Source organism: Thermobia domestica, chromosome 18 (assembly GCF_964235325.1).
Source record: "Thermobia domestica chromosome 18, izTheDome1.hap1.1, whole genome shotgun sequence".
Taxonomy (NCBI): Eukaryota; Metazoa; Arthropoda; class Insecta; order Zygentoma; family Lepismatidae; genus Thermobia; species Thermobia domestica.
This window is the reverse complement of record NC_137471.1, coordinates 142,494,373-142,628,895: the sequence shown is the minus strand read 5'-3', so window position 1 is coordinate 142,628,895 and position 134,523 is coordinate 142,494,373. Positions and strand designations below refer to the sequence as shown.

Sequence of the window (134,523 nt, the reverse complement as noted above, 5' to 3'; positions counted from 1 at the left end):
GAAATTTAAATATAGATTTACAAGATGCTCGAGGTTTACTTCCGGTCATAAACCTTAAAGCTCTCTTTTGTAAAACGAATATTGAATTTAGCAGTGCAGTAGATCCCCAGAATATAATACCATATTTCACTTTAGAATGAAAAAGTCCAAAATAAGTTCTGAGCAGGACATGTTGACTGACACTATTTTGTAAAAGCTTTAACAGGTTTGAGCCAATTTACTAGATAATTTTTGAATGAGAATTTTCCAGTGTAATGTATCTGACACCCAAAAACCAAGAAATTTGATATCCGAGACGTAATTCAATGTTTTGCAGCTAATTGTTACACAAGGGCGTTCTCTTATCTCGTTTTTACTACGTGAAAGCACATGCACGAAGACTTTGTTGTATTTAGTATTTATTTCTATCCATCCAGTCACTGACGGCAAACATAGTGGAGTCTACTGCATTACATAACTCAACGTATGTTTCTCCGGTTACTATTATATTTGTATCCTCAGCATACAGAACAATTTTAGCAGAGTCTAAATATTGTGGCAAGTCATTTATATATATTAAAAGTAGAATAGGGCCTAAAGTGGAACCTTGAGGAACTCCAAATTTTAACTCTTTGGTATTTAGCATTCGCTTACTCCCTGTGCATCTCGAGTTTGACAGTTAATTTCAACAGTTTGCCTTCTGTTGGATATATACGATTTAAACCACTCATAAGCGTATTCAAAACTTTGAAAAGAAATGATTTCTTAACGCAAATTTGTGAAATAAATGTAATGAGAATCCAGTCAATTGGGACTAACTGAGTTATTCTTGGTTTAGTCTTGTTGAAATAAGAAAGAAACAAAAATTTTATACGTCATAAAATCTTCTATTATTTTCACTAAGCAAATGTCGAGAGTAACGCTTAAAACTGCGCGGATCATCGCTGCGGAGCCGACAATTTTTGGCGAGATGTCGCTAGTTTCCCATCGGTCGTCTACTGACGCATACGACATGGGGGTTACAAGAACGCATTCCTGAGAATAAATTTTTTATTTGCATCAGCAGCGAACAGTTTTCAATTTCAGAAATTAACTCCTCTCTATAAGATATTGTTGCAGATACACTTAAATTATTATATATTCTCAGTCATACCTGCCAAATGCCGGGTTGATACTTCTGAAATAGGCCCTTGCATTAGTGATGGGTAAATTCCCGGGAAGATATTTTTTGGGAATATTCCCTGGGAATATTCCCGGGAAGATTCCCAAAATGGGAATTTATCCGGGAATTTATGTTCAATCAGAAAGAAAATTGCATTCTATTACTATATTATGATTTCAAAGTGGAATTAATTTTTATATCACAGCATATTATTACTGTTGTCCACAGAGGATTCTTTAAAATGTATATTCTGAACGGTACTATGTTACTTTATTAACACTTTATTATATTTAGAGAGTACGCATAAATGTAAATTTATTTACAATATGTTCTATCAATTAAATATGTGCGAAAAAATTATATAGTAACAGTTTAAATTTATATGTAAGTGGATTTGCTGAACTTGACTCTATTACTGATATTATAAACACATTAAATTTATAAATGTTATAAACCAATTAGATTGGATAAATGCTAGAAGATACATGTCTCACCATTTTATCAACATTTCCGCATACATATTTATGTTCACAAAATTTGCAAGATACTTACTTATCTTTATATTTTAGCACGTAACATTGCCATACACGACCTTTCATTCTACCTGTTTCTTGAAATCCCATGTGTTAATTCACATGTAAAAGAAGTCCAAGTACCTCTTCAGAAATTCGAGTCAGAGAGAGGAGACAGACCGACGTCTATTCTAAGGGTGGTTCAGGGTTTATTAATAGTACTTCACCTCATTTCTACATAATTCTAAATTACTTTACAAAAGGGTTCCTTTTCATCATTTGTAAATTAGTACTTTGCTAATTTTGGCTGTTCTTTAGCATTGGGGGCCAGCTTTTGCACCTACTTTTTTGCGATATTCTATTCCGATGCGTTTTTTTTCTTTTATGGTTTCATACGTTAAATTACGTTACCAACATTAAATTCAGACAGCGATGCGGAACGAGCGTTAGCGAATGAAGACGGGTAAGAGCCCCGCATGGCACGTTGTTTTCTATCTTCGTTGCCAACAATTGACTTTCTTTTCTCAAATAAATCACTTCCACTTACCTTTCCGTTTTGTATAAATCCCTTACTGCCTTAAAAAAAAAGTTGATACTTTCTTGACTACTTGAACATCACTATCAACTCATTTCTTCCGTAAATCATCCTACTTTTTGCTAGTTTTGCTCTCCAATACCAATCAATTACCCTACTTTTTAGTGCAAACGGAAATGGAACTTAAAAAATCAAATTATTAGTTATATAAAGTACTGTCAAATAATTTTAAATTTTTTAACCTCCAAATTCTTTAAAACCTAGAAGTAAATCATAATATATTAAAATAAAGTAATTAGTCATATGTTTCTTATAATTTGGAGGATAAAGGAAAGAAATGAAAATAAATTCCTTCCCGGGAATTTATAGGCCAGTGAAAAAACCCGGGAATATTCCCATTTTTAAATTCCTTCCCACCGGGAATATTCCCACTGCCCATCACTACCTGGCATACTACTTTTCCACATGCTTTCCTGGACCCTATTTTGCCCGATGATTTATGAGAGGATTCTTATTATTATTATATTGTCAGTTTCATTTTCGATCTTCCACAAGTATTTGATCTCTATATCAGGATTACAATTTTGTTTCTTTCGTCTCTTAGATTCTTAAGTTACCAGCCGCTGCTTAACCCTTTGGGGATCCATGGTACAATTTGTACCATACGGGGTATTTCATGGTACATTGCGTTATAACTCTCCTATTTGAGCTTTTTCGTCCGGTTTTTTTTTTTTTTTTTGTTTTTCAAGTCCAGAGGCATTGCAGAAGACATTACGGAATGGTTTCACACCTTCCTGTGTCGAGACATAGGAGGTGATGACGTCATAAGTCTAAAATTTATATTTTCGTGTAATACTTCTTTGGGGGGTTTATGTAATGTATTTTTGGCGGGCTTATTTTTGCACGTAGAAGATTGAAATTTTGCACAAACATGCAGTCCACCGAGTAGTATTTACCAGATTTTTTCAGATTTCTGCGTTCAAAAGGGGGGGGGGATCCAGAGGGTCAAAAAGTTGAAAAAAGGGATATTTTTACCCCAAAAAATCCCGTTTTTCCTCAGTTTCCCGCCTTAGATACATGATGGAGACACGTGAGTCATACCGCCTGAAAGGCAGTTCTATTCTGAAGAGAATGATGTGCGACACATGGCCCTAGGGAAGTGTCAGTGAATTTTTATCAAAATATACTTCTGTATAGGGGAATTTTGGACATTTTCGGTACTATTTTTGTGCTGGCTTATTTTTGCACCTAGAAGATTGAAATTGTGCACAAACATTCAGTCCACCGAGTAGTATTTACCAGATTTTTTTTCAGATTTCTGCGTTAAAACAGGGGGGAACAGAGGGGATAAACGTTGAAAAAGGGAATTTTTAACCAAAAATCCCTTTCACGGGATTTTCCCGCCTTAGATACATAATGGGGACAGATGAATGGAACCGCCTCAAAGGCAGTTCTATTCTGAAGAGAATGATGTGAGACACATGGCCCTAGGGTAATTAGGGAAGCGTCAGGGAATTTTTATCAAAATATACTTCTGTATAGGGGAATTTTGGACATTTTCGGTTCTATTTTTGTGCTGGCTTATTTTTGCACCTAGAAGATTGAAATTGTGCACAAACATTCAGTCCACCGAGTAGTATTTACCAGATTTTTTCCAGATTTCTGCGTTAAAACAGTGGGGTACAGAAAGGATAAACGTTGAAAAAGGGAATTTTTTTTTACAAAAATTCCCTTTTACGGGATTTTCCCGCCTTAGATACATAATGGGAACAGATGAATGGAACCGCCTCAAAGGCAGTTCTATTCTGAAGAGAATGATGGGCGAAACATTACGCTAGGGTAATAAGGATGTCTCAGGGAATGTTTAAAAATTTCCCTCTGTATACGGGAATATGGGACATTGTCGGTATATTTTTTTTGGCGGGCCTACTTTTGTACCTGGAAAATTGGAATTGTGCATAAACATTCAGCCCACCGAGTAGTATTTACCAGATTTTTTCAGATCTCTGCGTTAAAACAGGGAGGTCCAGGGGGGGCTAAAAGTTGAAAAAAGGGTATTTAGACCCAAAAAATCCCGTTTTTCCTCAGGTTCCCGCCTTAGATACATGATGGAGACACGTGAGTCATACCGCCTGAAAGGCAGTTCTATTCTGAAGAGAATGATGGGCGAAACTTGACCCTAGGGTATTTAGGGATGTCTCAGGAAATTTTTTACCTGAGATCATGGTGTTTTACGGTAATTTGGGGCATGGTGGGAATTCCTGATAAAATTTCTCTTGCCCTTGGTATTCAAGATAGAAACTTGAAATATGGCGCACACATTCAGTATACCAAGTACTATTTATCAGATTTTTTTTAGATGGCACGTTCACACAGGGCCGCTCCAGGGGGGCCCAAAGTGCGAGAAAAAATTTCCCTCCGAAATTTTCCTTTGACATCATTTTTCCCGCTCCTGGTAAATGGTATGAGCATGCAAGTGATATCGTTTGAAAGCCAGCTCCATTCTGAAGAGAATGAGGTATGAACCATGATCCTAGGATAAATAGTGACGATGCAGTAGCTGCTTGACTGAAATTCTAAAAAATAGCCCAAAAAGCCGGGATCCGGAGAGGGTTAATTGATCTTCAAGTTGAAGCTAGAGCAACAAATGTTACCAATATTCTCGTCACTGCAAATAACAAAATCAGTGCACCTGTGGCAAGCCAAAGTGCGCACGTCAGTGAAGAAACTAGTGTTCACAAGAGAAGTGCACTTCCCAATGCAAACTCTACGTTATGACCAACACCTTTCATCGAGGATCAAAGAAGATACAGTATGTGATCGAAAAAGGACTAGACTCTTCAGAACTAAGATGCACATTTCAGACTGTCATATAATTCTTGTAGGAAAGAACAAGGCCTCTTTCCAGAATTGTACTCTAAAATATTGGCCAATGGTGAAAAAGTGTCCCTTTATTCACCATCGAAAATAACAATTTGTTGTGGGGCTTCTGTGTGTTTAGTGACAAGAAGAAAACTAGGTCAATTACATCTGGATATTCAGACTGACGACATGAATCTACAAATTCTTTACATTTTGCAGCTTTAACAACACTAGTATGCGGTGATATAAATTTATTCCACACTTGTTGAAACATATCCTCGTTTACACTGGCTGGTGGTAATTAGTGCGCTCTATGTGGACGAGAATTATATGCCTGAACCAACTTGAGCAACTTGTTTATGTAACGGTACGTCTTCTTCGAAGTAAAATATTTCCACATTCGCTGCTTAAAAGAGCGATTAAAGCGTTCCACTATACTTGCGTTAATATCGTTTTCTGTTGTGAGAAACTGATTATTTTGCTTTTTCAAATACACCTGGAATGGTTTGTTAATAAACTCTGTTCCGTTATCTGTTTGTAGACGTAACGGTTTGCGGCGGGTAGATGCAAATATTTTATTAAATGCATGTATAACATCGGCAGTAGTTTTTGTACGCACAGACAGTGCCCATGCGTACGGCTAAATATATCTATTATTGTTAAAATATACCTGCACCAATCATTATATTTTTGTAGACTGCATATCGTTTAAATCAACTTGCCAGTGATCATCAGTATTAAACACTAGATAGGAATTACGTGGAAATAGTTTTTTTTTTTTTTTTTTTTTTTTGCAGGCTTGTGTAGTGTATATGTCAGTTGATCTTTTAACCATTGTTCCACACGGTGTAAGGTACTGATTTCTTTACAGCTTTCCATAATGTGAATGCAGTTGAAAATGAAGCAGTATGTGAGGGGTTACAATAAACGGCAGGTAGCTTCTTCATATTTTATAGTCATGCCATTTTCCTTTACGTGACGGCTCCTCCTCTTCCTCCTCCTTTTCTTCGTGTTCTTCCCTAGTTGTTAACTTACGAATATACGCTATATGATGAGGGTTAGCTATATACTCTAGGGGGATATTAGATTTTGTTAATAGTGTAGCAAATGGCTCCCAGCCGGCTGTTGGAATATTTTTCTTACGACATCTAACACAATCCGAAATTAAATCTACTATATTAGCCCCTGGAATTAACTTGTTATAAATATTAACATTACCATTCTCATCCCATTGAATGTTGGGATTCTGTTTTAATTTACGTAATAAAGATCTTGCTTTACGCAAGCAAAATTCGGGGAGTATAGATAGTATTTCTCCATTCTCTCCTTCGTCGTCCTCTCTTTTAACCGTATCATCATTCCTGATGTTGTCGTTTTAGGTTTCTGTACGAGATGTAAATATTTTTGCAGTTCCTCCTTATAATGTGCCCATTTTTCTTCATCACTCATAGTCTTATTGTTTAAAATATTTTTCATTTCAGGTGCAAGCAATGGAGTGAGAAAACGACCTTTTTGTACAATAATTAGTTTTTTCTTTTGTTTTAATGCTGGCCGTTTTTCACTAAATACCTAAGATCCTTTTTGTACCTTCTTAATCTATTTTTCTCTTTTTTTATTTAATGGAACGTTTCCTTGGAATACGTTATATGAACTTTCGCAAATGGAGCGAATTAAATCGGGATCTGCATTCTGTAATATCGCTTTGCTTGCTTTAGGTTTTGCCCTAGCTAAAAGCTTCAGTAAATGTACACTTTCTTTATTAATAATTTGTATTAATCATTTTACACTATTGATAATATTGTTTTACTGGTACATAAACATAATTGTAAGAATCTGTGGGGATAATATTTGTTCGAACACGATGTTCATCGGCGGTCTTCTGTTTTAAGTCGTAAAGTAAGTAACCATGAGGACCTCGAGTTGCGTCTTGGTAGGCTTCCTTACAAATTTTGTGTTACCTGGATACAATTGACGTGCTAGGGAATTATCTTGAGCCTGTTCACGTGGATTTTTAAAGCATAATAAATAATGACTATTTAACGATATACCTCTGGCCTGAAGAAAAATATTTTGCGTTATATAACTGACACTTAAATTTCGGTGGTGGCTACCTTTAGTAAAACGTTTACAACCTGATTATTACACTCACACATTAAATCATCAATTATAATAAGATGCAGACCTTCTTCCGCTGAAAATTCATCTAGTTTTGTCAGCCCTTATTTAAATGTATAACCTGAGGACAGAGTTTCATACAGAGGTTGCCACTCACCATAACACCTTTCTATTTTTCCATTTTTCAGCATAGTATTTTAAAAACTCTTTTACAAAATATGATTTACCACACCCAGTGGGCCCGGCTACAATACAAGTAAATGGATGTTGAAACTCTATATTCTAATACGTCACAAAATAATTAAGAATATAAATTATTATTATTATTATTATTATTATTACGATTCAATAATGTGAATACTTCCAGTGCAATTTGTTCAGATGGTATATTAGTAGTATTAGTAGTAAATTCTGGAATGGTAGTAGTGCTCTGTTTCCGACATGTTTGACCATACTTTGTTACATATTTACATAATTGAGAACAGGTAAATATGTTCTGCTGAATGCATGGCAAATAAAGGTGGAGTTTTCTGCATGTATAAACAGACAAATTTACCTGACCATTACTATCATCATCTGACGAGAAAAATAAAACACTGACGAATACCTTTAAGACTATCTGACAATAATACCTCATAATTATCACCAACGTAGAACGCAACGAGAAGCATAGTACGTCTCACGCGAATAATAATATACACAGTCCTGGCAAAATATTAGTATGCAATATGGCTCAATTCAAGGGAAATGATGAGTGTAATGTTTTAAATAGAGAACATAATTTAGAGAATAGAGAGAGACCTGCTCTCCAAATCCACACGATAAGTACGCCTATTGTTAGGGACAGAATTCTACCCAACATCTCCACCATGTGCAGTCGCCCCTAGTCAGTCTGAAAGCTCAGATAACATGCTAATTAATTGTGTAATTGGGGGATTTCAGAACTGACATATTGCACGCAGGATTTTGTAAAGAATGAATTTGGTAGAGCATAAAATACAGGATCTGACTTGGGTTGCATATAAATAAAATCAAGCATGTACAAAAGAAACAGATTGTGATGTCAAAGGGGTTGAAGAGGGTGAAAAGGGAATAACTTTTAGCATTGGTTAATCTACTTGCACTTACTTGCAGGTTTTGGCGTTTCCTTTTCGACGATGCTTCCTGTGGATTGCTCTTTATCCTTCCAACCGTCCGTCTTTCTCTCTGGTCAGCAGGGCGTCCAGACAGTCGTAAATGAAGGATCTACATAACCTGGGCAGGAAAACTAAAGTTGCGAAGACAGCAAATTTAATCAAAATCGAAATTGCTCTTTAACGAATTATTCATCGTAGCTGATAGCTATAACGTTAGCTAAGACAAAGTGCTCTCTAGGTTAGAGCAAGGTAAACTCGGAATCATAGCTCGTGCTCCTACCTGTTGACTCGTCTCTCATACGATCTGGATTACTTCTTCCCAAAAGTCTCTCAATGGTTTTGTTCGATGTCCCTTCCGATTTAATATCCTGGGTCGTTGACTATTTCTTCAGTCTCGATGAAAAGTGCGTGCTCATAGATTAACAAAAGGTGAGGTGGTGATAGGAGTGCTGACAGGGAAACAATCTCTCGTTTTTATTGATTAAGAAATTACATGTGTAGAAAGAATTAACAGACAGCAATAAAACTTCCTAGTAGGAAAAGCAAATGAATTTAGAAAAAATCGAAAAGTGATTCAACATTAACTAAACGATTATGCTTTTCACTGCATTAAATTTTAAAATAAATTGTCCCAAGGTCCGAAATAAAATGCTTCATTATGTGTCCAAATACACATATATTCACATCCCCCCTAAAATCAAAGTCCCGAATGAAAACATTTTGGAGACAAAAAATAATTTTTAGTTTTTCTATTTAAAAAAAAAAGAACATGAGCATCTTTCTAGCTCTATTCAGTCTTTATAATAAAAGTCACAGCAACAAATATAGTCTCGAAAGAAATTATGTGGAGAAAAATGATGAGTACAGCATAAATGTTCAGAACACTAACACAGTTCATAGCAGAACACTCAAGGGCAAATAACGTAAACACAGCATCGTCGATGTTGTAAGCACAGAATTACAAAACACAAGATAAAGGTCTGGAAATCACAGGTAGAATGTCCTTATACATCACATAACTGGAAAGTTCATTCAGTACAAGTAGATCATAGGAATAGGGTAGTCAGGTTTATTATAGTAACATCACAGAAAGTAGGGGATTCAGTCAATGACTGCCTAAAACACGTAAAACGTGAGAATGGGAAAATAATTGGATGAAATAATATAATGAATAAAAATCGAAGAAAAATCAGGAGGAAAAATTGCAAAAGTAATAGTTAATCCGTAATCCATACGCATATATCTATATATAGTAAATAAGAACTCAAATTCCAATATAAATTTAACTCTAAAATCTAAGTAATTATTACGCAGTAGAAGAAAAATTAGATTCTAGCTATCCATAGAAAAATAGATAAAACAGCACAAAAATGTTGATTTCAGGTTTCAGGAGAAAGGAATTGTAGAGAATTTAGTTCCAAATTGACCGACGAATTGGCAGAGTTATAACCCTCTGCACTGGCTATTGAAACCTTAACGAAATTAACATAACAAGCTATCACCAAACACATTTCTAAATCCCTGACTAATTTATGCGATAAAAGAAAAAAACATCTTTTTCTTCTTACACGAAGGCAGAAGTACGTGGAATCCACAGAAAAATGTGGAATCAAGTTCATGCTTCAAATGTACAAAAATACATGTCACATAAAACACAATTCTTCATCATCCATAGGTCCCAATTCATCTTAATTATGAAATACGCAAGTTCACTATATACATTGGAAGTAATGAAAAATTGTTCATTGAAAAAAATCATTAAATCGCACAAGAGGTTATAACAGTGTATATTCCTTTCAAAAGCATACATTGACAATATGTTTCCAACAACTAATAACAATTCGTAGGATCAGATCAAAATAATCCAGGAAAAGAAAACTTCATTCTTCTTTACATCCACATTCGGATCGTAAGATGCATCTTGAAAAAATACGAAAAACGTAGGAATTCATTCTTCATTATTATCATAACATAGATATCATACAAATATCAATTCACAGCTTCGTCTGCCTCCCTTTTTTCTGCAAAGCATTGTGTATCGACAAGATATTGATTTGGCGCCAAAATACTAAGTATTCAGGTTATAAGCTGTTGACAAAATAACCAAGAAGAACAGACCAGTTCTACAAAGTTAACCAACAGTTCTAGGTGTCTGAGAAAACGATGACTTCCATATGAGTACTCATTTTTCTTCCTTTCTTCGTTGTAATTGTTATTGCCGGCGAGAACTTAGAAACACAAACAAACCAAAACAAATTCCATAATGACATGGCCAGTGTCAAAACAAAATTCGTCACGAACTTCACAGATGTTTCCTGCATCAAATCTTCCTTTGAGGACCGTCTTTTTTTTAAAAAAAGAAAAAAAAACTTCATTGTAGAGAAACAGCTTCCGCTCCTTTTCCTTCCTCCAAGAGAAAATACACAGGTAAAAGACGCAGGTAGAGATCTCAATTCTCCTTATCGAAAATACACAATACAATACGGTCTACGGTATCCGAATAATCCTCTATAAAATTTTGGGTATTTAACAACGCAATTTTTGCAGCAGGTTCCTTAGGTAAATGAAATGCACCGGCAACGATGCAAAGAAAAGCCGAAGTTGAAAACTAATTTTTCAACACAAAATCAAAACAATTATTATAACAATTGTCCAAACTCTTCTTGTTTGCATCCCTTGGTCCACATGTCAACAATACATGATCAAAGGGAAGATTATAACCTGGAGCAATTGTCACTTGTCCTGGTTTCAAAGAATGTATTTTCTCACAATCTTTACGAAATTCTTGTCCTGCAGCTACTTGGATACTTCCTGTTGCTCCTCCTAATGGAATAAGTAATTCATTCGTAGGGTTAACAACAGCGTGAGCATTAATCATAGCGGTCTCCTCGAAAAACAGTAATTCTCTTATTGATTGCAGAATTAGCACTAAACTTTTGTTTCAAACCAGAACAATTCTTCCCTGTTTCAGTCCAAGTGAGTAATTGGTTACCAACAACATCCTCACGAAATTTCAGAGATAGAACATCTTTTTCTATCATGTTCTCCGCACGATTAAAAACAATTTCACAATGCCCTTTATCCTCTCTCTTCTGTTTCTCCTCCTGTACTTAGGCACGGCAAACAGACGTAGTAGCATCCTCTACTACGTCTTGTATAGCCAAGTCAATGTCATCTTCTTTCCCTCTTCCCCGTTTTCATTCTCCTGTTTCTCGTAGTTCTTCTTCAACCTTTGTAATGCAATCGAATCAACCTTGAATCTTCTTTGCGCAGTCCTGAAATTTAACAAAATAGGAATTTGGGTGGTCAATATCCTGAATGATTCCTGAACCAAAATAACGTCCACTAAAAGCTCTGGTGGATCCTTTCTACATGGTACTGTCCAAAATCCACACCTTGTCTCCGACTTTTAAATTGGGTTTCGAATGACGTTTGTCATAAAATTTCATTGCCGTCTTATGTCTCTAGAACCATTTGTCATGGGCTTTGTTTCGTACTTCTTCAAGTTTCCGCAAACGTTCAGCATTGTCCTGAAATTGATAGGGGGTGTCCAAAATTGCTTCGTTGAGCACCCTACTTCGGAATCCAAACAAAATTTTAAAAGGGCTGTATCCAGAGGATAAATTGACAGTTAAATTGTGGACCAATACAATACATGGCAGCAGTTCGACCTATTTTCCCTGATCTTTATTACACAACGCAGATTTCAGTCTCTGTTCAAGTTTCGGACAGCTATCTTAGCTGTCTCGTTAGCGTAATGAGTTTGAACATTTACAAATCGAACATTAGCTCCAATTATTGCATACAATTCCTTAACCAAGTTACTAGTTAAGCATGGACCTTTATCTATGACTATTTCTGTAAAAATACCGTATTTCAAAATTACGTTTTCATAAAGAAAACTACTTACAGAAGACGCTGTTATATCTTCTAGTAAACCACAAATAGTATAACGAGCGGCAGCATCACAACCACAATCAAATATTTATGTCTTAAAATATTACTTGGAAAATACCCGCTCTGATGTCCAAAAATAAGTGATAGAAGGGCGGTACTTGAGGATGTTTCCAATGTACCATAAGCAGAACCAGGTTTGTTTTTGATTGTCTGACAAAATAACATTCCTTGCATTTTTGATAGATGTATTGCTCCATATTAGGGAAATACACAGATTTCACCAAAAGGTCGTACGTCTTAGAAAAAAAATCCGTGACTTTAACCAATGGCAGAAGTATGAACCGCATTAAGAACTTCATAGCGTAATAAAACAGGTACAGCAACTAAAAATTCATACCGTCAGATGTTTTATTTGTTTTCTATATACAATTCCTTGTTTAGCCGTGAAATAAAATGCTTGTCTTTCAATTTTCGGAATTTTCTTTTCCTTGTTTCCTAACCAATAAAAATATCCTTATAAAATGGATCCTTTATTTGTTCGTCTCTAAAAGGAGGTTTGTCACTTAACATATTATTACACTCAGTAACAGTAAAATGAAATACTCGGAGATCTTCATTCTGTTGCTCGTCAGAAATGTCCCTGGGGGCACGAGAAAAACGTGAAAGAGCATCGGCCTCTAGATTGGACAATCCGGACATATGTGTCTCAGTAAAGTTATATTGTTCAATAAAATTCAGCCACCTCTTAAATTTACCTACATTTTTGCTGGTTTCAGAAACAATAAGCTCTTACAATCAGTTTTCAAGTAAAAGTGAAGTCCTAATAGAAAGTAACGAAATGATCAAAAGGCATATATAATGCACAAAGGTTCAAGTTCATAAGGATGACTAGATATTTTACTTTCACTTAAGCTACGACTACAATAACCAATGGGTGCTAAATCTTGGTCATCTGGAGAACTTATAGATTGTTTCAAGACGGGAGCTAGACCGCGAGTTGATGCATCACCGAACAAATATACATGGTGTTCCGGATTATAATACATTAGATATAGCGACTTTATGATAAAGTCTTTGATTTTCTCAAAAGCATCTGGTTTTTGTGTCCACTTGAACCGTACATCTTTCTTGAGAATGAAGTTCAATGACTTCGCGATTTCAGAAAAAATAAGTAAAAATCGCCTTACAAAGCTAGCTAATCCTGGAAAACTTTTCACATTTTTTTCGTCTTCAGACATTCATAATTACTAATGGAGTCAGATATTCTTTTAAATATTGGCAAGCTATCGTACGAAATATCGTGTCCCAATATAGTTAACAAATAATAAGCCAATTTTGCTTTTTCTGGTGCAAGTTTGAGACCACGTTCCCTAATTCGTTGAAATAACTTCTTTGTGAGATTGATAACGTCCGCGAAAGCGTTTCCACCCCAGAAAAAATCATCAAGGTACCCAAAAACTTGTTTAGATTCTAATCCTTCCAATGTCATTTTCACAAACCTGTTTAAACCAGCGGAACTAGTAACAAGACCATGCAGGAGGGCTTTAAAACAAAAAGAACAAATTCCTGAGTTTGAAAAGGCAGTAACATGTTGATATTCCTCAGCGATCCTCACCTGAAAAAACACTGAATAAATAGGTGCAGCATACGTAGCGATACTTACTAAGACGCGAAATGATGTCCTCTATCGACGGTACTGGATAGCTGTCAGGGGCTATATGGTGGTTCAAAAATCTAGCGTCCAAAATAAATCTGACTGATCCAGACTTCTTTTTTACGAGAAGAATGGGTGAATCGCAACTAGATACACACCTTCTAATTACCCTTTGTTTAAGCGAAGTATCAACTTGTTTTTTAACTTATTCTCTTAAGTGGAATTGAATTGGAAACTGATTGGTATGAAGTGGAACGTCATCTAGCATTTTAATTTCATGTACGTAGCCCCTAGCCACTCCAAGATCATCATCTAACCAAGAAAAAAACATCTTTATACTCCTCTATAACAGAATAAAAGATTCGCTTCTGATCATCAGAAAGTTGAGGGTTAATATCCACACGCTTTACGTCAAAACCAGCAGGAAAATTACTGTTTTCTTGTTTACTGGCTAAACAATGATTTTGAGCACAATCTGTACCATTTTCGTAATATGCACCCGGCCTAATGCCAATAGCAGCACCGAAGTGAAGATTTTTCTCTGAACACTACTTCTGGTCGGTAGGTTTGACTACTCTAATGACGGGATTAGCAGAATCCACTCTAGACTCATTCACAAAAGTATAAGCTTTAGAACAGATTTTTTCATTGGTTTTCAAAATATTTTTAACTCGCACTAAATCATTAATCTTACGAACAGGCACTGAAACACTAGATTTAGGTGGTAAAGTAACAGATTTCACCGTTATGAAATATGCTTACACTAAGTACGCTGTTCGGAAACAGTACCTATAGCATGACTCTCAGATAGCGAGTAATCAGTGGGTTTCACAAACCTAACTATGTGAACTACTTGAATGTCTTGGTTAATAGTAACATGTTGAGGAAGCAACCAATCGTTCACCAACAAAACAGAAGATGCAAATTTGTCTACTACTCTAAAAGTGTGTGTAAATGAATAGTCGTCAATTTTGAACTTCAACACAGCTAACGTGTTAGTTTCAAGTCTTTTATCCGAGATGCAACGGATGATATAGTACGGCTTTTAACAAGTTTAGTTTTAGGAGGAAGAAGATCCCTAGAACAAATAGAATCCAACAACGCTTTATACTCTTTATTTCCAATGTTAATTTTGATACAAGGCAGAATCCTATCCCTAAAAATAGGCGTGGTTATCGTGTGGGTCTTGAGAGCGGGTGTCCCTCTATCCCCTAAATTATGTTCTCTATTTAAAACATTACACTTATCATTACCCTTGAATTGTGCCGTGTTGCATACTAATGTTTTATCTGGGCAGTGTGTATTATTATTCACATCACTCTTACATTGAGAAGTACAAAAAGAAGAAAAAGAGTTACATTTCTGTTGATGAAGCGACATGGAATCTACAGACTGTTGATTACCGCATTCTTTCCCAGCGCATAAGATATGATGATGTTCTAAAACTACAAGCTTTTCTTTCCTCTGTTTTTGTTCTTCGAGAGGAAATGAAACATGAGAATTATCATCAACGAAACATCTAGGGATGGGTTCGAATCGAGTCGAGTTACGAGTCGAGTCAAAGGTAATTTTCTCGAGTCGAGTTGCGAGTCGAGTCACTGTTTTTGAGGTCGAGTTTTGAGTCGAGTCGAGTTTGATAAATGGCTCCCTTGTTTAGCTCGTTTTAACTCGTTTTGAAATCATGGCCTGATTAGACTGGAAAGCGAAAGCCTTGAGAAATGTAAGCGGTAATGTGGAATATTTTTAGTGTTGCTCATGAGAGGGAACACTGCTCGCAGCTCGTCTCGTCTCGATAACGACACAGCAACAGATTTTTATAATGAGAAAGACTTAAATGTCGTGAGCACAATGACAATACAGGGTGGCCCAAAAGTAGGTATACAGTCCAGTAGTGATCGGTTCATGGAATTTTATATCATTTTCTTATTTTCCACACAGGTATTAACTTAGCCTCTTTATTGTTTGTTCTTAATGTCTTTTCACTTATACCTGAAGCTTTGAACAGGCCGAAGTAAATAAATGCATTATCTGAATAAATTAAAATGTCATAGTTGATCGATGCTGGTCTGTATACCTACTTTTGGGCCACTCTGACTGTAATTCTTACCATCAAGGCTAAGACTCGCACAGTCGAATTTTTGAGCCCAAACAGAAGCCCAACCCGAGTAATGATATCAACTGGCTCGATCCAGTTTCACTGAGTGAACAGCTCGAGCCGGATCGGTTGAATGAGCCATCGACTCGAGCCGGGTCGGTTTGGGTGAGCAACCAGCTCGGTTCGGTTCGGCTCAGGTGAGCCATCGGCTCGAGCTGGCTAGATTGGAATGAGCCATCGGCTCGAGCCGGTTCGCTTGAGATGATGCATCGGCTCGGTAGGCGTGACATGTGAGCGGTCATTCTGATCTCAGCTCTGTGGTGAACAAGCCGTGAGCCGACCCATTTAAACCAATTGCGCCATTAGAGTCGGTATATATAGAACATACAACACGATCAAATGGACCGAATTTTGTTCGCTAGAGGTCAGATATCGGTTTTAGGAAATTACTGTACATCCGGTTCATTGGGTTTCTTGTATCTGGATTCTCGTTTAAAGAAATCCTTGGTTTGACTGTAAAGAAGAGTTACGAAACTAAGTTCTTGTACAGTCAGGTGTAAATTTCCAACTCGATAAATTTCTTATATAACTATCTTCAAAAATAAACGGATTGAACCAGTGTTTAGTAATATTCATTGGTTCAGATGGGTGGGGCGATGGGTCCCTTGGGGCTCCTTTGGGTATGACATTGGTACTCTAAATCCTCTCCTTAACTTTAAAAGCTTTCTATACATACAGAAAATCGACTAAAAGAATAATAAATTTGGTCCTGCTGCTTGTTAAAACTGAGGAAAGCAAACTCGCCGAGAACAGACCCGGAACCGCACATACAGAAGGCAAGTATATTCGCCATTTGGCAGCGAAAGGGCAGTTTTACTTGAGTGTGAATATCCGGAGAGCTTTCCGTGAATACCTCGCTACGGGTAACCTTGAAGCGCTTCGGCTTCATCGCCAGTACCTAAGGATCACTCATAATTATATCGTTGCGTTCAAGAGACGCCACTGGATTCAAACTTGCAACACACTAGCTAATGAAACACATCCTACAAAATATTGGCACAAGTTCCATCAATTAACAGGTAGAGTTTCTCGTACGCCTTACCCCATTGTTCATAATCATCACGCAGTCCTTACGGATGCAGAAAAGGCTAATATTTTTGCTTCCTATTTTCAAAATATCACCTCTACCCGGTTGGCATACACCAGGTCGCTTGCAATCAACTATAAGCCGACATACCGATGCAACTTCTCCTTTCTTTCGTCCGTCTGTTGATCATGATTTAGAACCAAATAATCCTCTAACCATGCCGATTCAACCCGAAACTATTAGTAATACACTTAAAGGTAAACGGAATACTGCACCAGGATTTGACTCTGTTACATATGTACTCATCAGACAAGCGCCTCACTCTTTTCTACTCTTTCTTAGCACCATTTATAACTTTATTCTGCGAACTGGATATATTCCACTCGACTGGAAATACTCAAAAGTACTTCTCTTTCCTAAACCAAAGAAACCTCCATCATACACTCTTTCTTAATAGGACGACTAGCTTATATCTCAATCAATTGAACGCTCTCTCATCCTATCTTGCTGCAATCTGGTGTACCACAAGGCTCATCGTTGTCTCTTTATTATACTCACTGTACGTCGCTGATTTTGTTATTACTAATAACACCACAATTTTTCTGTTTGCTGATGACACTGCTTTTTTCACATCTGGCCGCACCGTACAATCTCTTAATAAAACCATACAACTAGCCATTGATGCATTTGTGCGATGTCATGTTTGGAGGTTAAATATTAACTCTTCCAAAACGCAAACCATAGTTTTCTTACCACGTCGACGCAGTTCACGAGTACATCGAAACCAGAATCTACTTCGCCTTCAGGTTGATCTTACGCCTATTCCAGTTTCAAGTACTATTACGTATCTGGGTGTCATTTTTGACACTCATCTTACCTGGACTCCACATCTCACCAAACTCATAGGTCAAGCGCAAAATCGACTTAATCTTCTCAAACGATTAGTGGGCACAACCTGGGGATTAAGGGCACATACTGTTCTAAATACATATAAAACCTTCATGCGGAGTACATTAACCTATGGACATACAGCCTGGGCATCTGCGCCCCTAAAATTCTATCAAAAACTTGGTATACTAGATTACCATGCTGTACGCCTAGCATACCGCATAAGCCTACCTCATCCAACACGTTTACTTTATAAGATGATCGATTTTCCGCCATTATTAACGCACCTCGAACAACTACGTATACGTTACATCAGCAAACGTATGGCACAGCCCCATCCTATGATACTTGATATACTCCGCTACGACCGTGACAAGGATGCACCACCAACTTTCATTGACACCCCTCTCCAACACTTCATGACATTATATCATTTACAGTTAGATGATGACATATTGGACCCCGACATCTATACAATCTACCGACTGCATGAACTTTCATCTCATATCTATCCATCATATGCACAGTAATACCTATTAACAAGGGCCTCCTTCGTCTTCATCAGTTCCTGAATCGGCCCAGGAACAGAAGATAACTTCATTCGTCTGAACTAACATAACCTTGTGACGTCCAAAGCACTGCATTTCATGCATTCATTACAGTTGTTCATTTTATTACTGCAGCCCTCAACTTTCTTTTCCTCTCATATTTTGTGTTTATGTAATAACTGCCAATATTCTCTTCTAGCCATTAACCTATTAATGTTTGTGTTATATATATATATATATATATATATATATATATATATATATATATATATATATATATATATATATATATGTATATATATATATTCTCTCCTGGAATCATTTCAATCCATGTATGTTTCATATTAATGTGATGAATAAAGAAATAATAAACCTGGCAACCCTTAGATCACCTACATTTCCATAGAGACACTTGATCTACAGTACAACACTTACCCGAAGAAAGGGCACGACCCTTTAAACGGGACGACGAACAAAAAAAAAATTGTTATACTGAAAACATGGCAGACGAATATCGCAATAATAAATCCTGAGGTGAAGACGAAATCACTGCTATTCTGCAGGACGAATTACAATCTGATGTTGAATCAAATGCAGATAGTGAGTTCAATATCGAAAGCGGCCATTCATCTAGTTCAGAACAAACTGAAAACAGTACGTCATCGGATGATGGTAACGAGGATGTTTCAGATTTCTTCTATGGAAAAAGTAAATGTTTTAAATGGAATAAAAGTGCTCCTGTAAAGAAACGTGCCAGGTCTTGCAACATCATTTTGCATTTACCTGGAACAAAAGGCTGTGCAAAAAATATTCCTTCAGAAGATACTGTTGGTTGTTGGGAACTGTTTTGTTCACAAGATATGTTACGGTGTATTTTGGAAAAAAGAAATGTGAAGATCCAGAAAAATGTGAAAAATTTCGTGATCCCAAACCTTCGTACACAAATGACATTGACATGATAGAGCTCCGATCGTTCATAGGCCTTCTCTACTTATCAGGAATGATGAAATCAGGACACGAGGATGTGACAGGTTTACTTGCTTCAGATGGAACTGGAAGGGATAATTTTCGTTCTACTATGAGTGTGTCGAGATTTCTTTTCATACTTTCGTGTTTACGCTTTGATTGTGCGGAAACAAGAGAACAACGTAAACACGATGATAAACTTGCTGCAATAAGAGATGTGTGGAATTCTTTTGTGCGTAACTGTCAAACATATTTTGATTCCAGTGACAACGTCACTATTGATGAGATGCTTGTGCTTTTCCGCGCGAAATGCTGTTTGAAAATGTACATTCCCAAGAAACCCGCCAAGTACGAAATAAAAATTATAGCAAACTTTTTATATGGCTAACGCATTCGTTTACGTGGGAAAGAATCCTGACAGAAATCAAGATATTAGTGTTCCAACAGAAGCTGTTCTGAACCTGATATCACCAGTCGAGGGAACGAACAGAAATATAACTGTGGACAACTGGTTCACTTCGATTGAACTAGCAGATAAATTGAGGGAGAAAAAGCTAACTATGTTAGGAACAATGAAGCAAAATAAACTCCAGATTCCGCAGGAGTTCAAAGCAAACAGGAAGCGACCAGTTGAGATAACAATCTTTGGACATTCGAAAGATTATACGCTTTGCTCTTATGTTCCTAAAAATGGGAAAGATGTTCTGGTTTCAAGTATGCATTGTGATCAAGCAATTGATGCAGAAACGGGGAAGCCTGATATGATACTCGATTATAATAGAACAAAAGGAGGCGAGAACACCTTGGACGAATTATGTGCAAACTATTCAACGTCCCGCCGAACCAGAAGATTACCAATGGTTATATTTCATGCTGTTCTGAACATAGCCGCAGTAAACAGTCAAGTAGTTTCTAAAGCAAATGGAACTTGTTTCGGAAATGAGTTATCACCGCCTGAAAGAAGGAGGTAGGTATGGTCCTAGTGAAACCTCAGACTTCCAGAAGAGAAATAAAATATTTATCTAGGGAATTACAAGAACTTGTAAGAAGGATGATCGCGGAGAAACGTAAGAAACCCGAAGAGACAGCAACGGAAGAAAATGCCAGTGAAAAGGTAAGGAGATGTGCATTTTGGCCGCGTTCACTGGACATAAAAACAAAGGTGTTTTGTAACAAATGCCACAAAAGTATCTGCAAGAACCTTTATCATTATGTTTGCCCCGATCGTATGTAATATTTTCTGTATATATTATGTACAATGAAAATGCTGTTATATTAATAAAATTAATTTTCACTAGGGGTGTTTAGGTTCCCCACCAGCAGGTAAACGTGTCTTTTTTTTTTTTAACCAGCACAGTCAAGGATACCAAACTTCATCACCACTTGACAATTTCATGATCTGCCAAATTCGCTCATAGTGTTAAGAAACAGGTTTTATTGACTAGTTGGTATTTTATCTTAGGTGCTACATGTTTAATATGTATATAAGATTAGTCTGCGTCTTATAGAGAGATAGGATTTCGTCAGACGTGCAGATGGAAAATCAAAAAATTAGGTAAAGTAATTTCTACATATTGCGATTGAAATTTTGTTTCTCCGGGGAAATTGAATTTTCTCCGAGGGGATATTCCCCCCGGAACTACAACTTGAATTCATCCCTGCTACGGATGCGTAGGCCTATAGTAAAACTAAACCGAAATTTGTTACATACAGGATATTAGTATATAAACAATATACATTATCTATAGCCGGATAACATCTGTAAATATTATTTATCTATCTACCTAGCTACAATCTTTGACAACGTCTATTCCAACAAATGATCATGAAATGGAAAACAAAAATATCTTACATTAGAAAAAAAACAGTTCTAAACGCTAACTGTGTTTCCAACCCTGCTTATAACACAGATCTTGCTTGGTCGTATTGTTGATTCGTGTCACTCAGTGTGGGAGTTGGTAAAAATCTCTCATCCTACACTTATCTACTCTATCCGTAAAAACCCTTTGTTATGTAATAACGCTTTTATTAATTTATTATACGATTAATACTTTTAATTACTACCCAATTGCCTTTGTTACCTGAAGCATTGAACTGAAGAGTAAGAAAAAGACCTATTGGTTTCAAAAATCAATTACATACAGCACGTTATTAAAACCTGGTCGTTTGTTTCATTGGAATTATAAAGCTGCTTCTGTGAAGGTTCTTGTAAATCATTTCATTAACACCGGCAGCGAAAAATATAACGGAAGTATAAGAACAGGGTCAAATTCTTAGTCATAATGGCTGGCCTGGCACCTGTTAAGTTGGAATTGATGTGCAAACAAGAAATTGATTATGACTTACTTGAGGAAGATCCACTCGAGGGGAAAGGGTGGACATACGAACTGATGACTGACAACGAAGAATTAATATCATCTACAACGGAAGAAAAGCAAACAATGGAAAAGGATGCAGCTATGTTTTCTTTGGATGTGAAACTAGATGTTGGTATGGTGAAATCGGAATCTGCAGTACAAGATCATTCTGCATTTGAAAGTAATATAGAAAAGCTAAGAAAAATAGTGGTTCAAGAGACTTGCGCATCGTACTCTAAGAACTTCCAACAATTAACAACAAGAAGTTCAAATTCAGTTCGGCCAGAGAGGTAATGTTCAATTTTTCATAAAGTAATTGGCTCAGATTGATAATATGTCTCGGAAAATTCATAGGTTGAAAGCAATACTTCATGATAAATGTTTAGGTATGGGAGATGTAAATTAATAATCTTCAATTTGGAAACGGAATGGCACACATAGACCAGCTGTGGCCTATACCAAATGATGATAATAATAATATCGGTAACATCCATACAAATCTTAAGTAGTTAATATCTCGATAAAATAATGATTACTTTATTATTGATTACACATTTTTCACCAATTTTTGTATATATTTACAATATGTGTGCTCCACGAGAGTGTTTTATTTATATAGAGGCTTTTGCAAAGAAAAAAAATCGAAAGAATGAAATTTATCCTAAAATTTTGAAACTTTAAACGTGAAATCTGTTATACTGGAACAAAAACTATGGACGTTTATGGTTTTACTCAGGATGTAGCTCGAATGAGTCTAGCCTCACTTTTCCGGTGGGCTTCGAAAAACATTAACAAAATACAAGATAAAAAAGAATTGTAACAAACAATGAATGTTTAGTAATTGTACAGGTCTGTACATAAATTCATCTCATACTCATTTCTTTTTAAGGAAGAAGTCGTTTTGTATTTTCAGCAATCATTTCTAGGGTATGGACTTCCATTTCTCCATACAGGATCACTTTAGGTGCTTAGAGCACGTACATGATACAGGGATTATTGTACAAACGAAATGTGCTAGATGGCCGGTAAAGAATGCTAGGTAACTTAGAGAAGGGTGTAGGATGTTGGTCCAACTGTGTAACACGGTAGGGTTCGGTTCTCATGTTCGGGCTATTAACTTTGGATATAAACAATGGACTCAGTGGTTAGAACAATCAAATACTCCACCCTCCGTATAATAGTGGTTAGAAATCGTGGGAGAGTCTGAATTAGATCACAAATCAAAATGGATTCGAACCAATTTAGCACTCGCGCGTACCCACCATCCTTGATACGCCCACTTCATATCTACAGATTGTGTTTAAATACCGGTACTTAATTCTGACCGTTTCTGTAGTGATTCGTCTGAGAAACGTGAATAAAACAACTGAAAACAAAACAAGTACATTAATAAAATTTACTCAAATAAAATTATTGTACACTTCACATATACTTACGTGCACGTTTTATTAATATAAATTTTAATAAACCGGTTTCGATATATTTAATATCTTTCGAGTATGTTTAGTACAAGGGGTCCAGAAGCACGTAAAAAACACAAAAATTTACAGGAGAAATGAATGATACAAGTACTTCGACGTAACATAACGTAACCAAATCTAACCTAACCTACCATAAACTAACTTAAGCTAACCTTAACTAACCTAAACGTACCTAATATTAATAGAAATAAGCGAAATTCTATCGTTTTTTGGAAAATTATGCAGGACCCCTACACTAGTTTAGCATAAACTAACTTAACCTAAACTAAACTAAGTAAGCTAGCCTAAACTGACCTAACGTACTATAAACTAACCGAATGTGAACAGAAATTACCAAAATTGTAACATTTTTTAGAGAGAAGAGCTGGACCCCTTCTGCTAAACATAGGCCATATCTTTTAGCCCATTTTTATTGTGCACCAAAAAAATTAAAAAAAGAACTACGGGTTAATTTAAAATGACATGATATTATTATTCACAGCTTATGTTTAGCTTGGGACTACGAGACCACTTAGCACAAGTTGATTCATAAAGCACTTCACTGTACTGCACTTTAAATGTGGGAGATTTCAAGGGAAATGTGGTGTTATTGTATTAAAAGGGAATCCAATTTCAGCTTCTTATTTACACGAAGAATTGAAGGCTCCATTCTAGGTGTCTTGGCTTGCATATTCCATTATGAAATTTATGGTGAAATCAATATACATTCAATAAACTCATGATACGTCGTGTGGTGTTGTTCTTTCAGGTTACTTAGAACTTCTAATGATGAATATTAATGTTATCAAATGCAAGGATTAAATTTTCGTATCAAACATAAACGAAGACAACAGGCTTTTGCGGCGTGCATTCATATCACTTCAGCTAATTTGCATAAATATAACACTTATTCACTTATCTTCGCTTAACAATTTGTTTTTCGAAGCTATATCCACTTTCTAGAACTCGTTTTGTGACAATACTGGGTTCGATCCTAGTACGCCCCTACTTGAAAAGACATTTCATAACAGTCCTGGGTTCAATGCCTGCTTCTACATGATCGGGAAAGCTATTTTATAACAGTATGTGGTTCGTATTCTACTGATCCCTAGGTGGGCTTGGAGATTTGCAATGGTCCGGGATTCGATCCTCTACGATTTATACGTCTGCTTTAAAATTTAGTGACAATTTGGATCATCCATCTAAGCTGACTCTATAGCCACTCGACAACACAGTTCAGAGTTCGAGCCAGAACGTTCTGGGGAACCGACATAAAACTAACTCTAATTATATTCTCAGTGCTGATGCAATTTAGTAATGTAGAAATTATTACGTTGCATAGGCGCTGGTCATTTTTACTGAAAAGAAAATTAAGTTAGATTATTTCTTAACACTAACAAATGTAAATTTATGTCATGATAATTATTTTGTGAAGGATAATCAAATTTCACTTTTCACTTTAATTAACAACACTAAAACCTCACGAACATATATTACATTATTTTTAGGCACTTCTATTTGGATAACTGAATATGATAAGATTTTATACTCGGCCCATTTATTTTTGTTATAGGCGCCGTTGTCACGAATTACCTATTGTATTTCATTACATTATTGATTTCCATAATTTCACTATCACTGTTCATCCACTTTGTCGCTGAAGGATAATTATTTTGATGATTCCAGGGGGATGTGAAGGTTGCGGGTTGCATTATCTTGCCTTCTTTGCGATGAACATTTTAGTTATAAATAATCTTCTTAAGACTGCATTTTTATGATTATCAACATACTTTGACGTATTATAGCATTAGTTCGTCATTGTACCATTTACATTTCTTACATTTTGCACTAATTAAAATAAAACATTATTTTTGGTTCAAATCGTTGTACGTTGTTTTCCAATTCGTCGCGCCAGTCAGACTAACTAGATTTTCTCTCCGTCTCCTCGCGTTGCTACGCAACAGATCGATTCACGAAGCAGTCTGGTGATGTCAAAGTTAAAAATAACTATGACAACCCACAGGCAAAAATTTTTAGAGACGACGTTTGTTACCTGGGCTGAATTTTAGCTCCTTATTTGGGGAAGCGAGAGGATCACTACGATCTCCGTCGCAGACGAGACGCACATACATATATGCATATTGGTTTGTTGGCTGAGAGAAAAATTCTTCAGAGCGCTTTTATACGAGGTTCACTTAAAAAGTTAAAATAAAGATGACAATTTTCATTTTAAATTTCATGGCGTTCAATTTTCCTTGCAGTTCATCGAGTCCAAGATGCGTACCAGAATGCCTACTTTCCCGCCTTCAATGCACAATGTTCATATTCCTACGCCGGTTCACAATAAAGAGTAATATTAAAATATTTTTGGAAAACATTCCTTTGCAAGCAATATACACACTGAGAGGTTTTATAGTTATTTGCCATTTAAAATAATGTAGTTAAAATATCAAAAAAAATAAAAATAAAAAAAAATAAATAAATAAAAAAATAAACGTCGATGACATTTGCTCTTAACGAACTAGTTTTTGAGGAATTACTCCCACTTCACAACTTATTGTGTTCTGATTACATAATGCAAGTCACCACTGCGAAACGTTGCCAACACGTTGAAACAGACAGGACCATTATATAAGGTTTGCGTCAACGTATAGTGTAAAGAGCCTTATTCCATTACAGATAGGACTAACTGGGGAATTTAAAATGGAATGGGAGTGAGGGAGGACACGCGCTTACATATATGGCGCGCGGGAGGGACGATGATATTCATCGATGATTATCAGAATACTAGTCTTGAAATTTTCCTTTTCTTAAAATTTATTTTTCCGGTTATTACTCCTCTTCTTTCTTGTACTTTTAATATTTGATATATTATGGTTCACTAACACTTTACACAAACGTAAATGAGGTATTCGTTTTTATGAGCTATTCATTTTAAATGGGCCTTCTTTTTGTAGAGGTACTAAATAATATCTTGGTTAAAACACAAAATTTTTATACAAATTGAATAACATATTGATTATATATTATATTTTCATTTTATATCGCCTACATATATAATTTCCATATTATGTTTATTCATATCAAATGACCTACATAACCTGTGCACCATTATATAAATAATTGAATTTCAAACCCCTTTTTTGTATATGTAAGTGTGTGACTCGTGTTATCTTACACTAAACATTTTTATTATATTACATTAACTATACTTAATTTTTGACACTATAAAATGCAAAGGTAAATATTTTATACGTATATATACTTACTTATAACATTTTCAAAATAATTTTTAATAATGTATTATTTTCATTATTCAAACATTTAAAATACATTTAAACGACATTATATCAACTTATTAGTTAACTTCAATTATAATGCAATAATATAGTAAGATGAGATTACGAAATAAATTTTCTTATTAGTAAATAATTTTTCAAAACACATTACGTATTAAAACTCTATTTCCAGCATAGCATTGAATAACATAGGTTTGTCGAGATTTAATAAAAATTTATCGGCGCAATTAAGTTCCACAGCTAAATTTTTAGAATGTAATAATTCAGTTGTGCTTCTCTCTGACCACTCGACGGGGTCTGCCTTGCTAAATTTGGAAGATACCTACCCACAGTAAATCATTTGTTTCCCTATCCCGAGACGGGGGCCGGAAGATAGAACACAAGGTTAAAATTTAAAATAATAAAGAATGGGACTTACCAAAATTGCTTACTCAGAGCTTTAAAGAAATATTATATTACCCAAAATATATAGGGGGGACCTCATCTGCATGACTTGGCATATATCTTTACTGGTTTTTCCATTACTTTGGAAAGGAAAATATCAACGGCCATCTGGAAATTGCATCGCGGGTCACAGATGCCTACTTACATCATATTAAACAACTTTTTTTACATCCGTATTTCTTGAATTCGCTCGTTCAATGACACGTAAGGATTTTGTAGATTTACCAATGCAAATTCCAATTCATCAGAGGGGGCGCGGTGGCTCAGTGGTAGAGCGTTCACCTCTGGTGCTTGGGGTCCCGGGTTCGATCCCAGCCCCCGCCAAGTGAACTTTGTGGTGGACAAACACCGTGCTCGTGGGTTTTTTCGGGGTTCTCCCGTTTCCTCCCACTTTCTTCATTCCACCATTTCACTCATCTCTCATAATCACCGTCTCCTTTAGCCTAACCGGCATAACCGTGGGACGTAAAACTTACAGATTTCATTTCATTTTTCCAATTCATCAGATGAGCATAGATTTTTACAGTACAGACAATTCAAATATTTATCAACATCCAACAATTTTTCTAAAATTTTGTGTATTCGATTATTATTCTTGACTGAATCCTTTGAGACAAACATACAGGCACTGTTCTTAGTGCGTTACAAAAAACAGCTTCTACACTACTTTCTACACCTGAATTTCTAAATTCAATTGAGATTACATCGTGATACTTTTGAGAACTGTGTTTTATACCTAAATCTAACCAAATCCTTCGAGTTTGCTTCGTAGGTTTCCACACCTTAAGTCGATCTGCAGAATGCGAGCCAATTGATTTACCAGTTAAAGGATTTAACAATTCGAACACTTTTTTTGAATTTGATGGATTATTGACACAAAGATAGGGTCCCTTAAGCACATTAAAAAATTTCGAAATTTTCTTATCTGTTGCGGAACTTAAGTTTGTCTGTTTTTAAAAAAATCATTCACCTGTATTTTGTGCTTACTCTCCTGTTGTGAGTTGTACCTCTCATTTCGCTTTCGAATCACTTCTTTTCTTTTAAAATCTGCCATTACCAATTTATTATCCCAACTTTCATTATCGTTTTCACTTGTATAATTCGTAAAAATACCAAAATGTTCGAAGATAGGTTTTTCAGCCTGAATGTTCAAATGTAAACTAGCTGGACTCGCGCCAAGACTACTTGATATAGAATAATTCAATAGCACAACAACTTGCGGTATGCATTTCTCCCAGGAACCATGATCATCTTTACAAAATAATCTGAATAACCTATTCGTTTCCCGATGGATTCTTTCGACCGCGTTGGAGGCTGGATGGTACGGCGTTGCATAGAATATTTTAACACCATATTCTTCCATTTTCTGCTTGAAGTTTTTAGAAATAAAACAACTACCATTGTCATCCAATATATCCAAAGGTATTCCTAAGTGCACAAAGTACAATGATTCCAAGCATTTAACTACACACTTCGTAGTAGCGTTCCGAATCTTATAAAGAACAAGGTAGCGAGTAAAAACGTGCAAACCTGAAATTATAAATTTACATTTGGAAGGAGATGGCATGAGGGTTCCAATGATATCAATCTCCTAGGGCCTTTCGCCTGTATGGTTTCTAAAGGTTTAGCTGAGGGTCGAGTATCGACTTTAGTTCAGTTACACTCGAGACAGTCATTAATATAGTTCATCACGTCTCACCGCATTGATTTCCAATAACAAATTTCACTGATAAAACTTACTGTTCTTTCACATCCGAAATGTCCACGATTATTATGCATTACTTCATTTACCAAATTTACTAAAGAAGGTGGGATACAAATCCTCCAAATGTTAGGAAAATAAAAGTTTTTATACAACAAAATTCCGTTTTCCAGTTTATAGAATTTTTCTACGTTTCTATTTTGCATATTACTGTAAGGATCGTTCGGTTTCTCTAAAAATTTAATAATTTTATCGTATTCAGGATGTTCCTTTTGTTTTTTAGTCAACTCTCCTAGTGTGAGATTTCTGAAAAATGAAGGGAGAACTTCTAAATTGTTTATGTCCAAAATTTCACTAGGAGGGGCCAAAAGTATTCTTGACAATGCATCATCGGCAACATTCTCATTCCCCGAAATATGCTTTATTTCTAAATCAAATCCCTGTAGTTAAAGACTCCACCGAGACAAACGAGAGTTTCAATGGCGAATTTTATTTAAAAACACTAATGAGTTATGGTCTGTGTAAACCTTTACGTGGTGGCCATATAACAAATGTCCCCATTTACGTATTGCTGTTACAATAGCATACTCCTTTAATTCGGTGATAGTGAAATTTCGATGTGCACTGTTCAAAGTCTTACTATAAAAACCAAGTATGTGTTTTTCACCATTGACTTCTTGAAATTATATACTTCCAACTGCTACTAACGAGCTATCAGTCACTAAACAAAACTCATGATCTAACAACGGATGATTTAACAACACTTCTTCTGCTAATGATTCTTTTAACTTAACAAAACTTTTCTCGCACTCATCAGTCCAAATCCACTTTTTATTCTTTTTCAAGAGTTCAAACAACGGATTGGTTAGATGAGCGAAATGATATACAAATTTGGAACACCACTCAAACAAACCTAATACTCGCTTTAGTTCCTTTACATTTGTGGGACGTGGTAATGTTCGAATTGTTTCGACGTATAATGGATCCTTTTTCACGCCTTCAGGTGTGACTTCGAAACCAAGAAATTGAAAACTCGTATTGCAAAATGAAGATTTTTTTAAATTTACAGTAATGTTAGCTGCTTCTAATTTCGTAAACAACAAATTCCAAATTTCTAACTGTTCATCAAAAGAAAAAGTCGGTCCTGAAATATGATCAATATACGTGACTAATTTATCAAATAATGCATGACCTAACACAACCAAAAGACAAGCCATTAATCCTACACCTCCATTTGCATATCCGAAAGGGATAGATGTAAATCTATACATCTTTTTATTCCACGAGAATGCTGTGTAATCTCTACAATTTTTAGAAATTGGGACTTGTGTATAGCTTCCTATTAAATCAATATTTGATACATACTTTGCACTCTGAAACTTTAACAACAAGTCATCTATCTTGTTCACCTTCAAATGCTTTATTTTTACATGGGAATTTAAAACCGTTAAATCTACTACTACACGCATTTTACGAGTATTTTTCTTTTTCACGCAGAAAATTGGGCATGAATGAATTGATACACAAGGTTCTATTACACCGCATCGCAACCACTCATCAATTTGTGAATCAATATGTTCTTTGAATTTATATGGTAACGTATATTGCCTATTGACTAACGGTTAATAAGTATCTACTGCAATAGCATACTCAAATTTATTACAACGTCCGGGAATATTTTTAAAAATTTTCCTATGTTTCAACAACAATTTGAACAATTTTTCCTTCTCAAAACCATACAATTGTGCTTCCTTAACTTTTTCCCGTATTTCTGAAATTGAAACAAATTTACTTTCTTTTTGACTATCAGTTGTATTTCATACTGCAACTCTAACGATTTACAATGCGATTTTTCGATCTCACAATCAATCTCTGGAATCTATTGTGAATAATAATCAAACAAAAATTTATCTTCATTGGCAATTTCTAAATTTAACACTTTCATTTCTTTATTATTACTACAAGAATTTCGAATTTTATCATAATCTTGGTCAGAAAGAACAACATGATTAACCCATTCTTTTTCTAATTTACACCTTTCACTTACCAAATTATTTACTATGGAACATTTTACATTTACTTTTTCAATCTCAAATAAAAATCCCGTTTCATCATCACTGTCGCTAATAACATTCACATTAGCTTCATTAGCAGCTTGAGAAATAAAGTTTACCTTTTCCTGTACTTGACCTTTAGTTAAAATGTTTGTAACTTTGACATTGTCAACTTTACCACCTAGCATAGGTACGTTAAGGATTTCCCCTTCTTTTTCAACCGTAATAGAACTATTACCAAAATCAAACTTCGCCTTGGATTGAGTAAGGAAATTTCTACCCAATATACATTCAGCATTTAAGTCGGAGACAACTAGCACACGTACGTCAAAACAAGCTTTCTCTATTTTAATACGGAACACCGTTTCACCTTGCATCTGTTTCTTTTTCTTACCTGAAAAATCCACCAACAGAATATGTGGAGGTGGTCCCAAGTGAGGATGGGAAATTATTGATGCTACTCGTTTCCATGCCTCTAAAGACAAAACACTAACGGATGCTGCAGTCACACAAGGCTACTACTGGTTGATTTAAAACCTGTACCTTCATTTCAGCTGACCTACATTGACTATTAAACATTTGTTCTTCATCGCTACTATCAGATAAATTGATATCCCAGCTTACGACATTAACTACATTTTTCCAATCACAACAAGCTCGCATTGCGAATCATTTTTGAGTGCATTTAACTTTCGGTACCAAAATTACCATTTACATTACCAACTCTGGCAACCGCACTCGCGTTGGAGAATAACGTTAGTTTAAATTCTGATCTTTACTTTGTGGGAACATAACTCTTGGGCTATAATATGGAAATTGCGGTGCAGATTGAGCATATGTAAGCATTGACTGTGTTCGGTTCATACCTTCATCTTAGTTACTGTTTACAAAATTACCTTTTTCATTCTGATTCGAGGTTTCATTATCATGATCGTCTTCATAGTTATTACGATTCTTACCTTGGCCTTCATTGCGATCATTATTTCCAGCATGCCTATTCTTACCTTTATTCCAACAATACTTTTTCGTGTTCGGATTTCCCTTCCTTTTATGTCCTTTAAACTTCCCTTTAGTTGAATATTCACGGTTTTCATTACCATAATTTCCTTTTTTGTTGGACTTCTCATAATTGCCCTGCACTTCATCTACCTAACACATACAGTTCTACCATGAAAATTGTTCCTTGCATTAATATTTCTGCTATCGTAATACAGCGCTTCAAGATTTTGTATAGCAGTTAAAAGTGAATTGAAATTTAAATTTGGGAACAATGCCAACTCTCGTCGGTAAGAAATAGGTATCAGCTGTTTAATCGTATTCACATTAAAAGTTTCCGGTATACCAGACGAACCACGTATCTTGTTGCATCTTTTGTAAACGAAATCGGTAACGGTATCGTCAGTTTTTTGATTGGACGCTTGAGATTGGAATACCGATAATTTACTTGTAATAACTTGTTCGGAAGCAAATTGAGCTTTGAATTCTTCGGTAAAGATCCCAAATGAACGAAATGTACCTAATTTTGATTTGCACCACTCACGAGCATTACCGGTATAAACAAATCCTAATACATCTAAATATTGAGATTTAGGTAAATCTACAGCGTGCGCCGCAAGCTTGAACTGCTTTAAAAGCGAAGTTGGTGACTCATCATCTTCTAAACCTGAAAGCTTTGGAAACATTTCAATGTCACCACGACGTAATATTCGTCGTTTAGCATTTTTCACATCACCCCAGTCTGATTTTCTTACTTTAACTCGTTTCTTTAATTCTGTTATCTCACTTGCTGCCGAGGAACTAGAATCTGCTTGGTTGAAACTACTAGTTTCTTTTTGCTATATTTTGACTCATGGCTACTCCTATCATCACTCGATGCACTTAAATTACGCAAATTACGTTCGCTCCTCTCTCTGTTAGCACTCTCAGCTAATGAAGTTAACTTCGTTTGAGTTTCATCTACTTTTATTTCCAAGCCTGACAACCTATCACTTATTAAACAATGTTTTGATTCATATTTATTACATCGATACCTTGAGGAATTGTATTCTGTGACAAACTATCGACACTACGTTGCAATATTGCAACATTTCTCTCTGAGTCGTGTCACTCAATATTACTAACGTCTTTTCTTTATTTTCTAAATTACTTTCAATATTATTTACAGACTCCTCGATCGATTCAATTTTTTTAATTGCTCGGTCCGCCTTTTCTTCACATTTATCCAAATCGACCGTAATATTTTTAAGTTCTTGACAGTTCTGAACAGTTTTCCCCCATATTTTTTCACATTTATCATTTACCTTCTCGCATTTCTCGTCTATTTCCTTAGATATTTGTTCATATCTCCGCACACATTCTTTTCTTATTATTTCAAATTGCACGTCAAGTTTATCGTCAATCTGCTTTTTTGTTGCTTCAGAAACTTCCACTATTTTGCTTTCTAAGGATTCGCGTACATAATTAGTTTGTTCACTAACTTTTTCTATTTTGCTTTCTAACGATTCATTAATTTTTCCTATTTTACTTTCTAATGATTCGTGCAAAATTTCCTTTTCAGCTTTATTTGCATTAATTGCATCCAAGAGTAACTTAACATTAATTTCATCCATTTTGTATGCCTAAAAGAATTCTAAACACGAGTCAGATTTATCCTTTACTATTACGTTTCTAAACATGAATCACTACTTTCGCTTTAACGGGGCAGGAATCCCGTCCCTGTTCAGGCGCCATTCTTGTAACACCGTAGGGTTCGGTTCTCATGTTCGCGTTATTAATTTTGGATATAAACAGTGGACTCAGTGGTTAGAACAATCAAATACTCCACCCTCCGTATAATGGCGGTTGGAAATCGTGGTGGAGTCTGAATTAGATCAAAATCAAAATGGATTCGAACCAAGGTAGCACTCGCGCGTACCCACCATCCTTGATACCCCCACTTCATATCTACAGATTGTGTATAAATACCGGTACTTAATTCTGACCGTTTCTGTAGTGATTCGTGTGAGAAACTTGGAAAAAAGAACTGAAAAGAAAACAAGTACATTAATAAATTTCACTCAAACAAAATTATTGTACACTTCACATATACTTACGTGCACGTTTTATCAATATAAATTTTAATAAACCTGTTTCGATATATTTAGTATCTTTTAGCCCATTTTTATTGTGCACCAAAAAAATAAAAGAAAGAACTACGGGTTAACTTAAAATGACATGGTATTATTATTCACAGCTTTAGCTTGGGACTACGAGACCACTTAGCACAAGTTGATTCATAAAGCACTTCACTGTACTCCACTTTAATTGTGGGGGATTTCAAGGGAAATGTGGTGTTATTGCATTAAAAGGGAATCCAATTTCAGCTTCTTATTTAGACGAAGAATTGAAGGCTCCATCCTAGGTGTCTTGGCTTGCATATTCCATTATGAAATTTATGGTGAAATCAATATACATTCAATAAACTCATGATACGTCGTGTGGTGTTGTTCTTTCGGATTACTTAGAACTTCTAATGATGAATATTAATGTTATCAAATGCAAGGATTAAATTTTCGTATCAAACATAAATGAAGAGAACAGGTTTTTGCGGCGTGCATTCATATCACTTCAGTTAATTTGCATAAATGTAACACTTATTCACTTATCTTCGCTTAACCATTTGTTTCTCGAAGCTATATCCACTTTCTAGAACTTGTTTATACTCTTAACTTCGTGGAACTACGTAAGATTTCAATTTTCATTATAGATTTCATTGCGTTCAGTTTTGCTTGCAGTTCATCGAGTCCATGATGCGTACCAGAATGCCTTCTTTCCTGCCTTCAATGCACAATGTTCATATTCCTATGCCGGTTCGCGATAAAGAGTAATATTAAAATATTTTTGGAAAACATTCATTTGGAAGCAATATACACACTGACAGGTTTTATAGTTATTTGCCGTTTAAAATAATGTAGTTAAAATATCAAAACAATAAAAATAAACGTCGATGACATTTGCTCTTAACGAACTAGTTTTTGAGGAATTACTCCCCTTCACCACTTATTGTGTTCTGATCACATAATGCAAGTCACTACTGCGAAGCGTTGCAAACACGTTGAAACACACAGGACCATTATATAAGGTCTGCGTCAACGTATAGTGTATAGAGCCTTATTCTATTTCAGATAGGACTAACTGGGGAATTTAAAATGGAATGGGAATGAGGGAGAACACACGCTTACAACTGGAAGCAAAGGGATGCGCCGGATAGAATAAAGCGGTCACCGAAGTTAAATATAGGACTATACGTAAACAAGGATAGCGCAAAACACTGTATATAGCGTAAACCTACATATTTTACGTGTTGACTATGTATTTGTACGTTCATAAATATTTTTTAGGTAACATCCTGAAATGCTTTCATTGCTTGCATTGCTTTATTGAAAAACAACAAAAACTAATTTGTTTCGTTTAAATCTCTTTTTGTTTTTCGTTTAAACCAAGGTTTTTGGTTTAAATAATTTGTTTTAAGTATTTGTATCACATATGGACAGAAATGTTTGTTTCGGTTTGGTGTTATTATGCAACAACCGGGTTATGCTGGAAGGGGTCACATGAGCTTAAAGCGGAATCCAAACCGCTTCTCGGGTTACATTCGAGAGAAATTGTATTCCATTAGATGTCGGAACTGGAACTAATTAGTAAAATTGTGATAAGCCTGCCGACTTCTCACAAAGGACGCCCACAATAATACTTTGTTCTGATTTTTACATACTTGCTAATATAATTGTCAAGGGTCATTTCAGAAGGACAAAAAGATAAGCAATAGGACACGTGAAACATTATACAGAGTTACATATGGACAGTTTCAAAGTACTGCATAGTACAGAAGAACTAATTTAGTCCAAGTTAGTTCACTACGTCATATTAGTCCAACTTAAAAAATACAACAACCTAATTTGAATATCAGTGATAAAAGTGAATTGAGTCCACTTTGGCTGTGACGCATTTATACATAAATAGATACCAAAGATACTTATGATTTCAAGAAATTCCTCTCGAAGGGTTTGTATTCCTCCCCCCCCCCAAAAAGGTAGGTATTTCGATGTACTTTATCAAAAGTAAACATTATTAAAACGATACAACATTTAGAATTTTCTTTGGTTGCTATTGCATAACAACAATAAATTATTAAAAAAATCATAAAAGAAACATTCATAAACTTATAAAAAAAGAAGTTGCTTTTGTAGATTAATCTCTTTGAGTAATGAATGAGAAATTAAGTTCTAATTACACTACGAACCATATACGGGAGTGAAACGTGATAACCCAGAAATGTGTCTTCATGAAGATTTCTAGAACTAGGGATGGGTAAATTCCCGGGAAGATTCCCAAAAATGGAAATTTTCCGGGAACTTATGTACAATCACAAGGAATATTGCATTCTATTACTATATTATGATTTCAAAGAAAAATTCGTTTTTATATCACAGTACGTTATTATTGTTGTCCCCAGAGGAATCTTTAAAATGTATATTCTGAAAGATATTATGTTATTTTATTACTATTCTATTTAGAGAGTACGCATAAATGGATATTTATTTACAATATGTCGTATGAAAGTAAATATGTTTCAAAAATGGTATATTAAGTCAGTGATTTATTTGTGAATTTTGTAGGAATGGGGAATATTTATGCAAGATTGTGTTCCGTATAACAGAACAACTTTAGTGGGGTTGGGACTGCGTTATTTTTAAACCTACCTACTTTGAAATTATGGTACTGGTTTGATAAGAGACCCACAAGTTCATCATTTTTAAAACTTTTTTTTTAAAAACAAATACATTTTTTATGATAAATACGGATAGGTACGTTAGATAAGATTTGGTTAGTTAGATTAGATTGCATACGTTAGTTACCTTACTACTTTTTGTCCTACTGCTGAGAACAAGTGTAGAGCATCCAGTGAAAGCCCTATAGTTGTATTGCAATTTGCACACCTTGACACAACAAGTGTCACACTCCTACGTAAAAGGGTTTTGCCTTGGCAAGTAATTCTTTAGGCTGTTCTAATTTGGTCTTTAAAGACCAAATTCCCCACCCGAACAATAAATACAACATAAGGTAAGAGTTTACTTTGAGCAGAAAAGTGATAGGTGCACATATACTTGAGCCTAATTTTATTAAATAGAAGGGGAAAGACGCTACTAAATGTCATTCCTCATTATAAGTAAGTTTTAGTACCATTTTGCTCCTTGTACTTAATAAAATTAGATTCAAAGGTGGGTGCATCTATCAATGTTCTGCTAAAAGTAAACTTTTAGCCAACAAAACATACTGGCATTAAAATGAATCCAGAATTGAACAAAGACAGGGTTAAGCTGAAGCATGATTTACAGTACGTTATCTAACACTGTCTTTAGAAATTAACAATACTTTCATACCGTACCTCACTTTAGCAATACGAGGTTATTTTACATCGAGTACCGTCTTTTTCCCAGTTGGTTTGTTGGTAGTAGCATGATGTCATGATGTCAATTTTTATCCAGCTGATGGCATACTTTTCTGCATTGAACGAGGTAATATCTGGTCCATTTACGTTTATGAAAATAATAAATTCGATGGTTTTTACAGATAAATTGTTTCTAGTATCAGTATGTTGGAAGTTTAAGCTGGAAAAGCCTCTCTCACACTCTGCAGAAGAAACTGGAAGAACACTGATTTCCATGTTAAGATTTTAAGATTTTGGGCCAATATTAGGTTTCATCTTATGCTCTCGAAATTCCTGCAGAATTTTGGCTGAATCATCAGAGGAAAGTTTTAATTCTTTGATTTTTATTTTATTTTATTTTTGAAATTTGCATTACTTCTTTGTCGCCGTTTAGCTTTCTTGTAGACAATTCTCGCCAATTAGATTGTAGCAAAACCTCGGCCCCACTGAACGTTTCGAGCGTATGTTATCTGCTAGACCCTTGCAATCTTATTTTCTGGTGCTTCTCAAGAGAATTGTCTAAGGGTTTTGCCAGTGAGACTCCACAAAACTGACCAGTTTCTTCGAACTCACGTAATTGTTCCACGCACATGCCCCTTTTTCTTTCAACGCTTCCAGAACATTAACAGTTTTTAAATTTTGCTTATTACCTGTACAAGGGATGCAGACCTTTCTTGTAGAAACAGGCTAAGGATATGTAGAGGTTGCAGCGCATCTCGGGTCATGGACATTTCATAAACAAAATTCCACTTAATAAGTTTCACGGACAGATCTGAAAATACTGCAGGATGCTGAAAGCTTCTCTGCAAATTTGAAGAAGCTTCTCGAAAGTGTTCCACTAGCGCAGGGTATGACTTCTGCAATGCTTCTACTGAACGGTATGAAGAGCCTAACCACCGTACATCAAAAACTTTAGTAAATATTATAGAAGGAATTCGCAAAATACTGGGTCATTTTTCGTTCGTTTCTGTAGCTACAAAGTCAATAATATTTGAACACGTAACATCAGAGTAGATAACTTGTTCGAGGTTCATTCCATTTATTTCATACTATTTAATAAGATGCACGGTAAACGACAGATGATTTTGCGCAATAACATAGGCAGTTCTAAATATCACAGTTGTCTTTTTAACACGAATTTCATTCACAATTAACACGAAAGCCTTTTACTTTCTTACTTTGTGTACCGGAATTACTTGCCTTTTAATCGTCAGGATCTTTTCCTTTATTAAAATATAGTCTAATATCCATTTCCTTATGTTCTTTTTAAGGTGCTTGTCAACGAAAAAACTACCAATTCACATCTGCAGTGACTGCTCACTAATAACTGAAAATGTTCTATTATTATTATTATTATTATTATTATTATTATTATTATTATTATTATTATTACACTGCTACGCAGATGAAGTATGATAATCAGTGGAATCGGCTGCAATATTTTTCTTCGGGAAACAATTCTATAAACAAGGCCAGCATAGCTCGCGACAATCAACATACAAAAAATAAAGAATTGTTACTGAAATATGGAGTTTAATTATTGTACTTTAAAACAGATTGTATAGCCTAAAAAGGGTGGAAAATATCTTCCCAGGCTGGGAAGATAGAATTAAACCTAGAGACAGGGAAACCAAAACTTAGAAAGGGGGAAATTCCCAGGCTTCCCTGGCTACAAATAAATCTCTGTATTAAGTCCACATACTTCTAAACCACTAAAAAGTTTAAATTTACATGTAAGTGTCTCTTCTAAACTTCACTCTACTACTGACATTATAAACATATTAAATTTTTAAATGTTATAAACAATTTTGTGAACATTTGCGCATTAATATGTATGTTCACAATATTTGCAAGATACTTTCTTATCTTTATAATTTTGCATGTAACATTGTTACACACGACCTTTCTTCCTGCACATTTCTCGAAATTTCATGCGTTAGTTCATACCTAAGAGAAATCCGAGTACCTCTTCAGAAATTCAATTCAGAGAGAGGAGACCGATCGACGTATATTACTAACGGTGGTTCAGAGTTTATTAATAGTACTTCATCTCTATTTCAGCATAATTCTACACTGCTTTACGAAATGGTTCCTTTTCATCATTTGTAAATTAGTACTTTGCTACTTTTGGCTATTGTTTATGATTGGGGGGCAGCTTTTGCACCTACTTTTTTTTTTTGCGATATTCTATTCCGATCACGTTTATTATGGTTTCGTACGTTAAATTACAATACAGCATTGCAGAGTGAGCGTTAGCTAGTGAAGGCGGGTTAGAACTCCGCATGGAACGTTGTTTTATATCTTCGTTACTAACAATTCACTTTCTTTTCTCACATAAATCACTTCCACTTACCTCTACGGTTTGTACAAATCCCCTACTGCCCTAAAAAATAAATTGTGTTCGATGCTTTCTTGATTACTTGAATATCACTATCAACGCATTTCTTGCGTATATCATACTACTGTTTGCTAGTTTTGGCCCTCCAATACTAAATAATTACCTTATTTTTTAGTGCAAATGGAAATTGAACCTATAAAATCGTGTTAATAGCTGTATAATGCAGAGTTAAAGAATTTAAATTTTTTGAAAACCTCCAAATTTCTTGAAAACCTAGAAGTAAATTATAATAAATGAAAATAAAGCAATTAATCCAATTGTTCTTATAATTTTGAAGATAAAGTAAAGAAATGGAAATAAATTCCTTCCTGGGAGTTTATAGGTCAGGGAAAAAAGCTGGGAATATTCCCATTTTTTAGATTCCTTTTCACCGGTAATATTCCCACTGCCTATCACTATTACGAACACATACATTTTTAGAAACATTTTTCGTTTTTTTGTTTAAACTAGTTTTTTAAGCTAAGGATGGTACCGAGACCGAGACGGACTTTTATATACCAAGACGAGAACAGGACGGATTTTACACACCGAGACGAGACCGTGACAGACCTCTATAAATCGAGACGAGACTTAGGACAGACTCTATCTTGTCTCGAATAATGATATTGATAGCTATTAAAATTACCTTTACTCAAAACTTGTTGCTATGTTAGATAATATGGGAACGGTTAAGTGATATACAGTGGCGTTTTTAGGGATGGATATCGGGTCAAACCTAGTGATGGGCAGTGGGAATATTCCCGGTGGGAAGGAATTTAAAAAATGGGAATATTCCCGGGTTTTTACCCTGGCCTATAAATTCCCGGGAAGGAATTTATTTCCGTTTCTTTACTTTATCTTCCAAATTATAAGAACTATATGACTAATTACTTTATTTTAATATATTATGAGTTACTTCCAGGTTTTAAAGAGTTTGGAGGTTAAAAAATTCAAAATTATTTGACAGTACTTTATATAACTAATAATATGATTTGTTAAGTTCCATTTCCCTTTGCACTAAAAAGTAAGGTAATTGTTTAGTATTGGGAGCCAAAAAAGGCAAACGTAGGATGATTTGTGATGTTCAAGTAGTCAAGAAAGTGTCGAACACATTTTTTTAGGGCAGTAGGGGATTTATACATAACGGAAAGGTAAGTGGAAGTGATTTATAAGAGAAAAGAAAGTAAATTGTTGGTAACGAATATAGAAGACAACGTGCATGCTGGACTCTAACCCGCCTTCATTTGCTAACGCTCGCTCTGCAATGCAGTCTGAATTTAATGTCGGAAACGTAATTTAACGTGTGAAATCATAAAACAACCGCATCGGAATAGAATATCACGAAAAAGTAGGTGCAAAAGCTGGCCCCCAATGCTAAAGAACAGCCAAAATTAGCAAAGTACTAATTTAAAAATGATGAAAAGGAACCATTTTGTAAAGCAATTTAGAATTATGTAGGAATAGAGATGATGTACTATTAATAAACCCTGAACCACTATTAGTAATAGACGTCGGTCTGTCTCCTCTCTCTCACTCGAATTTCTGAAGAGGTACTCGGACTTCTTTTACATGTGAATTAATGTATGGAATTGCGAGAAATAGGTAGAATGAAAGGTCGTGTATGGCAATGTTATGTGCTAAAATATAAACATAAGTAAGTATCTTGCTAATTTTGTGAACATAAATATGTATGCGCAAATGCTGATAAATTGGTGAGACATGTATCTTCTAGCATTTACCCAATCTAATTGCTTTATAACATTTATAAATTTAATGTGTTCATAATATCAGTAATAGAGTCAAGTTGAGCAAATCCACTTATATATAAATTTAAACTGTTACTATATAATTTTTTCACACTTATTTAATTGATAGAACATATTATAAATAAATATATATTTATGCGTACTCTCTAAATATAATAAAATGTTAATAAAATAACATAGTACCGTTCAGAATATACATTTTAAAGAATCCTCTGTGAACAACAGTAATAACATGCTGTGATATAAAAATTAATTCAACTTTGAAATCATAATATAGTAATAGAATGCAATTTTCTTTTGTGATTGAACATAAATTCCCGGATAAATTCCTATTTTGGGAATCTTCCCAGGGAATATTCCCGAAAAATATCTTTCCGGGAATTTACCAATCACTAGTCAAACCTCTGCCGAGATATATTTGTGATCATTTTTTCGCATTGCACGTACGACTCAAATGTTTCTTACTGGTTCCTCAAGCCTCTCTCAAAAGAAAATCCACTGCTGATATATGTAACATTCTCCCTCTCTTATACAAAACAACACCGGCACGTTTAGAAGGTGATTCCTGACACTAATATAAGACAAAAGTATAGACGAGCATGAGCCTAAATGCTTCGTTTCGGAGTTATAGGCTGCTGGAAACATGAAAAGTGAAATCTAAATGTCCATAGTTCCAAAATTATGAGACATACCGTAGTCGGGTCAAGATTTCACTTAGGAACTATTATATGCCCTTCCCAAAAAAATAAATGTTTCAGAATCTTAAGGTGCTCACGTAAGAATTTTTATAGAGGGAGTTTAATTGGAAGTACTCACCAACTACCTTCATAAAAACTGCTGCGGAAGTACCGCAAGATTCTGGCACTTGGATATTTGGATAGGGCACATACTAGTTCCTAATAAGTGTAGGTCCCATAGTTTTGGAGCTATGGGCTTTTAAAGTTCACTTTTTTATGTTTTCGGCAACCTATAACTCCGAAAGGATGCATTTGTGCATCCAAGTTGGTCTATACTTTTTGTCTTATTTTGGTGTCAAGAATCACCTCCCAAACGTTGTCGGTGTTGTTTTGAAACTCCCTGTATATATATACATCCTGTGTGTGTATATATACATACACAACTGCGGATCCAGGTCATGAAGTAGGGAAAGGCTTAACCAGAGTTTGCCGCTTTATCCAGTGTAAAGAAAGTAGAATTGAAGCCCATATTATCCAGTGTACGCAGTGTATACCAGAGTGTCAAGTGGACTATAATCCCTATAGCCCTCTCTTTGGATCCGCAATATTTACATATATATAGGATGCTGAAATTTTGTACAAAATTGTGTGAAATATTGAAGGGGAAATTTTTCTAGATACTCTGCAATACTACTAGATAAACAACTAGTATTACTAACATAGCCTAAAGTTATTTTCTCAAATTGCACTATGTAAAATTTTACATATTTCTAATGTAGATACGAAATAACATCACAATACCACTGACATTTATTCTGTGTAACAAAGGATAATACAGTATCACTAACAACATTTTGGAGATCTCTAATAACTCAAATGGCATGGGCGGTGGAATGCTCATAATTGTATCTTATCGTCAAATACAATGATCATGGTATGATGTATTTTGAATGAAGGAAGAAACAAACTTAAAAGAAATGTCAAATTTAACTTTTCCTAGAAACTTCGAAAACGTGCTGACATATCACATTTCATCATGTAGATGCTTGCGAAAGTCTTAAATGATCATAATGCCAATTACAACAATCGTTATTTCAATACGTTTCAGATATACAAAAGATGGGTAGTGATTGTTACGCTGCTTAAAATGACGTATTTGTGTTTAACTTTTATAATGATTGTTGCTTTCCTTTGCTTCTGTGGCATTACAACATCGTTTTTGGTGCTTTTAATTACAAGTCTCAGTTACATTATTTTAAGCACTATTGCCCACTTAAATAAATTGCTAGGTATTAATCTAAATATAGGGCAAATAACGTAGCTAAACTGTAAAAAAATTAAAATTACGCGTAATTTGTTTTATGGTGAAAGAATGTTTTCAAAACACGGCGGTTTTCATTGTATTTGGGCTACTTATAATGTTCGTGTCGAAGTTTTCGTTCGAGCAATACATGTAATTGCAAATTGTAATTGAAATTAAAGATAACTGAGAAAATTTCACTAACATTAGTTGTACCTCGAAATCCTTAGGGCGATGTTCACTTCAGATTAAAACCGTGCTTAATTAAGAGTTCTAATTACACCCTAATTTCATTTCACTTGCTTTAGTTTGATCACCGTTCACCTCAAACTCGATCCGTACCATATAGCTGTATGCAATTATTCAAAGATTTCCAATTAGTAATACACATTGTGTTGATTTTTGGTTTCGTTTGTTTTAGTGTAACGTCCAACGGTTATGCTAGGACAGCTAAAGGAGACGTGGAAATACTGATTATAGTGGAATCCGAACCATTTAGGTCGTTCAACTGCACCCCCAACGGGAATCGAACTAGAGACCACGCGAACCGAAGTCAAGCGTGCTAGCCGCTATACTAAATGGGGGTCCTCACATTCTGTTGATTTAAATCATTGATTCAGCGTTGCCAGATCGGACGATCAAAAAGTAGCGTGTGTGTGCTCCAGAAGTAGCGGATTTAAACTATTTGTAACCCAAAAATATTGCACCCCCAAGGGAAATCGAACTAGAGACCACGCGAACCGAAGTCAAGCGTGCTAGTCGCTATACCAAATGGGGGTCCTCATATTCTATTGATTTAAATAAGTGAGTCAGCGTTGCCAGATCCGACGATCAAAAAGTAGCGTGTGTGTGCTCCAAAAGTAGCGAATTTAAGATATTTGTAACCCAAAAATATAGAAATGATATTTTTGCCAACTAATGACTGGTACTAATGAGATAATTTTAACATCGGCTGGAAGATGTGTTGGACATATTGCGAGAAGAAATTATGATCGATGGACGAAAACAATTCTATACTGCATACCACTAGACAAAACAGCCTCGGAAACTTCCGCCTACAAGAAGGTGTGATGAAATGTAGTACCTCTGGGCATGCGCGCCGGCTACGTGGATGCTCTGGGGCACCGGCACCCACACAGATAATCTTGTGGGTGCGGCGCACTCAAAAGATTTTTAATTCCGACAAGTGCTTGAACCCGTTTCTCGTATGTTTAAGTCAGCCGTATTACCGACTGAGATAGAGCAGCCCCAACTTATCTTATAGTACCGTTATATTTTACTTATGACAGCAGAGCCCTTTATGACAGTGTTCATATAAAGGTTTCCACTAAAAATAAATAAATAAAATATCGTGAGTTCCCTGAAAATTTACAAGGTAACACATCCCGCTATTCATACGTGCCCACATAAATTTTGGGAAGTCGGCGCCCTTGCCTCTATAGCAGCGTTTCCCAACCGGTGTGCCGCTAATGGACCTCTGGTGTGCCGCGAGGAAATCGAAACAAAATTATTAATTCTATAGCAACCATATCGGATGACATAGGAAAAAATATGTACATTTTTGTATTTCACCTTACTATTAATTTCTATCATGGTAAAAATTACTGTAATTATAATATATTATTCTACATCTATTATACTGTGTAGCAGACAGTATTTCGGCTTGTACACATTTCCACGTTTAGCTGCTTTGTGACGCTTCAATTGAGAGTCATACTAACACCGAGAAATGGAAACACTTGTATGGTACGCGTCGAGTGAACGTTCGTAGAACACTCTTTGGCACGTGAATGACAGAATAACACTTTGTTCAACAGCTGTGTTTTGACTTCGACACATCGCAAGCTGTGTGATTGCAATAATATGCACTGGTTTTGGTTAAAATAGCAAAGTTAAAAGTACAAGACATTTGTTTGTTTGTTCGTTATTTAGTGATCTTCGTTCTTAGTGAAAGATTGGATACAGTTTTCGAAAGAGAAAGCGTATTTTTAAAAATCTGAGTTCTGTATTTCATTACAATTGTTTTCTATTTTAAAATTAGAATAAAAAATAAGCACAATGAATTAGCATAGGGGAAAACCAGTAATCGAGCTTACATCTCTGTGAGGAGATCAGTAATCACAGAAAAAAATACCATGGTATTTTATATTTGCAAATAATAATAATAATAATAATAATAATAATATCTATGAGTGTGCCGCGAGAATTCAAGTTACACCCGTAGTGTGCCGCAAGTTGAAGAAGGTTGGGAAACGCTGCTCTATAGAGTAACCTGGAAACGAATTGCCCAGTAGGATAATAGTGGAGAAGTCTTGGAAAGCCCTTCATCCAGCAGTGGGTTAATAGTAGTTGATAATAACGATGGTTATTTTATATCTGGATCTCGAAGGTAAACTAAACCAATTCATAATTTCGTAATTTTAGAAGTGAAAACCGTTTCCTCAAGTAAGACCTATAGTTCTGTTTTTTAAACTATACTATGTAGTTACAAAGTAGTAGGATGGTTTCAGACTCACATTATTACACCACTAGAAAGAAAATATTCCATTACAGAAGTATTCATAACTCAATTTCGACGAAAAACTGATTTAGCATAGTCTACCTCTAAAGTTCATATATACATATATCTAGGTATATATATATATATATATATATATATATATATATATATATATATATATATATATAAATTTACTAGGTAAGGTAGAGTAAAAATGGATCCAAAATTTAACGAAAGTTGTACAACGAAAAAAATATTCTTCAATTCTTTGTTGCAACAAAACTATGAAAATTAATACAAAAGAAAACTGGAAAGTTAAGAAGAATCACTTGTTTTGGCGAGAAAGAGAAAATAGATACAGAAAGCTCGAATGTACATAATATGTATGTCCATGTTTCGCAAGTAATTTTCAATAAATATAAAATTTCAGCTTAATGAACGCACGATTAGTTTTCTTGAATAAAGATAGCATGGTTGTGAGCTCAGGAATAAGCGTAATGTATGTAACGGCACTGCATGTATGCTTATGTAATACATTACGACTTTATGAACTTATATAAGAAACAGAATATTCTTAACATGAGACGCGAACTATGCCCAACATCGAACTTTGAATCTAACTTGTTTGGTGATCCAACCCGAGACGACACATAGCAAAGATGAGTGCCGTAGCTCCCACCACAAGGTTCGGAATTTCGTGTTATTAAGTGTCCATCAAACACGGAGATGTAAAACGGAAATAAAGCATTTGATCAATTTGAAAGAAAATATATTTTAGTACTAATTTATCCTATTTGTTAAGATAATGAACGTTACATTCTGTTTTTAAAATGACAGTCAAAGCAGAATTCATTGGATAATAAATGAGAATTTGTGAAATTTCAATTTCGATACAATTAAATACATTCATGCTTTTATGTGTTGAGTTATACGTTAGGAGATATTGAACAATTTTTATTCAAAGGAAGAAAATAAACTACTATATAGTACTGGAATTAATTCAATATAGTTTAATTGTATAGGCAGTACTGAGGCTATATAAGAGAAAGTCTATTGCTGATAATGAAATATGGGTTAGTATTAGGGTTTTATCCCAGGTATGATATACTCACTGATGATTGAATCTGGAACACACGCACGGAAAGCATTAGCGCTAGCAAATTAGGTATGAAGAGGTACATCATATTATAATTCTAAGTTAAAAATGAAATCAAAAATAAGAAGCGGAAACGAAAGACTGCACGATAACAATACTTTCATAATTTATTTCGAGGCTTTCGGGGCGACACCGAGATGAGAGCGAGACTTGACCCCCGAGAGCGAGACGGCTTCTTTTTTTGACTCGAGACGAGTTCGAGACCGATACCGCTATTTAGCAACGGAGACGAGAGCAAGACTGTACACAGTCTCGTCTCGATACCATCCCTTTTTTAAACAGCTAGTTTAAGAAAGGCCAATCCTGGTTCCAAAGTAACACAATATATTAGGAACTTAAAATTCTTAACTATGTGGATTCCTTCACTCCCAAACATTTTTCTAGCTCCGTGTCATGATATAGCACATTGAATCTTGATACTTCATTTCGCTTACAATGGTTACTAGCTACTTTGTGTGTGAATCGATGCATAGCTTGCACATTACGGTATTATTTAAAATATTACGAATTTGTCCTGTAAATTTTACAGTAAATCTCGACCAGTTAATGTTTACATATTGGTTGATCTTGTTTACAAATTCACACCGTAGAGCTTGTGTACTTCACAGTAGTTTATTCAAGATATCATAATTTTGAAGAAACTTTAGGCTATATATCATTATTTGGTTTACCTTAACTGGGGAAAAGAAAGTGTTAAATAAGATGTTAAAAATTTACTGTCTGCTCCTTTCTCTCCCTCTCTCGCTCTCTTTGTCTGTCATCATGTTAGAAGGATGAAGCTCGCTTCGTATACTAGTTTGTAACAGGAAGTTAACATACACTTATGACTAACAGTATGGAGAAAATTACTATAGATGTGAAATGCTCCAGAATATTTGTAAGAGTAGGGGTGGGGAAAATAATCAAGTAGTTCCGTTATCAGTATCGAATCCATTCTGCACAATAGATGTTGATCATTTTTATTTATATTGCTCAATTTTTATAATGATAATTATTATTATAATTATGATCAGGAATGGCAATTGTACCGGCAATAGACATGGAAATCGGAAGAACGTTGCTCTTCCTATTTATTCTCATCAGTTTTTGATTTCAAAATATTTTTGTAACCATTCTTTTTTCCTGAAACTAGTGATAAAATAATTTTACAATACAAGTTTGTACAGTATTATAATAATAATGTTTACCTAAACTTGTAAAATAATCTTATTATATATCACTTCTTGAACAAAGCGTACATTGAACATGTTTCTATTTAGAACATGTTTCGAGCATTAACAGCTATTAGGAGTTATTTTGCTTCTAATTGTAGAAGATGTAATCTGAGATCAGGTCTTTCTTACTAGATGAGTGAAATAAATTTAGTTACTTTGTCTTTAGATTTTAGATAGATATGAGAATAGCCCAGGGTACAAGTCCCGTAGGATTATGTATTTTCCACTTAACAACAGCTTTAGAATAATAGATTGAGAATAGATTTATTAATACAAAATAACTACGCAAAGTATCTTTTTGGCAATATAGAATTTTAATAACAATAAAGTGTGCCCGAAGTTAATTTCTTCTCTGTGAATTTCCTTTAAACTGAGATATTCATTATGACTACAAATTGATTTCTGAGCAGCATTAGTCTCAATTTTTGTTAAGGGGCAACAGCATTTTCTCAGATAATATTCTCGTAGTACGTTTGAAAAGGGTGTTTTATAAAGGACTTTCCGTTCTTCTATATAGAACTGCTGTAGGTTGACATCATCATTATTATTTAAATTCATTTCAGAGCGATGTTAACTGAATTTTTGATTGTGGGGTACTGATATGTACTCATAATGTGCCAGCGAAGTGTTATTTATTTATTTATAAATTAGCCCTCTACCCTCCAGATTAAAAATATAATTGTAAATACGAAATTATTTAAGTACATCCCGCCTTTCGAACAAAAGGTTCTTAGTGGCATATTCTATGCGGCATATTTTTCTTGAATGCAAAATTACATTAGGAAAGCACAATGATGACTATGAATCCAAGGTTTTATGAGAGAAAAGATGTAAACTTCTTTAAGTAAAACTATTGTCCATTTTTATTAGATTTCTTCCACGGGGAAATATATTCTATGATCCAGTCGAAAGTGCAGGAGCATGATAGTACAAGGAACTAAGACGGACGAGAAGGTTATGGATCCAATAGTTCATAGTTATATATCAGATTTTGAATATATTTTATGTTTCCACGTATCTTTCCCTTTCTTTAATGTGCACCTTTTTTCGATTTAATATATTTTTCACACTATTTTCCATTGTATTCTGTCAAGGTATGAGTTTTCTATCATCTTGGCAGTACTGTCGTGTATTTGAAGCATTTACCATACCTCATACTGCTATTTTGCACTGGTCCATACTTTGTGCACTTGCAGATGAAGACGCTGAGCTATTGCATATAAAATCAGGCAATTGACAGGTGAACACTTAAAAATTACAGTTAGATTTTACATTGCAAATAGCATTATCATTTGGCGAAAAATATTGGAAAGGTGAGATTGTTTTCGAAGTCAGTTTTGAAATTACAGGGTCCCAATATATGCATAATTTACCAACAAAATATTGCATACTTGACATTTGTTCGATTAGCATTTGCAGGTGGCTCAAAGCACGTAGGATACTGGATTGGGTTTCTCGTTTAAGCTTATGCATCACCAGTTGCAAGAATTTCCATCTTCAAACACGGATTGGTTTAATTTATACTTTTGTTTCCTTTTATGGTTATATCCCCTATTTTGGTCGATTTCTTACAGTCTTATCTACAGCATTTCTCACATGCCTTTTTCTTCTTTGTAATTGCCTATTTCCTTTGCCTCCCTTTTTTTGGTTAGTTATAACACACCAGGTTACGAGTATGCATTTTAAATGTTGGATGGTCTCTGAAATTTCAATTCAATGCTGTTCTCCTTAGTTTTTTTCTATATTGTACGTTATGTTTTCAATTTGAAAATTATTCTAAAAGCATATACTTTAGAAACATTAAAATAATAAAAAACTGGAAGTCAATCAGAAAACTACTTTTTTCTTTGTCTTCAGTTAAAAATGATGTTATTGTTTAGACGAATCCTTCGTGATTAATTCCCATTGGCATCGTCTTAAAATGGATAGGATAAAGTGCGAGTTAGAATGGAATTTAAACGAGAAGATACTGCTGGAAATTAACAGGGATATCATGTAAAAGTTTGCTCTTAGCTTTCTTTTCATTATTCCAAACATCATTTTGTTCTAGTTTCTTCTCTTTTCCATTTGATTTGTTGGCAAGCTAATCACAAACACATCTGGAATCACACACATATGTTATAACGGTCATTAACAAAAAGAAAGGGATATTTACCTGTCCTAGGTTATTTCCAGAAAAGTTAATCTTGTTTATTACAGTTTCTCAGTCTTCATTTTAAAAGATTTATAATTTGTGCTGAAGTAATGTATTGCTTTTCTCTTATTTTCATTGTGTTTTTCTTTCCCGACATATTCTTGGCTACGATTAGCTAAGTTCTGAAATTGATTTAATTTTATATTTTACCATATGATGTTATCAAATGCCCCTTGATTAGTTTTTTTTCTAATACCAATTGTGTTCTCATTTTTACAAGGATGAGAATGAGAAGCTGTGGGGGGCGCAGACCTGAAGTCATTAGGAGGGCGCACTATCTCTAACATTATTACACATTCGCATTTTATGTTTAACTGGCTGATCAACTGTAGCATATAAAGTCCTATTATAAAAATATCGTTGTATACCGTTTAAGTGCTCAAAATTAGAAGTTTCAAAACCACATAACTTTATTCCGTTACACTCAATAAACCAGCTACATCAAACATAAACTGAGGACCTTAGAAGTCAAGGGCACTAACTGACTTTTGGAATAAACCCATTTATACCCAAGAAATGGATTCTCCATAGTGAAATATATAAATTGTAAGGAGAACCACGACGCAAACTCATTCATTGGTAGATCTCGAGTGGACTGCGATGTGGTTCTTCTAGTTTGCATATTGTGCTGCGAAGTCTACTTTTCAGAATATAAATAAACCTTATTGGAAAAGTCATGTATAACTTAGATCCCTTATATTATGGGGGCCTCAATTGAGCTGTCTGATAGCAGTGCACTAAACGCACTTTCGAACTATCAGTAACGAGTATGAAATATGTAGTTTTTCATGATTTGTGATAAACTAATACTTTTGGAAACAGTGGCAGATAAACTCACATCAAAAGGTGATGTAAAAATCTGGCAATTTACCTTTTTTGTGGTAACTGACATTCTGAGTTGTACTCGTACTTGTTGACAGCTCGAAAATGCAGTTATGAGAGCTCACTTTGGTTTCAAACACCTTAATTACTATTGATACAATATATATATCCCTTAACAGGAAACGCTATTTTCTTCGCTTACAAAAAATGTGTGTCTGTGGGACACGGACATGTACAAAGCGATATTTTTTTAAAAAAACGTATGTGCAATGTTAAATAATAGGCAGGTACTGAGAAAACCGATACATTGAGTGAATCAGTGTTGCCAATGTAATACAAAGAAAAACCATACGTGTCTGACAGACACATATTTCCTGTTAAGGGATATATATATATATATATATATATATATATATATATATATATATATATATTCTGCCTTTAACATTTATCATTTTGAACTGTTTACATAACAAGAAACAAGGACATTCTTACCTATCAGAAATCTTTTCATTTCTGCACTATATGACAGAGTTTGTTAATTGTGACACATTTATTCACTTTATTTAGTATATTCCTTTCATACTGCGTTAACAGAAACGATTCAAGATTATCTTGACCGAGATTCGCCCTTAATCTAGATGTAATATTCATGAGTTTGGAAAACGCTCGTTCACAACTTACTTGTGTAAGAGTGATCGTATGGAGGAATTTGTACACTTTAAAGAGCTATGCAGAACATAAGGCATACATGCGATATTCATATATAATTTCAACGCATAGGTGAGGCAAGACTTGCGAGCTTTCTCTATGTTCATTTCCTACAACTCTGGTTCAATATCGTGTCACCATGTTTCCTCTTCATACTCACTACTTAATTATTCACTATTCCTATTCACTCACAGCATCTCTGTGCGATGTCTTGGAACAAACCTCTACAAATAATTTTAGTTTTTCGGTAAGTTTCCCTTTACCTACACTGGGGCTAACAGATTTTGTTCATTGCATTTGTGGGTAGTTCGTCTTTTAAATCCGAAATCCCCCTTGGATCGAAACACAGCAACTCGCGATAAAGATTTTCTTGTTTCGAAAACCAGTTAGTCTTATTCTGAATTATTTTGTGAAGGACACCATTGAAAACAAAGAATCTGAAATTTTCCTCTTCTCTGTTCCGTATGATTTCGTGAGATGCCAATTCAAATCACACGGTTACGTTCTATTGAAAGAAGAGTTTTGCACTATCGCAAGGAAAGGTGGGTACAGTTTATATGGTTGATCACAGCGAAACGTATACGTCCTCCTGGTGTCTTCGGCACCTACCCCTCCAACTCACCACTACCCTTACAATATCCTCCTCGCGCGAGACCCAATCTTTTATGCACCTTGTGGCTTACAACAACGTTCCTTTTGCTAAACCACCGTTACCTTATTGTCAGCACCTGGTGTGAAATGATCCAAAGGAAATTTCTCGTGATGAACAACACAATTTCGGTACTGGAGCGCACTAACGGATGCAACAAAACTTTCTCAGTTTTGTATCCAAGTACTGTGGGAATCGTCAAATACTTTAAATGATTTTTTTAATTTGTGGTTATTGTAATGAAGAATTTGTTAAACAATTCCTGTATATTTTAACTCAGTGTGATGTAAGAAGTCACGAAATATCAAAAGTGTTCGCGAGGTGGCAATAATAACCATCATGACTTGGCATCACTTGATTCGGGTACTTCTACCCTAGTGTAATCATTAGCGAAACAAACTGACACCAGCGGAACTATTTCAAAACAAGCAAACGAAATGAAGTGAATAGTATATACCCAGTCAGGAATGTCTGGAGAAACGGTAACTGTATTAGCATCAATAGAACTGTATTTAAGCGCAGAATCCAACTTTAACTAACTTGAAACGACAAATTTATTGAAACGAACTAATAATTTTACCTTTCTTCAGACACTATTACGTTTTGACCTTGAATATCACCAATAAACTACTCCTGTCAGGAATCTTATAAACACACAAAACTTGAAAGCAAGCTAAGGCTAGTAACTACTCTTTACAGTTCTTAAACGATACAACTTCTAAACAGTATTGTTCTTACTTTCTTCTTGCAAAACAAAACGTAGTGAACTCAGCGAATTATTAGCTATTCTACAATAATCTACCAGGTTTGGAATTTGTCGAAAGAGGTACCGTACTGATTCATCAAAATTGACATAAGACCATTTTATAAATTTTACGTTTGAAAATAATTGATTAATGGAATATTTCTGACTAAAGCCTTCACATGCGGGATAATAGTGCCACTAACTTGAAATGTGCAGAATATTGCTAGAAAACCAAATATCTAAGCATGTAGAAATTTGGGCCTGAAATCAAATTTAAATATTTGAATATATTACAATCACAAAAATAGAAAAAAAAATGAAATGGAATCTTTGAGTTTTACGTCCCACGCTTCACAAAAATAGAGTAGGCACATACATAGATTAATTATCTCTGTCGATTCAAACTTCAGAAAAACGATCATGTGACACTTCACTATATTAGACCCAATAGCTGTTGCTCGTAAGGAGCGTAAACCGTGGGCCGTTAGGTTGGTCCAACGCTAATTTCTTCCGGCGTTTGATGTACCATGCAGTAACATAGTTAATCATATTCAATATTTAATTTTTGTTTACATGATGTTCTTTTATTTAGTCTGAATATTATTCGTAGTATTTTCTTTTGTATCCGAAATGTTTCCTGACTGCATGCGGCTGACCCCCAAAAATAATTCCAAAACTGAGAAGTGATTGAACTTTTGCATAGTATATCGATAATAAGCTATTTCGTGAAACTGTATCTCGTAACCTAAAGAACCCAAAACATAAAGAGTCAGTTTTTTATTTAATGCTTTAACATGGGTTTGCCAAGACAAATCATCATCGATGTAAACACTAAGTAATTTTGTTGCATTAGAATACTTAATTTGTTTTCCATTAATGTTTAGCGAAGGGAAGGATGGATTATTTCCTGGAAAACGAAAGTTTATTGCGACTGTTTTATCTGTATTTAGGAGAAGGTTATTTGCATTCAACCAAGTAACTATTTTGCTTATAACCTTTTCGGGCTTTACCAATACTAAATTTGGGTCTCTTTCAGTAATAACTATATTTATGTCATCAGCATATAACATGCATTTTGTGGGGTGTACATTTTTTATCAGATCATTTATGTAAATTATGAATAGAGTAGGGCTTAAAATAGAGCCATGAGGGCACCTCTGGTAATTTTTGTTTGTTTTGAGAAGAAAGTGCAGAATCGATTTGATTCAACTTTTGTAATTTGAACCGTTTAGCATCTATTTGTTAGGTAGGATGAAAACCACTGGTTTGCAATGCCACGTATGCCATATTGAGGCAATTTATTTAGCATAATAGTGTGATCAATTTTGTCAAATGCCTTTGACAGATCGATGAACAAACCTTTAACATAATTTTTATTATCGAATGATTTCAGAATATCTGTAAGAAAATCAAATAAAGCGGTATCAATACTTTTAAGGCGGATTTTCATGTGTCCTTTACCTCCGTGAGTTGCGAGCGATTGTGCTAAACAGCCAATGAAATCACGCATCGGAGATGGCGCGCTACACTCGCGTCAGAGTAGAAATTTGTTCAATTCTGACGGAAGTAGCGCTTTGTATCCACTGACTAACATAGCGGAGGTAAGAACAACGTTTGAAGAACTGCTCGTAGAACAAGTAAGAGAAAACAAAATTTGGACAACCTTAAGTATCCGAAATACAAGGATTCAGTGTTAAGGACAAAAACATGCCATCAAATTGCTGAAAATATTGGTATCGATGGTTAGTACTTTTATATTTGTGTAATTAATTAGTTGTATTACCGGGAACAATAGATAGCTCATACAATAACTGATATGTACAAATTATCAATCCCTATATAAAATAAAAGCAATGTAATTTGAAACATGCTTTAGTATGATTTATAAATATTTTTATTTGTTTTATAAAATTTATCCGGATCGGATTTTAATTCAAAGAAAAGGTTCCTGTATATTCCGTATTCTCGTCGAAGCTGGAAGATGGGGTAAACCCACCACATTTTCCTAACATACTTCTGACGGCGGCGTTTTGAAATGTATTCCAGCTAAAACGATAGCTCTCCTTCGGGAATCCATTATCACAAACTAAAGTCGCAAACTTTCTATTTTAAGCATGCGCATTAGCTAGCGAGTAGTAATTTGGCGCAATACACGCACGGATGTATGAAAACGAAAATAATTTACGATGAATACGCTACATGTGATGCTTCCGTTCTAACGCGGGCATGAAAATCCGCCTTTATTCTGAAATCCGTGCTAAAACGTCGAGATAATATTACGATTTATTTAAAATTTGGTAAGACGTTTTGCCATGACTGGCTCAAATATTTTTGAAAATATCGATAACACTGAGATAGGTCGATAATTTGTCATGACATTTTCATCACCCTTTTTAAAAGTTGGAAGAGCCTTAGTATTTTTAAGTAGTGTGAGAAATATACCGTTTTCTAACGAGAAATTTATAGGGTAACAAAGTGGATGTATGATATGTTTCGCACAATTTTTAATTACAATAGAAGGAACTTTATCCATACCTGACGAACTGCTGTTTCATAAGGATTTAATTATTCCTATTAACTCATCTACAGAAACTGGATATAGAAACATCGACTTTGTGTTTATTTCTCCTTGATTTGGGAGTTTCTGCATTATTTTTGAGAGATCAGTGTTATTAGTTTGATCAGATGAATTCACAAAATGATCGTTAAATATATATATGCAATTTGCTGTGGATTGTTTATAACTGTACCATTTAGTTTAAGATATTCTACACTCTTAGGCCTGCTTGTGCCAAGAGTTTTATTGATTATTTGCCACATTGCTTTAGTCTTATTTCGGGCATTTAAAACCAAGCTATTGTTTTGGATTAATTTTGCTGCCCTTATGACCTTCTTATAGGTTTTCCTATACAGTTGTATGTATTTCTTTAAATCATCAGATTTAAAGTTACCAGATTCAAGGATCTTATTAAATCTTATCAAATTGGTACTGGATTTTCTAATTCTATTTGTAATCCAACTTTTATCAATGCGTTTCGAAATAGTGCGTTTTTTAGGGGAAAAGCAATATTAAAATAATTTTAAAATGTGTCCATAAAAGCTTTAAACTTTTGTTCATGGGATTATATTTATATATATCTCGTCCCATGTTTTTTGACTTAGTAAATAACACATATATTGAATATTCGACTCTGAAAAGTAACTCTTTAAGGTTGTATAGTTTTTATTTTTAACTAATTTATCTATCGATGGTAATTGTACGTATATAGAGTCATGATCTGAAAAATCAAATTTTTCATAATTATGAACTGATCTAAAGCTGTTTTTCCAAATCGCGTGGGTTCATTTATAACGGCATGCATATTAAATGTGTTCAGCAAACCTATCTGAGACTTATACTTCGAGTCAATTAACCAATCAATATTTACATCACCACAAATAATTACATTTCGAGGCTTAACAAATAAATGATTCAGCATGGATTCTAATTTTTTAAAGAAGAAAGACATATCGCCAGCATAAGGTCTATATAGACATATTATGTAAGCATTAGACTCCTCTAGTTTCAGGGCCGTTGCTTCAAAATACATTTCACAGATGAACTGACTTATATCTAACTCAGTATAGTTTACATTATCATTTGTAAAAATAGACTCCACCGTGCTTCCTTTCCGAACGACAATAGAATGATGCTAACTTAACAAAATTCACTAATTTTATTGTGTTGCTATCAAACCAGTGTTTAGAAAGACATACAATGTTTATACTGTTTAACGTATCCAAGAGCACTTCTAATAATTCAACCTTTGTACTATGCCCTTGTACATTATGATGATAAATATTTAATGGACCTTTGCATAATTTTTCTGGCTGTGAACTAAAAAAAAAGTTCTTCCACATTTGAAAAGGAAATTACCACATTTTCATTCCTACTTTCTAGATAAGGGAAGGAATAGGACAGGTTACTTACGTTTTATCATTTCACTTACTTTGTTACAAATGTAATCTTTATCATTATGATTTAAATGCATACCATGCTTTATGTGGTATTCCCTTGGCATAGTACTAACATCTAAGAGCCTTACATTCCCAAAGTGCGTACACAACCTCTTCAAACTCTCATTCGTTTTCAGCACTTCTTTGTTTACACACGAAAATCAACTAGATCATGCCTATAAGGCAAATTTACAACTATTACATTTGTATGTGTCATATAAGAAACCTTTGATGCAGTATGTCTATAAAATTTTTTCACTCAATTTTTGACACATCATTTGTGCCTCCGAATAGTATCATTGTATCCTCTTTTGTCAGTTTATCAACAGATGCCATAATAGGTTGGATAACTTCTTTAAGATTTACGCCTGGTTTAACCAAACCTAGTACACCAATATTATTTACCTTATCTTTTAGGATAGAGGACATATTACGACCATGGCTATCAGAGTAAATAACAATTTTACCTGCTACTTCCTTTGTTGATGTAGATTTCACTGCATTATTCACAGATGACTTCGCCCGAATTATTCTTCGTGTAGGAGACATCTTTCCTTGTACTTCATCAACATCAGGTTCCATCAACACACTATACTTTGTGTAGGTATCACTACACTATATTTTGTGTAGGTATCACTGACTTATCAGCTCTTGTAGCATTAGTCAGTTCAGTAACAAGTACTACAACTGTTTTTACAGTAGTCACCTTATTTGCACTCTTCATTGGTGATGTACATGACAGTTTTGCAGCTGACACATTTTGCACCCTTGCACTTAGGTCCTCTGAATTTAGGGTACTGCTCACACCATTTTTTCGCAGCTGGCAAGAACATTTGGTACTGCTGTAAATATTACAGCTTTCACTACTCACCACGTTTAGGTCTACTACTTTTTTGTTACTATTTAAGCCACAAGACTTAGCACCTTTTTGCACAACCTTACTCCACGTATGGTTTACTTCACTTTTGTTAGTCGATTTATTACTATAATACTGGAGAAATTTCTGGACATCATTACTTAAAATCTCAATTATTTTACGTAATGTAGCAATCTCTTCTTATATTTTAGGAAGTTCACCTAACACTGCTTGAAAATTTGAGACCTCATGTCGATCATGACTTGTTTGAATTACAGTATCAACACACGAAATACAAGACCATTTATTTTTGATGTCAGTTTTCTTCACACCGCTACATTTCCCAATATGAAATATATGTTTACAAACATCAAATCGTATACTGTTTTTTACTACTTTTTTTTTTTTTTTTACATTTATAACACTTCTTAACCTGAGTTTCACGGTTTCTTCCATCAGGTGAACAAAGCGGTTTGCTGCCAAGAATTGAGTGTCTCAAAACAACATACCGTTACTATCCTGCATATTACTAGTACTTCTGGTTTCAAAATTTATTTCTGAAGAATGAACACTGTAAAAGGTACCATGAAGCGACTTTTTGCATTGGATGAAGCATTTCAGGCATAGGCTCCATCTTCTGTATCAGAATCTTGTTCAAATCATACCTGGTTAATACTGGTCACTTCCGGTTTGAACTTTTATCACCAGAGAATGAAAACAGCAAGAAGACTTCTTTCAATAAACAGTTGATAGTCAAACATAAGATGACTCTTGGTATCGCTCTACCAAAACGGGAAGTGGCTTAAATTTATTATAAATTTAATTTTTAATAATTATTTCTCTATGGCCATCGTGGTAAGAGTTGTGGAGGTGTGTTTTTACAATCAACTGAGCAGTCTAAAATAAGTCTGTACATTTTACGCTAAACTGTATTCAAAGAAGAGCGATTAAAATTAACCATTTCTGGTGTTAATATTTGTCATCATAGGGCGGAAACCGTAATAGACATTAACAAACAGATTGTGCAACCGATTGAGGGTCTGAAGTGAATATATCACAAGCCACAGCAATTTACCAAAATCGGAAGTTGTTGAAATTTTCTAAACATTTAATTTCAATACTAATTTCTGTAGAGTAAGGACGGTAAGATATATCGAGATACGGTTTCTTACAATTGATTCAACTTCTCAAGAATAGGTCTATCTTCTCCGTCACCCTCGATTGAAACCGTAAGCATTTCTAATTAGCCATTTTCGGTTTCAACAATTATCCCTACAGAACGGAAAAGGTAACAAATAGCTAAAGGTGGATTTCTGTAACCAATTCAATGTTTAAAGTGTTCATATCGTGATTACCCACAGAACTCTACCAGAAACGAACATGGTTTAAATTTACTATTACATCCGGTTTCAAGATATTTTTCGACTTTTATTGCCGTAGAATAAGAAAGATACCATGTAACCGGAATCAGTTTTCTGCAATCGAGTGAGCGTCTCAATACAATTTATAATGACTATTCTTGAAAGTGTCAAATACGGAAGTAGTTCAAATTTACTATTACATCCAATTTCAACACTTATTTTCTTAGAAGAAGAATGATAAAATTTATCAGGATGCAGTTTCTTGTAATCGATTCTGCATTCAAATTCAATACAAAGAAGAACCATGAACCTTTACTAGTTTCAATGTTTATCGCCACAAAACAACGGTCATAAGTATTGTGAAGCATTTTGTGGAAACGTTCTAGCATCTTAAACGTTTTAACATATCTGTACTGTTCACAGCACTATATCAGAACCGCAAGTGCTTCAAACTTACTATTACGTCTGATATCAGTACTGATTACCGTAAAGCGAAAATGGTAAGAGATATTGAGATCTGTTTTTCTACAGTCGAGTCAGCTTGCTTAGGAAACGATCTATCTTTCTCGTTGAAGCTCTGTTCAAATCTGAAATGGTTAAAATGATCCATCTCCGGCTTCAACATTTATCGCTATAAAACGAAAATAATAGCATATATTGTAAATGCTCCAAATTTACGCCTAATTTCATTTTTCACTAAAACGCATATTTTGCGCTTGGTGCTCAAATTACACCGTTACTGAACGTGAATGCCTTTCAATTGTAGTCGCTCTTAAACGTTGGACTAAATTGTTGTATGGAAGACATGAAAAAGTTTATACAGATCATAGCTCTTGGGTATATTTGCATAAAACGAGACAGTGAATTTCTAGATTTGATCGTTGGAGTATACAAATTCAGAAATTTGACGTACAAATTCTGTATATCAAGGGCCATGATAAACAATCTAGCGACGCATTGTCATGTATCATTTTGTCTCCAGAAACTGAAAGCTACCAAGTTAAGGAAAAACATCCACAGTACGAAAACACTATGAAATATTTGGTTAACCCCAATTATCCTTATGTTAATATTAAAAATCGCAGCATTGGTGAATTTTACACAATTGAAAATGGTATTTTGTTAAATCGTAGTTACCATTTACCTGAACATTGGAAACTCTACATCACTTTTGAATGATGTAATTCGAAATGCCATCTTGAAAAAGGCCATTTAGGTTTTGAAATTACGTTTCTTAAGCGACTTCTGTAATTCAAATCCATGCGCGCACATATAAGCAACTATTTACGTTATTATACTATTTGTAAACCTATGAAGTTTGAAACTTCACCACCAGCCTGACTTCTGCAAATTGTTGCTGTAAAGAACGTAATTGGCATGGTTTCAATTGATTTATTAGGCTCTTACACATCTCATAATGGAAATAAATTTGCATTGTCAATTTTAGATGCATTTGGTAGATATTAAACGATGTTTCCCATTAGAAATGCCACCACGATTTGTGTTTTAAGATGCTTAGAATATTACTACTTTGTAACCATGAGAATTCCGAAATCTATATTGGTAGACATTGGTGGATATTTATTATCAGCTAAATTTAAGTCTAAAATCGAAGAATATGGTATTACAATTCGAAACTCCTTACCATCCGAAGAACTCTAGTGTGGAACGAATTCATAGAAAACAAAAAGTTTGTTTAAACTGTTGTGTAATTAAGACCATTCTTCTTGGGAGAGATATAGTCCACAAATAGTAGTTTTGCTAAATTATTATGTATGTAGTAATTTAGGTGTCAGCCCTGCAGGTCTTCACTTGAACGCAAAACCTAATTAATCTCTATTGAAGCATTTTGCCATTGTAACAAATGAAAGTTGTGTATTGGGAGAATAAACTCATAATGGCTGACTACGGTAGGAATGAGAAGGTGAAAAAAAGAAATAAAAAATACAACGCAAGCCAGGAAGGAAAATATAAAATAAAAGAAAATGATTTTTTTTTGTTGCAATCACGTTTGAGGTCAGTTGTAAATAAAAAGATTAGTAAATTCTTCATGCTCTATAAAGGTCCTTTGTTATGGAATAGTAGGATCTCAGAAAAGGGTTTGAACTTGTAGATTCTTTGAGTGGAGAATCTTGTAGCGTACATTCTATTGATCGTATGAGAGTGTGGAGACGCACTTGAAAAACTAAAAACATGTTTTTAAAATTAGCTATGAAGCACCTTCGTGAAAAAGAATTTGATTCTGTAAAACAAAACAGCGAAAAGGTAGATTCTCGTGAGCCTGAAACTCTGGTAAATATAAATTTTTCGTATGTGACTAAAGTTAATTTGTATTTAACGCAAGCGAAAGTAACAAGTTTAATGTCCAGCTACTGCTGAAAGAGCTATTGAAATGTGACTTGTATTTACAATAGTTGAATGTTAAGTTCGAGTGTCAAAGACGCACTTTCATATTGAGTTTAAATCATTTGTTAAATCCAAAGTTGAATAGACGTGACACGTAAGAAAACTCACGAACGTGGATTATATGTTAAAGAACGTTCTATGTCAAATAATTGTGTAGCAATGTTATATTACATAAAAGAGGTATGAGCTCGAACTCTGATTTATCTGAGTGGCCCTATTCTCTTTGATGCTTATGCGACAAGTTATTGTAACTGGTAGTAAGGTAACTGGTGGTATCTTAATCCCCCTCAGTACGAAGTGAGTTGCCTAGCGTTTATGTAATATTGTTGGTGTAAACTAATGTACACTCTGAGTTTACTAGAATGAAAAAAAAAAATCTGTGTTACTGGAAATACTATTAGACGAGTATTCTGTTGTGAATGGCAACTTTCTTCTATTTTGTATTTAAACTTAGGGCTCATTTTCCATATTCTTTTTTTTTCTACCTCCGTAGAAGTTCTTTTTGGCATTCCGAAGTGTTGAGAAGAAACTTTGAATGTATGGTGGGTTAAGGTAGACTTGTAAATCTAAGTGTATAGACGCTGAATAGCGTAAAAATGTAGAAGACTTACTTCTATCCGGCCTCATTCTTATCGTAACAGTACGAGTGGTAAGTAATTTATCTCATATGAGTATTGTGTGATAATAATGTGAAACCTATAGTGCTCATTTATAATTATTTTATTTGTATATTGCGTTAGAACAGCATAATTAGTTTGAAAATGTTTTCTTATGTATATACTATTTTAAATGTAGTACATATATATTAAGTTCACTTATTTTCTTTTGTGGAATATTAAAGTACCATTGTTTTAATTAATGTATGTTTCATCTATTTGCGTGATAAACACAACGATTCTTAATATCATGTGAATTTTATAACTGTATTTTCAAGAAGTTGCATTTACTTTTAGAAAAAGTGATTACCACTATATTTTATTTCCGTAAACTATATGTTTTGATGCAAAATAATAGATAAAAGTTTTAGTTGTTTTCTAATGTTAACACGTATTTATGATGATTCAATGAATGCAACTCTGAAAAATTTTCTATGAATGGATAAAAAAGAAAAAAAATTAAAAACGTTATAATGTTAATATAAAATATGTAACGTTAATATGTTTTGCATCTATTATATACTAAGCTTTTTATAATGTACTTGTATTATTGTTGGTAGTAAAAGCGCATATCATTAAAAACATATGTTATTCATTGATGTATCAAAATATGTCATGCACATGATATTGTTTATCCTAGTAACAGTGCCTAAATGAATGTACTGCATGTGAAGAAAGACTTTACATATAAATGCCCCATGAGTTCATTTTATATGTATTTAAGTGTTCCATAAGTTCGTTATTTTCTTCGTTGATAAGACACTTTCATCTGATGAAGTGATCGCCCAGCAAAAGTTCTTACAAAATTCCCAGTGAATTGGTGTATTGGCTTTGAAATGGTGCTTTCAGTTGAAGAGAAATCACGGTATAGGGACCTTGAACCTTCATAATTCTTTAATGGTGCACGTCCATTCCTTTGGGCCGCCAATGTAACTGCTCCAAATTTACGCCTAATTTCATTTTTCACTCAAACGCATATTTTGCGCTTGGTGCTCAATACTGCAGATATTCCAAATTCATTTAATTCGCCTTGTGTGCGCCGTTCTTCGATTATGCTGCCAGCTGGTGCTACCAAAGGAAACATTGGTAGAAGAAAAGAAACAAAAGGAAAACTGAAGAATGTGGAATGTTCACGAAAGTTGTCTATGTGTTAGTGCGAACCATTAGTGCACTTTCCATTTTCAGAAAATCATGACAACGTGATGTAAGTGCATGACATTCATTGTGTGTGACCAGTATACGGGACTAGATGTTAATTTCACCTGTTCTCAATATTACATTTTAGATCGTCTAACAGATGCTGTCTCACGAATCTGGATGGTAGACAGTTAGGTTGAGTGCATTGAGCAGATTCATTTAGTGGCAACTGGAGAGAGGTATTCAATGTTCTGATCTTGTAGTTAATACCGTGCAAGGCTGTGTTGACCGTGGTGAAGAATAGTGATGGGCAGTGTGAATATTTCCGGTGGAAAGGAAAAAAAAATTGGAATATTCCCGGTTTTTTCGCTGGCATATAAATTCCCGGGAAGGAATTTATTTCCATTTCTTTACTTTTATCTTCCAAATTATAAGAACCATACGACTAATTACTTTATTTTCATTTATTATGATTTACTTCTAGGTTTTAAATAATTTGGAGGTTAAAAAATTAAAATTCGTTGACTGTAATTTATATAACTAACAATATGAATTTTAAAGTTCCACTTCCATTTGCACTAAAAAGTAAGAAAGTACCAATTTATAAATGATAAAAAAGAACCATTTTGTAAAGTAATGTAGAAATTATGTAAAAATAGATATGAAATACTATTAATAAACCCCAAACCACCGTTAGTAATAGACGTCGGTCTGTCTCCTCTCTCGGACTCGAATTTCTGAAGAGGTACTCGGACTTCTCTTATATGTGAATTAACGCATGGAAATTTCGAGAAATGGGTAGAAGGAAATGTCCTGTGTGTGGCAATGTTGCGTGCAAATTTTTAAAGATTTTAGTTTGTTGCAAATATTGTGAACGTAAATATTTATGCGCAAATTTTGATAAAATGGTGGGACATGTGTCTTCTGGCAGTTACCCAACCTAATTTCTTTATAACATTTAAAAATTTAATATGTTTATATAGTAGAGTCAAATTTAGAAAATCCACTTACATATAAATTTAAACTATTTAGCTGTTTAAAAGTATGTGGACTTACTACACCATTTTTTCCACATATTTACTTGCATAGAACAACTTATAAATAAGTATACATTTATGCATATTCTCTAAATACGAGGGGGAGTCAAATGAAAACCATAAAAGTAGAAACAAAAATCCGCATATGGCGCCAGTGAGCTGTAAGTTGGCATGCCTGCTTACGATAGTATGCCGAATTTCTCCTAGGTGGCAGCAGCCGCCAGATGCACAAACACCTGCGGAACAACAGTTCCAAAATGGCACCCCACTAGCCACATGTACCAGCCAGGAGCAGCGTTCTGTGTTTCGGTTTTTGTGAAGTGAAGGTGTGAAACCGATTGACATTTTTAGGCGAATGAAGGTTCAGAATATACATTTTAAAGACTCTTCTGGGGACAGCAGCAATAATATACTGTGATATAGAAACGAATTTAACTTTGAAATCGAAATATAGTAATAGAATGCAATTTTCTTGTGATTGTACATGAATTCCCGGAAAATTCCCATTTTTGGGAATCTTCGCAAGGAATATTCCCGTGAAGTTATCCATCACTAGTGAGGAACCGTGCAGGTCTAGTTTGGGTTAATGAATGAAGAAACTGGTTTGTCCAAGATGCGCGAAACCGTAGTATCGAGATGTTGTTCTGGAAATGATTAGTCCATCTCTTATCTGATTTCTATAGAGAAGAACTGTGTAAAATATCTACAAACTCTTGTGCGATCAACGTCCCAACAATACGTGCTATCTCCTACCTTAACATTCTGTTCAAATCGGAAGTGCTGCAAATTAACTACTCTCTCAACATTTATCTCTATAGACTTAGAAGAGAAATGGAAAACTAGTAATAATTTTTTAAGATGGATCCGGTGTACAAGGAAAAGACTATATTTTCGATTCTGTTACTCTATTGAAACCAGTTGTTACAGATGTACTACTTCAAGTTTGAGCACTGAATTCCCATATTTTGGAAGTCCTAGTTTCACACTGAAACGATATAAACTTTTTTATCTTGGGTATAGTATAACACGTTTAATATACCGCATCAGGTTCATACTGTTAGTCATACATAAAAGAGTAATAGCTATGTAAGATATTTGGCAGAAGTTATGTGAATGGTTAAAGAAAATATGCAGTCCTCAGAATTTGTGCTTCACTGCCATCAATTTAAACCTTTATCCTAATTTAAAATATTATCCTACTACTCAGGGATGCTGTTATTTTGTTGTCTTTCAGACAATGATGTATGTTTTAACCACGACAATTATTATCATTCCGACATGTACGTTGGTTATTTCACACATTTCGCTAACACCGTAACACTTGTTCATAAACGCAAATATTTTAGAAATTTTGTAACATTCTGAATTTGATGGTGATAGTTGTCTTAGTGTAAGCAAAATGTTTCTGTGAGATTTTAAACACTTTCTTATTTCCTTATTTCCATTTGTATGCAATACTTTGCCCGCTTCTTTTCTGCACTAACTAGCTTATATAGAAAAGCTGAAGATATTAGCTCTCTGCTAAAACCCAGGACTTACAACAAAAGCGTAAGTTCGTGAGTTTCATTCCCGTTTGTGTCAACTTTTAAGTATATAATGATATATTTCTGAGTGCATGTATAATTATGTCTAGAGGTCTGCGCGGATGCGGATATCCGCGGATATATCCGCGGGTATCCGCATCAAAATGGGTATTTGCGGATATATATAGCTTTTCTGTGCGGATAGCGGATAAAGTTGCGGATAATGTTTCCTACATCTTTTTCTACCGAAAAAAATGCTGTGAATTTTCTGATAATGGTAGAAAGAGCACTAAGAAACGTTCGTTTTGAATTAAAAGTTTTAAAACCAGTTGAAAAATACTAAAATCAAAATACAAGTGTGTTTGAAGCTGGAGACTCAGTGACAGCAAAAGGACAAAAAATGACACGAGAGAGAGTTGTCCTTTTATTGCTGTTTTCAATATTTTTAGCAGCCGTTTTATAGGTGAATGACATCTCTGACCTAAACAGAAAGAAACGACAGGCCCCTTCGCTACTCCTCAAGTACCGCTATTTACGGTAAAAAAAGAAAAATAATTGCCGCCAAAGCCCCTCTGATAAAGCTGAAAATTTTCAGACCATTCGCCTTGAAGAGGAAAAAATGTCTTCAAATAAAGTTTTTCTAGCCTGAGAGGTCAGGAACCAAAACCCTAATTTAAAACACCGCATCCCCTTCCATAAACTGAAAACTGGTCAGCAGAATTATCTTTGCCTTTTATGACAAACTGGGGAAGCGCGTAGGTCACCGAAATAGTAAACAAATCACATCATACGCTCATCTTTCTCTCTTCCTCTAAAAGAAAGAAAAAAAAAACCTTCTTCACTGTTTCCTTTGAAGTACAGCAGTTGCGACCCACAGATTTCTCTCTTCGGAGAGGTGCCACGGACCTCAATGAACATTCCGAAGGATTGGAGTTTTATAACACCAATTGTTTCTCTCTCTCTTTTTCTTCTTGTGTATGTGTGTATGTATGTATGTTCTTGGCCTCTGGTAAAGAAAGAAAGAACAACCAATGCGTTGTTCCTTTTACCCTAAATGTGTCCAACAATGAGTGGGGCTGCAAAGAAAAGCAATCAATTCTAAATATCCTCTATTGCCTCTTCCCGAAATTAAAGGCATAGACTTCCTATTTGTACTCGAAGTTATTTTTACTTCTAGTTTCAGCAAAAGCGTGGTCGTGAAAGCTTGAGTTGATTTTGAGTTTAACGTCCCGTTCAGCAGCGAGGCTATATGAGACGTGGACCTACTGATTAACGTGGAATCCGAACCACATGAATTCCCGCCGGGAATTGAACCAGGGTCTCCCACGTCAAAGGCGCCTACGCTAACGCTTAGCCACGAAGGACCTTGGTCGTGAAAGCATGCATTGTATTGAGTTGTTAGTTTCGTCAATAATTTTTTAAATTTAGTGCAATTACTGGTGCTAGTGTCAGTTCGGGATATGTGGATATGTTTGCGGTGCTGTGATTAATTTTTATTTCTTAATAACGATTATTTCTATTTCGCCTTTGTGTTTTGAACAAATGCCCGTTTTTTATGAGTAATGATGAAGTTTATAAACTTAGTGACGTGCTCTCAAATTAGTCGATTGAGAGGATATTACATTATTACTATGTGACATTATTTTGGTCCGATATCTGCATTTGAAGATCTTGGGTAAGTACATAGATCGTTCATTAATTTCTCATTGGTATCTTCACGGTTTATAGTGCATTTTATTTATCGTAGTTGGTATTTGATCACGAGGAAACTGATAGGGCTTGAATGTATTGTTTCGTTTGATACAGAAAACTACAAGAGATAGTTATTTAAAATGTATTTAAAAATATTTTCGAAATCATGACTATTATAGAATATGTAAATTGTATATATTTGCTACCTCATTATCTGCGGATGCGGATGCGGGTGCGGATAGAGATGTTGCGGATGCGGGTGCGGATGCGGATAGAGATGCTGCGGATGCGGTACGGATGCGGATGCGATATTTTGAATCCGCGCAGACCTCTAATTATGTCAATAAAGTTTCGTCCTGTTGATTTAACTTTAATTGATATGTGTGTCTTCGAAGTTTACTAGTTTGTAAAATTCTAAAGGTCAGTATTAGTAATATCACGTTGTAGCAGAAATTTGTTTGGATGTGTAATAATTATGTAACTATTAGTTGTTGCTGTAATCAATAGAATAAATTTTGTTGTTAGAATAGACCTATCACGCAGCTAAAGTTTTACTTGCAATCGACCAGAAGGGAGAAAATATCAGTTGACTAGATTTAAAAATGCCATATCAAATGTAAATAATTCTCAAGAAAGAACAAATTGAGAAAAGGATGATTTTCTCGTCTATCTCACCTTCAATTAATTAAACTTAATTGTCACAAGTCCAGGGTATCGATTTATATCCTTTTCCACCCGGACTATTTCTATAAAAATATTCAAAAGGAATCAAAGAAACATGTTTTTCTAATCTATTATGATCTACCAATCCGCATAAATATGACCTAGGTTTTTTTTCAAAATAGTAGCTTTCGGAAAAATTAACCTGCACAATTGTGCATGTTCGACCGATATTGTATTTATTAGTGATTCTATCTACCTGCACAATTGTGTAGGTGAGGGCTGAAAAGGTTAAATAATGTTCCTAACAGGAAAAATACTGCTAAAATTTTAATAACTTACTTATCGAGAGATGAATGACAGGAAAGTTTACGTTTTTATATTTATCATTTACAATAGTAAGACATCATATATTTTTACTGAATGAAACCGATATTTCTACGATAGGCGGGTCACGTCGCTTGCGTTAGTAATACGCACGGGAACTGTAACATTCTTGTGAAAGGTTGTTATGTCGAAAACGATAAGATAATATTTTAGAGTAAGATACTCTAAGAATAGGTGATGATAATCCAAGTTAACATGGTTTAATGCAGGATGATGTCCAGTTGAGAATTTAAATTTATGAGGTGTGGGACTTCGGCTTTGATTAATACTGGGTGAATGAGTTTCGTATATACACGAATGTATACTACAGTTTAAGGTGAAGTATATATTTGATTTTCTTGAGCTTTTAAATTTGCTGCTAAAATTGCACAGTGAAAATTATTATGAAATTTTCAAATGAACGTCACGTTTGTTCCAAATAATCAACTGATTCGGCCGTCATTCCTAATTTCGCGAAGGTGTGAACAGTATGTTGTACCGGCTTGTAACCAGCGAAACACACACCTGATCACACCTGACCTGTGCAACAGAATGTGCAGAAAGCCAATGCTTAACTTCAACTTCGAAATTTCGCAGATCGTTCACTAAATAAAACCCTGAGTAAACTTACGCTTATTCTCCCTGGTTCAGGATTTGTGCAGGATCGTGATTTAATTCTTACTTTAATGAGATGTGGACCGGTTTCAAGACGCATTTCTGCATAAAAGATTTCACTTTGACGAAGACAACGTAAATAAAATGTATACTTTCTTCGGTATGTGTTCGTGAAGTCGGGAAGTTTTCTTTTAACTTTATTTTAATTCTGAATTATTTTTTTTTAGATTTTACTTTGTAAGGATTTATAGATGTCCAGTGTTCTGGACAACATTAGGCACATAATCTTACATAATATTTATTCCGTCAAATTTGTGTTTTAAAAAGTCATATTATGTATAACGCCCTCAAGCTACGTAGACATACTTAGTGAAGAGTGTCCATAAGTTTTGTCCCGTGAGTATTGTGTTGTAGTAACGCTTAAATGAAACAGGTAATATAAATATGAATTATTGAAAAGGAAATAGTGATTCTTCGATGTTTTCTTCCAGAAGTATAATGCTCCATATCAGTAAGGAAGCACGTTTGGAAACGATAAAGGCGTTATTTGAAAGAGAGATTATGAAAATACTTTGTTTCCAAGTAAATAATTCTCAAGTCGTACACTACAAGGTTTTTTACTGTTTTTGACGTTGCACGTTTTAAATCTTCTAATGAAGTCTATAAGTGGATTTGAAGTTATATGGGTTTACAGCTTATTTCACAACATCCGTTGAAACGTAGTTTTCTTAAAATATTCTAGCAAAAATGTGATCACTTAACTGCATCAGACAATGCGTGATGGAGATCTAAATATTATTTATTAATTTTATATGATGGTAAATTTATATATTAAGTAATTTACGGAAATTGCCTGTTTTGATCTCGTACGGCGTAGGTCACTTGCTCGCTGGTATTGAATAAAGATTTTATAGAACAAATTTAACCTCCCTAACATAATCCACTCGTCAGATACTTTGATTTTCCCGTAAAATTCAAATCTCTTCTCTTACTAGTAGGATCTTCATTCTAATGACAGTAACGTAAAAGAGAAGGAAAGAAGTTTTCTGGCTGAGATACAGGAGCTAGCTTCACTGTAAAATTTAATTTCACTCAATACATCCATTTCCTTAGCTAATACTAGATTAGCTGGATGTCATGCTTGTGTCCTGAGATATAATATGCAGATTGTTCATATTGTCCCTCTTGAATGTTGTATTTCCCAAAACACTGATGCACGCAACAGCTTTTTAAAAGTAAAAAGCTAGTGTGCAACTGTCCTCCCTCTAACGAGAAAGACTCGTGAGATTATAATTTTATACGTACAAGTTTAATCCTTTTCCCGCCCTTATGGTACCCATTTTAATGAATTTAATATGTTGAAATGCCACTTAATTGTAGACACTCAACATATATATATATATATATATATATATATATATATATATATATATATATATATATATATATATATCTAAAATCAAACAGTTCAGTTTCCTGTTTCTTGTAATGCGATGTATAACATATTTCTTCCATATTTCGTTTTTCAAATTTTAGCATTTATCTTCACACGCCCCTTTTTACTTTCAACATAAGAAAACAATAATGACTAAAGTGTTTGCTAATAATACTCGAGGAACATTGTTTAGAAAAAATTCTGTAACAGCTACATTCAAAACTTAGTAGAGAACTTTGATTTCTTCCAATGGCATTACACCATGTTTTAAGAAATTTAAATTCTATGTTTTGAGCACAAACTTACAGGCACTAGTAACAATCGAAGGGTGACGAAGGAGCAAATGCTTGTCCACAATCCCTCAACGTGAAATTCTGCAGTCATGATGTCATGTATTTCAAATAATAATAATAATAATAATAAATAAAGATTACAAGAAATTGAAAACTCAATGCTTCTCAAATGTATTTATTTCATAATTGGCCTTAAATATGTATCACATGTAACCACGTAGCTTATATACCAATAGATACAAAGATTGTAGTACCTATTAAAATTTACTTTCTCAAAATATCAGACTATAATAGAGAGACAGCTAGAGATTATATACTGATTCAAATAATTCTTTTTTCTAAAAAATTTGAAAGTTTTTATACTCTTCCTTTGTTTCTCGTTATAGTAACAGTTTTTTGTAGCTCCATTTGCGACAAGTTCTTGCGATTGTTAAATTTTCTGACACAAAATTGATGTTATTTTATTATTTTTAGTGAAAAGGGGTCTCTATTTTCACTTATAATAATGAAATATTTATTCAACATAGCACAAAAGATGTATGTTTGATATTTTTTGAGTTAACTCTGATATCGTATATACAAACAATTGTACAAATTGACATAATAAATAAGACTGCCTGATCTTATTTTGGCAATAGAGAGATATGGTAACTCCTCCGTAGTTCTCGGTTACATATTCCTACAAAATATTGTCTTAATAGAACAAAAATATGAAATTCTAAGAATGATTTCATTTCTTTGTTGTAAGTTATTAATTACTTACAGTAGTTGAAAATGGATCGATCTGGGCCAGTATTGAACAGCATAGAACAACTCAGGAACCCCTGGGAAATTGAGCACCTTACACCGTGAACCCACGGTCTTTTACGACCTCTATTTTAGGGGTGAATTTGTTCCCTTTTATGGGCGCTTTTTAGGGGGTGTACTCGTTCTCTTTTATGACCATATTTTAAAGGGTGAACTCGTTCCCTTTTATGAGCATATTTTCCAACCCTTACGAACATCAGACTACGTAACATAACAGAAGATCAGATAACAGATAAGAATATGAAACATAGAAGAGGTGTATTCATTCTGTTTTATGAGCATATTTTCCAACCCGTACGAACACATAGCAGAACATCAGGCTACGTAACATAACAGAAGATCAGATAACAGATAAGAATATGAAACATAGAAGGGGTGAACTCGTTCCCTTTTAGGAGCACTTTTTAGGGGTGTACTCGTTTTCTTTTATGAACATATTTTAAGGGTGAACTCGTTCCCTTTTATGAGCATATTTTTCATCCCCTATTTGAACTATGAACACATAGCATAGCAGATAATACATAAGACCACGTAACAAATAGAAGATCAGATAACAGATAAGAATATGAAACATAGAAGGGGTGTATTCGTTCTCTTTTATGATTACTTTTTCAACCCCTAGCAGAGACTATGAACACATAGCAGGGATGTATTCATTCTCTTTTATGAGCATATTTTCCAACCCCTATTTTAACATAGCATAAGACTACGAACACATAGCAGAGGTGTATTCGTTCCAACCCCTATTTTAAGACAATGAATACCAATGTGACATAGCAGAACTAGTAAAAGAGTATCTCTTATTTTGCAACCCCTATTTTAACATAGCAGAAATTACATAATATTCATTCCCTATTATGACCATTTTTTCCAACCCCTATTTTTAACTATAAACATAGCAGAGGTAGTAAAAGAGTATGCTTTATTTTCCAACCCCTATTTTAACATAGCAGAAATTACGAACACAGAGCAGAGCAGATAATACATAAGACTACGAAACTGATTACATAAAAACATTCGTTCCCAATCACTAATTTAACATAGCAGAAATGACACAGGTCAAAATACTTAAAATCTAATAAATCGAAAACGGAGCCACATATTGAGATGGTGTTTCCACATTTAGTAATTGGTCATCAACTACTACAAGTTCCAGAATAATAACCATCGAGGTCAAAGGTCAAAATACTTAAAACCTAATAACTCGAAAACGGATCCACATATTGAGGTGGTGTTTCCACATTTAGTAATTGGTCATCAACTAGTACAAGTTTCAAAAATAATGACCACCGAGGTCAAAGGTCAAAATACTTAAACCTGATAACTCGAAAACGGATCCACATATTGAAGTGGTGTTTCCACATTTAGTAAATGGTCATCAACTACTACAAGTTCTAAAAATAATGATCATCGAGGTCAAAGGTCAAAATACTTAAAACCTAATAACTCGAAAACGGATCCACATATTGAGATGGTGTTTCCACATTTAGTAATTGGTCATCAACTACTACAAGTTCCAGAATAATAACCATCGAGGTCAAAGGTCAAAATACTTAAAACCTAATAACTCAGAAACGGAGCCACATATTGAGATGGTGTTTCCACATTTAGTAATTGGTCATCAACTACTACAAGTTCCAAAATATTGACCATCGCGATCAAAGGTCAAGCTCGTAAACGAAGCCACATACGCAGCGAACTCTGGTTTTCGTACATATTCAACACAACGTTTATTTAAAAAAAATAATCAATCATGGGGTCCGGTTATGAGGAACACTTAGAAATTACCCCTCCTCGAATTTTGACAAAGTCCAGAAATACTTAAATTTTTAAAAATCAATATTTAAGCTATTTTTAACCGCAGCGAACTCTGGTTCCTCATTTAGTAACAGATCATCCACTACATGTACGAAAATATTGACTATTGAGGTCAAAATCGTAACATAGCAACGGCTAAATTTGTGTGATCTATTCAATTTTGTACCAAGCAGAAAAAATGTGAAGAAGGAACAAATTTGAGTGGCTTATTTACTTTTGTATTAATAAGAAAGAAATCAAAGAAACACAATTTTAACTAGCTCAGAATTTCTGTACCTGTTTGGGCTATTCAAATAAACGCAAAAATTTATTTGGATGGACTAACGAGAAAGAAAGGAAAGATATGCCATGTTAACTAGCTGAGAATTTTAAATCATCTTGTACTATTTAAACAGACGAAAGGATAAATTTGAATGATCTATTCAATTTTGTACCAACGAGAAGTACCAACTGGAAAAGAGCAAAAGATCTACTTTAACTAGCTCATTATGTACTGTTTAAAGAAACGAAAATTGACTATTTTAGCTAGCTTAGAATTTATTTAACTTTTGAACTACTGGAATGTTCTATTTTTGTATCAATCAGAAAAAAACGAAGAAGAGCCATTTTAACAAGTTCATAATTTCTGTAAGGGAAGAATAATTTCGATGTTCTACTTTTTTATACCAACGAGAAAAAAAATGAACTAGCTCAATTTAAGTGACATATTCAATTTTGTACCAGGGGCCGCGGTGGCTAAGTGGTAGAGCGTTCACCTCTGGTGCTTGGGGTCTCGGGTTCAAACCCTGCTCCCGCCAAGTGAACTTTGTGGTGGACAAGCACCGCGTGCGTGGGTTTTCTCCGGGTTCTCCCGTTTCCTCTGACTTTCTTCATTCCACCATTTCATTCATTTCTCATAATCACTGTCTCCTTTAGCCTAACCGGCATAAGCGTGGGACGTAAAACTCAAAGGTTTCATTTCATTTCAATTTTGTACCAATGAGAAATGCCATTTTAACTGGCTCAGAATTTCAGTGGTCTAAAAAAGGCGAAGAAGGACTATTTTATATAATTTTACTACTCATATAAACAATGGAATATTTAGTTGTATACCACCGAGAATGTTGTACCATTTTGGAGTATTCAAATAAACAAAGGACTTATAATTTGTGTCAACTCTAAAAAGGACCATTTTAACTAGCTCCGAATTTTATATCATTTTAAACTAGTCTAATAAACGAAGGCATAAATATGAGTGAGGTATTTATTTTTGTAGCAACCAAAGGACCATTTTGTAATACTAAATAAACGAAAGAAAAAGCGAGAAAATACCATTTTAACTAACTGAGAATTTCTGTACCGTTTTATACTATTTAAACAAACGATGGAACAAATTTGAGTGGCCTGTTTTTTTGTACTGACCAGAAAAATCGAAGAAGGTACCTTTGTACTAGTCCAATGAACGAAAGATCAAATTTGGGTGTTCTAATTTTTATACCAAACAAAGAAGAGCCATTTAGGCTAGCTGAGTATTTTATACCATTTTGTACTACTCAAATAAACGAAAGAGAAAGCGAAAAAAGACCATTTTAACTAGCTCAAAATTTATATACATTTTGTACTAATCAAACAAATGAAGGAATATTTAGTTTTGTACCTAGCAAAGATAAGAAAAAGAAGTGAAGAACGAATAAAATTTGGGTGGACTATTTTCTTATGTACCAACAAAAAGTGGAGCAAATTTGAGTGGTATATATACTTTTGTACCAGCGACAAAAAGAACCTATTCAGTTTTGTACTAAGCAGAAAAAATTGAAGAATTAATAAAATTTAAATAGTTCAGTATTTATGTACATTTTGTACTACCCAAATAAACGAAAGAAGGGTCATTTTATACTTTTTTGTACCATTAAAAAAACTGAGGGTAACTTGAGGGGTCTAAGTTTTTGTACTCATTCGAAGAAAAGTAAAGATGATACATTTTAACTAGCTCAGCTTTTTCATACCTAATGTTGCCATGACTATAAGGAAAGGAATAAATAAATATGGGTGTTCTAACCATTTATAACAGGCTTAGATTTTTATGCCTTTTTGGAATATTTGTACCAAACAGAAAAAGCTACACAATTTTGTAATAACCACAAAAAGTGAAGAAAGACCATTTGAGTGGCCTATTAAATTTTGTACCAACGAGAAATCTCATTTCCAGGCCATGTTTTACTATTTAAACAAACGAAGGGATAAATTCGAGAAAGCGAACATGGACTCAGTGTTATATTATTTTGTAATACTCAAATTTGGATGGGGGCGCGGTGGCTCACTGGTAGAGCATTCACCTCCGGTGCTTGGGGTCCCTGGTTCGATCCAAGCTCGCGCCGTGTGGACTCTGTGGTGGACAAACACCGTGCTCGTGGTTTTTCTCGGGGTTCTCCCGTTTCCTCCCACTTTATTCATTCCACCATTTCACTCATCTCTCATCATCACCGTCTCCTTTAGCCTCACCGGCATAACCATGGGACGTTAAACTTAAAGATTTCATTTCATTTTTTTCAAATTTGGATGGATTATTCACTTTTGTAACACGCAGAAGAAGGAAAGAACTAACATTTTGTACTAATCAAATTTGGGTGGTCTATTTAGTTTTGTCCATTGTAACTAAGTCAAACAAACGAAAGAACAAATTTGAGTGGTTTCAGCAAAGAAGGTCAATTTATACCTTTTTGTGCTATTAATCTTGAGTGACCTATTCAATTTTGTACCAATTTTGTTTGCAATTAAAAAAAGCGGAGAAGGTCTATTTTTATGCACATTTTGTACTACTAAAATTCTACTTTCTCTACCAACCAGAGAAAAACAAAGGAATAAACTCAGAATTTGTATACCTTTTTGTCCTATTCAAATAAACGAAGGAATAAATTTGTTTGACCTATTCACTTTTATAGCAAAAAGGTATAGAAATTCTGAGCTTACTCCTTTGTTTTTCTCTGGTTGGTAGAGAAAGTAGAATTTGAGTAGTACAAAATGTGCATAAAAATAGACCTTCTCAGCTTTTTTTAATTGCAAACAAAATTTTTTCCACTTGGTACAAAATTGAGTTGTTCTATGCTGTTCAATACTGGCCCAGATCGATCCATTTTCTAGTACTAATTACATTCACTCTTACTTGTTTATTGAATTTGTTACAGGAGCTAAAACGAATTTGGTCCTCACAGAGAAACGAATACGTTTATTGCATTAATAGAAACCTTTTCTTATTGCAGAGAGAAATCTCCAAAGCAGTTTGGAAATGGATTTAATAGATCACCTTTGTCAAGAGATATGCTAACGTATAAAAGTGAAAAGCGTCTCACGTACAGATAGGGTGTTAAACCCTATAGTCAAAGATCGACATTGTCAAGCGATAAGTTAATATATACAGGTGAGAAACCCCATACCTGCGGAGAGTGCAGATTGTTATTTAGTGTACGTTCAAGTTTGGTTGCACACATGTTAACCCATACAATACGAAAACCTTTGACATGTGACGAGTGTGGTGGATCATTTCATCAACGTTCAACTTTGGCTAGACACATGTTAATCCATACAGGAGAAAAACCTTACACATGCGACAAGTGTGGAAAGGGACTTAGTACGCGTTCAAATTTGGTTAGACATATGTTAATCCACTCAGGAGAAAAATTTCACACATGTGAAGAGTGTGGAAAGGCATTTCGTCAACGTTCAACTTTGGCTGGACACATGTTAATTCATACAGGAGAAAAATTTCACACATGTGAAGAGTGTGGAAAGGCTTTTCGTCAACGTTCAAATTTGGCGGGACATATGTTAGTCCATACAGGGGAAAAATCTCACACATGTGAAGAGTGTGGCAAAACATTTCGTCAACGTTCAAATTTGGCTACACACATGTTAATCCATACAGGAGAAAAACTTCACACATGTGAAGATTGTGGTAAAGCATTTCGTCAACGTTCAAAATTGGCTAGACACATATTAATCCATACAGGAGAAAACCCTTACACATGTGAAGAGTGTGGTAAAGCATTTCGTCAACGTTCAAGTTTGGCTACACACATGTTAATCCATACAGGAGAAAAACTTCACACATGTAAAGAGTGTTGTAAAGCATTTCGTCATTGTTCAACTTTGGCTGGACACATGCTAATCCATACAGGGGAAAAATCTCATACGTGTGAAGATTGTGGTAAGGCATTTCGTCTACGTTCAAAATTGGCTGGACATATGTTAGTCCATACAGGGGAAAAATCTCACATATGTAAAGATTGCGGTAAGGCATTTCGTCATCGTTCAACTTTGGCTGGACACATGGTAATCCATACAGGAGAAAAACTTCATACATGTGAAGTGTGTGGTAAAGCATTTCGGCAACGTTCAACTTTGTCTAGACACATGGTAATCCATACAGGGGAAAAACGACATACCTGCCAAGACTGCGGAAAGTCATTTAATCATCGTTCAACTTTGGCTAAACATATGATAATCCACAGGAGAAAAATCTTACACACATAAAGAGTGTGTTGAGGCATTTTATCAACGTCCAAATTTGGCTAGAAAACATGTTAAACCATACAAAGGAGAAACCTCACACATTCGAAGGGTGTGGAAAAGTTTTCAATCGATTTTCACATTTGCCTGCACACACGTTAATCCACACTAGTGATGGGTAAATTCCCGGGAAGATATTTTTCGGGAGTATTCCCAGGAAAATTCCCAAAATAGGAATTTATCCGGAAATTTATGTTCAATCAGAAAGAAAATTGCATTCTATTACTATATTATGATTTCAAAGTTAAATTAATTTTTATATCACAGCATACTATTACTGTTGTTCTCAGAGGATTGTTTAAAATGTATATTCTGAATGGTACTATGTTACTTCATTAACACTGTATTATACTTGGAGAGTACGTGTAAATGTATATTTATATACAATATGTTCTATCAAGCAAATATGTGTGAAAAATTATATAGTAAACTATATAGTAACAGTTTAAATTTATATGTAAGTCGATTTGTTCAACTTGACTCTACTACTGATATTATAAACACATCAAATTTATAAATGTTATAAACCAATTAGATTGGGTAACGCTAGAAGATACATGTATCACCAATTTATCAACAATTGCGCATACATATTTATGTTCACAAATTTTGCAAGTTACTTACCATTCTTTATATTTTAGCACTAACATTTTGGCACGAAATTCCATACGCTAATTCACAAGTAAAAAAAAATCTGCGTACTTTTTCAGAAATTCGAGTCAGAGAGAGGAGACAGGCCAACTTCTATTACTAATGGTGTTTCAGGGTTTATTAATACCTTCATCTCTATTTCTACATAATTCTAAATTACTTTACAAAATGGTTCCTTTTCATCATTTGTAAATTAGTACTACTTTTTGCAACAATCTATTCCGGTGCGGTTATTGTATGTTTTCGTACGTTAAATTACATTACCAACATTAAATTCAGACAGCGTTGCAGAGCGAGCGTTAGCGAATGAAGGCGGGTGAGAACCCCGCATGACACGTTGTTTTCTATCTTTGTTACCAACAATAAACTTTCTTTTCTCACATAAATCATTTCCGCATACCTTTTTGTTTTGTATAAATCCCCTACTGCCCTACAAAAAATGTATTCGATACTTTCTTGACTATTTTAACACCACTATCAACTCATTTCTTCCGTAAATCGTTTTACGTTTTTGCTAGTTTTGGCCCGCAATACTAAACATTTACCTTACTTTTTAGTGCAAATGGAACTTAAAAAATCATATTATTAGTAATATAAAGTACCGTAAATAATTTTAAATTTTTAAACCTCCAAATTCTCTAAAACCTGGAAGTAAATCATAATATATTAAAATAAAGTAATTAGCCATATGGTTCTTATTATTTTCAACATAAAATAAAGAAATGGAAATAAATTCCTTCCCGGGAATATTCCCATTTTTAAATTCCTTCCCACCGGGAATATTCCCACTGCCCATCACTAAATATATTACTTTTGCTCTGATTTTGTACAATATTTGGAATAACTTGTGCAAGCAGCGTCTCAAGATCAGAAAATTTATGGGAAAATTAGCATAAGTGCAGGATTACTTTTGGCGTACCACTGCAAAGAACTGTTGAAAAATATAATTGGTTCGCTACTTTTTTTCTTACAGAATGATAAAAAATGTGAGCATGAGGCAAGAGAAAAATGATAAAGGTCATCGCTCTACGTTGAGTATTTATGAAGAAAAATGAAGTTTAATTTTGCATTATCTGAAGGGGTGTAGTGAGGCGGTAGTAGGTAAACGATGTGGTTTTACTGTACGGATGCATAAATTGTAAAGTGTACAGAAAAATTTGGGCAAGTCTAAATTTGCCCATTTCATGTCGAGAACAAAACGCAACACCCCTGCGGGGCTCGTAACAAGTGATGGGTAAATTCCCAGGAAGATTTCCAAAAATGTAATTTCCTGGAATTTATGTACAATTACAAAGAAAATTTAATACTATTACTATATTATAATTTCAAATATAAATTCGTTTTTATATTATAGTATGTTATTATTGTTGTCCCCAGAGAAGTTTTTAAAATATATGTTCTGAACGATGTTATGTTGTTTTATTAATTTTTTATTTAGAAAATACGCATAAATTTATATTTACTTACAATATGTTCTATGAAAGTAAATATGTTTCAAAAATGGTAAAGTAAGTCTTCATACTTTTAAACTGCTAAACTGTTTAAATTTACAATTAAGTGGCGTTTCTAAACTCGACTACTGATGTTATAAACATATTAATTTTTTAAATTTTATAAACAATTTTGTCAACGTTTGCGCATAAATATGTACGTTTACAATGTTTGCAAAATACTTTCTTACCTTTATAATTTTGCATGTAACATTGCCACATACGACCATTCTACCTGCCCATTTCTCGAAATTTCATGCGTTAATTCACATGTAAGAGAAGTCCGAGTATCTTTTCAGAAATTCGAGTCAGAGAGTAGTGATGAGCAACGGCAATATTCCCGTTGGGAAGGAATTTAAAAATGGGAATATTCTCGGTTTTTTTCCTTGGGCTATAAATTCCCGGAAAGGAATTTATTTCCATTTTTTTAAATTTTATCTTCCAAATTATAAGAACCATATGACTAATTACTTTATTTTAAGTTATTATGATTTACTTGTAGGTTTTAAAGAATTTGGAGGTAAAAAACTTTAGAATTATTTCACGGTACTTTATATAACTAATTAATATGATTTTTTTAAAGTTCCAGTTCCATTTGCACTAAAAAGTACAGTAATTGCTTAGTATTGGGGGGCCAAAATTAGCAAAAAGTAGGATAATTTACGGAAGAAATGAGTTGATAGTGATGTTCAATTAGTCAAGAGAGTATCGAACACATTTATTTTAGGGCAGTAGGAGATTTATACAAAACGGAAAGGTAAGCGGAAGTGATTTATGTGAGAAAAGAAAGTGAATTGTTGCTAACGAAGATAGAAAACAACTTGCCATGCGGGGCTCTAACCCGCCTTCATTCGCTAACGCTCGCTCTACAATGGTGTCGGAATTTAATATTGGTAGCGTAATTTAACGTATGAAACCATAATACAACCGCATCGGAATAGAATATCGCAAAAAAGTAGGTGCAAATCTGGAACCCAATGCTAAGGAACAGCCAAAATTAGCAAAGTACTAATTTACAAATGATGAAAAGGAACCATTTTGTAAAGCAATTTAGAATTATGTAGAAATAGAGATGATGTACTAATAAAAAACCCTGAACCATCATTAGTAATTGACGTCGGTCTATACGTTACCAACATTACATTCAGGCAGCATTGTAGAGCGAGCGTTAGCGAGTGAAGGCAGGTTAGAGCCCCGCATGGCACGTTTTTTCTATCTTCGTTACCAGCAATTCACTTTCTTTTCTCACATAAATCACTTCCACTTATCTTTACGGTTTATACAAATCCCCTGCTGCCCTAAAAAGATTGTGTTCGATACTTTCTTGACTATTTGAACACTATCAACTCATTTCTTCCTTAAATCATCCTACTTTTTGCTAGTTTTGGTCGCCTATACTAAACATTTACCATACTTTTTAGTGCAAATGGAAATGGAACTTAAAAAATCATATTATTAATTATCTAAAGTACCGTGAAATATAATGTTCCTATTGTAGTAATTACTGGTTCAGTCGAAACTAAGCAGTCGTTACTGGAATATTGTAGTCGTGTTGTGTGTTGTGCTGTCTTAACCAAAGCAAACTTGGTTAAAAGTTCACACACTTGGCATGACAGCTCTTTTTGTGGGTCTCAGCCTTTCTAGTGTTGCCACGAAACGAGACAGAACCATTCCAAACGAGACAGCAACATCTTTTCGAGACGAGACACGAGATAAAATGTGCTTTGCACGAGACGAAAGGAGACAATCAGAAGTCTCATCTCGTCTCGTGGCAACACTAGACTCTTTAGAAATACCAGTAAAAGGAATGACAACGTTCCTCACGGAGCACGTATCAGCTCTCAGCCTCTTTCTTTTACTAATTATTGTTTACATAGTAGATGGTGATGATGAGGATTTTGAGTTTAACGTCCTGTTCAGCAGCGAGGCTAAATGAGACGTGAACCTACTGATTAACGTGGAATCCGAACCACATGAGCTCCCGCCGGGAATCGAACCCGGGCCTCCCACGCCTAACGCGCGTACGCTAACCGCTTAGCCACGGAGGAGCTCTACATAGTAGATGGATATATAGAGAGTAACAAAGGGGTGAGGTGTGCAGATTCTTCTGAAGCCAAATTAATATTGTAGCAGTTTGGACCTTGTTATAAATGGATTTACTAAGGAACTAAAATAATTCTGGAAACTGATCATATTGATATGAAAAATTCCGAAACAAGTAAAGACAAAAGAACTAAGGAATATCTATTTAGCCGACTTTAATTGTAAAGGAATGTTGAATAAATTTGCATTCCCTGAATTCTTTTACATAAAAAATATAAATTTCCTTTTGAGGTACGAATGAGAGGCTTTAGAAAATTCGGTCAAAATTCGGATCAGTACGTCCAATGAATACTACCGAATTTGCAATCGAACCACGCGGAAACAAAGCATGTATGTTATACTTTTGACATTATCCTAAATGTGTCTCGGAGATCCACAGTTCTACTGGCAATTGAGTATGCTTTCCTTTATGAAAGCGAGTTAATGAATCTTTAAAGCATCCTCTATATATTCGAATAGTTCTAAAAAAACGTATATAAAGACAAACATTATTTCTATATTACTGTTGGATTTCTGAAAACGGAACTTTATAATGTTAGGTTCTTTTGTTATTACGTTTGAATTCCTCATTTTTATATGTTCTCCCTTTTCGTTTCCTTCTTCTGTCAATCTCTCTCTCTCTTTCTCTATCTCATTTCTGAATCTCTGTGTAATAGACACCTATTGATTTGAATTTTTCATAGTGTGTGTTCCAGTTTCTCCCTACATCAACTTATGAATCTTGTTTCGTCTAGGTTGTGTTATTTCATTTTATCGAAACTAATACATGTATGTTTTGAAATAAGAATTGCGCTCATGTTGCTAGCTAATTTTAGTATGGGAGAGAACAAAGAAGGAGGATTACACGATTATGGGATAAGAATGTGTATATTGGATGGCCTAACTGCACGGCGTTAGCTGTCGCAATTTTTTGATGCGGAGTGTACGATACAAATGTTTCTTACCCGTTCGTCAAGCCTCTCCCGAAACAAAATCCACTGCTGATGTATATAATCTTCTCTCTCTCTCTCTCTCTCTCTCTCTCTCTCTATATATATATATATATATATATATATATATATATATATATATATATATATATCGGGCCGGATTTAGGACACCCTCTCTTCATTGTAAATGTACACCATCTAAAATGAGAAACTAACTGTGAAAATAGCAACACTTTTCGAAACTTTCTGCCATTATGTTTCCGTTTGGGACTTAAAAGAAACCAGAGTTTTGCAAAAGCAATTCGATTTTCTAAAGGTTGAAGGAGAAGGATTCACCAAGCAGAGCAATGCAACATATTTCAAGTGAGGAAGAAAACGGAATCCAGGAGGAGAGAACATTTTTCCTACATAACACTTCGGACCCTCTTTAAAATACTCCCCCCTCCCCTTCGTTCTATGCATCAGCGTTGTCAGGAGTAAAGAATATTGTCACATGTCACTTTGAAGAGTTTCAGTGTGGTTAAAGTCATCAGACAATCCTGGGTCCGTCCCTATATATATACATTAAAATGCTGAAATTTTGTAGCATGTTATGTGAAATATTGAAGGGAAAATTCTTCTAGATACTCTGCAATACCACTAGATAAACAAGCAGTGTTGCCAACCATAAAGTTGTATTTTCTCAAATTGCACTATGAAAGGTATTACCTATTTGTAATTTAAATATTAAATAAAACCACAATACCACATACATTATTCAGTGTAACAAAGGACAATATAGTATCACTAACATCAACATTTTGGAAATCTCTAATAACTCAAATGGCATAGGCGGTGCAATGCGGATCGTTTGTATCTTAGCGTCAAATACTATGATCATGGTATAATGTATTTCGAATGAAAGAAGGAACAAAGTTACAAGAAATGAAAAATTTAACATTGTTTAAAAGTCTTTACTTCGAAAACGTGCTGACATATCACGTCTCTCATTATGTAGATGCTTCTAAAAGACTTAAATGATCATAATGCCATTTACAACAATTGTTATTTCAAACCGTTTTGGGGATACCAAACACATAGTATCGCATAGTATAATATGTATGTCCATGTTTCGCAAATAATTTTTAAACAATATAAAATTTCAACGTAATGAACACACGATTAGTTTTCTCGAATAAAGATCACATGCACCGCTGAGAGCTCAGGAATTAGCTTAATCCATGGTACGACACTGGATATATGCTTATGTAATATATTACGACCTTATGAACTTTATAAGAAACATAATGTACTTAGAGTGAGACGCGAACTGTACGAAACATCGGACTTTGAATCTAACTTGTTTGGTGATCCAACCCGAGACCTCGGATAGCAAAGATGAGTGCCGTAGCTCCCACCACATAGTTAAGGAAAGTCCTGTTTTAAAGTGTCAATTAAACACAGATGTGAAACGGTTATAAAGCTATCGATCAATTTGAAACAAAATATATTGTTGTAATAATTTACCCTATTTGTTAAGATAATGGCCGTTATGTTTTAAAATGACAGTCAAAGCAGAATGTTTTGGATTATAAATGAGAAATTGTAAAATTTCAATTTCGGTACGATTTAATACATTCGTACTGCTGTGTGTTGCGTTATCCGTTAGGAGGTATACAACAATTCTGATTCAAAGGAAGAAAATAAACTACTGTATACTACTGGAGTTAATTTAATAGAGTTTAATTGTATAAGCAGTACTGAGGCTATATGAGACAAAGTCTATTGTTGAAAAGTGAAATATGGGTTACTATTAGGATTTTATTCCAGGTATGTTATACCCACTGATGATTGAAGCTGGAACACACACATGGAAAGCATTAGCGCTAGCAAATAAGCTACGAAGAGGTACATCATACCATAATTCTAAGTAAAGAATGAAGGCAAAAAATAAGAAGCGGAAACGACAGACTGTACGATAATAAAACTTTCACAATTTTAATTTCACACTATTTATTTCGAGACGATATCGAGACCTAGACCGAGATCGAGACAAGTATTTGTTGACCGAGACGAGACCGAGACCGAGACGGCGATTTTTGACTGGAGACGAGATCGAGACCTAGACCGCTACTTATCAACCGAGACGAGACCGAGACTGTACAAAGTCTCGTCTCATCTCGATACTATCCCTTTTTGTTTCATCAAGGAAAGCCTCCGAAGCAAATTCGGAAGGAAATTAGTGAACCACTACGGGACTCTCCCGACATGTAAAGAAGTTGGTGGCACACTTAGATGTGGTGATTTCTCAACATGGTGCTTCACATGCAGAAAGACCAAAAACAGTGACTATTCCCAAAATCGCGGATGAAATTCATTATATTATTCTTGAAAATCGCAGAATTTCAGCAAAACGCGTTGATCGCAATGCCGACCAATTTCTGTCACAAATAGTAACCATGAACGAAATATAGTTGTACCACTATGATCCTGAAACGAAACAACAGTGAATGGATTGGTGACACTCTGGTTCCTCACACCCCAAGAAGTTCAGGAGACAGAAGTCGGCTGGGAAAGTGTTTGCAACATTGTTCTGAAGTAAGGATGGAGTCGTACTCATAGATTACCTGACCAAAGGTCAGACATTTAATGTAGGGTATTTCTCTGCATTTTTCACAAAACTGAAAATGCAACGCCACGAGGAATTTAAAAAAATGAAATCTCCCCTTGAGTACAACAGCCTTCACCATTGAACACTTCAAACACAACTGGCATTGCACGATCTAGGGGTTTCAACGTCTAGATTATCCTCCTTATTCCCCAGATCCAACTCCATCACACTGTAACTTATTCCCCAAACTCAAACTTGGACTACTTCGCCTACACATATCAAAGTCGCACACACTAATAATTCGGTTAAATATAGGAACCTTGCATGCATTTATTTTTAAAATTAATTTTCTTTTCCAATGTTCTGTATTTGCATTCGTAAATGTTAAATTTTGGTGGTTAACGACAGAGTTAACAAAAATTAGAAATACAGTATAGGAGAGAGTTTCCGATATCGCACCGAGTTCTAAATCGCACCACCCCCAGTTTAAAAAGAGCGGTATTACTAACATACCATCTGGTAGTTAAATTAAATACTTAAGCATACTCCCATAGCTTCACAGTAAAATGACGACGTTCAGTAAGTTATGTGTGTGCAGATGCAGTACAATAAAATTGTAATATTCCTTACTAATTTTCGGGGTATTTTACAACAAAATAGGAAGTAAGATAACAGAATTAGTTTTTGTTTCAGTAAGTAGTAATAAACAAAATACCATTAATATTATAGTGACAAACTCAAGTTATTCTTTTTTTAACTTTTGAGGTGCGTAAAGTCCCAAATCGCACTACCACCTTGTGTCCGAAACCGCACCAGTGCAATTTTGGCTCCCGTGGTGTAATTGTTTTTCCTGGTTTGTTTCTCGTTATTGTTCACACAAAGTGGGTGCACGACAATATGGAAAATGTCTCCGGAGTCTGTGAATCGTGCTTTGAAACAGTCTATAGAAAATAAAGTGACGCTGTTAGTCCAATAGCAGGAGGAAGTAGGACTACCAATATTCAACCACAAAAAACAGAAGTTCTCTTATCAAGTCCTTACAAAAAGCATCTTGAAAGCAACGGCGAAGGCAATCAAAAGTATCCAAACGTTTGGAGAGACCTAATCTTTCTGAACGTTCAGCTAGGTCTGCATGTGCTTCAGGAAGCCTTCACACCAAAAAGTGTATTCGAAAAGTAGATACAACCAAATCACGGTGCTCCGAGCTACATATTCGCAGTGTTTCAAATGTGGCTTTTAAAGTCAATGAACAAGATTGGTTTTGCATCCTTTGTCAACAAAATTTAGTCCAATGTGTTTTGTGTAAAGTATGAATACATGTGTCTTGTGCGGGTGTTTCAGGAGATGAACGTGCATTCCAATGTGATTTTTCTGCACATAAGACGTAGCTGTCCGTGTTTTCCATAAATATAGATACGTTTACATTTCATACGATCATGAACAACATTCCTCATGGATTATTGCTCATCGAATCAAAATATAGATATTTTTTTCTTTAATGATATATTCTTCCTTGTATTAATAACATTGAGTTAAAGGAATGTGATATATAATCAAGGTGACCAGAACTTTTACTTTCAAAAACGGGACGCATACAAATTGATGACGGGGGAAGGGGTGACTTCCACATTGCATTTTGGGACTCAGCAGTGTTTTCAATTTACAAAATACACAAGTAGAATGATAACACAGCGTTTCTAACTTAAGTACTACCCAAAAATACTTTTAACTACTTCAACACTCAGAATTCCCCCTCAATTCCCACTTGAACCACAAAACATTCAATTCTCATTTGAATATGCAGAAGTTCTAGGCACGGCTAAACCTTCCCCATGAGTGTTGGTACGGAAGAGTGCAGAATTAGCATTGACCATTTATATTTTGAATAATAATTACGGGACACCTGCGTCATGTTTGCTTAAAACGGGACATTTAGGCGTCCCGTTTGAGAATCAGAAAAAACGGGACAATGGTTGAAAATAAGGGACTGTCCCGGCTAAAACGGGACGTCTGGTCACCTTGTATATAATAGAAAATTAATTTGTTTTATTTGTAGGTTGATTTCTACTTAGCTTATTTCTAAGGCGTTATTTCTGCGCTTGGTTATTTATATTGCAGTATTTTTTCTCTTTAAAGATGTATTATTCCTCATCTTAATATAACATGAATAAAATAATGTGATATTCCATGGAAGTGATAATTTGTTTTACCCATATGCTTTACTGTAAAATTTGCATGTATTCAAATGGCGGTGCGATTTTGGCTTCACATAGTGCGATTTGGGAAACCTGTTGCGTAAATCGCACCAACGGTAGGCTTCTAAAATATCATCATTTTTATCATGATAATGATAAGATATCGTTATGAAATCACTATGAAAGAATTGGAAAACTATAAATTTCAATACTATCAAAAAATCATTTTCAATTTCTTGAAAAGTTTCGAATTAAAACCATTTATGTAAAAAGTGGTGCGATTTTGCCTACTCTCCCCTATAACTAATATGCTGGAATTTTATGAAGGGTTAAATTAAAGCTTATGGAAAGTAAGTGTTTTAAACATAACTGAGCAATAGAAATATTTGCTTTTCGATAAATTATAAAAGCGAATGAAATATAGGACGAGAAATATGTATTCCAAAGAGAAATCAAACACGCAAACTTAAGATAAAATAATTTCACATTATATTTGTACATATTGTGTAAAATATAACAAAATCATTAACGTTTTATAAAATACCGTCGTGACATCGGGAATAACAAATGGAACGCACTGAGTGTAAGCAAAATCCATTTTCGATATTACAGCACTAATGGGGAGGAAGGTTTGAGTTGGGTTGGACGTTGGACCTACTGCCTACGCAACTAACTCAGTCAGAATTAGTATTGTCCACGAGATAAAAAATGTCTCGTCTTGAAAAGAGACGAGAAGGGAATTTTCAAATTATAGGCGAGTCGAGAAATGACAATTCTCGTCTTGTTTTCGAGACGAGACGAGAAATTTTCGAGTGTCGTGGGCAATTTAGTTTTACATCTCGAATACTGTTTTGGTATTACATGATACACGGTCAAAAACTATAAATTGATAAAGTTATTGTACAAACATAATGACGAGCATTTATCAACGTTTAAAGAGTATTTATCGACGTTTAAAACTAAACAAGTCATTATATAATATAGTTCAGTAATAAATATATTTTAAATGTTGTTCCGTCACACCCATCATGGACCTCTCGTGTGCGGAAGGATTCTGGTAACTTCCAGACAGGCACGTATCCATGGGGGGCTAGGATGGGCCGGCCCCGCTTTAAATTTACAATGGCCCCCTAAAATTTTCTTATTAGGCTTGCAAATGAACTATAATATGGTTGGGTCGGGCTCCCCTAACTTCTACCGCCCTCCCTACATTTTTGGGCTGGCTACCGGCCTGCTTCCAGACGAAATTAATAAGAAAATTGAGACAAAGTTTGAACATAAATTTAGGAAACAATAAGAAAAAAAGGATTCCGAGAATCGAGACGAAATGGCCAAATGGAACCTTTGCTTCTCGAATTATTGACTATCGAAGTTGAGGTTTAGACACATCGAGATAATATAACGACCTAGAGGTGGCCTAACGCAAGATCTTTGACGGTATCGAACTCGCATATATCGAATCGACCCGCCATATTATGTAGGGAAAAAGAGACGTTTTCACGTAAAGCTCAATAATAAATCATTTTTGTGTTATTTGTTGATTATCTGTGTTCCGAAGAGAAATTTAGTGCGAATTAAATCAGGTTTTTTTGGAGTTTCATAATATTTCAAATTTAAGTCATTTTCTTCCTTCCTTTAATTTTTAAATCGCTAATAAAGCTTGGTTGTGTACTTGTAATAATACTGGCTGGATTGGCATATGCATTGTATTTACACTGTCGAAAGGCTCAAAGACTACTACCTACAGAATGGTCAAACTATTATTAAAGTTGTTTATTTATTAAACTGTACGGTTATGAGTTATTGGTAATTTTGCCACAATTATGTAACCTACAAGTGTTCTGTTACACCTTGGCAACGCAACTGTATGGAGAAGGCCTACTTTGCCTACGTTAAAAATTGCTAATGATGTCAATTACTGCATAAAATAATCCTCAGTCACTGTTTAGAGGAACAATAGTCCTATCAATTATACAAATCGTACGTTATTTATCGATATTCTGTACAAAAAATATATTTGCAAATGGGTTCACGCTTACTTTACAATATGATTCTACCAAATTGAAAATGTATATTGACATTACTCAAGCAGACGGTTCTAACAAATTTTGACATACTTCTTACATTTTCAGGGTAGGTGAAAGCTTCGTATTTCTTTTACCAGAGCATGCATTAAATGAGCAGTACCATTACTACTTCCAGATTGACTTTAGAACGGCTCTGTATAATACGGAGTGGACGTATGGCATAAACACTATAGTGCATAAATTTGTTCTAGGTGGCCACTGAAAAGAACAAGTGCTATGCAACCAAGTCAGGGCAGGAGTGCAGCAGGGGGCCCGAGCGGTATGTGATGTGCGTGCGTAGGAAGCAGGCTCGTCAATGGCGAAGGGTATACGCATAAACAAGGATAGTGGAAGAGCACGGGCGATTCTACCGGAGGAGAGCAATGGCCATGGCCCTTCTCCCAAATGGCGACCTACACGTGCTGTTGGGTCCGGGAAGAGATACTGAGTATCTCAGCGTGTACGTGGTACCTCAACACGTAAAAGAGAGGAAGTCCCGTATTGCTTGGACGATCCTACCGGGAGGGGAGAGTCGGATTCCCGCCTGCAGAAGGACCAAACGGAAACGGGAAATGTTCAATCCCAGTTATCTGGGCAACGGTACTAATTCCGCGGAAGGGAGGTAACCCTGCAGGATATGGGCCGGTTCCAAACTCAAATGGTGACTTACACGTACCATTGGATCCGGGATGAGATGCACAGCATCTCGACGTGTGTGTGGTACCTCTACACACGGCGGTTGCCAGTTGAACAATAAAGGTAGGCAGGGCCGGGACACGAGCCCCCTCGGACATTGCCTGGGGTTCGCGGATTGGGTTGGACTCTGCCGGGTTGTGGTCATACCGTGGGATTCGGTAGCACATGGGAGATAATCCCAGGGACCTGGGTAACGGTGAACATGTGCGGGAGGTGAGCTCGCCTTATAACGCTCGGGCACCATGCCTGCAGAGTATGGTAGGGCCTGACTCGCTAGCAGGACCGCCTCCACCAGTAGGTCAACTGGTAGGCACTCAGGACTTCGGTCTGGCCGCGCAGTGGGCGTATCCCACTCCCTCAGTGAATGGGGGTTGTTGATTTTAGTTTAGCGTCCCTTTCAGCAGCGAGGCTATATGAGACGTGGACCTACTGATTAACGTGGAATCCGACCCACATGATGAATGGGGGTTACACACTTAGGTGTCAAGGTTAAGGGACAAATCTTGACGGTGCACCTCGTGCACGAGAAACAATAGCGTATATTGTTGAAATACGGGCGGGGTGCATTACATTCTTGCGGAACCCATCCATTAAATAGACCGAACGGTCGCGGGCATGCTCTCCAATTAAGCGTGGCATAGTAGACCACTAGCTCACAATGTGCACTGACGGTAATGACTTATATTCATACTTCCATTCCTTCGCGAAAAATATTTCACATCGTATTTTACTTATAAAGTTTCATAGTACACATATTGTGGGCTAGTTAATTATTGTATGTGTAAATGTGATCTTTCACTATCCTCGTTTATGCGTATGCCCTCCGTCGCTGACGCGCCTGCTCCCTACTGGCGTACTCGCTGGCTTCCGCTGAGCTTCTAACCTGACTCGGTTACATAGCATTCGTGCGTTTTGGTTGCCACCTACCACAAGTTCGTGTTTTATGCACTGTAATTGTTATGCCATAAATCTACAATGTGTTTATACAGAGCCCTCCTGAAGTCAATCTACAAGTAGTAATGGAGCTCCTCATTTAGTGCATACTCTGCTAAAAGAAATAAAAAGCTCCAACCTAACCTAAAAATGTAAGAAATGTGTCAAAATTTGGTAAAACCGTCTGTTCGAGTAATGCCAATATAAGTGTTCAATTTGGTATAAAAAAAAAGTCTGCTAAAGTGCATGTTCATATTTTAAAATAAACATAGTTTAATTTTATTCTACTTGTATTCACGCAGGAATGGATAAAAAAAATCGATAATGGAATTGGATGAACTAACACCATTTTGGTTATTTGATGCTTGTAGATTGTATACAAATGGAGTTCTGATATGTGCGTTTTGTTTCTTTACATATATCAGCTGACTGAAACTTGCGGAATACGCCATCTTACGTAGGGAAAACTCGAATCGAACGCTACAATCGAGAGTACGCTCGAATCAATACTGCGACATAGGGACAGTGATGCCAATTTAGCCCATTTCTGGCTAAATCCAGCCTATTTGGAGAGGCATTTAGCCATACAAATCTATGAAATGCTTATAGCCTAAAATATAGCTTATTTCATGAAACTCTTTTGCTACTTTGGCTTTTTATATTACCCGTTAAATTAATTCTAAAAAATACTTTTTCATTGAAAATAAAGTGTAATTTTTAAATGTATCCTATTTGTATATTGTCGTATTATATTATTTATTGTCCTATTAATTAATTTCTCTCTACGTTTGTTTTACTGTATTACGCAACAAACGCTTGTTTTTCATTCTTGTTTTCTCTCCCCACCTACAGATTTACAACTACTTAATAATACTTACTGGCTCAGAAAGAATTTTAATGTTGCTTCCGTAACGTCCCCATTTGCTATTTTGTTTTAAATATTTTAATTTTCGCATTTCATTGCAAGAATAAACGTTTTCTAATGCAAATTTAGTAAACTGTTCGGTTCTTCAAGCCACAGAGATTGCTTTTGTTTATAAAAGGAAACAAATATGATATTTAATGAGCTTGAAAACTCTCAATGTAATCATGATGATTCACGTGGGCATACGGAGAAATAAGAAGCGTTTGCAAGGACTACGACCTGCCGAAAGAAGTGCTACTGAAAATTGGGACAATGGCAGTCTACACAAACAAAACCAATCCACAATCCAACGATGCTGTATGCAATCCCAGCGCCTCGGCTAGCTACGACGTCATCGATGATGACTTATTTCAATTCAACTGATAATATGACTGTTGACTATCACAAATCAAATGAGTTGTTGATGGATTTTATTGTAATTTAAAGTCATGTATGTTGAGTATGTTGCTTGTTAGTCTTCAGTGAAAAAAAATATTCAAGATTTCAAATTTTACTAAAGCTCACTTATAATCACACACACCAAAAAAGGTTTAAAATCTACAATGTGGGCTATAGGTTAGCAGTTCAAAATCTAGCAATTTTCTGCATAAAAAAGCTTATTTCTGAAGGTCATCTAGCCTATTTTCTTCAGAGGTTGTTGGCAACACTGCATGCGGAAGAGCACCTCTAGGTCTATATATTATCTCAATGTTTGGACATAATCAAATTTTCGAAGAAAGAAAACCTTCACTAGACCCGACTGAAGGAATTCATTCGATCTCAACCAAATTTGTATTTGGTATGATGGTAGACCTTTACACTAATTGAATGCAAAACCCAAATTTGTTGGCCAATATCCATTGGTGGTTTTAGCGGGTAGGCTGGGTAAGCACGAGCCTACCCAAAAATTTTGAAAAATATATAAACGCTAAAAGGTATAACAAAGAGTAAATATATTTTCCATTATTTATATTAATGATTGATGATTGAAGACTTTGGGGCAAAAACCCCTGAAGTCCAAAAAGTGAATGTGTAAAGGAGAGCTTCACAGGGGTTTCATCTTATCCGATTTTCTTCAAACTTGGCACATACTAGACCGAAAATAAATCGATATACATTTTTCATATGGAAAATACGTTAATGAGGGCAAAGGGACCCCTTGATTAAAAGGGCCACAATAAACGAAACTCTGCCGATGCTAAAATGACCTTAAAGTAGAAATTACGAGTTTGTCGTTTTTGCGGGAAAAGAGTAGCAAGAGACAATGGCCTCCTTCGAAATAACAAAGAACCTCGAACAATCCTTAAGGAAATTGGATTTCGCTGGAATTGATTGAAATCGTGATATGTTGTGGATCTTGCGTTCCTGAGAAAACGTTTCAATGGACATAACCACAAATCACTGACCGTTTGGCCACTATAGGGCCACTTTTTTGAAAACAGCCGAAGATAACGCTATTCTGGATTTCGGTTAAAAAAGACTTAAACTTTGATATGTTGTAGGTATTTTAATCCTGACAAAAAGTCTCAATGGTCACACTCTAATCGTGTTTCCACTACAGGGCCACTTTTTTTTTTTTTTTTTTTTTTTTTTTTTTTTTTGAAAGCAGCCGAAGATAGTGATATTCTGGAATTCGATTAAAATCACTGAAACCGTGACATGTTGTAGATATTGTAATCCTGAGAAAAAGTCTTAGGAAATGAACGAAAAAGTGTGAGGAAACGAAAGAACACTGAGAAAACCGACGCACACGTTGTTTATCCACCACGAAATGAGATAAATAACAGTTCTTGTGCCGGTTAAGCACTTTTTACCGATGGAAGGAACGAGTGTGATTCTCCCACAAAAGTCTGTCATTTGGAACATTTAACTCCCATCCAACAAAGTGCCTCGGCAAAAAAAAAAAAATGTTAATCAGATATATGTGTCCATTTTCAGTGCTGAGGCTATATAAAACTGGTATACTATTTAAACTGAGGTCAAAATCACTACTCGGGTTTGTACCCAAAGCACTTATCCCAGTTGAGAATTGAACCCGACCATGACCACGCGTTAGCCATTCGACCAACTGGGGGTTGAATCCGGGAGTATGTTCACCAAAGGCGCACGAAAAATTCTCAAGTATACAAAAGTTAACAAACAATTAAAATAAAAACATTTATACGTAAACAAGACATGTAGGTAAATGATCATGGCTTGCTCATGTGTGAATATTATGTAAGATTTTACTCGGATTGGATTGTGAGTGAAAACGGTTAAAACTAAATGACCTGGAAAGAAAACAGTTGACACATTCTAGTATAAAATGGTTAATTGAATCATAGAATCTTACCTTTCAAACAGCATTTCGTAAGGACGAACACTTTGCTTTTCGTAAGGCGTTACCGTCGAAGACATAAAGATAATGAAACATTATTGATTAACTTTAGTTCTGTCACCAAGAGCTATGTACAAGAATAAATTTAAGCTTTATTGTTGCAGATTATTAACAATCCTCGTGTAAATTTATATAAAACAAAACAAATAAGAAAACAAAATGTAATCTTAAATATTAATTAACCTAAATCTAAGCCTTTCACATTTAACTGAGAAATGATTAAAAAGTTTAGGTTGAATGGGAAGATGAGAGTTCAAAGAAATTTATATATGAACAACAAGTAAGTTAGAGGAAACAAATAACAGGAAAAAATGATTGGAAGTTGAGTTAGATAAAGATGTCAACAAAAAATATATTTTTTTTTCTTTTTCGAAGAAATTCCTACAGAGCACTCTTCTCGCGAAATTTGAGCCGAAAATTAGCAGAATATTACTAACTTGAAGAAAAATGGTGAACTACGTTTGATGAGATAAGCGTTGTAAAGACAAAGAAATTGATAACTGAAAGAATCAGTTTATATATCAACGATAAAGTACGGAAGGTGGGAGGACGGAACAGGCGCCTTGTTTGCAGTACATTTTTGGTCTAGACAAGCAAGGATAGGAATGGCGAACGAAGTTTTTGTAAAAGTAGAAGACAGATCAAATGTTGTTTGGAGTATTGTACAGATAGTCACAGAAGTAAATGAACCCCTGCCTGCTATAACTCCATTATGTTGAGGCTAGTATTTTCACTAATATCGCAAATGCCTGAATAGCTGCAACCCAATTTACACTTAACATTTCAAGCCGGGAACATCATTTGGTAAGCCTGTGAAGCACTGAAAGCACTGTAATCCTGTGTTGATGCACGAAGATAAACTCTCCATTTTAAGATTCATCTCTAGTGTTTGGGACACGTCCAATGAGAGCCACACATCAAAGATACTATAATTCTTGTGTGTATAATGTATTATTTCACTACATACTGCGTATAAGAAGAATAAAAAAAACTGCCCATACACGAACTACAAAATGGTTGGAATTAACTAAAAATATCAAATCTGAAGCAATTGATGGAAATATGTTTGTAAACTTTTGCTTCCATTTATAGTCCTACTCCAGTCCCCACTTATTCCCTCAAGTCTTTTCATTTTTACAGGAGAAGACCTTTCTTATCACATTCAGTATGGATTGAAATTGAAGTATGTTTAAAAAAGTTTACTTCTGCGGGGACTTGAACCCCGATCTTCTGCTTGAAAATCCAATATAGTGACGACTTACCTACGTTACTCTGTGTCTTGCGGTTGCGCAAAGGATGTTAACTAGCTAAAAACCTTTTATGTAAGTCTTGACGAGCCCATATGATCCTGTCGATCATTAGTTAATTAATTCTCTTCATAATTTCACACATTCATCTTGTTTCTTTTATTGTGCCATGAAAGAAAATGTGACATGAACGAAAAATACGTTTATACATTTGATTGCAAGACATTTAATTTCCAATTATTAAATCGTGGATCCACAGTACATGGCCGTAAAAATTTCTGGGTGCATGGAGTTTTATTGTTGTATCGTTTTCTTCGTTCTATTGTTGTCTACTTTTTGTTGGGTAGACATCTCAATTATGTTTGTTTCGCCTATCTCCACAGACCCCATTTTCCAATATGGTCACCAAACAAGCAATCAGCATATACATAACTAAGGAACTGTCACCTAAGAAAGTCATCTTGGTGTCGAATCATAGGTTTTCGAGATCAGGCAATTCAAATATTACTACAAAATTGCTATATATTGAAGTATTTTACATATTACTGACAAAAGCACATTTTATATGTAAAGGGTGGATCATTTTAATTCATCCACGGAAATATCTCGAAAACTACAAAACGAATCAATGGAAGTTTTCAATTATATTTATTGGCCAGAAAAAGGGATATATTTTGGCCTACCCTTTAATACTACCAGATCAACAGTGTTGTCAATTCAACACAAAGTTGTACTTTTTCAAACGTCACTACGTCAGGTTATTACAAATGTCAAATCTACATTTAAAAACCAAACAAGCAATACCACACTTATTGCTCAATGTTGTAAACTAATGACGCTACAGTATCACAAACATTAAAAAAAAAAAAACTTTGAAGTCTTCTAAAATAATAACAACGTAAGTGAGGCGTGCAAGAGAAGGCACATCGAATGTACAGTACATTAGTGTCAAATACTACAGTCATGATGTGTCGTATTTCGAACAAATGTGAACAAAACTATAAGGAATTAAAAATTTAAGTTTTCAAAAAGGCTTTATTTCGAAAAAAAATGCATAGGTAAATATCATATCTAATTATGAAAGTTGTTTAAAAAAGAGCATGCCGATCATAATTCCGTTTACAGCACTTTGATATCTGAAACTATTGGAGAGATATGGCAATAAATGTTAAAGTTGGCAAGACAGCTTAAAATCATGTAAGTATGAGAACTTGTTGCAAATAAAACTACCAAAAACTTTTAACACTACGCCATTGTAAGCAATTTTCAATCTCTTATCATTTTCTTCCTATTATTCGAAATACATCAAATCATGATGATAGTGTTTGACAATAACTAGGGATGATTCCATACCGGGACCAAGTACCTGAGGAAAACCTATATATATATATATCATCTGAAAGCTCTTGCCATGGGAAGTACTAAACCGTTTTCAAATCACGGGCCAACCTGCAACCCGACCTTATAAAGGGCCCATTTGTTGATGTATGTGACCTTGTGTATGGCATAGATTTTCGCATGTAGTTCTGATTTCTTGCTACATTCGTTTACAAATTTTAAATAGCAGTCTATTAGTTCTTAACTTGAAACTAACAGCTGAGTGTGGAGGAATTTACACTTTCCTTTCTCTTTGTTTTGCAAAGCCAATCTAAAGCAAATTGTTGTGTTTCCTTTTTCTTATTACCCCAGAAAGCATCCCAAATCATTTTCTCGAGTACTTCAGAGACAATTAACATTAAAATAATATTTTCATTTAGTACACTCTTAACTGAATTCACTCCGAAGCTCTCTGTTTCAACCAGAGCATCATCGAAACCGCTACTAAAGGGGTACCTCCCTGCACATCGTAGAGCCACTTGTGTGCAATGAAACATTCCAAGCATTGGCAATATGCTATGAAATTCGTGTGGGTTACTAAGAACTATGTCCATAACTGTACAGAACTCTGCTCTGTCGCAGAAGATCGGAAGATTGGGTTATCTCAGAGATTAAAAGTTTTTAAGGGCAGTACAAACAATAGCGTAATCAGTAACTGGGGAAGAAATAACTGGCAGAAACCCAACTTGTTTAATTGGTACAACTTCGGATGAAACTTTGGTGATACAAGTTGAGTGTTCCCGAAACACGCACCACATCGAGCAAGAGAAATAACAAACTCAGTTTTTAGAGCACATGTGGATACCTCATTAGATGAATGAATGCCAATATCCTCAGCCAATATCTTCATTTTGCCAATATCTTGAATTTTGACACCGTAGCTCACACTGAAGTTTATAAGTTGTCTTCATCAGTACAGTTTGTGAAATCTTTTTCTTTCTGTGGATCTCTTTTGATGTTTTATGTTGAAAAAACAACCATGGCAGTATGATGGCTTCAAAACGTACCTGAGAGAAGTGACTTGTCTTTAAATTCGAAGTTGTCTACAGCTTCTGTTGTAAAATCTCTTAAGTTAGAATGACTTGGTATTGATGTGTCAGCAACTTCACAGGCTTTTACAGAGTACGCAGAGAGTTAGTTTCTGTTTGTAATTAAATCTGACATGTGAGTAGCTAATGAAAACACCAACCCGATTTAAGGAAGTTATTAACGTTTTACTTTTGCATCGATCATAAATTGTATGCGCTATCATCATATGAAGTGGTGTTTTCTTCATGCCATGTCATATCTGATAATACATTATTTGGAATAGAGAGAATAGTGGCAAAGATTGGCGTTCTAGTGCATTAGTATCAGAAATTATATCATCTTCCAGTTGATTATCATTATCACTGTCTCCTTCCGCTTTCATGGGTAAGTGTTTTGCTAATATTGAATAGGAATGAAAAGAATGGTAATACTACATCAGACATCGTCATCATCTTCCAGGATTCTAGAAGGTTTGTAGAATCTCAGAATTTGTCGCTTAAGTTAAAATCTACATCCTTAATAGCATTACGTAGAAGTATTCCTGAAGTCTTTACGGCGTTGTGAGATCTAACAATTCGGGCTCAAACTTCTGAACTCAGTTCAGAAGAAAATATAAGCAAAGATTCGTTTCGGTTTTTTGATGGACAAAACCTGATTTTATCCTCATATTCGATAACCAAAAATATCTTCAATTCATTGTTATAAATTGGAATATTCTTATCGAAGTTGTTCATCACCTCTCTAATTTTAGAAAGCTCGAAGCCATAACCATTCCTGAGCAAAGCGATAATAACTATTTTACTAGAATTTCTGTAACGATTTTGTATTTTTCGGCTCTTTAACATTTGACAGCCAGTTATATTTTCTAAGATAAGCTTTCAAGCAATTTCCATGGGCTAGTATATCGGCTGCAAACAACTTGTGATAACTATCTAAATCTTCGATACGACCTAATACTTAATCTTGAACGAAATTTGCAGCTGCCAGAAATTTGTGGGCTCTGTTCTCTTCACACACACGAAACTTCTTTAGTCCACGCATTCCAGTAGCCGAAATGTTTCTGCAGATAATGCATGGAAGGTTATCTTGGAATTCTTATGATTACGACCTCGGTGGGAAGTGGCTAATGACCGCTTTTAATACAATCTACCCTCATATTGAACTTGGACTCACCGAAAAGGTTTGGACCCCTCCGAAATAAATTTCTGCGTATGCCCCTGGCTATATTATGCATCAGACTTCAATATATTGCAAATTTAAGATAATATTTGAATTCTCTGATCCCGAAAACCTATGATTTGACAGCAAGATGACTTTCCTAGGTGCCTTAGTTCCTTGGTTATGCATGCTGATTACTTATTTGGCGGCTATATTGGAAAATAGCGTCTGTGGAGATAAGTATCCATAATTGAGATGTCTACCCAAGAGAAAATAGAAAGCGATAGGTCGAAGAACACGATGTAATGATAAAACTCCGTGCAACCGGAAATTTTTACGGGGATGTACTGTGGATCCCGGACTATATATGCCGCAAACTCAATCTATCTGACTGTTAACAAAACTCAGTGTGAAACCGAGAACTACTTTACACAAAGTGGATTTAATATAGCGTGAGAAGTAGTCGAGCGATTTGGGTGATTAGTTCATTAATCGTGTATTAAAATCCTAGAGAAGATCAAGTTTTTTTTTAAATTACGTGCTCCTAACGAATTATGCGAATTGTAAATGTAAAATGCTGTGGCTAAAAATGGATATAAAGTATCTTCAGTATTCTATTATTATGCTCTCGAGTGCTAGATACCAGAGTTTGGTTCTCGGTAGGAGTGCACGGAGTTCGGATCACACATTGAGTTGTGGGTCCAGGTCTCATATAGCCTTGCTGTTGAAAAGGACACTAAGCTATAATTAACCAAGTATTATACTCTGAGTAATTACGATAGAGAGAAAAAAGGGAGCGAGCATCCCAGGAGACATTGTCCGCCTCGTAACTAGTGATGGGTAAATTCCCGGGAAGATATTTTTCGGGAATATTCCCTGGGAAGATTCCCGGGAAGATTCTTAAAATGGGAATTTATCCCGGAAATTTATGTTAAATCAGAAAGAAAATTGCATTCTATTACTATATTATGATTTCAAAGTTGAATTAATTTTTATATCACAGCATATTATTACTGTTGTCCACAGAGGATTCTTTAAAATGTATATTCTGAACGGTACCATGTTACTTTATTAACACTTTAATATATTTAGAAAGTACGAATAAATGTATGTTTATATATAATATGTTCTATCAATTAAATATGTGAGAAAATATTATATAGTAAATTATATAGTAACAGTTTAAATTTATATGTAAATGGATTTGCTCAACTTGACTCTATTGCTGATATTATAAACACAATAAATTTACAAAAATGTTATAAACTAATTAGATTGGGTAAATGCTAGAAGATACATGTATCACCAATTTATCAACATTTGCGCATACATATCTATGTTCACAAAATTTGCAAGATACTTACTTATCTTTATAATTTAGCACGTAACATTGCCATACACGACCTTTCATTCTACCTATTTCTCGAAATTCCATACGTTAATTCACGTGTAAAAGAAGTTCGAGTACTTTTTCAGAAATTGGAGTCAGAGTGAGGAGACAGACCGACGTCTATTACTACTGGTTGATCACGGTTTATTAATAGTACTTCATCTCTATTTCTACATAATTCTAAATTACTTTACAAAATGGTTCCTTTTCATCATTTGTAAATTAGTACTTTGCTAATTTTGCCTGTTCTTTAGCATTGGGGGCCAGATTTGCACCTACTTTTTTGCGATATTCTATTCCGATGCGTTTGTTTTATGGTTTCATACGTTTCATTACGTTACCAACATTAAATTCAGACAGCGTTGCAGAGCGAGCGTTAGCGAATGAAGGTGGGTTAGAGCCCCGCATGGCACGTTCTTTTCTATCTTCGTTACCAACAATTCACTTTCCTTTCTCACATAAATCACTTCCACTTACCTTTCCGTTTTGTATAAATTCCCTACTGCCCTAAAACATGTGCTCGATACTTTCTTGAATACTTGAACATCACTATCAACTCATTTCTTCCGTAAATCGTCCTAATTTTTGCTAGTTTTGGCCCCCCAATTCTAAACAATTACCTTACTTTTTAGTACAAATGAAAATGGAACAAAAAATATATTATTAGTTATATAAAGCACAGTCAAAGAATTTTAAATTTTTTAACCTCCAAATTCTTTAAAACCTAGAATTAAATCATAATATATTAAAATAAAGTAATTAGTCATATTGTTCTTATAATTTGGAAGATAAAGTAAAGAAATGGAAATAAATTCCTTCCCGGGAATTTATAGGCCAGGGAAAAAACCCGGGAATATTCCCATTTTTAAATTCCTTCCCACCGGGAATATTCCCACTGCCCATCACTACTCGTAACTAGTCTCCAAATACGTTGTGTTCTAATATGGGTCAAGTAATATAAAACTGTTAGTTTTGGTATACAAAAAAAAATATTGCTGTCTCCCCCAAAATTTCTCCGTGTCCAGCTTAGCTTCCTAAGCAATTAAAGTTGGCGTGGTCATTACCTCTGAATTATAACATCAAATCATTCCGCAAGGTTTTCTTAACAAATAGAATAGTTCATTTTGAAATGACATAACGTTTATAGAAATTCAAGAAGAAATATTTATGTTGTTTCTATTATAATCACCATGTATAATACCGATTTCCGCAAGAGGGAAGATGCTGAATTTGACTTAAAACTGGAGTACTGTTTCGTATTGTACTTTAAAGTACCCTCTTATATATATATATATATATATATATACTATTAGAAAGGGTCATTAAATATAAATTAATTAATCAATTCATCAACGTAACACAGTATCAAACATGACACAGTGCGTCGTAGAAAAACAAAAGTAATATCGAGTATACGTAAGTTAGAATTTGGTAACATCAAGTTTTCTCAATAATATTTACCATTCAGGGGTGAAAATTGAGAATATAATTTATTGTCATTTGAAAATAACATTATGTAAGCATATGTGCACCATTATATTAGATAAACTTTTGTCGTTGTTCCAGCATAATCCCGTCGCTTTAGTACTTATATTGATTTTGAGAATTTTGAAAAGAATTGGAATGTTTATTTTACCAACTTCGGTTTAAATTTACTTAATAGTACAGTAGATAGAAGAGTGAATCCGAAAAAAAAGATAAATAAATTATTTATGGTTTGTTTGAAAGGTTTATGTTTGTATCTCAACATAATCAATATCCTCAAAATCCCCCTCGGGAATATCAAGATATGACGTCATCAACATGGTCGTCCGTAAATTTCGTCTCAGTACATTGAATAATATATAAAACCTCTACTGTTCATTACAAAAGTTAAATTTTCGGTTCATTTCTTATAGAATACATCAGAAAAGAACTTCTGTGAAAAATACTATTCATATATTGCCGCCATTTATTAAATATGGTGTCTAACAATAATGCAAATCGACTTTTCTAAGTGCGCTTTATACAAGGGTATATCCAAAAGTTCCAGGACTGAATCTGTAAAATGAAAGTTTCTTACCTTTGAAGTTAAATTTCTCCATCACTTTCAAAAGTACTCCCCTTTTGCATTAATAAGCGCGGTACTAGCGTTTCTGCCATGCTTGGAAGCATTTCTGGAAGTTTTTTTTTTTTTTGAATAGTGTCAAGTACCCGCTGCGTATCTTCTTGACTTTCTGGAATGGTGTCGAATCTTCGCCTCTTTATCCAAAGCTTCAGCTTGGGGAAAAGAAAAAGTCACAGCGGCCAGATCAGGTGGGTATGGAGGATGGAGAATCATGTCAGTTGTTCTGAGCCAAAAACTGCACCACTTTAAAAGACCGGTGTGCAGGTGCATTGTCGTGGTGGAGAATGAGGTTACCGTTATGCCATTTCTGTGGCATTTTGCGACGCATATTTTCACGCAACTTTCTTAGGACATCACAGTAGAAGTCTGCATTGACCGTGCTTCCATGTCGAACAAATTCCTTCTTGGTCAAGGAGTCAAATGAGCATCGTCTTCAATGAGCACCATCAGCAGTCGATGTTCTGCCTTTCTTGAAACGTCCAAACCACTCAAATGTTCGGCTACGGCTCATGCACGAATCACCAAAAGCGTGTTTCAACATTTCATAAGTTTCACTTCCCGTCTTACAATGCCCCACAGAATTTGATGCCCGTCTTACCCTTTATACTTCAACTTCCGCCATACCGCCGAGATAAAAAAAATCGCAGACGGCTAATGCAGCACACACACGAATGCAACATTCAAACGTTTCCACTTCAAACCTGGCTACTCGGCATACTGGCTCACAAGAGACCACCACAACACATCCTAGCGGGAAAGTCGTGAACTGCAAGCGGTATGCACGTTATGAGCACTGTACTGGAATTTATGGATACGCTTACGTATAAGGAACATTTCTTCATAATGCTACTTACTGCATAAACCCTCATATAAGAAATTTAGTGAAAAATTATATATAACTTTTCAGTTCGTCATCCCTTAGTATATATGTTTGTTGACCAGCAAGACCGTATGATAAATTTCAAAATGGCGGAAGTTGGAACTTTTCAGAAATTTGTAATTTTCGCAATTTTAACCTATTCCGGAATTATTGACTAAACCAAATTTTGCATAAACATGAGTATATACATTGTCTCAGTTGTGCGATAAATCAGCATGTTTCTGCAAAATATTTCAATATGACAACTGTTTTAAAGAAATATACCTTTTGTATCAAAAGGTTTAATAGAAATTAACGGAAATGTCTACAATAACTTTCATTGCTACCCAACAAAATGGTACAGAATCTTTTAACAGCTAAAATCGAAGTACTTACTATCAGGCCCGTAGCCAGCCCAAAAATGTAGGGGGGTGGGGCCGGCTGAAGTTAGGGGGGCCCGGCTGAAGTTAGGGGGGGTCCGATCCAACCATTTCATCATCATATTATAGTTCATTTGCAAGCCTACCATGAAAATTTTAGGGGAGAAGCAAAAATTTAGGGGGCGGCCCCCCTAGTCTCCCTGGATACGGGCTTGCTTACTATCAACAAAATATTCAAAATTCGCCAAAATCCATCAAGATAATGGCATTTTTGCTGGTCATAAATATTCTTTTATTCAAGAAGCACATTGCAGAAAGCTTTTTATTTTCTCACAATGGGCGCTGTTGTAAACAAACATAAGTACGTAGTTCAATCATTGACACTCATTGTTTGTGTTCTTTTCTTTCTTTTTCTTTACAATTGATTTATCTATGAATGCTGAAGAAGAAAATATCTATTAACAAAAAAATACTTAGCTTAATGTAACAAGTAGCACAAAAAGTAACACAGAGACAAAGTTCTACCTAACTTCATTTCAATGCTCCAGGACTTCATGATTTTCTTCAACTTGCGGAGATTCAGGTTTCTGGCATCCTTTATCGTTACAATGACCACAGGTTACAATGCATTTTAGACCGTACCTAGGACCTAAGCAAATACTTATTCCAAATAGCCGCTTGGAGAACATCTTGCATTTACAACGTATGACTTTTAGCAGGTTATCAGGAGCAGGTGCTTGGTCAGTCATAATGGGCGCCAGCTTCGCATGCTCGAGCTTCCAGCCCCACTCAAGAGCATCCAGCACCTGTGGTGAAAGTAGCTTCCATGAAACAACTTAAAGATGCACTCGTAGGCAGTGAAAATACGCTGCTCTTTCTGTAGGTTGCACAGGGGTGTAGCCAAGGGGGGGCCCATCGGGGCCAGGCCTCCCAAATGGTTTCCTGGCCCCCTAAATGACCAGCTTTTAAAACATCATAGTAAAATTATCTCGCTTAATTCATTTAAAAGTAACAAAGTTTATAGACAATTAATAATTTATGGTAAAATAGTATGGAGAAATATTGTTTTTCCATACCGATCGAAAAATAGTATGGTATCTCTTCCTTATACCGATCGAAAAATAGGATACTTTTTTGTGACAGCAGATTACACAATTTACTGAGATTTATATTTGACAGTTTGAAGACAAACGTTTTAACAAGGTACTACAAATACAGCCATAAAACAAAGGTACTAAACTGATTGGTAAGTACAGTATATTTTTATATGCTTTAACAAGTGTTTTAAAACACATAGAGGATGGAAAGTTTGGTGAGAAACAATTTTTTTTTTATTCAATTTGGATTTCATTCGCTCTCTCTTTTATTTCTACTCAGTGTAATAAAATAATTATGTTTTTTTTAGTCACGAATAATAAATATTTTTGTCAGAAAACCATAAAGAAATTAAGTGAAATTTCAAAGAAAATCAATCTTGTGTAGATAGGTTCTGTATTAGGGTGTACCGAAAAAAACTTTTTTTCGAAATGTTAAGGTGGGTAGTGCGGAAAAGTGGCCATTTCTGACCAAAAAGACGCCAGATTTTTTTCAGATTTTTCGGAGGTCGTTTAGGTGGCGCGCATCGACTTTGAAGTTTTGGTTATGCAACCACGCACAACAATTTCACAAAATTCTTAATAATTGATTATTTTATGTAATTATTTGTAGGTTAAAGTAATTTCTCATTTGTTCCTGGCAAATATATTAAATTTGTGCCTCAAGTGGGGGTCCTATGTTATTTACGTATTATTTTTGGCTAGAAGTGATTTTCGGCTAAAATTCCTTTCTTTCTATGGATTTTTTCTAATTTCTTTTCAGTTTGAATGTTTTCGATAGTTTCTCGATATAAAACACTAAAATACGGTTTTTCAGCGTTCAAATTTATTACCGTTTCTCAGTCTCCGTCCAACTCTTCGCTTATTTTCATTGCTAATTGTGCTATGAAAATAGCCCAGAGCTCAACACGAGGAGGTAACTGGACTGCGAGCTCCACCCACCCACCCACTCCAAATTATCATAGTTAACAGAAGTTTACTAAGAGGCTGGCCAGGATTTTCTTTTAGTTTTCTCCTTTAATTTTATAGTCACTTTTTGTTTGAAATGTCGGCATATGTCCTCTAGATTTCAATTTTGCTTTGATGTAGCCCTCACGTGCGCTGGCGCCGAAAACGGAATAAGCAGCCTCTGTTACAATTTTCACAAGTCGCTCTACACCTTGGGTGTGGCAGGAGAAGTCTTGAAATTCTACTATTTTTTGTTTTTAATGTATTCATCTACTTCTTCATTTGTCATCTTCTTGGTCAGCGGAGGCTTGTGGAGGGAGCATGAAGCCAAATCAATCATCTCATACTATTGCTCTGCATTAAAATTGATGACTGGTAAAACAAAAGTTCGTATTCTCTTACCTTTTGTCAATCCTCTTGCTTTCTTAATACTTTTCCAGCCAAGACTTCTGATGTCTGGATTTTGATCCGTTACTAAAGCCAACAGAAGATTTTCAGGGTGAGCAAAAAATGCATTTTGTTGAATGATCCTATCAGTAAGTTTTCTCAAGTGGTCTGGAAGAAATCGGGACAAGTGGATCATATTCCAGAGGTGTCGGGCTCCGTCAGTTATCAATGGTTTCTTCTTGATCTCAAACCACGCCGGTGCGTACACGTTCATTATATACCTTGCAAGAAGTTGCAGCTGTTCAGAGGGGGTGGGGTGTGCTTAAATACAGCCGGAGAACACGGCATGCTGTCGTTAACCATCGTGACTGGACAAGTGGCCCAAGCTTTTTCCTCGCTAGACTGTGAGGACAAACGCCGCTCGAAACAGCTGAAGAGATATCCAACAGATATTGTTGATCCGTGCTTAAATTTGTTATACCTGACATTTCTTTCACCCAGGGGATTGTGATAGGTTCAAACTTACAAATTGGAAGATTTTCACAGGTTTGTATGGCTGTTCCAATTGGTCCTGAAAGTTTTGACGGACCTTTCGTGGCGCCATCTAATGTTGTAGATAAGTGGCGAAACGGCAAGGGTGAAGACAAACTGCGTGTTGGAGTGGTTTGCCGACTTTTTCTTCAATCAAACGGATGACTACAGCTTTCCATCCTGTATTTACCGGTGTGCCGTCACATCTGATCACTTGTATATCACACAAATCAATGTTGTTCTCTACAATGAAATGAAAAATATTATTTTTAATCTCCTCGGCAGTTCCAGATGAGGGCGTTGTGTGCCCTAAATAAACAAACCCTGGTTCTTCTAGTAAAACACATGTTCTTCAAAGACATCTTTTCGGTAAAAACGATCTCCTTTTTGCTCCTTTGCTAAAGTTTTATCTTTACGCCCATCAAAGTAAAGTCCACTGATAGGTTTTTGATCTGGTTTTGATGTAGACTCAATTTCAGCTGGAAGTTTTTTTCATTTCTCGCGTCACTTTGTTTTTATCAACAACATTATCTTTGTTGTCGTGTGAAATCATTCCCACATCTTCCAAAGTAGCAGATATTATAAGAGCAACTTGTCTCCTCGAAGCCCCTGTTCTACAAGCAGCTGAAACAACGGCTTTTAGATCTAGACGTTTCTGTGGTTTTCCTGACTTTCAGGCTGATGCCACTGGCTCAAACTCCAAATCACTTGCTCCAGAAATATCAGTTGCACTTGAAGAGTCTTCTTTTACCGGAGATCCGGTCCTCCTCCTCTTCATACTAGTATCTGAAATACTTGTTTCTGATGCAGACCTCTTCTTTCTTCTTTCAGCCGTTTTTTGAATTATTTTCGTCATTTCAGGATCCACTTTTCCAATTATCATTTTCCTATTTGTTCGTTGGTCCATAAGAAATAGTTTCTCTGCTTCTGGCACTTTTTCACAGTTACACAACTTTTCTGGGTCGGCACACTTGCACGAACAAATATCAAAGAGTCTGTGTTCATTATCACTAAAACGTTCTAGTTTTTCTTGAGTCGAAGCACGTTTTGCAGATTTACGCAAATTCACTGAAGATTTGTTATAATCCAAAATCATGTCCACCACTCGTTTTTTAGAAACTGTAGGAATCGAAGCCTTTGTCCAGATTTGTATCGTCTTATTCGCGGTAGCGTTCGTCAAATCAGTGAGAAAGGATTTTCACCAAATACATGCTTTCTGTGGTTTCTTTCCCAGAGGAAATGTTTCATAACATCACGATAACTTGGAAGTCTATTGTTGGGAAGCTCTTCTGGCCAACCAAATAGCAAGTCCTTGTCCGTCTGACGCAACACTTCTTCTTACTCATTGGAAAAACACTTTATAAGAATTACAAAATGGTAGTAAGTGCGCAGTGAACACTGAACAACGACAAAAAGTAACACAATTCAATTATCGACACATGCGGAACACTAGCAGTCGACAACCGCAAAGCTCAAGTCAGACTAAGCGTCTCTTATTGAAAACATACAAACCCCTCTGCCCACACTTCTTGTAACCCCTACGAAAGTACCAAAGTTTGCTTGCCACTACCAACCCTTTCTCCTACTCTCTCTCTGCGCAACAATGATAACACAATCCCTTCCCCGCCTAAATCTGTTACTGTATTTTTTTTTTACATTAAAGTCGCTTTACTTTTTCTTATTTTCTTTTCTTCACGCTTCACCAATATAAACAACATAGAACCCTTTCCCTGAGGCACAAATTTAACATATTTGCCATGAACAAAAGAAACACGATTTAAAGTAGAAATAAATACATAAAAAAGGCAAAATGATAATTATGTGAAATTGTTGTGCGTGGTTGCATAACCAAAACTTCAAAGTCGATGCGCGCCACCTAAACGATCACCAAAAAATCTGAAAAAAATCTGGCGTCTTTTTGGTCACAAATGGCCACTTTTCAGCACTACCCACCTTAACATTTCGAGAAAAAGTTTTTTTTTCGGTACACCCTATTCTGTATACAAGGTCTTAAATTTAAATAAAGTTTTGTTGCTTTTTCACCCACCAGCTTTGAACATCGACATGTCACCTAACCTGCAAGATCAAAAGTAGTCCCCATCAGCATTGAAGACCTTCTGAAAACGTTCTAGGAGGCCATGGAATCCATCGCGGTAGAACTTGGTGGGCCGTGAAACGAAGAAGGTATCAGGTGCATTTTGGACTTTTACTAGGGATTTGAACTGGCGTCCTCTAAGGTGATTGTCCAAAGAATGGAACAGGTGATAATCGGACGGTTCAATACCCGGGGAATATAGTGGTTGCAATATTGTTTCCCATCCAAGGCGAAGTATGATGTCATGAGTCATCCTAGCTACGTGGGATTTAGCGTTGTTCCGTAAACGAGGACCCATTTGCAATTCAGAAGTGATGGCTCCAGAGTTTTGAGTTTTTCTTGAGCACAGCTCAACTCCTGACACTACACAGTTGCATTGATACTCTGACCAGCTGGTAGCAGTTGCTGGACCCGATGCATGATGCACCGAACACACAAAAGGACCTTCTTCTGGTACAATGCTGGTTTCGGCTGTTTTGAAATCGCTCCATGGGATGCTAACCAATGATAATGGCGCCATGGAGCTTCGTATAGGACCCACTTTTTATCACATATCAACACCCTGTCCAGAAATGGTTCCGAAATAGTAAATAAATACAGGCGACTGCCGCGTTGCCTTCTGGCCCGGAGTCAAAACATGTGACACCCATCGACCCAACTTGTAGTGCTTCCCAAGTTGATGGATGTGCTGCCGAATGGTTTCTCCACACATTGAATTGTAGTCCCAGTTCCTCTTTGTACATGTGTTGGTCTCCTAGCACGTGGTGTTTTCGGGTATTTCGTCATCGTCCTTAAACTTGTTAAACCATCGCTGCACTGTCCGCGTCGTGACGACACCCTTACCAAAGGCCTGGGATATCTTCTGTCCCGCTACAGCGGCGTTTGACCTCCATTTGAACTCGTTCAGCATACATGCTCTTATGGCGCTCTGTGGATGTCCCATGTCTGTCTTTACGCAAGTTCACGGTGTATCTGAATTGCCACAACCAGGTAGTATGTTGGATATAACCACACCAACAACTGACCTTCGCCTTATCTCCACTCGCATTCAACTCACGGTGTGAGGTCCAATTGAACGCAGATCTCCACGAAAACGGACAGAACTTTCTAGGTTACCTTTATAGTTATGCACAACAGTATAGCGTTTGGTCCTGGACAGTAGTTCTTTATTAAGCATAATAAAAACTATCTTGAATATAATTTATGGAGAAAATAATAATAATAATAATAATAATAATAATAATAATAATAATAATAATAATAATAATAATAATAATAATAAGCTAAAATAGTGTTTTTAGTTTTCCAGAAGGAAATCAAAATTTTCCTTTCTTTCAGGCCTCAAAAACACTAGCAGTAACTCATTTTTTTTGGTGTTGTATATTGTAGCTGCCCCCCTCAAAAACGACGGGCCGCCCCTACAAAAACCTGCTGGCTACACCCCTGAGGTTGCAGTCTCTCGGGTTGAAGTGGAGTTCTACCGGTTGCAACCATCTTCATGTGTAGTTTGTCATGCAGATAGTGAGTCGCTTCAACAAGAAATTGGAGACCACTGGAGGCAACAGTTTCTTGGGTGGAGTTAATTAGGATTTAGGATTAGAATTTAGATTTCTGGGCTGTCGGCTTCTAATCTGCTTGTAGACGATCCAAGAAAGCTTGAACAAGACCATTCAATAACTCAAATTTACACGTTCAAAGGAGTATTGTTCGAGACACTTGAACAAGAGTCTCGAACGGACTTGAAACAACTTTTACACGATCATAGAGGTATTGAATCTGTTTTATATTCTTGTTAATAGATGGCAGTCCAAAACAAGCGACTGTAACTATGAAAACAAATGAAAGCGAAACTGCGTACTGATTTAATTCAGACCTGCGCATGAATAGCTGTAATATTAGCATATTTTTCGTAACTTTCTGCATGCATTTGTAATTTAATAGATTATATTAAATAATTTAGAGAACAGGTCAATTGATTTTGCAGCAATCCCATCGAATTTTCACTAAGTAGTTTGTCCGTTTTACATTAAATGCTAGTTAGGTTAGGTGACGTTAAAAAAGTAAAGTGCTGCTTAGGTATAAAATCGTTCAATATACTAAGATTTTTTAAAAAAAAAATCTGATTCTTCAAATGGCGTGCTGATGACAGAACCACCAGAAAGAAAAAATCGAACTGTTTCCTCAAATTGTGTGTATCCCGAAGCAATGACTGCCTTTTGATGTTATTTATGCTTTGGCATCGAAGACTGTTTAAAGAAAAGGCTGAAATCACAGAAAACCAAACGAAACAATGATAATATTTTTCAGCTACTGGACTTATCGCCCATATCAGCATCAGACTTTCTTCACAAATCTATCTCTGTTTTGGTACTGGTTAAGAATAACCTGTCAAACGAATAGTAATTTTACTGTTAAAATTTGTGTGTGTTGTATGAAGGAGAATTATCTGAGATACCGTAATAATTCTCACTGTCGAAACATGCCTGCATAATGTAGGAAAACAGCATTTTATGTTTAGAAGTTTAATGTTACCAGTATCAAATTATTACAAGGGCTATAGTTCAGTTCAAATGAGTCAATACGATGTCAACTGTTTGTTGTACTATTCTAATTTATACATGATTCTTATTCCTGTACTATAACCTTCGTCAGTGACGCGCCTGCTGCGTACGGACTACCCTCCCGTAGACCCCCCTTCAATGCTACTGCCCCGACACTGTTAAATAGCACCTCGATTTTATTTATTCATTATTATTTTTGTACAGTCTTGTATGTAGCATATGTTAGGATGCATATTTGTAAATTACGGGAAAGCACTAGTAAAATTAATCTGCAAATGTGAAAGCAACCTCTACCTTAAGAAATAACTTCTCAAATACTACGTGTGGATTTCGTGATAAAATAATTAGATTAGGATAACATGTAATCATTCCTAGGATACTTCAGTTTGCGAGCATATTATCATTCTGTACGCAATTATTTGATATTATCAGAGATTAATAACAGTACAAAACGTCTTATTACGTCAAGAAAAGTCAGTTATATATCTTTTTATTTAATGGACTCTTCTTTCTTAATCTACACCCGGTATTCTTGTCTATTAAATTCTCAAATGAATACTTATACTTATCATTGCCTCAAAATTTAACAAAAGCTATGGGTATGCAAGCATTATAACTATATAAATCGTGAATATTTTCAACAAAAAATACTAACAATATCTTCTGGCGCAAATATTAGCTTTGTTTACACACTTGGAATATCAGATAATTATGGAAAAGAGTAACGAAAAGATATTTATTCAACTGCAGCTCTGTCTCACGTCGCCATCATACTTGTTTTGTATTTTCCTACTCTCAAACTCGAACGCTGATTGGCTATTGAATCCTCTTGAATTGGATTGTTTAGAACAGGACCGAAACGAAGTTTCTTGAACGAAACTATTGAATTCAAGACAAAAATGACGTTAGCGCTGACGTCTTTTTCATCAAATAGTCTTGAATGGTCTTGAACAAGAGACTTGTTCAAGCTTTCTTGGATCGTCTACAAACAAAGGCCATTTAGCCCGTCAGGTATATGAGTACTGACGTCCTTCGGCAAGCACACTATCCGATGCAAGGGAAGGAAGGAAGGAAGCGGACTGGGACTATTATGTTATGTACCATCCCGGCATTCGCCTGTTTGAATGTGGGATACCCAGGAAAAACCTCACTTAAAGCCCCGAATAGTGCTGCAACCGACAATTGTTACGGAATATTAAAAAGATTTACGTTTTCATTAAATCTGATTTATCTAAAGCGTTTTGTAAAACCTTAATTTTTTTTAGAACATAAGCTTGTTCAATAATGAATCTTTATATATAGGCCTACACAGCGTGTTTATAAATGAATGGTGCGGTTTCAAAAGTTAATAATAAATATATTTATTACCTTATATGGGTAAAACTCACACCATAAGCAGTTGCAACTGTCCATGTTTCTAATACGCTACTTGATGTTTGCTTGTCATGCTTACTGCGGCAGCAGCGCTCGTTTCCGGGATGGTGTCGCAACAGAAGAATGGAGGGAAATGGAGGACAATGGTTTTGTAGAAAAACTCATCTTCTGTGGTGATGTCACTTTCCATGTAAGTGTTAAGGTGAACAAACACGATGTCCGTATCTGGGGAAGCGAGAAACCACATACACAGATGGAGCATCAGCGTGACTGACGTGAACGTTTTCTGTGCGGTGTCCAGCGAGAAAGTGCACGGCTTATTTTATTTCGAATAAAAAACTGTGACCGGTGACTCATTTCTAAACATGGAAACCTAGTTGTTACCCCAAGTGAACACCAATTATTATGGTTACATTTTGCAACTGGACGGTGCTCTGCCCTATTTTCACAGGAATATACGAGAGCTTTTTAAACATGTTCTTCACCACCGCTGGGTTGGACGCGCTGCAACAGAAGACAACAACCTTCTCCCCGGCCACCCGTTTGCCGTGGTTTTACAACATGCTATTACTTTTTTCTTTTTTTGGAAGTTTGCTAAAAACAGAGTTTATGAACCACCAATGCCCGTGTCCCTTGAGAAAGTTTGTGATTAGATAACGCATGCATGCATGCATGACCATCACGGCGGACAATGTACATCAAATATGAGAATAACTTGATTACCACGGGCGCACATATTGAAGGATTGTGATTAATGCAACAGAAACTTGTACAGTTGCCGCTGCTTATGCTGTAAGGTTTGCCCATATAAGGTAATAAACAGATTTATAATTAACTTTTAAAACCGCACCATTCATTTATAGAACCGTTTGAAAAGACTTTTGGAAGATAATTAGTACCCACTTAGGAAGATAATTAGTACCAATAATTAGTATTAATACTTGACGAATAACGAAAATTTCCCGTTCATAGATAGAGATGTATGATGGTAATTAGAATTTCAATATTGTTTTATTTTTCGGAATGCAAATACTTGCTCCAAGGGTCTTGTTTCGAGTACAGATAAAGAAAGCAATGTATTGCATGAAAATCAATAACACTTATACTACTTTTTCCACATAGCTCCCGTAATTCTCCAGGCATGTTCCATAGCGTAGTATAAGTTTATGTATTCCTGAGTCATAGAATGTTGCCGCCTGTCTTGCCAACCATGTGGTAACATGTTCTTTTAACTATTCATCGTTGTTGAAGTGCTTACCACCAAGGAAATACTTCCGATGCAGAAAGAGATGGAAGTCTCTAGGAGCGAGGTCTTATTCGCAGTGTGTTGTCGGGCGTTGTCGTGAATGAAAACCACACCTTCAGAGAGCATTCCTCTGCACTTGTTTTGTATTCCACGGCGCAGTTTCTTAAGCGTCTAGCAATAAACATATTTATTGATTGTTGCACGTCGTTGTAAAAATTCAATCAATAAAGTGCCTTGTCTGTCCCAAAACACTGTGCACATGATTTTTCAGAGTGTTAAGAATTGCTTTGGTTTAACGTTTGTTGGGGACATTTTCACAATCCATTTTCACAATCATTTACGCCTTGAGCAGTTTCCCTTACCACTCCCCGCCGCAGACGGCAACTACCTGAATTTGCTTTTTCGATGGAAACTGGAGTGACTCAAGTGTCAACAAAATACTTGGTAGAACAAAGATAATGATCTTTGAAACCTCAGTATCGAACATATGTTTCCGATTGCTTTCCTACATCTTTTTTGTTTTTCTTTCTTGAAACGGATGGATTCTTCTTCCAAGCAGTAGCTTTCACCTCTCTGCCACTCAAAACTATACAACGAAGAAAAGTCTAAATATTTCTTTATTTACCTATCTTTGTTTTCTGGAAGGATAGGTTTCATTTCATTTTATATTACTTATCATAGAAAACAGACAGTGCGACGCTTCTGTGGTTAGAATGGATTAATTGTATGCAGGAGTGGCAAAAACCAAGTTTTCCTTGTTTGGTTTTTGAATAACTAGAATTTGGTTTACCTACTCCTTTATACATTTACCATACCCGTGTGTGCACGCGTGTGAAAAAAAAGAAAGAAAAAACTAAAGAACTGCTTGATGGATCATCACCAAATTTGGTCAAAATATAATCAAGAGTAAGGAATTTTATTTGTCATTAAAACCACCTACCCAAATCGGAAGTGATTTAAATAAACCATTTCTGGTTTGACCTTTGATCACCATAGATCGAAAACGGCAATATGTAGTGAGATCCGGTTTTCTGCTTCGTAAGAACATATTTAATCTCTATTATTAACTCTACCAAGACCTACAATGGTTCAAATCAACTATACTTTCTGCATTCAATCAAAAACGGTATAAAATAGGTGAAAACGGCTTCTTCCAATCGAGCAGCTCTCAAGTGTCTCAGGTGTACCTTTCATTTCTTCTTGTGATCTTCAATTGAAACCTTAGTTTCAATAGTGATCTCCATAGTACAGGAATGAAGCCGGTTTTTGCTTTCTATTCGGCTTTCTAAAAATAATTACTATATTCTGTCTTCCAAAAGATGTGGAAATCAACTACTTCCGGTTTTAACTTTGATGCCAAAGAATAAAAACTGTAATAGATAAGAAGCGGTTTTCTGCAATTAATTAGGCATTCCAAGAATATATTTCGTCCCTAATCTAATCTCTCTACTAAAACCGGAAGTGGTAGAAATCTACTACAATTTCCAGTTTCAATATTAATTGTGAAAATATCGTACCACAGACACCAAACTCGTTTGCGTGTTGGGGGGCGAGGTGGCTCAGTGGTAGAGCGTTCACCTCTGGTGCTTGGGGTTCCTGGTTCGATCCCAGCCCCCGCCAAGTGAACTTTGTGGTGGACAAACACCGCGCTCGTGGGTTTTCTCGGGGTTCTCCCGTTTCCTCCCACTTTCTTCATTCCACCATTTCACTCATCTCTCATCATCACCGTCTCCTTTAGCCTAGCCGGCATAACCGTGGGACGTAAAACTTAAAGATTTCATTTTTTCCTTTGCGTGTTGTACACGTGGCACTGCTACTTGTTTTTGAACCATTTTCTTTATCTTGTAGATAATCGTGGCCTCTATTTTTTAAATAATAAAATAAGTCAAACTCAAGGTCATATGTAAAATAGTTTTACAAATGATTTACCAGTAGAGCACAAATTATTTACTAGTCTGACCATTCATTACTGTTCAAGATTGAATAAGCCAAACCGAGTAGCGATTCTGAACAAAGGAGTGAATTAGGGAAACTAATACATAAGATTATTTGCATCAATAAAACCTACTTTAGATTTGTAATAAGGGATAAAAAATCTTAAACATCTGAGAGGTTATTTGGTTCACACAGTTACAGTTAAGAAATTGATAAGAGAATAAGATAGATTGGGCTATGGCCTAAGTTAGGATAAAGCGGGAAGTATAAAACCTTCCATCATGCTATTTTATGACAGCCAATTAGGATACATAATCTCCAATAAAATTCATAAGCGCTTACACATTTTTGTAATGAAAGTCTTGATTCTGAGCGAAAACAGCTAGTTGACCTTTGACCTCGAGTTTGACCGGTTTGCGGTCACTTCTTAAGATTGAGACCGAGATCAGTCGAATTAGCACCCTCAAGTTGTAGTTATTCATTTTTTTTAAAAAAAAGAAGGGGCCATGGCTACAAAACTTTTAATTTATTTAGATTACATATGGATAGAAATAAGTTTTTTCTAGCCCGTTCTTATGTAACAGGGGGGTTATGAAGGACGGGACCTACAGTTTAAAGTGGGTTACAAACCATTACTTAGTTTGAATCGGAGAGAAATTGTCCTCTAGCTGGGCTCAAACCTGGGACCCCTGCCTGATTACAAAAGTGACAGTTCTACAGACTCATCCACTGAGAACACCTGATAAAGATATATTGTAGTGATCTTGCATGTACTGTACTTGTGAATATTTTAAGAATCACTTTACAAGAAGAGAAAAAAAAAACTGCACAAGTGAAATCAGTACAAAGTACAGAAGATATACTTTATTCCTCCAAGTTAGTTCACAGATTCAAAAATTTAGCGACCTAATTTAATTTGCATATAAATATAAGAAGTGAATAAAGATATGAATCAATTGAGGAGCGGGAAAAATAATGTAAAAGGGAAAATTTCGGAGGGAATTTTTTCTCGCACTTTGGACCCCTCTGGAGCGGCCCTGTGTGAGCGTAGCCATCTAAAAAAATCTGGTAAATAGTATTTGGTATACTGAATGTGTGCGCCAAATTTCAAGTTTCTATCTTGAATACTAAGGGAGGGAGAAATTTTATCAGGAATTCCCACCATGCCCCAAATTACCGTAAAACGCCAAGATCTCAGGTAAAAAATTTCCTGAGACATCCCTAATTACCCTAGGGTCATGTTTCGCCCATCATTCTCTTCAGCTTAGAACTGCCTTTCAGGCGGTATGACTCACGTGTCTCCATCATGTATCTAAGGCGGGAAAATCCCGAAAAAGGGATTTTTTGGGTCTAAATAACTTTTTTCAACTTTTAGCCCCTCTGGACCCCCCTGTTTTAACGCAGAGATCTGAAAAAAATCTGATAAATACTACTAGGTGGGCTGAATGTTTATGCACAATTCCAATATTCCAGGTGCAAAAGTAAGCCCGCCAAAAAAATATATACCGACGTCTCATATTCCCGCATACAGAGGGAAATTTTTAAACATTCCCTGAGATATCCCTAATTACCCTAGGATCATGGTTTGCACATCATTCTCTTTAGAATAGAACTGCCTTTCAGGCGGTACCATTCACTTGCCTCCATCATGTATCTAAGGCGAGAAAATCCCGTGAAAGGGATTGTTTGGTAAAATTTCCCGTTTTCAAAATTTAGCCCCTCTGTACCCCCTGTTTTAACAAAGAAGTACGAAAAAATCTTTTAAATACTCCTCGGTGGACTGAATGTTTGTGCACAATTTCAATCCTCTACGTGCAAAAATAAGCCCGCAAAAAATAATACCGAAAATGTCCAAAATTCCCCTATACAGAAGTATATTTTGATAAAAATTCCCTGACCCTTCCCTAATTACCCTAGGGTTATGTGTCGCACATCATTCTCTTCAGAATGGAACTGCCTTTCAGGCGGTATCATTCGCTTGTCTCCATGATGTATCTAAGGCGGGAAAATCGTGAAGAAAGGTATTTTTTAGTAAAAATATCTCTTTTTTCAACTTTTTGCTTCTCTGGATCCCCCCTGTTTTAACGCAGAAATCTGAAAAAAATCTAATAAATACTACTCGGTGGACTGAATGTTTGTGCAAAATTTCAATCTTCTACGTGCAAAAATTCAAATTCAAATTTGTTTTATCATCAATCTCTTTGTTAACTATTTGTTTTCCAACACTGGAAAAAAGCTCATTAAAACTTTCAACTATTAACATTGATCACGTTCAAACCTTACTAGACCATTTTTAGTGTTTAGTTCATTTATTTCTACATATTTTTTGTCATTTTTATCTATAATATCTGTTATTACCTTCCATAATTTACTTACATTGTTATTACATAATGTAATTTGTTTTCTATAGTAGTCATTTTTAACTTTTTTTTATTAATTGTGTAAGTTTATTTCTATACCTTCTGTAATATTCCTTAAATTCTAAATCGTTTTGGTTTTTTATTACTAAACGACTTAATCTATCTCTTTCTCTTAAAGAGTTGACTAATCCTTTTGTTATCCATGGTTTTATTTTGCGACATTTACTACTTACTTTTTTATTTTTATTGTTAATATGTGAATTACTTATTCAATTTTTCATTATTTGGATGAAATTCGAAGTTGCAGTATTAACACAATTACTGTGTATTACCAGATTCCAGTTACATTTTTATAATTCTTCATTTAATAAAGTATAATCTATAATTGTTGTTTCATATGATATTTTTTCCCTCTTTTGCATTGTAATGGGAACATTTATACTAGTGAGAAAGTGGTCAGTTATACTTGTTTGCAACACAGCTCATGTGACATTCAGTGGACTTTGGTACTTTAAAAATATATGATCTATACAAGTCTTACTATATTCTGTAACTAGTGTGTTTATTTATGCATGAAACCAGGCACGTAGCCAAGGGGTGGGTCCGGGGGGTCCGGACCCCCCCTTCGAGACCAGAAATAAAAAGAATTAAGGAAGGAAGAAACAAAAAGAAACAAGAAATAGGAAGAATCAGCGTTAAAAATAAAAAAAAGCTAAAAATAAAAATAATATTTCATCATCGCTTCTCAGCAGTATCAAACATGCTATTTCGGAAACAGTTTTGCACTGATCCTTTAACTTGTCATTTGGAACAGACAGTAGTTGGCGGAATAATAATAAAAAAAAAGTCATGTAGAAAGCAGGTTCTGTTAACATTTAATTCAACAAAGAAAGAAACGCAGATATTGTAAAATATTTTACAAAACATTATTGAATATGTAGTTTTTATAATAGTTGAGGTCATAATGAAAGGAAAATTGTTGTATTTGGATGAACAGAAGGAACGTAGATATTGTAAAATCTTTTTTTAAATCTCTCTTTTCTTGGGGGGGCGCGGTGGCTCAGTGGTAGAGAGTTCACCTCCGGTGCTTGGGTTCCCTGGTTCGATACTACCTCGCGCCGTGTGGACCTTGTGGTGGACAAACACCGTGCTGGTGGGTTTTCTCGGGGTTCTTCCGTTTCCTCCCACTTTCTTCATTCCACCTTTTCACTCATCTCTCATCATCACCGTCTCCTTTAGCCTAACCGGCATAAACGTGGGACGTAAAACTTAAAGATTTCATTTCATTTTCATTTCAAATCTTTTTTTCAAATATTCTTTTATTCGAGATTTCTTGCTACTAAAATACTTACTAACATGTCCTAATTTTAAAGTCTTAACAAACTAATATATGTTGCTAGTAAAATAGTTTAAATTGATCAAGCCCCTGGTGTGATAAAAAAAAATATTTCATGTCAACCCCCCCCCCCCCCCTCATTACGAAATCCTGACAAAACGAATCAATATATGTTACCAGTAAAATAGTATAGAATAATCGAACTCTGGTGTGATAACCACAGTACTTCATGTCTCGGACCCCCCCTATGACGAAATCCTGGCTGCGTGAATGATGAAACATAACCATGACTATATAGTAAGTTTAAATACGTGTCTATATTTTCACAGTATTTGTCACTTAATATATCTAGATTAACATCACCTAAAAGCAAAGAGCAAGTTGATGAATTTTTAAGCTCATCATTTAGTGATTGTAGAAATGCTTTCTTATCACCACTTGGAGTGCGATATATAGCTATTATGTTACAACCTTCTGCATTATTTAAATGTAAGCGCATTCCAGTGGCGTCAGCAAGATTCAGTTCCGTTACCTTGTCAATGTCAACTTGCTCGTTTACAAATATCATGACTCCATCTGCACGTGTTAAAGACCTATTTGTAAAATAACAGCGATATCCATTTATGTTAATATTACAAGTTGCTTCATTTTCCATATTTCTGTTAAGACAATTACATCTACATTTATAGAAATATTTTGTAACAATACTAAAAATTCATCTAAAGTTTTTCTAACACTTCTAATATTCAATTGAATAATCGTGATTCCTGTTTTATCACTAAACAATTCATTAAAAGAGTCTGTATTATTACAGATGTTAGTGTCCATATTTTGGTATAAGAAAATTTCATTAATTACCTGTTCCATCTTGAGTGAAGTTGACAGTCCTGTTGAGCCACTTAGTTTTCCATGTTTTGTAGATCTTCTAGCCTTTTGATATGTTTCACTCGGGATGTTTCGTCTTTCCTTAGAAGCACTTTTCCATCACGCACCCAAACAAATCGGAAACCATTGTTCCTGGCGAATTGTTTTGTTTCGTATAGCACTTTTCGATTGCTTGGTGTTAATTGTTCATTAACAAAAACTCGATTGTTCGGGAACTCAGGTTTGACTTCTGATGCTAATAAACTCTTCTTTTCTCGAAACTTCTGAATCCAGTTGTCCCTAATTACTTTTGAAGAAAGTTTAGCTATAAATATTGTGGCTTGTCTCTTCTTGAGATGGGCAGTCTATAGGACTTTTGTATATCTTCACTTTTTGTTATTATTCCAGCCAGTGTGCGAATTGAAAAATTTTCCCAGGGGGGGGTGTGATTTTCACCGATATGCGCACCCAGTCCTCACAAACACACACACACACACACACACACACATATATATATATATATATATATATATATATATATATATATATATATATATATATATATATACATATATATATATACTAACAAGTACAAAACAGTTGAGATGTGAGATCTTTCATAAATTTTCACTCAAATAATATTTAGGTTAGCTACGCAAAGTAAGAATTGTTCCCTTTTTCTATCTTATCTTTATGTCCATTTAAAAATACTCCTGAGGGGGGAAAAGTTATCCCTGCCACGGATAAAATTTTTCTTCTCCAGGGTGGGAAAGATTTTTGTCAGGGGGGGAAATCCCTGGCATCCCCCCCGCCAATTCGCACCCTGATTCCAGCTACCTTCGCTACCTTCATTACCATTTCATTGGTTTGTTCTTCTTTTGTCTCGGGAATTCCAACTATTTCAATAGTTTCATCTAACTGTTTTTGCTCTAGTTCACTTACTTTGTCCTCTAGTGTTCCAAATGCTTCTTTCAATTTTTTGTTTTCTGTTTCCAAAGTTTCCGACTTTTTCGTTAGATCACTAACTGATTTCTTTAGATCACAAATTTCCTTACTAAAGTCATCAAATTTGTCCGATAGAAAGTTTATGGTTTTCTCTAGATCTCGAATATTATCTTTCATTTGCATAATTTTTGGCATTTTTGCATGAATTTCACTCACTTGCTGCACTAACTTCTTCAAGTCAGAATCTTGGTTTAGCGTACACTCCGCACTATTGCCCGAGTTGCACACATCGCACTTCCACTGTTCTTTTCTTGCTCCTAGTTTTCGAATATTTTCAGCATTTTTCAAGGATGTACATTTGGCGTGAAAATAATTATCACAACCACCCGTACACGAAATAATTTCTTTCAGATTGACGGCTGAAATTACTTTCTTGCAACTACCACACAAGTCAGACATATTTGCAATGAAAGGAGCGGTTGTACTACACGTCTTGCTTCCACGAGCGGTGACACGAGAATGTGCGCACATAAGCTGAAACTTCGCGCACATAAGACGCACACAACAGCTGACTTCAAAATATTCTATTATTTGAATGTGGAGGAGGAGGGTAACGGACCACCACTTCTCTACCGGAGTCTTCTTGGACGTACGCCTATAAATTTATAGATACCCATTTAACTTATTGTGTTGCTCAGTGCTCATCTATCTGGAGCATAAAGCATTGGGAGAGAGAGTAATCTGATAGGGGAATATATTTGGTGATGGGTAAATTCCCGGCAATAGATTTTTCGGGAATATTTCCTGGGAATATTCCCGGGAAGATTCCCAAAATGGGAATTTATCCGGGAATTTATGTACAATCAGAAAGAAAATTGCATTCTATTACTATATTATGGTTTCAAAGTTGAATTAATTTTTATATCACAGCATATTTTTACTGTTGTCCACAGAGGATTCTTTAAAATGTTTATTCTGAACGGTACTATGTTATTTTATTAACACTTTATTATATTTAGAGAGTACGCATAAATGTATATTTAATTACAATATGTTCTATCAATTAAATATGCGCGAAAAATTATATAGTAACAGTTAAAATTTATATGTAAGTTTATTTACTCAACTTGACTCTATTACTGATATTATAAACACATTAAATGTATAAATGTTATAAACCAATTAGACTGGATAAATGCTAGAAGATACATTTCTAACCAATTTATCAGCAGTTGCGCATACATATTTATGTTAACTAAATTTGCAAGATACTTACTTATCTTTATATTTTAGCACGTAACATTGCCATACACGACCTTTCATTCTACATATTTCTTGAAATTCCATACGTTAATTCACATGTAAAAGAAGTCCGAGTACCTCTTCAGAAATTTGAGTCAGAGAGAAGAGACAGACCGACGTCTATTACTAATGGTGGTTCAGGGTTTATTAATAGTACTTCATCTCTATTTCTACATAATTCTAAATTACTTTACAAAATGGTTCCTTTTCATCATTTGTAAATTAGTACTTTGCTAATTTTGGCGGTTCTTTAGCATTGGGGACCAGCTTTTGCACCTACTTTTTGTTATATTCTATTCCGGTGCGTTGTTTTATGGTTTCATACGTTAAATTACGTTACCAACATTAAATTCAGTCAGCATTGCAGAGCGAGCATTAGCGAATGAAGACGGGTTAGAGCCCCGCATGGCACGTTGTTTTCAATCTTCGTTAACAACAATTGACTTTCTTTTCTCACATAAATCACTTCCACTTACCTTTCCGTTTTGTATAAATCCCCTACTGCCTTGAAAAAAATATGTTCGATACTTTCTTGACTACTTGAACATCACTATCAACTCATTTCTTCCGTAAATCATCCTACTTTTTGCTAGTTTTGGCCTCCAATACTAAACAATTACCCTATTTTATAGTGCAAATGGAAATGGAACTTAAAAAAATCTTATTATTAGTTATATAAAGTACCGTCAAATAATTTTAAATTTTTTAACCTCCAAATCCTTTAAAACCTATAAGTAAATCATAATATATTAAAAGAAACTAATTAGTCATATGGTTCTTATAATTTGGAGGATAAAGTAAAGAAATGAAAATAAATTCCTTCCCATGAATTTATAGGCCAGGGAAAAAACCCGGGAATATTCCCATTTTTAAATTCCTTCCCACCGGGAATATTCCCACTGCCCATTACTACTGATAAAGTCTATATAAATCTGAAACCCAGGAGGGACAACTGTTTCTGCCTGATAGCTCTATGTGACGCCCTCTGAATCTCACTCTCTAACTGACTTGAATAATTCTAAAACACATTATCGTTTGTTTCTTCCGATGCAAAAAGTGAGATTTAAGCCCCTCTATTTCAAATAATGCAAGAACAGTTCATTTTCAAGAACAGAAGTCTGTTGATATCATAAATCAAATGGAATGATCGAAGGATCTTCCCTATCTTTCCTTTCCAGTCTCAATCTGTACCAATATATAATATAGGGCGAGAGTATAGTACCTATTAACCCGTAACTGCGCTGGTGGGGTATAAACTACCCCATTGCCTCTATTATGTCACGCATGTTTACTTCTCGCTAACAGATGGCGCCGTCCTCCACAGTAATTTTACTTGGCAGTGCGCTTGTGCATGTGATGCTGTTAAGACGTAGTTGCGACTTTACTGCTGCTAATAATACGTTATTGGGATGCAATAATACCCCAGGAGCACAGTAATGCCAGTTTCTTATATAGATTATTTTTTTACTTCTTTCTCACCGAAAGTGATTCTTGCTTTTATTTTAACATATCTATTTTTGTTGTTATACTGTATCTATTCACATACCTGTACTTGACTCCATAGGTAGCGACCATGTCCCCATCAAAGTTGAACTTCATTGTTCTCCCAACACTCAGCCGAAGCCTCCTCCTCAGAAGGTCTACTGCTACCGAAGGGCAAATTGGGAACAATATCGCACCGATTTAGACACTGCCGTAACTATGCTCACAATGCCTAGTACGCAATACAAACTCGATCGAACAATCACTGGATTTACTACAGCCTTTCAAGATGCAGCACAACTTCTATTCCAACAATCGAAGTTCAGCTACACAAACCTAAGTTACCTCCGCAATATTTACCATTTATTTCAGCATCCCGGAGAGTTTTCCGTGAATATCTCGCTACGGCTAATCTTGAAGCGCTTCGGCTTCATCGCCAGTACCTAAGGATCACTCATAATTATATCGTTGCGTTCAAGAGACGCCACTGGATTCAAACTTGAAACACACTAGCTAATGAAACACATCCTACAAAATATTGGCGCAAGTTCCATCAATTAACAGGTAGAGTTTCTCGTACGCCTTACCCCATTGTTCATAATCATCACGCAGTCCTTACGGATGCAGAAAAGGCTAATATTTTTGCTTCCTATTTTCAAAATATCACCTCTACCCGGTTGGCATACACCAGGTCGCTTGCAATCAACTATAAACCGACATACCGATGCAGCTTCTTTCTTTCGTCCGTCTGCTGATCATGATTTAGAACCAAATTATCCTCTAACTATGCCGATTCTGTTAAGGCAAAGAACAAAATGTTAATAAATCCAAATAGGTTTTGTTAAAAAAAAAAAAAAAAAAAAAGGAATTATGCTAATGAGTAATCTTGTAGTCTGTGTAGAAATGAGTGTTTTGGTAAAAGTTCGTAATTGGTTATGTTAGGACGTTCAGTTGGGTAACTTACTGTGGTAACCTGGACTCAATATAGAACACATCCTAAAAGCATGGTTGTAATGAACGGCTTGATGAGCTGAGGTGTCTAGTTTTTCTTTCTTGTTTAGTTTTGTTTAGATGTACGCACGAAGTGGAATAATAAATACAATAGACTGTATGAAGTTTCAGTTCCATTTTTCAGTAAAGATGGAGCCACATCTTTAGGTTATGGGTACCAGGAACGCTGTTAAAGTTACATCTAACAAACAAGGACAGTTAAGAAGAAAGGCTGCATCTAAAGTGATAGGTTAGAAGTGCGTGCTGTTTAGTTCGAACAGTCTTAGACTTAACCTAATTTAGAACAGTTGCAGTGCTGTAGTGTAAAAAAAAAAAAAATCGACCCAGTTTGTTTGAACATATTAATAGCAGTATCTTGAACTGAAGTGATACCAACAAAAATATCACTTGCACTAGTTTTTCGGTTCATGACAAGTGCCCCCTCTTCCTGTATTTGGCGGCAACAAGATGGATTTCACAAAGAACATTAAACTCTTGACCGGTGAAACAGACTGGCCAGTGTGGAAACGCAGAATTCGTGATTTGTTAGATTATCATGAAAACACATTAGATGTAATTGATGGAAAACTTGTGAAGCCGGAACCACCAGGTGAGAATGCCACAGAGGCACAAACCAAACAGTTCAAAGAACATAGTGACATTTATCGAAAAGCGAACAGTTATGCCAAAACAATGATAAGTAGTTCAGTTACAGACTCGGTATATCAAAAGATAATGGACAAAGAGACTGCTTATGATATGTGGGAAGCGTTGAAACAACAGTTCGAAGCCGCGTCCAAAGATCAGCTGTTTAAAATCTGTAGTGATTTTTTCGGGTTCAGTTGGACATTAGGTGAAGATGTTTCTACCCGTATAGCAAAACTGAAGGGTCTGTGGAACGAACTGAATAACGGTTTAAAAGGAAAAGGTGAAAACACGTTGCCAGATCTTTTGCTCGTGTGTAAAACGTTACATACTACCGAGTAAGTTTGAGACTTTTCAGTCAGGTTGGATGCTACTAACTAAAGATGAAAATAAGACATTCGACGAACTTACAACTCAGCTGTGTATGTTCGAAAGGAACTTTGCGAAAAATACAGACAGTTCCAAAGTTGTTCAAGAAGCATTAGTTGCAAAAGCGAACAAACAAAAATTAAGTGATAAAGCAAAAGGGAAGAAACCAAAAGGAAATGACGTGTGTAATTACTGTTCACAAAAAGGCCATTGGGTTAGGCAGTGCAGAAAGTGGATCGCAGACGGTAAACCTGCAAAGAAGAAAACGGGAAATAGTGAAAATGTAGATACCGCAGCAACAAGTGTAGCGTTTACAACTTTTTGTGAAGATGCATGTTCGGTTGAAATAGACTCAACTGCATGGTGGGTAGATAACGGTGCAACGAAACATGTCACAAATTGTGCAGTTCATTTTGTTGATTTTGAACATTTCGAAAGCCCTTGTAGTATTAAATCAGCCGGAAAAGAGAAATTAGTGGCAATCGGAAAAGGTACCATACGTGTATTGTCCTCTGTGAACAATAATTGTAAAGAAGTGACACTAAAAGATGTTTGGTATGTCCCGAACATTAATAGAAATTTATTTTCAGTACTAGCAGCCCAAGATCGAAACTCAAAAAGTGAATTTACGTCTTCAGCAACGGAATGTTCACTTAAGGTAAACGGTGAAGTGTTGTTGTGTGGGTCCCGCAAGATAGGTGGCTCCTTGTACAAGGCAAGTATACAACCGTTAGTACCGGAACAGGCAGTAGAAGTGAATATTGCAAAGAGTGAAAGTACCTTATTGCAGTTATACCATGAAAGGTGGGGACACCAGGAAAAGCGTCATGTAAGAAGAATACTACAGAAGGAGTTAGGTGTAAGTGTTCGATTAGAAAGTGATATTTGTGAACCCTGCATCTATGGTAAATCGCATCGGTTACCTTTTGGCAACAGACAAGCATCAAAAGTAGCAGGTGAATTCGTGTCGGGAGACGTGTGCGGACCGTTCGATGAATCGTTTCAGAAGAAACGGTATCTAGTTGTGTTCAAAGATAGTTATACAAAGTTTCGCTATGGCTATCTTATCAAAGAAAAATCTGAAGTAAAAACGGTGCTCAGGCACATGCTAGCTCACGCTAAAACTTCGGGACATGTAATCAGAGAGTTCCTAAGTGACAATGGAGGCGAGTTTGATAATGAAGATGTTCCTGCAGTTCTCAGTGAAGAAGGTGTTATACAAAGACTAACAGCGCCGTATACTCCAGAACAAAACGGTGTAAGTGAACGTGACCTACGAACAATAGTTGAAATGGCAAGAACGTTCAAGTATTTATTTATTTATTTTGACTTATTTTACATGTCGAGGTTAAGGCTATATGTAGCCTTATCTACCACCTAAACATGACACAAAATTGAAAAATCAAAGGATATAGCTAACAATAGCAAAAGAAAAAAAAAGTTAGAAAGTAAAAAAAAAACACACAAGAAACAGATTGTCACTTGAACACACACACACACACATACACACACACACACACACACAAATATAATATAGTGCTACATGAAAGTACATACATGTTATAATATGTGATAAGTGTTGAGTTTCATATCTTTATGACAGGCTTCTCTATTGGCTCTTCTGTCTCTGTGTCCATTCAACCCTGCTTCGATAACAATAAATTATAAACTGCCCTTTTAAAAAATGCTAAAGATTTTGACTCACGTATCGAGGTTGGCAAAGTATTCCAATCACGACACGTTGAAATTATATATGATTTGGATAAATAAGTTGATCTATGAATAGGAATTGCAAGTTGGCTATTAAAACGTGATCTTGTGTCCCTCTCATGGAAATCGCTTAAAAAATTAAGATGTTTTAGAAGATAGGAAGGTTCTGTAAAAGTAAGTGTTTTATACAGCAGTACCAACGAGTGCAATTTTCGCCGTTGCTGCATCTTCAGCCATTGCAGCTTTTTAAAGAATGGCGTAACATGATTTGAGAATTTTAAGTTAAAAATAAAACGTATACAAGCGTTTTGTACTCGCTGCAAACGCTTTTGTAAATGTATATCAGCGTCAGTTAAGGCGGTGTCACAGTACTCCAAATGTGGTACCACTAGGGTTTGAACAAGTGTTTTTTTCAACTGTGTTAATAAAAAGTTTTTTAATTTGCTGAGAGAATGAAGAATTCCAAAAGCCTTCTTGCATGATGCGTTAATTTGATCGGACCAAGTTAAATATTTGTTAAGTATGACGCCAAGATTTTTCACAGAGGAAGAGAAGGGAATATTTACGCCTTCTAAAGTTATATTGGGAACAAGTGAAGCATCTATTAACGTGGTTGCACGTTTGGAAGTAATTAAAATTGACTTTGATTTGACTGGATTTATAATCAAACAATTATTTGCTGACCATTTAGCCAAATTACTCAAGTCTTCTGTCATCTTTGTTATACAAGTATCTATTTGCTTTGGTGAAGAAGATAGATACAATTGAACATCGTCCGCATACATGTGATACTTACAGTGTTTTAGAGATTGTGCTAAGTCATTAATATAAAGGCAGAAAAGAAGAGGCCCTAAAACACTACCTTGAGGAACCCCACAAGGAAGGTTACGCTGACCAGAAACTAAGTTGGCAACCACCACATACTGTTTTCGGTCGCATAAGTAATTTTGAACCCACTTAGCAGCTGAAGTAGAGAAACTAAATTTTTGTACAAGTTTCTGTAGCAAAATGTCATGGTTTACTGACTGGAATGCTTTGCTATAATCCAGTAAGGTAAGTATGGTTATCTCTCTCTTGTCCAAAGCAGAACGTATATCATCAGTAATACTAGTAAGGGCTGTAGAAGTGCTGCAATGTTTACGAAACCCGGATTGAAAAGTGTCTAAAAGGTTATAAGTTCGAAGGTGCTCACATATTTGATCACTTACAATATATTCAAGAGCTTTAGATAGGGCAGGTAATATTGAAATAGGCCTTAAGTCTTCTGCAGATCGGACATCCTTAGTCTTAGGGAGAGGCAGGACGCGTGCTGTCTTCCACAAGACTGGGAATGTTCCGGTAGTAAGGGAAAGATTAAATAAATTAGTAATTGGGGAGAGGACGAAGGGTAATATTTTCTTGATCAATGTTATGCTTATTTCATCAGCACCTATAGCAGTGGATTTTATCCTCTTAATCGCTTTCATTACATCATGTGGGGTAACACAAGTGAAAGAGAAAACATTTTCTTCAAAATTAGGGATTTGTCCTGTATTATCAGATCTTGCATTTATCTGTGAGCTAAATGCAAATGAAGAAGCTGCATTTCCCTCAGCAATATGGGCTGAGTTAGTTTCTACGGCGATTTATGTTCTCAATAGAACAGGAAAATCATCAGTGGAAGGTGTGAGCCCATACGAGCTTTGGCTAGGCAAGAAGCCAAGGTTAAAACATCTACGTATTATTGGGTCTACGTGCTATGCGCACATCCCAGTGCAGAAACGAAGGAAAATGGATAAGAAAGCGATAAAAGGTTTTCTTGTAGGTTACGATGGTGATGAACGAGTTTAAATGTACAAGTGTCTAAATAGGTTAAATAACACTAACGTAATTGTAGCAGGTATTCCACATAGACATGACTTAGACGGTAACTCCTGTGTTAATGTACATTTAAAACAAACAAACAGCAAAATTTCCAAAATATGCAAAGGTTATTGTAATGTAAGGTACGTTGATTTGGGCTCTATGGAAAGGGATAATTTTACTACGCATGGACTACATTTGAACAACACTGGAAAACGTTCAATGTGTAATAGATTTGCTGAACTTGTAGAATCATCATCTGTAGTCTCGACAAGCGTCATCCCTTTACCATGGCAAGCATCGTTAGACAATAATGAAAGTCTAGCACCTGTAGTAAGAGACGGTAGCAATAACGTATGCAAGACACTTGATACATAGTCCAATATTAACGTAGAGTGTGGTAGTGTAGATCATATTGATAGGATTAGCTTAATACAAAGGGCAAGTAGTTCAATCTATAAAGCAGAAGATTGTAATAACATAACTGAAAATGCTCAAAAGATAGAACGACGGAAGAGAATGCGTAAGATGTTATCCGATGATTTTTTATGGTAGGAAATACTGACTTTTTACACCTTCTTTTTCATAATGTGCAAGGTTTAGGGAACAAAATTGATCTTCTGGAGGTATTGTTGGAAAGCGACTTCTCAAATGTACAGCTTCTTTGTATATGTGAGCACTGGTTAGATGCAAATATCGTTAATATGGTTAGTTTAAACGGTTTTAATATTATTACTCACTACTCTCGTACAATAAAAAGTCGAGGTGGTGTCGCAATTTTTGCTCGCTCTTATATACATGCAACTGAGATTGACGTTCGGAATTTTTGCGTCGAAATGCATTGTGAGGTAGTCGCATCAAAACTTCAAGAGTTAAATATTTGTATTGTGTGTATCTATAGGACCCCTTCTGGTGATTTAGGAATTTTCTTTAAAAATTTTGAGAAACTTCTAGCGAACTTACGTAGAAAATTTAGTAGTGTAGTTATCTGTGGGGATATAAACATAGATTGGTTAAAGAATTCAACTGATAAATCTAAATTTCAAGATATGTTAAATTTATATGAACTACAAACTATTATTAACGTACCTACTCGTCAAGGAAAGACAGCTATCGACCAAATTATTATTCCAAAAAATAATCTTAAATGTTTGTTTGAAGTCACTGAACTTGGATTTTCTGATCATGAAGCCATTTATTGTAGAATACCTACCGAGAGAATAGTGAAGGGAAGTCCGAAACCGATAACGAGAACAACCAGATCATTTTCAACGGAAAATATAAATTATTTTTGTTTTCTATTATCTCGTGAGTCTTGGAATCCCTTGTACGACTTACCTAGTGCTAATGACAAATTCAATTATTTTGTTGATGTTTTCTTACATAATTTTAACATAGCATTTCCATTACAGTTACGGAAAGATTTTAATAACATGAAAAAGTGGGTCACGCAAGGAATAAAAGTTTCAAAGCAAAAGCTTATATATTATCATAAACTTAAGAAAACCTGTGTTAATTTACCAGCTAAAGTTATTTCCCATATAAAAACATACAAAAGAATATATCAAAATGTTATTCGAACAGCCAAAAGAATCCACAATGACACTATAATACACGGATATAAAAACAAAATGAAAGGTGCGTGGAACGTAATAAACAATTCATCAAAGACTGTTCCAATGCGCGAAATATCACAAGTTAATTATAGAAATAATTCTTTTGCTGATCCTGCTGCCATTACTGAAGTCTTTAATCAGTATTTTCTTAATACGAATTTACCACCTGGAAAGTTGGATCTCGCTGTAGAGTCAAATATTCCATGCAACAAACATAGTATGTATGTAACTCCGGTAACTGAAGAAGAATTGTTGGACTGTATCAAAAGGCTTTCTAGTACCCGTTCTGCAGGTATAGATGAAGTCCCATCCCTAATTATAAAAAAGAGTGCGCATTTAATAGTGAAGCAACTATGCTTTCTTGTAAATGTATCATTTGAATCAGGCGTTTTCCCCGACAGATTGAAGACTGCAAAAGTTATACCTTTGCACAAAAAAGGAAATACTTATGATGTTCAAAACTATAGGCCTGTTTCTATTTTGTCTGTTTTCTCGAAGATTTTTGAATCACTAATGTTATCGCGCTTGAGAAATTTTATATCCTGCCATAACCTAATCTCGTCTTCTCAACATGGTTTCCAAAAAAAAAAAACAAATCAATTGATACAGCGTTGTTTAACTTTATTAAAGAGGTTTCTACAGTACTTGATAAGGGAAAATATGCAGTAGGTTTATTTGTTGATTTCTCCAAGGCATTCGACAGTGTTCAACATTCTCTTCTACTGGCAAAACTCCAGAAATATGGTATTAGGGGTGTAGTACATGAATGGTTTCGCTCGTACCTGACAAACAGAAAACAAGTAGTAAAAATACAAAAAATAATTAACAATAAACAAGTCACATTTTCATCCACAACTGCTACTATTTCTGCTGGTGTTCCTCAAGGCTCAATTCTTGGGCCAATTCTTTTTTTATTTTACATAAATGATCTTGTTCAATATATGTATCCCCAACATATTGTACTATATGCTGACGATGTAAATGTCATAGTAACAGCGGACAATACACTTGAACTAGAAAGTAAATTAAAGCAAACTGTGGAGCGTTTGATAAAATGGACATCTCAGAATCAACTGCTGATAAATGCAAAGAAAACAAAGGCACTAAATTTTCATTACTCATGTACACCTCGAACAGTACCACCCATTGTGATAAATTCAACTGATGTAGACTATTCAAAATCCACTAAATTTTTAGGTGTAACAATAAGCAATAGGCTTACATGGGATGCACATATTACTGAGCTAAACAGCAAATTAAGTCGTATCTGTTTTGTCATTTATAGACTACGTGGTTCAGTGTCAAAAGAAACTTTGCTGTTATTGTACTATGGTAAGTTTCAATCATTGTTAAATTACGGAATAATTTTCTGGGGAGCCTCCTATTCCAGTGTTACTACTTTTCGTCTACAGAAAAAGGCAATAAGATCTATTTTTAATCTATCACCAAGGTCCTCATGCAAAAGGGTCTTTCAGTCAAATAAAATTTTAACTGTGCCTTGTCTGTACATATACAAAAGTATCATATATGTAAAGAGAAATGAAAGTAGTTTTCTTCATGTTGACGATGTACATTCATACAACACACGACAAAAGAATAACATATTCACAGCATACCAAAACTATGCGTGCACCAAAAGAAGTGTTCTTCCTATGTCCGCTAAGTTGTTTAATAAGCTCCCAAGTTATTTGAAGAATATCAAAAACATACGAAATTTCAAAAATGAACTATTTAATTTTTTGTGTAACAAAATGTATTATCATATTAATGAATACTTGGGTGATAGTTTGTAAAATCATGTAAATCAATTATATTGAAATGTCTTATTATTATTTGACAAGTCCTATGTACTGGTCTCTGACCAATAATGTACGA

The 134,523-nt window shown here is 35.3% G+C and overlaps 3 protein-coding genes across 4 annotated transcripts; all 3 read left to right on the top strand.

Moving 5' to 3' along the window:
* Positions 1–21,341: 21,341 nt before the first annotated feature.
* On the top strand, positions 21,342–77,368 carry LOC145675803 (uncharacterized). Of its 2 annotated transcripts, none has more exons than XM_081746505.1 (2): positions 21,342–22,083; positions 77,230–77,368. In XM_081746505.1, exons 1-2 carry the CDS (start codon positions 21,719–21,721, stop codon positions 77,327–77,329), a joined length of 465 nt encoding a protein of 154 aa, XP_081602631.1. In that variant the 5' UTR covers positions 21,342–21,718; the 3' UTR covers positions 77,330–77,368. The 2 variants fall into 2 exon arrangements, with proteins under 2 accessions (XP_081602631.1, XP_081602632.1); XM_081746506.1 differs by lacking the exon at positions 77,230–77,368 and adding an exon at positions 58,644–60,336.
* An 87-nt stretch (positions 77,369–77,455) lies between these two features.
* LOC145675802 (uncharacterized) lies at positions 77,456–80,594 on the top strand. The gene has a single exon (XM_081746504.1). The coding sequence runs from the start codon at positions 77,456–77,458 to the stop codon at positions 78,497–78,499; it is 1,044 nt and encodes a 347-aa protein (XP_081602630.1). The 3' UTR covers positions 78,500–80,594.
* A 46,340-nt stretch (positions 80,595–126,934) lies between these two features.
* Positions 126,935–127,453, top strand: LOC145675277 (uncharacterized). The gene has a single exon (XM_081745663.1). It carries the CDS (start codon positions 126,935–126,937, stop codon positions 127,451–127,453), a length of 519 nt encoding a protein of 172 aa, XP_081601789.1.
* Positions 127,454–134,523: the final 7,070 nt, after the last annotated feature.

Excerpts from the sequence above, each read along its gene's own strand:
- LOC145675802 (XM_081746504.1), top strand. The coding sequence starts at position 77,456 with ATGTTAACCCATACAATACGAAAACCTTTGACATGTGACGAGTGTGGT.
- LOC145675803 (XM_081746505.1), top strand. The coding sequence starts at position 21,719 with ATGGCTGGCCTGGCACCTGTTAAGTTGGAATTGATGTGCAAACAAGAA. Across the intron at positions 22,084-77,229 it reads AATTCAGTTCGGCCAGAGAG|AGAGAAATCTCCAAAGCAGT; the intron begins GTAATGTTCAAT and ends TTCTTATTGCAG.
- LOC145675277 (XM_081745663.1), top strand. The coding sequence starts at position 126,935 with ATGGATTTCACAAAGAACATTAAACTCTTGACCGGTGAAACAGACTGG.